The 144,179-nt window shown below is 44.3% G+C and overlaps 2 protein-coding genes across 5 annotated transcripts in view; one reads left to right on the top strand and one right to left on the bottom strand.

Annotated features, from left to right (window-relative positions):
* Positions 1–51,844: 51,844 nt before the first annotated feature.
* Positions 51,845–120,935, bottom strand: PLA2G4A (phospholipase A2 group IVA). 4 transcript variants are annotated; one of them, XM_041420778.1, is made up of 19 exons: positions 120,828–120,935; positions 103,845–103,947; positions 103,550–103,688; positions 97,225–97,306; positions 85,083–85,231; positions 82,528–82,641; positions 80,055–80,092; positions 78,209–78,347; positions 73,186–73,322; positions 69,671–69,893; positions 68,740–68,854; positions 66,243–66,380; positions 65,789–65,881; positions 64,342–64,413; positions 62,363–62,614; positions 57,405–57,589; positions 54,421–54,616; positions 54,061–54,218; positions 51,845–53,273 (listed from the first exon to the last, which is right to left on the bottom strand). In XM_041420778.1, exons 3-19 carry the CDS (start codon positions 103,580–103,582, stop codon positions 53,142–53,144), a joined length of 2,256 nt encoding a protein of 751 aa, XP_041276712.1. In that variant the 5' UTR covers positions 103,583–103,688; positions 103,845–103,947; positions 120,828–120,935; the 3' UTR covers positions 51,845–53,141. The 4 variants fall into 4 exon arrangements, with proteins under 4 accessions (XP_041276712.1, XP_041276711.1, XP_041276713.1 ...); XM_041420777.1 differs by lacking the exon at positions 120,828–120,935 and adding an exon at positions 119,678–119,738; XM_041420779.1 differs by lacking the exon at positions 120,828–120,935 and adding an exon at positions 119,464–119,497.
* Positions 120,936–142,524: 21,589 nt separating this feature from the next.
* The window catches only part of PTGS2 (prostaglandin-endoperoxide synthase 2), a 7,592-nt gene continuing 5,937 nt past the window's right edge, over positions 142,525–144,179 (top strand). The window contains exons 1-4 of the mRNA XM_041420781.1: positions 142,525–142,653; positions 142,989–143,105; positions 143,217–143,360; positions 143,787–143,930. Coding sequence (XP_041276715.1) covers positions 142,599–142,653; positions 142,989–143,105; positions 143,217–143,360; positions 143,787–143,930 — 460 coding nt within the window. The 5' untranslated portion in view covers positions 142,525–142,598. The remainder of the gene's footprint in view (positions 142,654–142,988; positions 143,106–143,216; positions 143,361–143,786; positions 143,931–144,179) is intronic.

Here is a 144,179-nt window from a genome sequence, read left to right as displayed (position 1 = left end):
TTGTCTCACTTCCTACACCAGAGTGTGGATAACTCACCTTCCCGATTACTGGTGCTCCCTATGGGTGCTGCTCAGCCTGTCACTCCCTCTGCTGCCAGGGTTTCTCCCCCTCCCTGCAGTACTGCCATTCCTCCCGGTTCCCTCTGCCTGACAAAGCCAGCAATCACTCCTGGGCATGTCTCAGTTGTGGAGCATTTGCCATGGAAATGAAATCTCTGCAGCATTTTTACTGAGGTACCAACTCTCCCTACACCAGCTGCTGGCAAAGCATCCCTGAACATCTGATTCCCTTTGAAATCCAACAGCTGCTTTTCCATTAAACCTCACACTTGGCCTTACTCAGGGAGAAAAAGCAAACTCCAAAACAGCCTGTATTTTGGGTTGTTTGTAGTGCGTTTTCTAAAGATTATTAAGGAATTCAAAAATCTATTGAACCAAGGCAAAAATAACCGAGCCTGACTGAAGGAAAAAGGCCAGCAGAAATTTCAGGGACATTTAAGAGCTTTCATACATCAAGCGCCTTTCTAAATGTTCTTAGACACCTTGTCCTTTCCATGCAGGACTGGAGAGCAGGCTCACTGCCTGCTGGAATGCTGTGAAGGCTGGGGGAAGAGTGACCTGGGCTGATGTCAGGCAGAGCAGATGGAGCTTGCTGGAGGCCCAGGGAACACGGATTTGAGCTGCCTGGGCAGGAAATGTAAAGATGAAGTGTCTTGGCTCAGAGTATCCAGGGTCTTGTGCCATGTCTGAGCTTCCCAGGAGTGCAGGGAGGCAGCTAAGGCAACATCAAATGTTCAAGGGATCCTGCCCCACACACCCAGGCAAACGTGCTGCTCATCACTGAATAAGCACCTTTACAAATAAAGGTAAAAATCCTGAGCAGAAAGCAGCACCAGCCTCCTGGACCTGGGATTTGGGACAACAGGACACAGGGAATGGCTTCCCACTGCCCAAGGGCAGCGTTAGATGGAATATTGGGCAGGAATTGTTCCCTGTGAGGGTGGGCAGGCCCTGGCACAGGGTGCCCAGAGAAGCTGTGGCTGCCCCTGGATCCCTGGAAGTGTCCAAGGCCAGGCTGGACAGGGCTTGGAGCAGCCTGGGACAGTGGAAGGTGTTGCTGGCAGGGGGTGGGATGGCATGAGTTTCAAGCTCCCTTCCACCCAAACAATTCTGTGGTTCTAGCACAGCTTAAAAACATGAGAGTTGGCCCCTGAAAAAAGTGGCAGGTTTTTTATACCAAAAAATCCTATGTTCCTTGTAACCCTCTTGTCTGCAAAAATCAGATATTTGCTATGCACTTACCAGCTCCAAAGTGCTGATGAAACTTCTATGTGATTTAAAAAAAAATAAGAATGTAATTTTGCATTCTGAATTGTGCTGCTGGTGGCAGCAGTGACATGGCAGATTTTCAAGGGCAGGAGCAGGGGTAATCATCTTGGTCAAATTACAGTTTTAATTTAAGAAAAACTTCTTTCCTTACTGAGAATATTACCATGCATATTTTCATTTTATTAGTTTATGTACACAACCACTAAGTTATTTGCATGTTATAGGATTTTATTTTGTACTTAGCAAATGAATGACATCCAAGCAATTTTAGATTTAATTTGATCAATATTTAATGAATTGTAATTATCATTACAACTCTGAATTTTGCACTGCTGTATATTGCTGCATAACGTTTAATCAAGGGGAGAGAGAGACTAAAATATGACTGGAAAACAGCTATAAAGTCTATGTTAAAGAAATGTAGTGGGATTATTAACTAAATTACAGCGGTCTAATTTAATAATTTTCCTAGTTACAGCTTTAAGATTGAATTTCAAGAGCATTTCCCTGATTTATATTTTTAGATGCTTGCAATAAATATTTTTAAAAATACATACACAAAGACCAAAATTACTCTGTGGTATAAGAAATTAAAATCTCTGCATGATTGGAAAAAATTCCCAGGTGCTGTACCTGGGAAAATGGGAATACCAGATAAAAAGGATATCAGCTTATATGAACAGAATAGTCAAAAGATTTGGTTTATACCAAAAAAAGATAAGTCTTTTTACACTGGTAAAGGCCAGGTATGTAAATATTGCAGGAATCAGCAAAACCATTTACTGTATCTGAAAATGGTGAAATAGGTCAAAAAATACACTAAAGAATATAATTAAAAAAAAAAAATTTATTCTCTTTTTTCACAAGTTAAAGATTTATTTTCCTCAGAAAAACAGGTTTAATGTTTAAATTTAGTCATTTCAACATGATCCCTCAATTTTGGTAGTTAAGTAACTCTTGTGGACTCTGAAGCACCTTCGCTGATACAGCCAGTGAGGCAGAAACACCTGTGTGGGGAAAACTCATTAGGAAAGCGGGAAAAAGTCTAAAATATTCTGGTTTCTAGAATCCCAGAGTTTGTGGTTTGGGGTGGAAAGAGCCTTACAGCCCATCCAGTGCCACCCCTGCCATGGGCAGGGACACCTTCCACTGCCCCAGGCTCCTCCAAGCCTCTTCCAACCTGGCCTTGGACACTTCCAGGGATCCAGGGACAGCCACAGCTGCTCTGGGCACCCTGTGCCAGGGCCTGCCCACCCTCACAGGGAACAATTCCTTCCCAATAGCCCAAAAAAGCACTGCTCCACTGGAATATTCACCATTATTTCCTCTTGTAATATCCTAGTTTCAACTGCAGCTACAGAACATATCAGTCATTTTGGAATTATATTCCAACAACTCATCTCTGGAGTTTTTTCCTTTGCCTCCTGAACCCTGTGAGTGCTCCTGTGGTCCACTCTGCATTATAAAGGGACAAATGAAGGCATTCTTAACTATGGTGGCAGGAAAGACTTTTTCCCAATAAGCCCACCATTTTCACGTCACAGGTCTTGATCCTAAATTCGGTGTTGCACATGCTACACGTGCAAGAGCCGCTGCATTTTTCAGTGGGCCCTCTGGCCTGATTTTAGAAGGGAATTCTTTGCTGAGTGTGCAATTATCACAGCTAATAGACACCAATCAAATTATGCCCTTGGATTTTTTTTTAATTTTCCACAATTTTAGCTTTGAAATAACTCTGGGATTTGTGGCTATAATAAAGAGTAAATACTTTCCAATTATTTTTTTTCAATTGCAGTCTAGGCAAGCCCATCTGAAGCAGTTGTGCATGGTCAAGCTGTAGGTTTTCACTTGGATCCAATTCCAAACTCCAGACCCAAGGCAGGTCCCAAACTGAGGCTGAGTTTCACCCATTACAGAGTTAAAGAGAATGTGCAAAAAACCCCACATGTCATAATGAGCCACATGAAAACCACATTATTCCATGGTCTTTGATCAAAATTTGGTGAGGCTCAGAGGTGAGATCTCTGTAGAGACAGCTGAGAGAGAGGGAGATCTATAGAGTTCTATTTAGGATTTCTCTATGAAATGAAATCAAAGGAAATAAAGAACAATAAATATGCCTGACACATCCATGTACTGTATGTGAAAATTATCCTGCTCCTGGGGTGGTTGGTTTTGGTTCAATAATTCAGGTTTATTCTTTAGCAGCACGTCCTCAGAAGAAAATCTGTAGTTTAATTTGTGTCTATGCCTCTGCAGTTTGCAGAGAAATGTTGTTGTTACACAGAGAGTTTAATTTTTAAGATTTGTTTTCCTTTATTTTCCCCTTATTATTCTCACTCTCTACTCTCAGGCCCACAAGCTAAAAAGCCACAAACAAACAACACAATTAGGGAAAGAACAGAAATACTCTTTAACATCTGTTCTTGCCCAAACAGGAGAATTTATCTAAGACAAAGGTAAAATAAATTATAATACATTTCTATTTCCACTTGAGAAAGGGTTTCTGGACTCCCAGTTTCTGCACTTATTTGGAACTCTCCATATTTGCAAAGAAATCCCTTGCTCTGCATCTCTTTGGAAGTGATTTTTCCCTTACTCTTTGAAACACCTTCCCTTACACACTCTTTTATTTATTATTAACTCTTATGTTAAAGGCTTTTGTGAAATAACGTTTTTCAACTTCATATAATTAATAATTTAATTTAAAATACTGGTTGTTACTGAGCTACAACATAACTTGTACATTGATTTTCCTTTCAAAACTACTTCAAAATTAAATCCCTGGAATTAGAGACACAAATGTTATTATCAAAGTTCTCAAGCAGAATAATAAGGAGATACCAATAACCATCTTGTCAACAAAGCGGAAAGAATATTCTTTTGTAGGAATTTCACATCTACATAAAACCACTTTGGATTAAATGTTGACTGCTTCACAAGTAAAATTTGCTCACTGGGATTGTTGAAAACAAGGCTCTTCATGGAAACTCGTAAGCATGCACACAGAGCAAAGCACACAAAAAAATCAGCTATGGCACTACTGTAGGAGTCCCCAGTTCAGTGAAAAATTGTCCAGCCCACATGGTCCAGACTGGAAAAAATATATAGGCACTTAGTCTGTTCTTTCATATCTTGAAACCCCAGAAGGATTTTGAAATTCTTCAAGATTTTTGCCCTCCCTGACTAAAACAGATTATTTTCAGCAAATGGATCATATTAGAACCAGTGCCTTAGAAATTAAAGGTTTTATTGGTGCTTTATGAGCTGGCTCCCTCGCTCCACAATTGTTCTTCATTATCCCTCAACTCCAGCTGTACTGTGCTTCCCATAAAACCAACTGCATGCTCCCACTATGAGAAATGCCCTGGAAATAGCACTTGAGGCTCTCTGCAACGTCTCCCATAAATGATCTGGAGTCACTGCAAAAGAGCTTGAGAAGGTTGTTCTGCCCTCAGCTCCTCACACGTCACCTTAATGGCAAACACAGCACAAGGATGAAGAGAGGGGAGTTTTTGCTCTCAGCCCTGCTCCAAGCACAGCAGGTTTGCCACTGCTTCTCCAGGAGGGATGTGGAACGCCGTACTGAGGAGGGAATAAACAGTGACCAGGAAAGGGCAGTGTAACAGAGGTGGGGAAATAATGCCAGGGCTAAAAATAAGTGTGAATAGGGGTTCTCTGTGATTCTGGAATTCTGAGTTAATAAACATCCTGCTTGTGCCTGGAGCAATGATATAAAAGGTGTCAAACACAACTGAGTGTTGGGGTGGGTGTGGGGCCTTGGTTGATCCTCACTCTGTGACTGTGACACACTGCTGAAATTTCTGAGGGGATCAAACTCCCTCCCCACCAAAAAAAAAACCCAAACCATAAAAATTTCTCATTCCAGCTTTCCATAGAAAACTCTTTCAAAACCCAGAACAAAATAGGTGGATGGCTGAAGATTGGAAATCATAGAACAACAGAGTGGTTTGGGCTGGGAGGGACCTCACAGCCCATCCAGTGCCACCCCTGCCATGGGCAGGGACACCTTCAACTAGCCCAGATGGCTCCAAGCCCCATCCAACCTGGCCTTGGACAATTCCAGGGGCAGCCACAGCTTCCCTGGGCATCCTGTGCCAAGGCCTGGCTCCCATCACAGGGAACAATTCCTTCCTAATCCCTGACCTAAATTACCCCTCTTTCAATTTGAACCCGTTGCTCCTTGTCCTGTCACTAGAGTTCCTGATGACATTTTGTGGTCAACTAAAAGCTCAGTTCAGATTTCCTACACCTGCAAAAAGCCTTACTGAGCTATGAGGAACACCAAGAACTATTTTATATTCTTTACCCAACTGGTGATAAAGCAGCAGGGAGTAGGTGGTTATTTGGTAGTTATTTGGGTGTTCAGTGGAATCACGGAATCACTGAGGTGGGAAAAGACCTTTAAGGTCACCAAACCCAAATCTTGATTCTAGAACCACCCCTCTTTTATTTGCAGGGTTCCCAGGTGAAGGAAGGAAATGATGAATCTGACTCCATGTTCTCAGAAGGCTAATTTATTATTTTTTGATCAATATTATATTAAAGAATACTAAACCAAGCTATACTAAAGAATACAGAAAGGACACAGACAGAAGGCTAAAAGATACTAAAGAAAAACTCGTGACTCTCTCCAGAGCCCTGACACAGCTTGGCCATAATTGGCCAATGAGTGAAAACAATTCACAGCAAAAACCAATGAAACAATCACCTGGTGGATAAACAATCTCCAACCACATTCCAAAGCAGCAAAACACAGGAGAAGCAAATGAGATGATATTGTTTTCCTTTTTCTCTGGGGCTTCTCAGCTTCCCAGGAGAGAAATCCTGGCAAAGGGATTTTTGCAGAAAATATGATGGTGACACACCCCCACATTCACCATTAAACCAATTCCCCAAGCACATCAAATCTGTCCCCATTCCCTGCAGAATGAGTTCAGTTTAATTTTGGAGGCTGTATAAGGAATCCAGTCAAGTTATGATCATCCCATGCAGGATCATCCCTTTGCCCCACCACCTTTCCACTTGGGGTATTTCCACACCTAAGGACCACAAAAGAAATTAATGTCTTGATGGCTCCACAATAATTTGACTTTGGATCATCCTTTTGTTTAAAAAGAAATCCAGCCCAGGAAGCAGTGCAGCACAAAGGACATGCTTTCTCACTTCCCCTAGAATTCACATGGAATATTAATCATTGAAGAATTTTGATAATATATGTTCTTGACAAAGGTTGTAACAAGAACAAGAAATGGGAGAAACTAATTCTTCATATGGGAAACAGTAAAATTATAATTCACTGTAATCGCTGCCTTAGATTTTAATTTTCTGGTTCCCTTGGGCTCCACAGTAGGAGAAACTGAAGGACCTCACAGAAGAATTAAAAAGGGATTTATATCAGTGAAAAAATTGACTCATAAATAGTTATAGATTATATTGCAAGTTCTCATCAGACCGGTTAAAACCAAAGCAGAGAGCCTAATTTAGCTTGTCAAGGGTTTTTAATAATGATCCTTTCAATTAAAATCCAGTAAATACATAATGGAAAACTTATATTGTTTTCACTAAACAAAACTGTGGAGAGAGCTGATGGAAAAACAACAAAACAACACGCCAGAACTTCTTCCCTCCCATCTGCTTTCTCTCCAGTTTTACTCCAATTTCAGCTAAAAAGCCCAAATAAAAAGCATCAGCACCCCAGCATTATCCCAGAGAGACAGGGAAATGTATTTCCCTGCCTGCAGACAGCAGGAACATGGGAATGTGTCCCTGTCAATATCCAGCAGCCCCAGCACACAAAGCTTTTGTTCCTAAAAGTGTGGGGCTTAGTGCTGGGAAGCTCTTGGAAGGAGACATCTCCTGTCAGGGATTTCTGTGCTCACACTGCACAGCTCTCACCTGCTCTGCAATCTACAGCTGTGCAAGAAGGGAAGGGACTGAAAAGAACTCAGTGAGACAACACCCAGAGAGAGACAACAGCTTGGAAAAAGCCTCAGCTTTGTCATTCTCTTCCCCACAGCAAAAAAAAAAAAAAAAAAAAAAAAAAAAAAAACCCCACAGCTATTACCCAAAAGATGCTAGGGTTGTTCAAACCTCTCCCAAACACAGCCTGCAGTTTCCCAGTGGAATGAAGCACCACTCCCCTCAAGGAGCATTCCTGTCACTTGTTCTCTCTTGAAGAGCATCTTGGCATCATCCCAAGGAAATTCAAAGTAGACTCATCTCACTGTGGGCCATTTTCACAAGTGCTCTGCCATGAAATGCTGCTTTTCCCACATCTTAGGGAGCTTGGTTTCATCAGAAAGCAAAAGTAAAAAATAAAAATACAATAAGGAAGTGATAACTGAGAAAGGACACATTTCTATTTTACTCTTATAGGCAACCAGATTACTTGGCATTTTTAGCAAGAAAGAACTTTATTTTAGTGGAAATTCATTCCATTTACCTGTTCTTTAGCAAAAAATGATCTGAGGGATGGAACACCTCTCCTGTGAGGAAAGGCTGAGACAACAGGAATTGTTCAGCCTGGAGAAGAGAAGGGTCTGGTAAGACCTTATGAGAACTTCCAGTGCCTGAAGAGCTGGAGAGGGGCTTGGAACAAGGGCTGGAGAGACAGGACACAGGGGAAATGGCTTCCCACTGCCAGAGGGCAGGGTTGGATGGGATATTGGGAAAGAATTCTTCCTGAGAGGGTGCTGAGACCCTGGCACAGGGTGCCCAGAGAAGCTGTGGCTGCCCCTGGATCCCTGGCAGTGTCCAAGGCCAGGCTGGACAGGGCTTGGAACAACCTAGTGCAAGGTGTCCTAGCCCATGGCAGAGGTGGAACAAGACATTTAAGGTCTCTTCCATCCCAAACCATTTTGGGATTCTGAAGATAACTTGGCTCTTTGCCTCCACTCAGTTCTGAGCAGTCATGGAAACAATAAAAACCTAACTCTTGGGAACAGCACAAACTGGACAAGACCTGGGCCATGTCAGAGCTGGGCATTCCCAATGCCATTGGGAATGGAGCAGCAGGAGAAGCTGGCATCCTTAAGGATACAGGAAGCCTTCCTCTGCTCCCTGTCCTTTTCATGACAGTCCATCTGAGTTTGTCCCTGGCTGGGGACTGACACCTCCTGCACTGCCTGGTGGAGACAAACCCAGTCAGGAGACTGGAGAAAATATAGGAAACTTATTTCTTGCAAAAAGAGAATGAGGATTTTTGGTGGGAAGGCAGATTTCTGCATAAAAATGTGGTTTTCTCTCTCATGCTTGAGCTACCTGGGAAAATAGAAAAAAAAATATAATAATTTAGTTCTATCTTTACTAAATTTTCTTTTGGTTTTGCCTGAGGTTCCTGATGGCTCGTCTGCTTTTCCTATGTCTTTCTAATAAACCAGGAGAGTTTGCAGTTTGTATTTTTTGTGTGTGGTGGATAAATCACACTTAGTGAGGTTTCACATGGACTCACACAGGCGAACCCACATTTCTGTACCTTATTACATAGCACCTTAAATGCATAAAAAGCATGTTTTTCCCAGATTTTTCCCAGGCACCCAGAGGGGATTTGGGCACAGTAGTTCCCTGCAGCTTTCTCTGTCTCTCTCCAAGAAAATACAGAGCTCATCTCCCTCTTCCTACCAAATCTGCAGCAAATCTCAATTTTCAGCCCAACAGCCCAGCTGAAAAGTGTGTTTTCTGCAACACTTAAATGATACCAAAAATCAATTGTGATTAAAATAGAAAATAAGCAAGGCACCAATAAAAAGCTAAAAAAGCAAATCTACACATTTTTCCACAATACTGAGGTGTGTTTACCTCAGTCAAAGCACGGTCCCCAGATGGTCAGTTCTCTTAAAAAGTTGTCTACCCCCAGTGCACAGTCAGTGGGTGTTACCTGAGGAGCTGCAGGCAATAATATTTAGTATTTTATTTTTTATTCCAGACAGGATGGTTTGCCTTCGGCTGTGGACTTCTACACCCTTCATCCTCAAGGCTAAATATCAACACCAAGAAAAGAATGAAACTGATACACAGGACTTTATAAGAATGAGCCTGATTAGGCCATTATTTCTACATCATCCAGATAGATTGGAATTATTTTCTGTAATACTTAAAAAAACAGATCTTTTTTCATGTTTCAATTTGCACTGATATAAAAATACTTTTTTTTTTTTTTTTTTTAAGAAAGAAAACCCACCTTGTAAGTATTTTCCTATTTCAAACAAATCCTTTTATCTAAGGGTGAGCCCAGGTTGTTACTTGAGATTGTTTGCATAAAATCTCATTAGCCTATTGATTCTCCTTCTAACACCTCAGGTAGTACTTCATTACCATGCAAATAGAGACAGGCTTTTTACATGTACCTTAATGCAGCACTGATTATTCTCCTTTCACAGCACCGACAACAAAGCCCCGTAATGAAAGTCATCAATAATTGTTCAACAGGTGAAAGAGATTGGAATCAAAGAGACACTTTCTTATCAGCAAGCGCTTCCTTTTCCCCTCCAAAACACGAATTTGGCTGATTACCGCTCTCAGGGATCTGCAAGGCTCCCAGTTTCATCTTTTCCTCCCACAGACAGGCACAGTGCACTGCAGGGTGAAATGTTTTGGAATTCAGAGGGAAATCCCGGACCCAAAGGAAGCAGTGGCGCTTCCAGTGCTGCCTTCTTCCCCAAATCCCAGCCCTGTCCTTCTAGCCAGCTCCAGTGATTGCTCTGAAGCACCACCTCAGTGTGTTTTAACTTAAACACTTCTGATGTGGAAAGTGCCTGCTTTAACGTGGCACACAGCTTGTGAGAAAGAACAGAATCAGAGAGTCGTGGAATGGTTTGGGCTGGAAAAGACCTTGAAGAACACCCAGTGCCACCCCCTACCATGGCAGGAACACTTCCACTGTCCCAGCTTGCTCCAAGCCTCACCCAACACTTGGCCTTGGACACGTGCAGGGATGGGGCAGCCACAGCTTCTCTGATCTGGATGATCTTTGAGGTCCCATTGAGCTCAAAGCATTCTGTGATTCTGGAAAGTCATTATTGGCAATACAGTGGCTACAAATCTACCTTAATTTTAACCCTAGGTGCCCTCCAGGATGTCAGCAGAGGATCTCTCTGAGCCTGCCCTTGGGACAGAGTTGTAAGTGCAAAAACTCCAGCAGGGAATGTTTGTTGGCAAACAGCCTCTGCTGGGATAGAATCAAAAAACCCCAGAACACCCTGAGTGGGAAGGGACCCACAGGATCACCCAGTCCAACCCCTGCCCTGCCCAGACACCCCAACAATCCCACCCTGTGCATCCCTGGGAGCGTTGTCCAAACTCTCCTGGAGCCCTGCAGCCTTGGGGCCGTGCCCATTCCCTGGGGAGCCTGGGTAGGTTGGGATTGTTGGGGTGTTCTGAGCCAGAAATGGGACTCAGTGGTGCTTGAGCATCCCTTCCAGGACTGGAGATCCTGTGATACCATGAGCCAGGAGCAGAGGTGTGCACAGAAGAAATATAGGGATGAAATAAAAATGTTGGAAGCAGCCTCCAGCACTTTTTCCCTTAACAAGCACAAATGCAGGCACAGAGCAGCAGCAGCACTAGAAATGTGGCTGTGAGAGGCAGTAAAAGACACAGCTGTTGGTGCAGAGTGCTAAGTGGGAAAAAGAAAAAGAAAAGTAAAATTAAAAACACCGAAGATTTTAAGTGAAGGAAACACTTCCTACTTGTTTCTCCAAAAGTGAAGGGCAATGGGCTCTCCCATGTAGGCAGACAGCACTTGGCTGTTAAATTTTCCTGCAAAAAAGAACCTGTAAGAAAGAAAACATCAAGTAACCAGCCAAATAAAGGAAAGGAAACTTGACTTTTATGTGCCTATAGTTTATAATGAATTGGGCCCAATTTCTGCAGCAATTGTGAGCTGAAAGCCAGAGCTTTGCTATAATTCAGTTTGATTACTATTGTTGACTTCCTTTTCAAGAGTTTTCTTAAGAACCAATAGAAAAAAACAAGAATCTATTATCAAAAAGTCCAGCAAGGAGGGGAGGAGGAGGAGGGAATACATGAAATAAAAAAAATTTAGATGTTTTGAGCAGAACCTCCTATTAGAATGAAAGGGTTTACTCCACAGGCAGATTTTATCCCATTGCCAAGAAATAAGCAAAGAGACAAAAAAAAATAAATGTCAGAAATTCTGTTGTCTTGTCAAAAGCAAAGCAGATTAATTGTGTAAATATAAATGTAATAGTAGTGATATTATACAGCTCAAGCAAAGCCAGCTAATGAATCCCAAAAAGCCAATGCCTAAAAGAGCCTGCTTCAGTTATCAGCATTCCAGTCACAACTGCCACAATTTCCATTTGTGTTGTCAGAACACAGAAGTGGCTTAAAAGAAAAGGCAAAAGCCCTAGAAATGCATGTATAATATTTACTAATCACTACTAATTCAGAAAGATTTAGGAATTTGTATGCCTTCAGCTGCCAAATATCATCTGAAATGTTTTAATACTCTCCAAAACCCTTATTGCCCTTTCACTTGCAAATTTTAGACAGGATTACATTTTCTTGCTTGCTTTCTTTGCACAGAAATTGTGCTCTATGCAAGGAGTCGGCATTATGTGATTAACACAGACAAGAAACAATCAATACAAACAAACAGTTTAAAATGGGCTGGAGGGACAGGACAATGGGCAATGGCTTCCCACTGCCCGAGGGCAGGGTTAGATGGGATATTGGGGAGAAATTCTTCCCTGTGAGGGTGGGCAGGCCCTGGCACAGGGTGCCCAGAGAAGCTGTGGCTGCTCCTGCATCCCTGGAAGTGCCCAAGGCCAGGCTGGATGGGGCTTGGAGCAACCTGGGCTCATGGAAGGTGTCCCTGCCCATGGCAAGGGTGGGACTGGATGGGCTGTAAGGTCCCCCCCAAACCATCCTGTGGTTCTGTGATTCAGTGGATGGCGTTGGTAGTGCCCAAAGCAATGTAGGATAGGAAAGAAATGCCATATTCCTGCCACTATTAGGGAAACAATTCCAATACAATGATACTTATCATCCAAATAATATCAGTCAGAAAATTTAATGTCTTTAATGGAAAAGATAACAATGTTTTGATCACGAACAGGTCCTGGCACAGGATCATCCAAATTGCTATGCTGCTAATTCAGACAGCTGCTGCTAATTGGTCCCAGACAACCATGTTATCTTCTTTGATGCACTTCAAAAAACAGGAAAAATTAAATAAGTTGATGAAAAACACAAACCCAGGGCTTACCCCAAAAATCTGTGGGTCTTTGGGTTTGATTTTTTTTTTATTGTTTTCAATTTTCTAAGCACTGCAACCCGTATATCAAAGCTTGTGTTTGATTAGCCAACCCCAAAGTAACATTTTGTGAATACCACTAGCAAAGAGAAGAGATGAAGAGAGAGCCCACCTGTTCTGAAAGGGTCTTTACAGGACAGGATCAGTGTGAATAAACAGAAATGCTACCTGATACACTCTGGACACCAAGAAAGTCCATGGAAACATGCAGCTGGGTCTATGGCTGAGTTGTTTCTATCAGAATTCACTTTGAAAACTATTAGATTAAATTGGACCATGGCAAATTGTGAGACAATTTGCATTCCTGCTTAAAAATCTATTGTCTGAGTAAATCACCCTCAAAGCTTCATCTCTGTTAAACTGAAATATAAGACGTGGTATTAAAGAGCAAAATTCACCAGTTGACAGCAGTGATGGACTGTCTTTGCTCAAAAGATATTGCTTAATTAAAAACAAATGGGTTAATGTGAGTTAAAGCTAGGAGCTCAAGTGCAATCAACAGTCAAGTCAATCTGAGAGCGGGGTGACCTTCAAAGGAGAATGTTTTCACTCCTTAAACACATTGCTGACTTTGGGGAAAGAAATATAGAGTTTAAAAAGAAAAAAGAGAATGGGTTGTTAATAAGCTGTGAGGAAAGGATCTAAAGAAAAACAATCTTGCATCTTGCTCTTCCGTGGCAAGTGAGACAAGGACCTATATTTTTAATGAATATTTTCTGTGCACTTTCATTTATCTCCTCCATATTGTTCTCCCTAAGTGTCTACAGTTAAATCAAAAGAGACACTCACTAGGGAAAAATAACCCAGCCGAGCCTAACAACAACAAAAGTGCTGTTATCCACAGGAATACCACAGCTTCTGAGGAAGAGAGAAAATCAGGGAGCCATTAATTAGAAAATTAGTTCCAACCAAGCTGGCAAGGTTTATTTTCATGTGGAAAATGGGAATGTTGCTGTTTACATCTCTCAGAGGCCTTTAGAGATGCCAACTGTGAAGAAAGTTAGGAATGATCAAAAATAAAGGATTTTTTTTCTACACTTCAAGGCACGATGGCAGAAGAATCAACTAATTACATTCCATCTTCTCCACCAGCACATGAACAACAGGGTGTGTTGAGGAGTGGGGTGTGAGAGAGCAGCCAGCCAGGCCACCCCAACCCACTTTTTATCCAGAGAAATCTTGGGAGAAGTTTTTTTATTAAATGTAAGAGAAATAAGAATCTTTAGAGGATGCCATTCTTCTAAGAGAGCCCCAATCCTGCCCACTGGGGTATTTCCACTGAGGGCAATTTCCACAGGCCAATGAGGAAGTTCCCAGGGAATGAATGAGATTATAATTTTATAGCACAGTTACCTGCACAAAACTTATTTCATCTTCACAACTCGCTTGATTGCCTTTCCCGTTATTATTGGGAAGTCATTCCAGAACCTCATTTCCTCTATCTGTGAGCAAACTTCTGAAGTCCAGCTGGAATTTATGAGCAGCCTATTTGAAACCACTCATTCTTATGCTAACATTTCCCTAGACCTTTCTCCATTGATTACTTTTCTCTCTGAAGTGCCTCTCCAGACAAAGGCTATCGCCTGTCAACTTTAATTTCACAACGTATCATCGTGTAAAATAGGTCTCTATTTCTTTAGTCAATCTAATCATTTTAGAAAAATATGGGACATTTTGCAAGAGAAACGTTGGAGAGCCAGGATTTATCATGAGTAATAGGAGTAGGAGTAAGGGAGTGCCTGGAGGCCGGAGGCCTTTCTGTGCTCCATCCCTCCTGCTCCCTTCTCAGAAGTGACACCTCCAAAAGGTGCTTAAATGAGCCTGAACCAGGCAATAAAACTTTACAAACACTTACCACCTACACACAAAATAAACCAGGATCTGTCCTCTGCAATAAGCAATTTCCAAGGATTGAAGCACTCACTCCTTTCCTTTCTTTCCAAAACAAGGGTATACTCACCTCTTTTTCTCACTTAAAATACAATTTAAGACTTTCTGCCAAGAAATAGAAAAGGTTACACAGACTAATTGTGTCACAATTCATTTTCTCAGGCAAGTTCCAAAAATCCCAGACCGAGGATTAAAAGATCTAGCTCAGGCTGGTCCTGCACAGTTCCCAAAGCCAGGAGGAGAGCTAGCAGAAGGAATGCTCTGTCTGCACACTGCAGGAAGCTAATAAGGAGTCCTCAATTTGCTTCAGGAAAATAATATGCAAAAAGAAGAGTCTCCCATTATACAGAGGATTCTGGGAACACCTGCAGGCTCCAGAATACCAGTTGGTTTTGGGCAAGTCACAGATTTTTTTTATGTCTTCTTTCTGTGTCTTTTTTAAGTGCGGTTTCCATGGTCCACATTTAGAAAAAAAAAAAAAAAAAAGAAACCAATTTTTCAGGTGTTTGCAAGATCCTGCCTGGATGAGTGAATGGGAATAGTAAGAAGGGCAACGCCACTCAATCTGATCTGCTCTGGAAAACCACAAACAGCTCAGTTAAAGCTGAACCAGCCAAAAACCACATTTGGTGAGTGGTCTGGGGCTGCTATAAAAGAGGGGAAGACAAAAGATGGGCTCATGTGGTGTTTCATGAAAGGTCCCATGAGAATTGTGACAAACCAGAACAAAATGCATTTCTTCCCCATCACCAACATGAGGCCATGCTCTCCTCCAGACCAAGGTTATTTCTCTATCCATGTCCTAATTTGCTGATAGGCATCACACACTTCCATTCCTTTTCACTCCAAATTAGATAAAAGTTAGGAAATGAGGCAGTACACCGTGTCCCCACAGAGAGACACTCGGATATTCAATGTCATCCAAAGTCTCCCTGATGTGAGGAGCCCAGACTAATTTACTGCCTCTCCTAGTCTCAACAAAATATAAACAACATCATTTACTGTGACCTGTGGTGTGCTGCTTTCCCTTCTATTTTTCAGATATGTTTAGTAAGTTTCAGAGAAGCAGAAATGCAGAAGTCAGAGACCAAGTGACAGGAATAATTTACTGAAACCTGGAGATCCACATCCCTCTTGATTTTAGCACAAATGGCAGCTTTCAGTGCCTTTAAAAGGGGGACCGAGGAGCTGGGCACTCTGCATCAGCCAGGTTTAAAACTCTCTCCAGGCACTTTCATCTCCTCTGAAATAGCAACATGAGAGGAAAACTTGAGTTAGGAGCTGCACAGTGAGTGCCAGGACAGGAGGATTTAACACCACCCACCAAAAAGGATGAATGAGCCCCCAAAAATCCCTGTCTGGAGCCAGGGGTGAAAGAAGGAATTTAACAGAAGCACTGTCCTGGCAGGGCAGCTGCTCTGTGCCTGGAGCTCAGGGACAATCCAGGGAGCCAAGAAAGCCCGAGCCTTTAAAGCCAAGGTGTCCATCTCCACCCCAAAGCCTTCATCCCTCAGGTGCTGGGAGAGCATCTGCTTCAAACAGCCCTTCTCATGGCTCTGGGAGGTTTGGAGAGTGTTTCTGTGCTTAGCACAAGAGCTCATTCCGTTCCCTGTTAAACTCAGGTCTGGCAAGGCTGGAGAGGATGTCCCAATGTCCCACCCTCACACAGGGAGGGTGGAGGGAGGTCAGCCCTTGAATCCTCCCAGCGATGTTGCCCAGGGCATCCGCACTTCCAGCCTCCCTGGAAAACCCCAGAGCAGAGGAGATGTTCTGTGATTTACTGCCATCAGTGCTTTTGCCCGGAGCACTGATAAAAAAGTTGGCTTGGGCAAAGTAGCAATAAATGAAACATAAAAGAAATAAAATTTTGCGGGGTTATTATCATTGCTGCTCTCATTCCAGAAGAAAGCCAGAAGGGGGATTTCCCAAGAAACTCTGGTTTTCTTAAAGACTTCCTAACAGCAGATTGAAACTACACCCAGCCATCCCCACTGTGGGACTAAAAGGAAAGCAAAGGCTACACGGGAACTGCAGCAGTTAGAGACACTTTGGGTTTATCCCGGGACAGGAGGGAAATGCCTGATTTCCTGTGGCTGCTGTCTCTGAGATCCCAGTGCAGGAGAGCCTCACCCACCCTGCTCAGCATCCCTTCTGGTTCACCCCTTCCAGCCATTAGCAGGTCCTCAGGGAGTGTCGATTTCTGGCTCATGCCAGGCTGGCTGCCACTGCCAACGCTCAGATGCAAAGAAAAATCCTGAGCACTGATGTCCAAGATATTATTGGAACAAAAAGATTCATGCCTTGCCTATCCTATGGCATTACTTTCTCCTTTAGCGACTCTAAGTCCAATAAGTTGTTCTGATCCTGAAAGAATACAAATCTGGAACCTCAAATGTGCCAATCTCTGTGTATTTTGCTGGCTGAATTTATCCATACTACCAATTAATATAATTTAATCAATAATAGCAGTGAATCGAAAAAAAACAAATGCACAAATGTTCCTTCCCTCCTGCTACTCAGTAACAGAGTGAATAAAACCCAATAAGGGGGTAAAGTGGACAACTAAACACTCAAATCTTTATCTCATGCACCAAGACATCCTGAAGCCTTGCCTAATACAAACCTCTTCCAAAACAGAGAAAAATACCATGGAATATGAAATAAGAGAGCCACACAGAGTTTAAAGCACACTCGTGTATTGGTAACAGGGTTTTGTGGGGTAGCCACAGCAAAATAATGCACTAGGGGCTATAAAAAACCATGAAATCCCACACAGGTCTGGATAAAAGTTGGCACTCTTACAAGAGTGATCTGGATTCACCCACTGAGGATTTCCCACCTAGAAAGCCCAAACACACAGATACGTGTCTGCTCAAATGCATATTTTATTTCCAACTTTAAATTCTCCTAGAATATTTTGATCTGATGGTTGCAGCCATGCAGATATTAATTTAATGCCTGTAAATTTAAATTCAACTTGGCAGCCTGTGCACAGAGCAAGCATTACCTGTCCCACATATGAAGCAAAGAGCTGACAAGCTGCTTCCTTTCTGTGAGACAAAATGATTATCAGGGTGCTCCCCAAATCTATACTGGGGAGCTGCAGCCAATTTAGAGGCCTCTGACACTTATGAATTATGAATTTACCACTCAGTATTTAACTAGAGCCCAGCTGTAATTAATATTAGCTTGCCTGGAATGCAGGGATAAGCAAACTGAACTGCCTGTGGGGTACATAATTTTTGGAGCACACCATAATGACACAGCCAGGCACTGTGGAAGTGTGGAATGAATGGGACTCCCAAAAGGGTAGAGATGGATGTGTGCAGCTGCTCATAGGAGGCACCCAGCAAAACTATTGATTAAAATGTTATACTCAGGAAACTTGAGCTCTGTTTTGAAGCTGAGCTATCCAGGGTTTTCCCTGTTTCTCCATCCAGCCCTTCCTCCTCTGCAACATGGGGAATGGTGAAGCCCCATTTTCCCCTCTTCCTCATCCATTTGATGTAAACCATTCTTTATAAGCTGCTCAGGTCACCCTTGTATCCCAAAACATGCACATGAACCAGGATACATGACATTTTTCCAAGGAGTGTGATGGAGCCACACTCTTTCTCCCATGTCCCAACACATTGCTCCTGCGCACTCACAGTGCTCCCCAAACTGGATATGGAAAGCCTCAGAGCAGAAGAGCAGCCCAGGTTAATTTTGGATAGAGTTTGATAATTAGAGTTATCAGACAGTAGGAACCTTCCCCAGGCACGTTTGAAACTCCCTCGAAGGAAAGACAATGTGTTATTGTGAATATGTTATTTCTTTGCAAAGATAAAAGTTGGAGTCATGCTGTGGTCATCATAAAACCTCTCTCTCTTCTGGTTTCTGATGTTTTTCTGCACTTTCTGTAGATCCTGCTCTTCTGTTTCTTCCAGCTGTATCTGCTTTAGACAAAATAATCTGTAAATCTGTAGTAGTGTGACACCAGATCACTACAGCAAACTAGATCTAAAAACACAGCCCACAAGTCAATCCATTAAATGGATGGCTACTAAAACAATCTATAAATTCTAAAACCTGCAGAAAATAGCTGAGATATTTGAAGGTTGTCACGTCTTGCACCAAAACTCTGAAATTTAATCAGCTTTGGGAATAAATTTGTTCTGGCTGCAATGTCCCAGTGCTCAATTCTCCCTGCATTGCCTGGTGGGAAACATCCTTCCTGTGAAAGCCAGGGAAAACTCAAATTAACTCCTGTGTAGAAAGTTGTGCTTATAATCACCTTTTTTTTAAGGAGCTGGAGGTTTGGGGAGCAGATTGTGGTCAGCAATGAACCTGCTTGACAAGGTCAGGTGGCTTGTGAAGAGAAAATTGTTGCCTGTGTAAAAGTAATTAGGTTGCACTGAAGAGAAGCTGCCAAAGTCCCGCGGCCTCCATGGGGTAAAGCAGAGTAATTAAAGCAGTTTTAATGCCTATTTACACCAGCAAAGTCTGGCTATAACACTGGCTGTCAAAAAAACCCAGGAAAGCAGAGGTGATGAAATTGCATCATTTCATAAAAACCTACTACTAAATAGTGAGGTGCTGGTGCTGAAATATCCAATTATCCACTGGAATATTAACCAGGTGTCCAAGCAGGAAGCAGGAGAGAGGAATTTGGTGCAGTCCCACATTCCCTGAGCCTTCACCAACATCTAGAGCCCTGCCAGCAGAGCAGTCCATTATTTAATCTGCTGTGCAGCTCCAGCTCATGATCTGCCTGCAAAACCCCCCAAAAGGGTAAGCCAAAGCTTTCTGCAGAAAAAAGAAAAAAAAAAAAAAAAAAAAAAAAAAAAAAAAAAAAAAAAAAAAAAAAAAAAAAGCATTGACAGAAAGCCTTTGGAGCAAGGGAAAAGCAGGAGGAGCTTTGAGAGCTTGAGCACAAGTTGGATAATCCAAAACTCCAATTTTCCCAGGCTGCTGAGGTGAGGGTGCCCGACCTCAGCTCAGCTCTCTGGTACCCAGACTATAACAGTCTTGGATTTAAGCACTATTTCTCCTCCCATATTTCCTGGGAAAGAATTTGCCACTAAGGCCAAAATTCCATCCACAGGAACCAAAGATAACCTTAACTGGTGAAGAGATAAGATTTAATCTCAGTCATTAAGGATGTTTCTACAGTTCCCATAAATTGTTGAGATTTGAGGAGTGGGTGTTGTTTTGCCTTTTTTTCTTTGTTTTATTTTTAATTAAGCAAGGCAGACAATTTGTACTAACTCTGTAATTTTCCTCTCACCCACAGAAGATCTTTGAACAACAATTTCTTCCAGTTCTTTCCATTTTACCTGCGAGCTCAAAGCCGACTTTCCTCTGCTGCTGACAAAGTGAACCTGAGCAGTGGGAAGCCAGTAAATCTCAAGCAGCAGTGATGCTTTATGTACCTTAAGTACTGCAAGATTAAAAATGTGGTTTTATCACAGTGTGATACCAACGTTAATAACTCGTCTGGAGCAGGAATTCAAAGCTTTCACTATTCTATAATTGAAAGTAGCCCAGTTGCACACGGATTCAGGTAGCAACAGAGGAGCTCAGATCATCTTAGTCAGTGTTTCACTCCAACAGGAGTCTGAGAAGGGCAGTGGAGCATCACTCAGTCAGGCATTACCAACACTGGGGTTTGCATTAGCAAATGAAGCTACATGCAAGTCACAATCCCACGCCAGCCGACTACAAAGCAGGTCAGGCATGCAGAAAAATTCATTCGTGGCACTCTGAAAGCAGAGAGAACATTTAAATTTCAGATTTTCAGCCCATCAGCAATAGCTTTACCTGCTGCTACATTTTCAGTTGTCCCAGCAACAAGCAATTCCTTTCCTTTCAGCCTTTTTATTATCGCTTCTCCTTTCAGTGGCCTTTTGTGGGGCAATTATTTCATAAATCTTAATTACTGTTTCATTTTGTTTTGACTGGGCTCCACATAACCACTGCAGGCAGTCACAGAAAGCAGCTGTCCCTCCCAGCACAACCACAGCCACTGCAGCTCTGGCTCTCACATCCCAAGGAGGCAGAGCAGCAGCAGCAGGACACTGGGGGGATTTCAGGGCAGGACAGAGGGACACAGCCTGGGAAGGGGCAGGAGGAGCTGCACCGTGCTGGCTGTGGCATCCCCGCGGTGCCAGGGACAGGGTGGGAGTGCCTGGCTGCAGGGAGGGTGGGCACAGCTCACCAGGGAAGCAGGCAGGGAGGCTGCACCCCACTGCAGGGAGTGCTTGGGGTGGCACAGCTCTGAGAAGGGTGGGGGGAGGCAAAGGCACATGAGAGGCATTCTGGTGTAGCAAGGAAAGGAAAAAAAACCTTTCTCAAATAGTTTGAAGAAGCCTTTACCCTGCCTGGGAGCTCCTGAACTTCCCTCTTTGCAGAGAGCTCTCCTCAGGGTGGGCAGGACAAGCCTCCTGGAGCTCTGGCAGCCTTGACCACTGCCCTGATCTACTTGTGTCAAATAAAAGTGTCAGAATGTCATTTTAGCAGCTTTTGGTTATAATTTCACCCCCTTCTCTCGCAGGGCACACAGTGCACCTGACTTTAAAAGATGCTAAAAATGTCAAGGATGCAGAAATGCTCTGTGTGTGTCCACAGCTTTGGGCCTGAATCAGCTCTGCAGTTACAGTCATCTCTGAAATCCAGCAAAAGTCTCTGGGCACAAACTGTCACCATTTGTATTTCCTAAATCAGCTTAAGCACAGCCTAAACCACAGGGCTCAGTTCTGCCTGTAAGCCTGTGTAAATGGCTCTCCATGCATGCACATTGTCCATTTCCCACCTGGATTTCCATCTCATTTGTGCAAAGCAGGCCCAGCTGGTGTTCCTGTTCCAGGTCAGGCTGCAGAGGAGCAGGAGCTGCAGCACACAGGGAAAGAAAAACCAATCCACTCCTCCCTCGTCAATCATAAAGAAACTATGTAGGTAGAACACAACTCGGGCAAATTCCTGCTTTTCTGATTAAAGAAATCTAAAGGTAGCAACCAGAAGCTTGCCAGACACCTACAGGAATTTAAATAATAAAAAAATCAACTTTTGCAAACATTTATACGTTTTTCAAAAGTAATAATATTCACATAAAGCGGGTGAATGTCCTAAGGTGGGATTGAAAGAGTTTTAGTCAGCCACCATTTCATTTGAAAAACCTAATAACACCCCTGGATTTAAATTCCATATATCATTCTGCTTTTGTTTTGCAGCTGTTGAAAATGCCATCACAAGAAAACAATGTACACCATTTCTAGTAGTGCATATTTATAGTTTATGGCTTCTTTATCCCAAGAAATTGCCACGTACATAAAGAAAATCAATCTTTTCAATTTCCAAACTGTTTCAGAATTTATGTTCATTTTCTATTATAAGCATTTGATCTGGTCTATGAGAAGTCAGATGGAAAAGTTTCTATCCTTTGCAATCAGGAAAAATATGTTCATGAGTATTTTTAGACTCTGCAAGCCTTAAAACCTGAGATATCCCCTCACATTTTATTTCCTGATGCTCAATATCTTTTCTGTTGCCCGTTTGTGATAACAATTCCTTTGGGGCATAATGAGGAAAAGCCAAACTTGGTTCCACACAAATTCTTCCTTCCATTCATAACACTGACAGGGGTAGAGATGCTGAGGCAGTTTCTGTGAACTCAATAAAAAAAAAATCTAATATGAAGCTGTAGAAGCAGTTTTGGTTATATTTATCAGCAGATGTTGCAATTAAAGACTGACAAGTTTGCAAAGCAAACAAAACAGAAATAACAATTGAGGCCACACCTCCAGGGGGAAAGGGAAAGTCAGGGTGTAAAATTATCACCTCCTGAACCTGGTCAGCTTGGCTTAACACAGACGTGGAGGAAAACACAAGTGTATGATGTAGATATATATGAATTTTGCTCAAATTTAGCAATTAGCCTTCTTGCTAAATATACGGAACTTCTGCTCTGAGGCCAGAAATCTCAAAAAGTTGTGAGTCACTACCACAACTCAGTCTGTGTGACCACTTTTCATCCTTAAAGGCTCAGATAATTCAAGACTGTTTGTCTTCCCTTCTTCAGAAATGCAACTATTAATGAAAACCCTCAGTGGAAGCAATAAACAAGCAAAAACAGAGTGATGGTGCCAAATTTTTGGAAAATGGCTCATCATTTTTTATTCCATGTGGCTGGTGACCAGCTCTGGGGGTTACATTCCTGCTGAGAGGGAGGCACCAGGAAATCTTGAAAGTGTTGTGTTTTCCCTCTTTTCAAATAAAAAAAAAGGTAGAGCAGCCATGTCTGAGAAGATGCTGACACTGCTTAGCAACCAAAGTGACAGGGAAAAAAAAAAAACAAGTTGGGAAGTCACCTGCTAGGGTTTAAATTACCTTAAAAATCAAAGGTGAAACCCAACAGTGCAAGGCACAACTTCTGAATGACCTGCTGGGGAATGCCCACTCAGGCAGGAAGGATTCCCCACAAAATGGCCCCAAAATGGATAAAAGGATGTGGAGGAACTGTTTTCCATAAAAGATTTCCCTGTTTTTGCTATCAGCACTGAAGCTCTGCACCAGTTCTTGGTCATCATAAATAAGAACAAGGCAGAAAAATCTGGAACCTCAGTGCAGGGTATGAGAGGGGAGGAGTTATAGGATTATATTCTGCTTATTTTACCCCAGGATTATATTTTGCTTAAATTTTAGTGTGCTCTGGTGAAATTTAAAAACCAAAAAGTGAAATGTGCACATGGAGTGGCACTGGGAGAGGCTGAAGGACCTTCTGTGTGACAGGAACCACTCTTGGAGGGGACAGGGAGAAGTGGCACAGAGAACACGTTGTGCCAGCACTTCCTCCTCTAGGATTTGACAGCAGAATTCTTGGAGGAAAAATTCAAACCCACAGTGAATTTGAGAGGCTGTAACTCTCTGCCAACAAGTGGCAGTGTTCTTCTCCGTTATTATGGTAGAATTTTAGCTTTTGGAAATGTGGAGATTAGCAGGACTTCCAAAACTCTGTTGCATCTCAAGGACACAGTGAGTCAAATCTAAACTAATATAAATCAAGGTAAAAGTGCAGATCTTGTTAGGCAGAAAGTACAGTTTGTCTCTATCCTGCTTACACATTTCTGGTACTTTCTGTGCAGTTTCAATCACTTTTGGTTTTTTAATGAGAAGAGAGGCCAGTCTCAGGAGTTGCAATATAATTGTGAAATTTAAAGGTTACCATCCAAGTATATTTTCATTTATCCCCTTTAGCTCTGAAATATCCCACCAAGCTGCTAACATCTAATAATCCATTTAGACAAGCTGAATGTTATCTGTAAAAATTAAATTGTTTACATTCACCATGGCTTACTGTAAATAAAAATGCTCATTCATTATTGAAAATGCAGCAGAGCTTGGTGAATTTTGTGTTTTCCCTGCTCAGTTTTGGCTCTAACCAGCTCCATAAATACATTAGCACCATCTTTTGGCTAAACTGGGTCCTGACCTATATTTGTAGCTTTTCCTTACAGGTGGGGTTGTTGCATTTTTCTGGAATTTCCAACCTTTTGGACAAGAGAAGGAGCCAAAGAGGGAAGTGAAGCTCAGGCTGTGGCTGACAAACCAACCAAGACAACATTTTCATATCTACTCTGAGGTGCCTTTATGTTGCTGCAGCCCTGAAACTGAATTTTTATAATTATTTTCCTTCTCCTAGAATTGTGTAAAGGTGATTTTTTTTTTGTACAAATGCAAATCACCTCCACTAATTATTAATCAGATGGTTTTGTGCATCATATCTTTTTCATAAAACATGGAATGTGGGCCTGCTTTAGGGATTTGCTGCTACTTTGACATTCACTTCTATTTTATGTCACCAGATATAAAAGGCTCTAAATTCAGACTTAAGGTGGTTTGTAAAAACCCCTCTTTATTTTACCTTACATTTTTTAATGTGTTTATTGAAATTAGTTGAAAGGTGGGATGAAAATGCAGCTTCTGTTTAGGCAAAAATCCCCCCTCCCTTGTGAATTCCCTTTATCCTGTTGACATCCCATCAGGAAAACCATCATTACTTGGTAATAATTGGCTACCTTATGACTTATGGCTAAAGCCATGCAGTTCACAAGTCTCCTGTCTACTATAATATTTGTCTGTATAATTTTTACCTGTATAACACACACACCCACACCAAAACATATTCTTTTATCCCTACTGATGTAATTTCAGGACTGAGAAATCTGGAGAGATTGCTTGGACTGGATGATCTGAGAGGTTTCTCACCTCAATGATTTCATTATTCTAAAAGAACATGTGTGGGAACAGGGATGTTTTAAGGGCATGTGGAAAAACAGCTGGAAATAGGAGGCAGATAATAATGTCTTATAAGAATATTGACATATATATGAAGAAAATGATGCCAAGATGGGGCAGAAAAGCAAGGATGTACAAGAGCTTGTCTCATTCTAGCTGGCAACAACCACATCAGCCAGGAGATTTATGGAATGAAAAAAACATGACTTGAAATTTCAGGAAGGTAGGGGAGGGATTTTCCCATTGTTTACCAAATGAGGGGGACAAGATGTTCCAGGGCTACACTGCCTATGTGATTATCCTACACATAGCTGTTCAGGCAGGGGAAATCTTCAAGGAGCTGGTGGGATTCTGTTCCCATCCTAAGAGCCAGATTATCATAATTTTGCATCAATGAATGGGAGCACAGGGTTCAGGAAACTCCCCTCCAGGGACCCAGTCTGGCTCCATCCCATTCCAGCTCCTTCCAAGCACATCCAGGGGAAAAGCTGCCCTGACAACACACAGCAGTGACCAAATCCATGCCAGCAAAATCTCATATAGGAAAAGAGAAGGGCAAAGAACCAACAGGAAAGAAAACTTTTATCATTATATTTGAAATGCAGAGGCAAAAACTGAAATCGCCTGAAGCAAGGTAAAACTGCTTGAACTGAAAAATTAGAAATAGATGTTTCTCTTTTAATTCTGAAAGGCTAAAATGTCTCACCACCTACCTATTTGCATGAGGAAGTTCAAATTCAAGGAGATGTTTTGCATAAATAAAAAAAGACTAAAACCTGGGTGTTCTTTTAAAGTTACTACCCCAACTTGTTGCCATTAGTTTAAATAAATTCAGAAAGTCTTTGAAACACACCAAAAATAGTTTTTAAGTAGAAATATACTGAATATGGGAGAGGGAGGGAAGGGTTTGAAGGATTTGCAGGAAGGATTTTTCTCCTTGTTGCACCGGATTTGCTGGTCATTTCTTAAAATAATTCTAAGGCTTCTAAATCTATAGCAGTTTATTTTTCTTTCTATAATCTGTCAATTTTTCTGTTAAGTAATCTGTTAATTAATCTTATTTCTATAATCTATTAATTTTTTTTGTGCGAAAGCTTTGAAATTTCAACCAACAAAACATACCACTGGGGTTTTTTTTCACCTTCCCAGTTACTATTTGATAATGGGCTATGAAGCCACTTATCTGAAGAGAGCCCAGCCAGTCTCAGTGGCTTTGGGCACCTGCATTAAAAGCAGATCTGTTCTGCTCTTTAAAATGGCAATTTCCTCAAGCCAACCACACATTGTTTGGAGTCCTTTGGCCCAGTGTTTGTGTGCTGTGCCATTATCATGGGAAGTGTTTTGTTTATTGAAAACCCACGCTCTGTGAGTCACTAAGCCAAGGAAAATTCTGTATTTAACAGCTCTCTGCACGCTGGGCCCTGAGAAAGAACTGATGCAGTCACATTATTGCAAACAACAGAAAATCAGCTCCTGCCAGACACTTAAATATTCTCTTTTTAAATCACCTAAGAACATCTGATGGATGTTGTTTAGAGATTGGGTGTCACTGTTAGAGTCTCTCCCACTTCTTCACAAAGATCATATCCCTGATGTGGGAGAGACTAACCAGATTTTTCTTGTGGATTGAGGATGACCTGGGAAAAACAGGATGACTGGTTTTATCTCTCTACTATATTGCCCTCCCTAAAAATAAAAAAATAATAACTAAAGAAAAAACCAAACAGGAGCCACACTGGAGTACCTTAAAAAAATCCCAAACACCAATCCACACATTGTCTTGGATGATCTCATAAAGATAAACCTGAGCACTGCTTCCCTTTTGGCAGGAAAGGATCCTTTCAAATAACCCTAACAGACACGTGTCACTGCTCAGTAGTTGGATTTTCTTACCATATAAAAGCAAATACCAAGGAGGCCAAGTTTTCCCTGGCTCTTAAAAATCAGCCTCAACATGAAAAAAGATATCAAGCTTCTCCCCAGCACTAAATCAGTACTCCCCAGGCTAAACCATAAATGTATTCAACCAAGTCAGCCTTAGAAACTTTTCATTTAGCTCTACAAAGATAACACTAGATCAGCATTTTCATTAAAAAGAAATGTCATGGCTCATTCCTTTCTGTGATTGAAGAGGAAGCAGCAACATCTTCCAAAACTCAGGAGAGAAACATATGCTGCAATAAAAAATAAATAAAACTGTGATTGTTGTTCCATTTAATATTTCAGTCTATGATTATAATTACTTCTTGACTGGGATGAATTCTCATGTTAAAAGCCTCATGCAATGGCAGCTGGAGTGAATAAAAAAAAGCAATGGCAGAACTCACAGGATGAGCCAGGTACAAGGTGCAGGGACAGAAACTTGACCGGTCTTCATTTGCTCTGGTTTTATTTTAATTGTGCAGCTGAAGAATGTTTCACCCCCACAACCTCTCTGTTACCTGTCCAACATCTGTAATTTAGCAAAGCCCTGGAACAGAACTACTGGAATACTTAAAGTTACAGCAGATTTTGGTTGTGTCAGGTCAGTAAATCCTTACCAGGTCCTTCCCTATATGCAGCAGCCAGAGTGGGATGGTCAAAGACTGGATATGAAGGAGTCCTTGGTCACAAAGAACAGGGGGCAGTGTCCCTGTACTGGGCAGGCACAGACCCCGCAGACTGTTATGGTCTGTGCTTAAAGGCTCCTAAGACTTTACTCCTCAGGAGTAAACATGGAGCAGAGCAAATGGAGAGGGGTTTGGCAAAACATCTTCCTTCCTTGCGGATCATTTGAGGTCAGAACTTTTCACTGGAGGGGGGATGAGTTTCAAGGAATGATTTGTCCAGAAGTCTTTCTTCAGGATGAAATGGCTGGCTGGAATGAAGGGCTGATGGACAAAATGAGGGAGTAGGAAGGGGAGAGCCTCAAGAAGCAGAAGCTGAGCTTCCCAACATCATAGGTGGCATATCTGGTTCAGTCATGGCCCAGAACTGTAAGAAACCTGTGATCTGAAAAAGCAGGAGGTGCAGCAAAGGTGCCTTACAGGCAGCACAAGGCATCCCCCGGGGCCCATGCAGGGGACATTGCTGGCATGGAGTCAAGCCCCAGGCATCCTCAGCCTCCCCCAGGAGTGCCACACCTCCACACCTCCATGCCATTTCCACTGCTCCCCTGCAAACTCCTCTGCTAAAGCCTGATGCTGTCCAGACAGGAGGTGTACTTGAATCCCAGAAATGTTTGGGTTGGAAGGGACCTTAAATCTCTTGTTCCATCTGTTGCCATGGGCAGGGACACCTCCTACCATCCCAGGTTGCTCTAAGCCCTGTCCAGCCTGGCCTTGGACACTGCCAGGGATCCAGGGGCAGCCACAGCTTCTCTGGGCACCCTGTGCCTGGGAGCTGCTGGGTAGCCAGGTGGAAGCAAATCCTCCAAATTCCTCTGTTCTGATAACTGGAGAGGAAGTGATGAGCAGTCTCAAGCCAACAGCAAGTTTCTAAAGTTCACACATTTTCCCTTTCACTGAAGGCTTCATGTTCAACCAGTGTGTAAACTCCACCAGAAAACAGCACTTATCTTTCTGCAAGAATCCAAGCCCAAATTTGCAAACCAAAGCGAGGACCTGAAAGAGTCTTTTTGTTGTTTACACAGCACTGTCCTCCAGCTCTTTAGTAGCACAATGTAGAGCACTAGTAATTCAACATAAATACATAACTGTACGCACGGAGCGTACACAGAGTCACTCACACACAGCATCCCCAAAACCCACAGACAAGGAGCTGGGAACCTTTGCTGTTGATCATGACTACTTTCTTTGTGTTAACTTTAAAATAGTAATGATCTTCTTTTATCTTAAATGCACGAACAATGAAGTAAAACAATGTCAAGTCAGATGAGAGAACCTGAAGTCACTTCAAACAATCGAGATGTGACGCTCACTGTTAAGTACAGTTCTGCTTTCAACAGATTAAAGTACCTTCAGATCTATTTTTTGTTCCAGTCAAAGGCAGACACGTTGCATAAAACATCAGGGGGCTTTCTTTGATCAGATGCATAACTTTACATTTTTTGTTAAACAGTTATAAAAATAAAAAGACCTTATAAGAGGTAAACTCAGAGGATATTCATACTTTCCCGATGACAGCTCAATTGGGGTCTTGAGTTTAGCACCACTTTCTAGATGTAAAAATAATTATTTGTAGAGTAAGTTTTCAAGTTGCATCTCTAGAGGAGATAAAGGAATGATCCACAGCTCTATGCAAAACAAGTCCCACTTGGAGAGGGTTGTTACCTTCATTGAAATAAACCTCTGCTTAATATCACTGGATTAGAACAGAGAGACTTTCTGAGCATTAATAGGGCCTTTTTGTGCCACTCTGCAAGTTCACAGGAATGATAAAACTGTCTTAATTAAGTCTAAAGATTTTCTCAGCATAAGAGATTATCCCTGGGAGAGGCTGCCAGAGCAGTTCTTTGTCTTTGACAGTTAGATCAGATCTGAGGCACAAATGGCAAAGCCCAGAACAGGAGCTTCTAAGAATAAAGCATGGCAAGGATAGGCTGGTGCTCAGCCTCAACCCTATCGCCTCATTTACTGAGGGTTTTAAGGGTTTTCCAAAAATATAAATGAATTTGAGCTATCAAGTTTTTATATTGATTTCCTCTATCTCATAAAAAAAAATTTAAAAAAAAAGTAAGGTTAATCAACTGCTGAGGAATTGGAAGGAAAGGAAAGAACTTGTAATACAAAGGAAAATGGGGCTGTTAAGACCCTCATACTTAGGGTGAGATAAAAACCATGCTGGACTAAAGGTTGATTTCTCCAAGTTTTTTTATCTTGCAGCTCTGCAGAGTTTAATACCCAGCAAAATAAATCCAGCCACACAGTGAATGGCTGCTTTTCCTGGGAGCACTTTTTTTGTTGGATCACCAGGTGAGCACCAGGGATGCACGGAACAGTTTTGGTTTGTGTGTTTCCCAGGCAACTTAGTTTTAGCAGTCAGAGCGAAGAGAGAAGGAATTCTTCTTAAAACATCAAAAAATCAAATAACCTGCCAGCAGATTAAAGGAGTTTTATCCTTGTTTATCTAAACTCCTCGTCAACATCCTTAAACTCAAAGGGGTGTAGGTCAGCTCTGCTGTCCTTTCTTGAGTCATATCTGAAACTGTGACAGGGTTCAACCACTTTGAACAGCATCAGCTCTGTGTGTGCTGCCAATCCCATCCCTCCCCTCAGAAATGTGAACTTTCATCCTCTGAGACACTGAGTTTTAAAAGTGCATTTTTTTATCTTGCCACAGTGATATGATAGCATTTCTAAAGTCTTGGTCTCTCCATAAAAAATGCTTGTTGGTTATGCAAATAAAGGCCAGCTCAATGCTTTGGGTTGAGTTAATTGACACAGTTAGGAATTCATACACACAACTTTTCCAGACTGGAGAAAGCAATTTCACTCTGATTTGCAAGACAGCAGCTCAGAATCATCAAAGTTGGAAAATACCTCCAAAATCACATAACTGCATTCCTTTAGTGGCCCACTCTGCACAATCCCTCAGCTGTTTCACAGGGTGTGCAGAGGTGTGCTGGAAAAACAGCACTTCAGTTCCAGCTCCACACTCATTAAAATTACATACAGGTACCTGTGTTGTGTATCTGCCAATGCATTATTTATTCTCCTTCCCAAAACTGGGATGGATTGTGCAGTTCTCCTTGAGGAGGAAGCCAGGAGCAGAGCTCAGACAGCTGACCCACAGCTGGCCACAGGGATATTCCATCCCCTGGAATGCCATGCCCAGTGCATAAACTGGGGGAGCTGACTGGGAGGGAGCAATCACTGCTGGGGGACTCAGATATTGGGCATCACTCACCTTTCCTGCTGTTTTCCTCTGTCTCTATCCCTTTCACTGCAATTATTATTTTATTTTGTTTCAATTATGAAACTGCTGCTTCTTCCCAATCCTCCTCCCCACCGTGGGAGGAGAGGTTAAACCTAAACAGACAGAAATAGATTTTTGTCTGCAGCTTTGTTATTCTCCGACAAGTCCTTTGGCCAGTCTGTGCCATCCCTGGCAGGATTTTTTTTCACGTCAATCAGGAGATGAACCAAGAAATCCACTGAGGCTTTCAATTCATCTTTCAGCTGTATATCAAGCATTTAAGGATAAGTATCCACCTGCACAAGGAGCTTTGGTGACACAGCATGGGAAAAAGAGCTCTATTCCACTTTCCAATAGCAGACAATATCTCCTGTTCACCTTTGTGCAAAATAATTTGCAAAGAGCAGATACCAGAAGATGGGGCAAGCAGTGAGGAAAACTCCTTCCTTCCTTCCTTCCTTCCTTCCTTGCTTCCTTCCTTCCAGGGTGTTCTTTTCCAGCAGTTCAGCTGGATCTGTGCTATAATCTATTTGCATAATCCCCTCTGAATAATAAATAACAAGAATAATAAAAAACGAGCAGGAATGACAGAGTGATTTCTGTGTCTATACCAACAGGAGCTGGTGTCAACCTCACACTCTCCGTTGCTGCTTTCAGGGCATTTTTGTTTCACTTTCCTGTGAGACCTAAAGCAATATTCTGCTTTTATTTCAAAGTTTACATTCCTATGGTTGATCCTTCTTTGTACTGGGCTCCCCTGTGTGTGCTGCTCCACTCAGAGCTCAGAAAAGTCTCTTCACCCCTGTGATTTGTTTTTCAGGGTGGTTTAGACAGTTCCAGGCCAGGGGGATGGGGCTTGGAGCAACGTGGGACAGTGGAAGGTTCCCTGCTGAGAGGGACCTCTCACCTGCCCACGGCAGGGGTGGAACAAGATAATCTTGAAGGTCCTTCCAGCCCAAATCAGGCAGTAATTCTGTGATATCTGCAATGAAATCCCAGTTTCCAAGTCACAGTTACTATCCAAAGAAAACATTCTGTCCACATGGCAAGTGATGACTGGAAAGCAGAGGGAAAAAATTCCTTGTGTCTCACAGGACTGCATCCATGCAGAGGTGACAAACAGGACAGGCAGTTGGGCAAGACAGAGAACAAGCAGAATTCATGAGCATGTTCCAGGTAAAGCACAGAGGATTATCCCTCAAAGAGACACAGACTGGGGTCTGGCGAGAAAGGATCTCCCAGCTGCAGCCAGGCAGCACCAGCCAGAAACAATTAAATTCAACTAATTCCAGCTAATGAAGCAGTTCAGATGGAAACCTCTCAGACAACTGTGACACACAAACAGCCTCCTCCAGTGAAGCTTTGGGGAAAGGCTGAACCCTGGCCATGAAGCCAAAGCACACACATCACACCTGAGCAGGCCAGCACCTTCTCCTGAGCCCTGGAGTTGTGCACCAAAAGCACAAATATGAGGAATGTGCCACTGGACTATTCAATTTTAGCCAATAAACCTACAGGAAGATTCCAAGATACATGAACAGTCATCAAATAAACCAAAGTAGAAGGTGAAATTCATGTCTTTTAACAGTTTTGGTGCTGGCCCTTTCAAATGATCCCAGAATGTTTTATACCTAAATAGTTTCTAAACACTCTTCCCCCCTCCCCCCCTTTTTTTTAAACAGATCTGTTCTACCCTTTTTTTTAAAGTTTTAAGTTAAACTAAATGGTAAGGATATTTCCTCATTCACTTTTTCTTTTTCAATTAAACATGTCATGTTATACATCAGGTTAGGAAGAATTGTTGGCAAGTGACTTTAAAAAAACCACAAGGTTCAGAAACTTTCCGTTATTATCCCATGATGGTCAACTTTCAGTAAATATTTTCTCCCATGTGGTGAACCTTGCTTTAAGAAGTTCTAGTCTTCCATACCAAAAATGTGGCATAGCTAAAACCTGATGTATGCAAATGTACAACCAGCACCATCTAAAATAAATTCCAGCAAGGCACCAAGATTGATGTTCCTTTGCTTTGGAAATTTTACCATGGTACAACACTAGAAAAACACAAGACTAATCATTATCCTCAAACTTCCCCTTTAATTCTCGAGGAGGAAAAACCAAGCTGGCCAAGACCATCAAAATACTCTGTGTTTCTAAATAGCAGAGCCAAGTGCTGCTGAAGTTTCCAGTCAGGGCTTTTAAATCAGGATTATCCTAGGTGGAGGCACCAGGAAAACTCAGCATGCTCATTTCAGGTGCAAATCGAGCTGTTCCCAAAGGATGGCCAAAAAAAAAAAGTGAACAAAGCCTTGGCTGGCACTCAGCTTGAACCCTGGTTGAATCACATGTACAGACATTGTGTTTCAGGGAAAATAAAAGGTATTGCTGACATCAAAACATCAGAGCCAAAGCTGCACAAGTCCCAGAACTGAAGGGATGCTTGATGTAGCCCAAATGGGGAAGCAGGAATTACAAATGGCCAACACCTGCTGCATTACTGATCTGGATTCTCTTCTTCTGAGCCTGTGGGCATAATTTGAAATTTCTGTTCCATTTGTACTAGACCAAAGATTTCTGTCAAGGCACCATCTGTAGCAATGAAATCCCCATCCAACTCCAGTTCCTGACACAAACCAAACTGAACCAAATGAAAATTAAACCGCAAAACACCTACATGAAAGCACACCCCTCCAAACTATCAAAGTCCTCACCCATCAGAGTGTATTTATACCCTGTGTAAAATCCCTTCTGGGATCATTTGGAACAGCCACAGCCAGGAAAACCTCAGTGGAAGCAAAAGCACAACAATCTGAAAAAGGCTGACAGCCTGCATCCCCAAGGCACTCTCCAGAATTGTTAATTTTATTCCTCTGGGGGCAGTTGTGCTGTCTGGGGCAGTCCAGCAGCTGCAGGTGCTGGTCCCAGGGTGTGCAGGGAGCACGTGCACGGTGCAATCAGCACTTTGGAGCAAAAAAAGGGAATTGTTTCTGATATAAAAACCACCTCTGAACTGCTCTGTTTTCTTTCTTTCATGATCTGCTGAAGGAAGTAAATGACTGCGGATGGGACGAGATCCAGCACTTTTGCATAGTTGTTTTCTTTTTTCCCCAGGAGCTTTCAGAAAAGCACTGGATTCTCAGCCAGGTAGAAAAATAGAAAGTAGTATCTTACAAGGAGAGAAAAGTGAAGGGTTTTCAACACTGCACATTTTAAGCTTGGACAGGGCACACAACCAAATGTTGTGCAAACACAAGATGTGAGAAATCTGTGCACATTCCTGTTTTGCTGAGCTGTGAGAGAGGAAGGGAAGGTCTTGGAACACACAACTACAGGGTGGGAGCAGGAGGAGTGGGGTCATGCTCAGCACCAACCTCACCCAGCAAATATTCATTCTCTGGATCTGGTGACCCACCAGAATTGTTTGGCATGAGAATTTCTCCGTGCTTTTGAACAGAATTTAAGAAATGGAATCCTTTACACTACTGGGGTGGGGATCATCATCTAATATCCATACTGAGGTTACCCCCAAGGGAAGGTGAGCTTCCAGGCAGCAAGAAAGAACCAACCTGCTGGGGAACCTCCTGTTCTTGGAGAAGTCAGTCAAAACCTTTCAGGGAGAGCTGTAACATGGCTCACCACACAGTGCCAGAGTGGTTTGGGTTGGGAGGGACCTTAAAGCCCATCCAGTTCCACAATGGGCAGGGACACTTTCCACTAGACCAGGAAGGTCCAAGCCTTGATGTCCATGGGCCCTGGATGACTTTCCTAGGAAAGATATCCCACATTTTAGCAGGAGTTCATCATGATCCTGCTGTCCCCTTCTCTGCCAGCCTCAGGCAGCTCCAGCACAGCCTGGGCTGGGGCAGGACCAGCATTCCCAGGCTGCTCCCTTTGCTTGTCCACAGCCAACCATGAATCTGCCAAATCCCACCTGCTTGGGACTCCTTACAGACATTAAATACTTTCTACAAGAGACACAGTTGACTGGGTCAAGAAAATTTATTGAGCTGTTGCCACAGACAGTTAAAATTTATGAAGGGCTTCATATTAACTAGATTGTATATAAACATTTTAAAATGCTTCATGCAGAAGGAGCTGGAATAACTCAGAGCTGAAGCCACGGGGATTTGTTTTGAAAAAGTTGCGTTTTTCCTCTGAAAACATTTACATGTGACCAGAGGTTTTATAACACACCTATGTAATTGTGGCTACTGAGGAAGAATTTTGTGGCTTTTGTCCAAAGTCACTTTGAAACACCATCCCCTCTGAGAGGATGGATGGAGTGTTTGCTGCTCATGTCTTTTCTGGTCTTTGAAAACACCCAAAACTGCACACGAGCAGCTCTTCTAGAGCACAAGTGGTCTATTATTAATTAACACTCATGGCACACTCACCTGAGCCCTTCTCTCTAGTCACTGCAGGCATGGACAAGGAAGGGAAGTTAAAATCAGACTGGGGAGGCAAGGAGAGGCTGAGTGCCCAGCAAAGCCCTGGCACAGGAATGCAGCCTGGCATTGAAGCATCCTAACCCTATGAAGGCCAGGATCTCTCTGTAAAGTCCCAGAAGCTGTTGCTGTTCCCTCATGCTTCAGTTCTAGTTTGCCATTGATTTGTGATTTATGTTTAACCCATGCAATGTCACCTTGCTGAACCTGCAGGCAACCTGAGGCAATTTTGGGGCCATTCAGCAGAATATATTTTATATATATTAAATATAGATATAGATATAGATATAGACAGATAGATAGATATAGATATATAGATGATATAGATATATATATAGATACCTATAGATATATAGATATATATGTATATAATAGGGAAGGTTTTACCTTCCCTAGACCCCTCAGTGTGATAGCAGATTGAAAACCTCCTCCTGACTGTCTGCACTGGGATGTTTTGCTGAAGGTCTCCCCATGAAGTGGAAGGAAAAAGAGTAGAAGTCAAGCCTGTGAGATAAAACTCGGTTTTACAATTAATCTGAGCATGGGAATGGCTGGAGCTGTGTCAGAGGAGGGTTAGGCTGGATATCATAAAAAGATTCTTCCCCCAAGGAGTGGTCAGGCAAGAACACAACGAGAAACACAAAGACACACCAATTCTCATTAAAAAAGACATTTTCCTAAGTGCTAATGTAACAGAACAACAACAGGTGAAAACACGAGAACCCAAAATTAAAATTAATGGCAAACTTCACAACACATTCCTTTAATCCCTGAACTAATAACAGAGAGTGCATAGCTCATCAGGAATTCCTCACAGGACAGAACTCAGGGAAGAGTTAAAATGGGCAGCCTCACTATTTGCTGGTTTGCTCTCCAAAGTGTTGCCTTGCACTGGATGCATTTAATGTGCTAAGGAAAAGGGCGACAGAGGTCCCTGCAACCAGAAGATTTGGAGGGAAATTGTCACTTTCTCCGCTTAAGTGACAATTGTGTAAATTCTCGCTGTGACAGGAACAATCGAGAAAGCGAATTAGGGGAGGGGAGGGAGGGGCTGATGCTGGGCTTGGCACAGAAGGAGCTCCGCACCTCGGCTCGGGCTTTGCGCAGGAATTGCGGCTCCTGCAGAGCACGAGTAGCATCTAGAGGATGTGGGGAGAACTTCCAGAGCAGGGAAAGCATCCTCGGGAATAGGAAAGGATTAAGAGAGAAAACAAGGACGAGCCCTTATCCCTCCCCATTGCTCTTAGAGCTGCTTAAACATCCCCAGTCAAATCCCACTTTGGCACATCTACATGGGACATTATGGCGTTTCTGCTGACAAAAGAGGTAAACTAATAACACACACACACACAAATATCCCACAAACCCCACAGCAGGTGGGGAAAGGTGACACAGACTGCAGGAAGGAAGAGAGAGTCCAGTGGAAGGTGTCCCCACAATGGCAGGGGTGGCACAAGGTGAGTTTTAAGGTCCCTGCCAACCCAAACCAGTCTGGAATTGTCATTAGAGGGTGAATGTTATTTCTCCATTCTGTTAGAGAGAATGTTATTCTCTCCATTCCAGTTCTGGAATTAACAGCCAGCCGTGGCAGAGGACTGGTCACCTGGCTCAGCCACCTGAAGCTTCATCTCTGATGAGAAGAGATGCAAAAACATCAGCCAGGAGACTAAATTAAGAGCTAGATATTAGGAAATCTTTTGGAAAAAAACTTCTTTTTTCCCCCCTTCAGAAGTAGCTTTTATAACACAGTCAGTTCTCACTAAATCTCACCAATGAGCTTGGCTGTACAGTCTAACCCGTGCTTTTCTGAGCAGGAAGGACAATTTCCTACTGCTTCAAAGCAAAGCCTTGGCTGGGTTTGCATGTCTGAATGTCCCTGTGCTAGAAGACATCCAGCACAAGCTTTGGAAGGGCACCTTCTCCTCCTTTCCTATTTCATTACACATTTACTAAAATCAGAGCTCATTTTTTTCCCCTCCCACAGCTGCAAAAAAAGCAGCAGCAAAATTCCAGGCAGATTTCAACCAATCTTTCTCTCTTCCTTTAGTGGAAGCCCACCTAAAGCTGCAGCTGTTACCACAACTTCTGCCCAAGGCACCACTTCTGTTTGCTCTGGAAGGGCACAAAGAGCCCTTTAACATCCCACATCATTGCTGCACCCAGCTTTTAGAGGGCAGGTGACCTCACCAGCTCCCTCTCAACCCACCTGAGCCAAAGGAGCACAATTTACATGCAGGGCCAACAATTTATTGACAGGTTAATTAAAGCCTTGAGAGCCCAATCCAGGAATTATTATTGGTCCAGCTGCAAGGATACAAGCATTTGGGGTGCAAAGCACCCAATTTTCTCAGCCCTTTTGCAGTGATGGGGTGGTTACAACCTGCACATGCAGAACTTTCTCACATCTCCCCCTTTTTGTGGGAGCTCCCCCTTTTCTACTTCTTGACCCACCCATCCCTGAATGTCCCTTCATTGTCCTCAACATCCCACCTTCCTCACAGGGAGGATTCTGTTAATGGAATTTCTTCTCCACTCTATGGCTTTCTGAATGGTTTGCTTACTTGCTTTTTCCTCATTAGTGCATAAATCACATGCTGTATCCCGTCTTCCTTTTTTATGGACAGTCACTGTATGCTGGATTCTTCTTCTCTGCTGCCTTTGTTATTCCCCAAATCAGCTTTATCAGTGTCCTTGTGAATCCCTGAAGGACCCTGAGTGCCCACTCCCTGTAGGTGTTTACAAGCCCCATGCCTCCTGTAGCTTCCCGTGGCAGCATTTTGGGGGCTCTCTGCTACATTCTCCTATTTCTGAGCACTAATAAGTCATTTCCACAAAGATCCCCTCTCCAAGGTGCTGCTGAATGATCCACTCCAGCAGAGCAGGCTTCAGGAGGCAGAATAATTCACATGGATTCATGTGCAAATAAGACAAAAGTACCAGAAGCTCTTGACTTTCCTTCAGTTTGGTTTTTCTTAAGAAATTCTTTCTCCTCACTCCCAATCACCCTCTGAAACTCCCAACCAACTGGAATTAATGGTTATTTGAAATATTGTTTAAAAAGCCAAAGAACTAAACCTAAATGACTCAGCTTAAACTCTCTGGGGCACATTCTACAGGGCTGTCAGATTTGGGCTCATTTATTCTTCTTCCCAAATGTTTCTTATTGCCCACTTCAGGGCTTGCTCCAGCTCCTGCTGGAAGTTTCCAGCTGTGACAAAGGAATATCAAGCCCAGGAGGGCTGGTATCTCCTCCACGAGTGTTTTTGTAAGATTAACAGCTTCCAGCAGCTTCTCCTGAAAACTGGATCCCACCTATGGTGTCTTAGCCTAACTCTTAAACAGATCAGGAACCGGGAGCCGATTTTACCAGGGGTCAAATTGATGGTGGGATTTGCTGCTTCTTGATAGTTTCTCATTTTTGGAGAGGTCAAACCACTGTGGTTTGGTTTTCCCACCAGCTCACAACACATTGGGTGCCTTTCCTTTGCCTCTACTCTGCTCCTGCCATCCCTGAAAATACACTGAAGTCACTGTGAATGATTGCTTTAAAAAAAAAATTTAAAAAATCACAGGATACAAAAAATAATAATAAAAAAAACCTCATTAAATTTCCCACTAAAATTTTCCTGCAGAGAATGAGCTTCAAGTGGCACTCAGAAAGAGCAACCAGCGATGCCAGGGACACTGTGGGACAGAGAGCTGTCACCTGGGTGTGATGTACCGACGTGGTGGGCCTGGGGAACTCCTGAGCAGCCCCAAAAGAGGGGAAAATAACAGCACAGAGATTAAAGGCTACCTGGAGAGAAAGAGGCCTCCTGGTACCCATGGAAAAATAGAAATTGTGTGCTATAGTGTGCTAAGCAAGCAAATCACAAGTGAATCTATTCCTGCAGAGCTCCTGCAGCAGCCCATCCCCTGGGAAAGCAGGAAAGCTTTCCATCATCTCCTCGGGTAGCTCATGCAGTGGGGATAATGCAGCTCGAAAGCCAAAGTCCTCAGCACTTCATTTCAGGGCCCTCTGACTTCATTTCCTGGGCTCTCCACTGAAATGCTTGCCGCCCTGGGGGACAGCAGTGCCACATTTCACTTCTCTACCTTTAGAGACAGATATGAACTCGAGAAGAGGCTGAATTCTCTTCAGCTGTAAGACCAATTTAGCACCATAAATGTGCAGTGAGAATTTATCCTGCAGCCTCTCTGTCCTGGCATTCAGGGAAGGCTTGCTGGATCCCAAGTGACACATCAGCATCATTTCCACCTCCATCTCCCTGACTCCCTCTCCTCAAAGAAACAAAAATGTGAACAAGGTGTTACGAGCCAGCACTACCCACAAAAGACAGATTTATTCCGTTTGCTCCTTACTGCTCTCGGGGGCTATTTAGTCTCTTTCAATGCTAATCCATCTTCTCCCATTTACTGTTTGCATTAAACAATTACCCGGGGTCAAAGCTGAGGGTGAGATTACAAAGATTCATTGCATTTTCAGAGCTTTTTGGATGTACAAACACATATTGACCTTTTGGGGTACTCCCTTCAAAATCCAGCTCGGATCAAAGCACCCATCACTCCAATAGTGCTTTGAGTCATTTGCAGATTTCCTGACCCCTCATAGGAATAAAAGAGTAGAAGATTTCAGTTCCTTTTCAGCCCTGAACATGCACCCACACTTCCCAAAATCCCACATTACCAAAATTATTTCCTCAATCTGTGCCTTGACTCCCATTTGCTGGACAGACATCACACAGAATCCCAGAATGGTTTGGGTTGGAAGGGACCTCAGAGCCCATCCCGTGCCACCCCTGCCATGGGCAGGGACACCTTCCACTAGCCCAGGTGGCTCCTACACCTGTCCAACCCAGCCTCAGACACTTCCATATCCCACAGCTGTCAAATTGACCTGAAATTTCTATTTCAAATGAAATATTTTTCATCCATTCGTTTATCTCCCAATAAAACTGTTATAATTCAAGATTTCACTCCAGCTTGTTCCCAGGCTCCTACCAAACAGGAGAGAAAATAGGGGCCACTTCTTTTATTTTTAGCAAACTCATTTTCTACCTGTTTTCCTTTTCTTTCCCTTGTATTTTGCTCCAGACACAGGAAAGCCTGGCCATATTCTAGGCAAAGAAAAAAACAAGGAGATTTGATGGAATAATTCCAGTTTTACTGCTTGGCACACAGGAGCTGGAGGAGATATAAACTGAAATACTCAGAAATATAGTGCAGTGTTAGAAGCCTTACGAGTATCTGGGTGGCCTGATTGATGTCCCTGAGCCTCCCAGCTTAGCCTGGACCAGCCAGCCAAGGAGAACACCAGTCCCTGAGATGCCATATGGAAAATGGGCAATGAGACATATCCTAAGGGTGGCCTGTAGGGTAAACAAGGTGAGTAACGATCCCTGTGAGCTCCTTTCTGGTGCTGGAAATGAGTCTGCAATTCCCATCTCGGTATTCAACTCCAAACATAACACATTCACAACAATTTCAGATTCATGGAACAAAGCTGGGCCCTTGAATTATGGCTGGGACAGCAGGAAGTAATAAAAGAAAATTTTATAGAGCTGGTAGCTGTCATTATGCACTTGTAATCATACAATCATTAAGGTTGGAAAGGACCTGTAAGAGCATTGAGTCAAAATCCTGTGTTTGGCTGGGGAGGAGATAGAGGGGACACAGATCACCACATATTCATTAAAGAAAAAAAAAATTTTTTTGATTAAAAAAATTAAAATAAATCCTGGAACTTTGATCTCCAGTGTTTTGCTCCTGTCCCACTGGGATTTCTGTCCTAGTTAATCCAATAATGAGAGAAAACAAGTGATCACTCAGAGCTGTACCCATTCCCAGTTCCTTTCCTTCCTAATGATCCCTTTGACTCCAGGTGCAAAACTGTCTTCTAAAAGGGGAGGGGAAACAAAGCTACAAAAAGCAAGCATCTTTGAGCAACCTGTGCCAGGGCCACACCACCCTCACAGTAAAAAACTTCTTCCTTGTGTTGGAGGGGGGGAATTTATACCAGATTTTCCCTGGTGCAGCTTGATCTTGTTACTTTCTGCTTTGCCTTTACCACCTGCACTTTCCAGCCTGCTCTTAAGTACTCATGGACACCCCTCCATTCCTTTAAAACTTTTTATTGCTTCTTGTTAACAATTCCTTGATACCTAAGATGGGCTATAATGAAGGAATATCCTTGTGCTTTTGCAAGCCATCTCACACACCCAAGTCGTAGCACTGTTCTCTCTCCACTTCCTGGCAATTAATGTTGGCTCCCCCAGGTAGAGCCAAACTGCAAATAAAGAGGAACATAAAAATGTCCAGACCCCATCTATTGCAAAAGGCAGAGGTTGGCACCCCTTGTTGCTGGAATTTACAGACTGCCTTTTGGTTTTATCATTTTATCCCCCTTGAACGCTAAAATCAGTTAATCCTGGGTAGCAGCACAAAACTTGTGACCAGAGACAGACCATAAATCATCCAAGGGTATTGTGGCACAAATCCCCGCTGGAAAAAAAAAGCAGCAGCACTTAACTCCTTCCCTTCCCTTCCCTTCCCTTCCCTTCCCTTCCCTTCTCTCTTCAGGGCTCCAGGCAGGCTGCAAGGTGGGTATTTATCCATTAGCACCTCTCAGGGTGCTGCAGTGCATTGCCTTAATCAGTTAGTGAAGCTTTAATTAGTTGTGCAAGAGCCTGGATGGATGGAGGATGGATGGATGGATGGATGGATGGATGGATGGATGGATGGATGGATGGATGGATGGAAAGGCAGTGGAGAAATACACCTGTGAGTTAATGAACAGGATGCTGAACCTCATCCTGTGATGTTTCCACTTCACACCACTGTGTCCCTATGAATACAGTGGGTTTCTCTGGAAGATCTGGCATGGGGTTACTCATGGGGACTAAAACCCCCACAAAAATAATAATAAGGAGTAAAACAGTAACAAAACCCAACTGGACAAACCTGAACTGACCCAAAACATTAAAATCCATTTCAGCTCACAACTGTATTGCTCACAAGGGCAGGTATGCAATGGCTTTCAGAGATGCAGGTATTTTCATTTCCTCGGGTGGTGGTACTAAACCTCCAGCTGCTGCTGCTCCAGATGAGCTGCTGCCCTTCACATCCGTGGCTTTCCCCGCTGAAGAACAGGAATCCGGGCACAGAGTCCCTCAGTCCCCTGTCCAGCACCAAAGGGAGGAGCTGTCCCAGCACCAAGAGGTGGCGCCCAGAAACCAGGAGATGCTGCCCCTGGGACTGGTTTGTGCTGGGGCAGAGCCCAGCACGGCGAGGAGGGTGAGGAGGACGGGGGAAAACACACATCAGGACAGAGTTAGAAACCGTGCAAAATGAGGATCAGCCCTTTCCAGCCCCCATTCCCAGCTGCCAGGGCTCCTCATGCTCCAAGAACCAAGCTCAGATTGCTGTGCACACACCAAAACAGCAAATTGTTCTTTCTCCACATGTCTGCTATCCATCTATTCCAGAGAGACCCTTGACTCCTTCTCCTGGCCTCAGCTTCAGTTTTATATACCCTTACAGGAACGCTGTAACAGAGTAAATAGCAAAATTCCATAGTAAAAATCCCTGTTGTGTTTTCCAGTTTCCTTAAGCTACAATTCCTTGGGTTTGAAGTTAGAAGTGAATATTCAATATCCACGTTTTGAGCACAAACTACTGAATGAAGAAAAACAAACCTTTTACTGTAGAAATTAATGGAATTGGGAAAAAAACCTCAAAGTACAAGGCTGTAATTTCTTTCATGTTACAAACACAAGTTGATAATCAGCAACACATTGAAAGAGAAAAAAAAAGAGAAGGGGGGAAATCTGGTTAAAGTTTGTCACTTAAATTCACTGCAAAGAGATTTCATTGAAGTAAGACATTTTAAGCTTTTAAAAAATAGATTTTTTTTTTTTTTTTACCGAAAAAAAGAAGGAAAATATTTACACTTTGAGAAATTGATAAGCCAGTACTTCAGAGTACCCAATCACTGACTGAGTGCTGTACTCATGGGCTGAGTTTTTTATGGCTGATGTATTCAAGCCTTTCTGAACACTGATGAAGGACATAACAATCAGCAGCAAGGAAGACATCCTCTAAACCCAAGGAAAAGAAGACAAAGTTAAGCAGCTTTCTAACCACTTTAGTAAAATAGTCTGGATTTGTACCCTGAGCCACCTGCTCTAGTGGAAGGTGTCCCTGCCCATGGCAGAGGGATGGAATGGGGGGAGCTTTGAGGTCCCTTCCCATCCAAAGCAGTCTGGGATTCCATAATTCCTCACAGCTCTCTCCTCAAAAATAAATTAAAAAAAAAAAGTTTTAAAATTGTGGCACTACAATATTTTAAGGTACTTTTGAGAAAACTCTGAGGTTCTGTTCTGCACTGAACCCAGTGGAGCCTCTTCTGCCTCTTGCATACTCTGTATTTGTTTTTACCATTTCTTGTCAGTGCCAAGCAGAGCAACATTGAATTTCTTCGAAGTACTCCCTGAAAAATGACACTTGAATTTAAACACTTCACCTGCTACAACTAAAAGTCTCTGTACAGTGCCTGGAATTACATAATTCCCCCCTGTGCTTCTGCATCTGCCTAATAATTATTGTTATTCTGATTTAGAGACAACATACAGGGGACAGCTGAACACTTTTGAGAGGGTAACCTGGACAGAGATTCAAGTAAACCTTTTTTTTAGGACACAAAGAACAAAACAGGATCTTTGCTGCAAACACAAGATCTAACTGAACTTACAAGGGGAAAAAACACAGAAAAAATGTTGGACTTCTGTGCCACTCCATTGATTTTTTTGCCCACTGAAACCACCCCATTTTTACAGTGCCACTTACCAGGGTTGGCTTAGTGCTGGAAGAAACTGTTATTGAAAATTTACATTCATGTCCATTTCAGAGTAGCAACAAAACGCTCCCCAGGACCTTTTTTTTGCTTCTCACATCAAAGAAACATATCCTGTATTAATTCTAAACCAAGGAAGTGTTAAATCAATTTTTAACATTTCTCACTGTTACAAATTCATTACTTTTGGGAATATTTCTTGTGGTTTTTACACAATTCTGGAAGTTTCTTTGATTTGCAAAGACATACTTCTTGCAGTTTTTACAGAATTCTGAAAAGTTCCTTCAGTTCCTAAAACAAATTCTCATTGTAGAGTTATTTGCTGAATTCCAAAACAAATTTAGCCACAAATTGGAGACAGGTTACTCTGGATAAAAATACAGATCCTGCTCAACTGTCCTTAATCAGAATCCTGATGGATCTGAGCCACAGTTTGATACAGTATTTGAGTGTCTTCCAGCCTCAGGATTCTGTGATTCGTTGTCAGGAAGACAAAATAAAGCAGGTAACGATTACAAAGTAACCTGTGAAATAATCCAGCCTCATTTGTGCAGGTAAATATTAACTGAGGAGGAATGAGGGGTTTGTTTAGTTCAGGGCTGGAGACTCAAAACAATGCTGTGCACGCCTGGGAAAAACCTGATGGCTCATTAGTGCTCCTGTTTGGCTGAAGGGTCAGGGAGCTCGGGAGTGCTGCCAGCCAGAGAAAGCTGCAGAAAAAGGCTGGATGGCTTCCAGTGGTGTTTTGATGGAAGTCAGGCTGTTGGGGATGTCCATGGCTATGTGGGGAAGAGATACTGAAATTTCTTCTCTTTTCTTGGTGCCTACACTCCTCCTGTTCTTCATGGAATTCCAGACAGGTTTGGGTTGGAAGGGATCCTAGAACTCACCCCATTCCAGCCCTGCCATGGGCAGGGACACCTTCCTTTAGCCCAGGACTTGTTCCAAGTCCTGTCCCAGCCTGGCCTTGGACACTTCCAGGGGCAGCCACAGCTTCTTGGGCACCCTGTGGCAGGGATCTTCCCCCAGCCCTGCCTCTGTGTGAGGCCCCCTCACTATGGAATTGTGACACAGAAAATGTTTAACCTGAGATTTCCCCTTGCTGCTTACAAAATGCAAAAAGTGCCAGAGGCAGCTCTGTGGTAGGATGGGTGACCCTCAGGACCTTCAAATCCACAAAGATGGGAGAGAAGAGTAAACAAGTTTAGGAAATAGTGGCAGGAATTTTTGGTAAAAAAAAAAAAAAAAAAAATGGGCTGAGATCAAACCTCCCATCACACTATCAGCACAGGTAAATGCTCTACACTGCATCTGATTCTTCCTCCAAAAACAGTGAACCAACAGATCTTAGCCACTGGAAGGAGTCCCTGCCCAGGGCAGAGGGTTGGAACAAGATGAGCCTAAATGTCCCTCCCACCCAAATCATTTTGGGATTTTTATGGGTGAATGTATGGAATGTCAACCACAGCAGTTAAAATACTGCACTAGAGCACAACTAGAACCATTACCCAAGACACAACCCAAAGCTCACAAAAAGCCAGGGATTCTTCAAAAATTTACTGTTAAATCTGACATATCTTGAATCTTATGTTGGCTGTGTAGTTTCTAAAGAACAACTGCTATAAATAATTGTATGTGTTTATCTGCATCTAAAAGTCTTACAGTTTAAAATTAAGCCCAAGTAAAGAGTCTCATTTTCTTTCTTGCCTTCTCAGAGTAATAATTTATGAACTACTTATCTGTTAGGTCTTTACAGCTGAAAATACCTAGAGGCAAGAAAACCAACAAGGCACAGAGCAAAATATGAGAGACACGTGAGGATCCCACACTGCCATTCCCAGCCACAGTGCCAAGGTCTCTCCTGGGCACTCACCGACTCCTGCAGTTCCTGCTGGATAGGTGAAAGAGCCAGCAGCTCTCCTTTGGTTTGTCAGCACCCCAAAATCATCAGAAATCTGCATTTTCCTACTTTTAGATCAGAAGTTTATTTTCCTTTCATTTTTACACACAGTTGTCCTTGTTCATAAAGTGAGCTCTGGGCTGGCAAAGGTTTTAACAGCCACAGCCCCTACAAAGTGGATGGATCAATGTGTAAATCACTTGGCAATTAACTGTGCATTAACTAACTAACCTTAAAGCCTTGAACAGCACTCACAGGTGGAGGGGGCTGGGTCAAACTCGGAGGCTCAGTGCACAGAGGCACTGAGAGTGCCTTCTCCACTGTTTTCCTTACACTTACGTAGAGAATCCCAAAAATATAACGCTGCTCAACTATTCAATCATGAATGTCTTGTATCCTTGTGCAGAATTCTGGGGCAAAAAGAAAAGAGAATTTTTTTTTTCTGCATTACCACTGAGAAGTAGAGAAAGAGAAAAGCAAGTTTTGGGGTAAGACTGCTGAGGAAAATCTGATGACAAATGGGCAGCTAAGCTTTCCCTGTAAGGGACGAATGAAACCTGTCTAGTTTTCCACTGAAACGATTTCTGTTCCAAGGTTAATCACCTTTTTTTGCAGCTTGAAGAACTGACTGTGATGTCCCTGAGCCACTCATTCGATTGCAGAGGTTGCCTGAGGGACAGCCAGGTTGCTCAGAAGCACCTGGTGTTAATGTCCTGCAAAAAGCTGTTTGTGCATCCAGGAGGAATGTCAAGAATCATTAAATCCCCATTTACTGGCCTTGTACCTCACAGCATTTATCACTTGGTGCTGGCCTGGCAAAGGGCTTTCTCACCTCTGCGGGCTGAGGGAAGCTGGAACTGCCCAGGTTTTTCAGGGAGCAGCCCCTGGCTGCCAGGACTGCCCTTTCCTCTCCCTGTAACCCTGGCGGGGTTACACCACTCTGCCAAGACCTTCAGCCCCCAGTGAGAGGGGCTGGGGACATGGGGACACCAAGGAAACCATCTGGGAGCCACTCGAGCTCTGTGTCCTCCTGCTGCTGGGAAGCAAAGGCTGGATCTTCACATTATTTCTATTTTTCCTAAACACGCTGTGTTTATTTAGATGGTGACATACTGTTGCTTGGTTATTACCTGTGGATTCATAACACCAAGTTCTCTGTTTTGTAAGAGCTTTCCTCGGTGTCCCACCACACAGGGAACTGGGAAAATATGAACAATGGCTGTTTTCCACTGCAAGGATTTGCCATCAGAGAGCAGTGATTCAGGATTGGCATCCTTTAAGCCAACAAATATTTGTAAAGTGCATCTTACAACACCACGGGCAATTACAAAAAACTGTTTCAATGAAGTTGAATTTGTCAACCTGACATTTATTACATTACACAACAGAGCAGGAGACTTGGCTTTGGTCACACAGCAGAACACAAATGCTGGAATTTTACATTGGAGTGAAACGTTCAAACTTCACCAGACTGAGCTCCACAGGAGGAGCTCTGGCCTCACCCTTCCAGCCACACGCACAGAAGGGGCTGCTGGGTTTGGACCTTGCCCTTTTGGGCATCCCCTCCTTCCTGTTAACGTCTGTTTAGGGAATCAAACAGGGTCTGGTGGGTTTATTTCATTTCAATCAGCTCCACCAACACTGGATTAGGTATTGGGAAGGAATTGTTCCCTGTGAGGGTGGGCAGGCCCTGGCACAGGGTGCCCAGAGAAGCTGTGGCTGCCCCTGGATTCCTGGCAGTGTCCAAGGCCAGGTTGGATGGGGCTTGGAGCAACATAGGATAGTGGAAGGTGTCCCTGCCTGTGGAACTGGATGAAATTTAAGGTCCCTTCCAACCCAAACCCATCTGTGATTCTATAACATTTGCTGACCTGTTTTCTACTCTGTGTATTGGCTATGCCATTGGCCCAGTCCAGATCTCTCCTGCTAAATCCTTTTAAATCAGTGCACCAAAACTAAGTTCTAAAACAAATCATGAAATAAAAGGGAAAGCAATAAGGCACTGATTAAAGGCCACTCATGTCCCAGGTTACAAGAGGTCAGAACTGCCTTGGTTGGGCAGAGGGAAGAGCTCCCAGCAGAAGGATTGCCTAAAACTCAGTGTTAGACTAAACTCTGTGCCTTCAAATTTTCTCTCAGATTGATAGGAATTTGGCTGATATTGTGGGCAGTTATCACTGCCTGGAAGAAAAACATCTACATTAAAGTGTGTGCTGTATAAAACACCTGAGGCTGCCACCTTCAGGACAGAGAGGCTTTCTGACTCTGGGAATGGGCAAAGCCCACAGCAGGCAACTCAGTGTCCCTCAGTGTTCACCTGCTTTTCACATCTCACCATTTTTAGCCATTTTATTCGATTTGGTCATCACATTTTGCTGCATGTACAACTCACCCTCCTTGCCACTGGTACTAAATCATTTACAAACACAAAGACCAACCCCAACTCCAACCCTGCTGCCCTTTCCTCACACAGGGACCAAACAGCAGGACAATGATCCTTTAGGACTTTAAATACTTCCTTTAGCTGGAAATGTGCACTGGCCCTCAGGGGTGAAAGGAAAAGTGGGGTCGGTTTTGTCTTGAGCAATAAGAGTTTGTAAGTTGACATAAATTTTAAATACATGTATTTAACTGTATAAATACCTGTGCTCTTCATCTAGAAGACTGAGTTTCCTGTATTTCAAATAATCTACACTGAAACAGTGCTCCCTCACACCACCCCACACCTGCTGCTGGATCTTCCAGCTGTCCCAGCTCACAGCCGTGTCATGGAGTGTGGCAGAGTCCCCATCCCTGGAGGTGTTCAAAAACCACGTGGATGTGGCACTTGGGGACCAGGTTTAGTGCTGAACCTGGTGGTGGTGCTGGACTGATGGTTGGACTTGGTGATCTGTGAGGTATTTCCCGACCTTAATGGTTCCATGATCCCAAGATTCCAAAATAAAAGGAAGTGAGCAATAAAGACACAGTGGATTTCAGATGTCAAATTATTCTCTAATTTGTTTTCTGGCAGCTCTTGAAAAAAGAGACAGAAAAGAGGCGACACCAGCAAAAGGCTTGTGGTCTGGTGGGGTATTGAAACCTGCTCTGTATGACCTTGGAATAATTTCTTTACCTAAAAATGCGTTTAAAACGTGGTTTTAAACAAGGTATTAAAAGAGGCTTGAAGCTGAGGGAGGAATAGCAAATGTGAGTTAAAGAGCATTACTAACTTCTGGGCTTCTGCAAGGTCAAAAAAGCATCACTTCAAAACAGCTTCCTCCCAGGGTTACAAAGGGACAGCGCAGTTACAAAGGAGGAGCAGAGGGACCTTCCCGACCCCAGCCCTCCAGGCTGTCTCCCTCTGTGCTGGCAGCATCCTGGGATTAATCAGTGCCAGAAGCAGGGGCTGACCCGTCACACAAAAATGCCCTCAGGCAAATCCCTGGGGTTTGGTGAAACCGGACCAGAAGGATTTGCTGTGAATCCACAGCTGGAATGCATCAGTGTCTCTGCTTCCCAAACACTCTGGCGAAACATTTCCCTCAATCTCTTTTAAAGCCATGGCGTTAATTCCGGTTTGTGTTTTCCAGCACACGCCCTAAACGAGCTGTGAGAAAACGTCTGGAAGGTGTTAAGCTCCGCGGGGATGTGGAGGGTGTCTCCTACTTCTCCTCCCCATCCCAGAATTTACACACTGCCTGGCACAAGTCCGGTGTCCCCTTGCTGTCAGTGCTGGCCCAGCATCCATCCCCCCCAACCCATCCAAAGAGTTGGGTGAGGAGCAGAAATGCAGCTGAATTACAAAACGGTACCAAACAAATAATACAACTTTATAATCACAAAATCATGGAATGGTTTGGGTTGGGAGAAACCTTACAGCCCATCCAGTCCCACCACTGCCATGGGCAGGGACACCTTCCACTAGCCCAGGGTGCTCCAAGCCCTGTCCAGCCTGGCCTGGGACACTGCCAGGGATGGGAGGTGTAGCTTTGCCAATCTAGTTTATTCTTCAATGGCAGAAGTTACAGTTTCACACCCAAATAAGCCCAGAGCTGTCTATTTTCCCCTGCTCAGTTAAGACTTTCCTAAAACAATATGCCTGGGTGAGAATTTGAGAGAGACACAAAGGCCAAATCTACCTCAAGGTTCCCAGATTTATGTGGCCAGTTTGGCCACAGCCTTTGAGGAGGACACGTCGGAAGAGCATTGTACTGATTAAAGACAAAATATTTAAGTATAAAGGTGGTTTGATGTTAAATTCCCCCAGGTTTTTCTGACAGGTCTCAGGATGGCCTCACGAATGGCCTGCTGGCTCCAGGTGAAGATGGAGTGGCAGGGAAGCCCCAGGTGGAGAACAGTTCCCTCTGCAGACATCAGACCCAGCCCAGCACCAGTGACCCCATCACAGCTGGAGTTCCCCTTTCAGTGTCCCGTTTGTCCCCATGTCTTTCTCAGGCCTGGCACCCCTGAGATCCAAGTCCATCCTACCACATGGGTCTCTCCAAGCTCATGGCTGCCTGCTCAGGGAGCTCTGTTCCCAAATATCTCCTGACAAAACCAGGAATCTTTTGGCTTGGCCTTTGTTCTCTGATTTCAGGTTTGTGGGGCTCGGCCCTCACGGGTTACACAGCCACAGAAGAATTCCTGTTCCTGTGGGGTTTGGTTTGTCTAAAGGTTAAGGAGTTGCCGTGTCCTGCCGTGCCCCAGAGCCTGCTCCTCGCGTGCTCAGCAGTGCTGTGTTTGTGTTGCCATGGGAAATTCCTGGGAGCCCTCCTGCCCCTGCCTCCCACCCTGCGTGAGAAGGGCCCTGTGTAACCTCCTGGGTGAGTCACATCCCCACACGAACCTGTCCATCCCAGGTGCCAGCAGCCAGTGAGGAGTGAATTTACAGCTCCAGGAAACGTCTGCTCAGCTGTACTTCCAGCGAGCACCAGAGCAAAACCTGTTATGTCAACACAAGCGGTTGCACAATCCGGTGTTTGATCCCACATCCACTCCCGAGCACAAGCAGATCTCCTGGAAAACCAGCTCTGTGTGCTCTGCAGGAACAGCTCTGCAGGTGATCACTCAGTGCTCAGGTGTCATCCCACAGACAAAACATGCCCAGGGGAACAGGAAGGGCATTGGCCGCAGCCCCATTCCCTGCCAAAATGGGTTTTCTTCTCACCAACACAAACAAGCCAAGGCCAAGCTCCAGTGCTCCCCAGGTCAGTGGGATTTATTCTGAACATTCCCTTCTGCTGGTAAAGGCAGAGAGATTTCCAGTGCCCAGCCTGGCACTGCAGCCTGCCCCAGGTGCCAAGGAAGAGACACTCAAGGCCACCCTCAGTGCTGGGTGTCCCAGAGCCCACCAGAGCTGCTCTCCAGGGCCCACCAGAGATGTTTTCCAGAGGTGTTTTCCGGAGCCCACAACAGCCGTTTTCCAGAGCCCACCAGAGCTGGTTTCCAGACCATACCAGAGCTGGTTTCCAGGAACTGAGCTCACCCCCCAAGGCTTCACCCCCTTCACCAGTGCAGGGTGGCACTTCTATGTCCTTCAGGCATAAAGGATCTTCCATGTGCTGCCCCTACAGAAATGTTTGAAGCCTGAAATAATTCATTCCCTAAATCCATCTTTTCGTGCCTCCTAGGGATCACACACTGGGTTCGGAAAAAATACTGTACACACAAAGCAGAACTTGGATTAAAGGGAGGGAAAATGGAAACAAAGGATTACATTTCTAGGTATAGGGAAACCGTGTGGTTGGTGTCACATTGTGTGTTAGAAGAGGGGTTTTCCTGCATTATTATTCTCCTACCAAATTATTTTTAATAATGTCTAATAACTTCCCTGCTTTATAAGGAATCCAAGATTAAAGGCAGCAAAAACTCATCCCGTGCACTGTCTTGTGAGCTGCCTCATACCATCGAGCTGCTCCACATATCTTCACAAAAAAAACTGAAAATAGCCCACAAATTATCAAAATAAAACTGTCTGAAAACAGCAGGTGACAAATATAGTTTTATTTTTTATCATCTGGTAACACTGTGATAATATAAACTGTATAAAGCATGATAAAACTCTTCCATGAAACAGAGTAGGTACATATTATAAAATAAAAAATACAAATGTTACATTACCAAAAGGAAAGGCAACATTTAAAAGAAAATATTACAATAATATAATGGTACCAGTTCCTTTCCATATTCCAGAATTTATGGAAAATGTTTAAATTATGCAGCACTAAGATAAGTTACTTTTATTTTCTCTCTTGATTTTAAACATGCACTAACTCAAACAGAAATAAAACCTATTGATCAATACAGGAAATGTTATTTAACCACAGCACTTTGCATGTAGACTTGGACCAACCCAGTCTAATGGAAGGTGTCCCTGCCCATGGCAGGGGGCGGAATGAGATCTACTTTAAGGTCCCTTCCACCCCCAACCATTCCACAATTCTTTGGTACAGTGGCTGTTAAAAGAAATGCATTGTAATTCTTTCCCTTCCCAGGGATTTACTGACTTTAGCAATTAAAGTTTTCAGAGGTGCAGCTGCATTCTCTGTGCATTTGCAGAGTTACAGCAATACTGGTTGAGATGGTACTAAAATAATCTCTATCTATGCACAGTCTTTCATTAATCAAAGTACTAAGAATATATTTTTAATATAGCCCTTAAAGCTTCACATTCTTACCTGGGCATGTTCTACCAATCCCCAGTAAACATTGCCACTGTCCCTTTGCAGAAATGTGTTGTTTTACTCATGCTCAAATGCAAAATCACTGTCAACTTATAAAGAAACATCCAGGTCAGAAATACACAAACTGACAATAATTTAACACAGGGTTGCCAGTAGCTCAAGAGTTCAAGCAATGTAATTTTGAGGGCTAAATACGAAAAAGAAAGTATCAGAGGTTTAGGTTTTTGCTGAGTGGTACAGACATTCTCATATAGCAGTAGAGTGGATTTACATTTTTTTTTTTATTATTCCATCTTATCCTTCAAGCTATGCCCAGTTTACATCAATTAAAAATCAATTACCCCCCCAAAAGAAACTAGTTTACAATTTTATAAGAAAACACAAAGACACTGAACCCAATGATCTCCAACTAATTCCACAGTTTTAAAAACGAGGATCTCAGCCTACTGAAATGTTTTTAGCTCTCAAAAAAGCAGTACAAAATGCTATTGGAACATGAGCATCCACAAGAAGACGTGCTTAGGAGTGTCACACAGCCCTGTGAGGAGCAGGGATGCTCCACTCAAGTCCTTTTGCCTGCAGTTCCAAAGGCAGGAGCAGTTTCTGGGCAGGGCGGGGCTGGGCACAGCCTCTACGTGTGGTTGTTGTTGAGGTTGCTCTTGTTGAAGAACCTCCTGGCCTCCACACTGCTGAGGGACACGGAGCAGCGCGAGGGGTTCTGCTTCCTGTACTCGATGCTCTCCATCATCGCCTCCTTGATCACCTGCAGCCAGCAGCACAACTCGATTTGAACGCTTTGAAAAGCACAGAAACAGCCCCTTCTCCCATCAACAGCTGCTGCTCCCACTTTTAGATCCCCTCCATCACTGAGCAGAGGGATCGATGAGTTTTAGCACAAATAGTATTTCTTGAGTGTATAAAATACTGATTTTAATGTGGTTAGTAAAAATATGAGACAGGCCACTAACACCAAAGAAATCACACAAAAACACACAGTATTTAAAAAAGTCCCAGTGGAACTCAGAAAGGTAAATCCAAACACTGAGAAAATCCTTATTTCAAGGATGTAGAAAGTAGTTATTATGTTGAGAAAGATTTAGTCTTCACTTTTAAATCCTTTGTGCTGATGTAACAAGTTTTCTTCACTATATTGATTAAAACCCCCATATCTATCTGGGATGTTCATTACACTTGTCACTCCATAGATATTGGGATCATGATGTCATGTTTCACCAACTATCAATTACAAATAATTATTACTGAGTTAGCTGATAAAGAAATTTCCTTCAGAGAAAACTTCCAGTGTCTTTTTTGTCCAATTAGACAAAAAAAACCCTGAGTATAAAATCCTGCACATCTTTAACAGTGCCCTTTGCTCAGCTATCCTGAATGGCTTGGGATGGTAAAATGGCAAAACAAAGGCAAGAACTGAATGAGAAAATCAGGCAAACACTGAGGCACTGTACCTTCTGTAGGGCAGATTCAGGGCTTTCCTCACATCACCCACTTCCCCCTGTAACAATCCAGCCCCTTTAACCCCCCATACTCACATCCATGTTATTGAGGGTGTTGAACTCCATGAGGTCATGGAGCCTCTTGAAAGCCTCGTTGGGATACTGGAAGTTGAAGGTAGAGAAAGGTGTATCTGGATCATCAAAAATATCAAAGTCTGCAAAATCCTTCTCTTCTTGTGTTTCTCTGGGAACGCCTGCACAGGACAAATACGAAAATTCCATCCAAATGTTACAGCTGAGGATTTATTACCTTATTTTTAACAGCTCCTTTGAATTAATTCCCTAAGGACAGCAGACAAAGCTGGAGCTGTTTCAGAGGCTAAAGATTCCTAGTACATAACCACCAAGTGATTCCAGAGGAACAGATGGATTCAGCATCAGGAATTGTGAGCTCACCTGGAGCTTTGTACTTCCTGAAGTCGATGTTGGCCAGCACGAAGTGGATGATGGTTGGACAGTCCTTCTCCGAGGAGGTGTCCTTTGGTTTGAAAACATAGCACTCCTTCATGCCCTCTCTGTCAAACACGTTGGGGTCTATCTTGGGGAATGGAAGCTTGTTCATTTTGGCCCATTTTTCAGCCAGCAGGATTTCCTGGAAAGAGGAAAAAGACTCAGGTGCACAAAGCTTCCACTGCAATGTCAGGAGGTTTGCAGAGACAGGGATCATGTGGGGTGGTTAATGTAATCCATAAATCATTAAATCTCCAACACAGGAAGGACATGGAGGGGGTCCAGGGGCACCAGGATGGTCAGAGGAGGGAAGGCTGGGAGAGCTGGGATTGTTCAGCCTGGAGAGGAGAAGATTTGGGGAGACCTCACTGTGGCCTTGCAGTGCCTGAAGGAGCCGACAGGAAAATGGAGAGAGACAATTTCCAAGGGATGGAGTGATAGGACACAGGGAATGGCTTCCCACTAGCAGAGAGTAGGTTTAGATGGGATATTGGGAAGGAATCCTTCCCTGTGAGGCTGGGGAGACCCTGGCACAAGGTGCCCAGAGATGCTGTGGCTGCACCTGGATCTGTGCAAGGCCAGGCTGGACAGGGATTGGAGCAACCTGGGCTAGTGGAAGGTGTCCCTGCCATGGCAGTGGGGGGATGAGGTTGATGTCCCTTCCAGCCCAAACCACCCTGTGGTTCTCAGGACTAATCAAGTCCATCTCAGCACAGATGACCCAGCAGGACCAACTGAGCACCTCACTCACCCTGCCCAGGCTCTGCCACATGAGTCACAGGAAGGAACATGGTCTGCCCCAGAAACCTGGGGGTGAATTTACAGAGCTGACACTGAGGGAGAAGCCATCCATAATTTACTTTGCAAAGCTGTACCAGTGCTGTGGCAACCACTGAGAGCTTCTAAACACTGGGCCACGCATTGTTGTACTCAGAATTAATCCCCACACTCAGGGGCCTCTCAAAGCACACCGTGTGAAGAGCTCTGGAAAACAGGCTTCTTTTTCCTCATGACAACACAGTAAACAAGATAATTTGTAAATAATGACTCAAAAGCATGTAATGAGGGTGTGTGAGAGGGAGGAGAGGGAAGGTCAAACATCTTTAATCTTGGTTTTCAGTGAAATAGGACCCTTCTTTGGACGGCTGTTTTGGATACGCAAGAGATTAAGAGATAGTGGGTGTAAAATGGTAAACCAAGGCTCGAGTCATTGAGTAAAATATTAGAGTGCTACCATAGATACAGACCCACTTCTGAAGTGGCATTTTCTCTTTGCAATGCACCAATGGGACAGAACTGGTTCCTGTGTCTGTCCTCTGCCTCAGGAATACACCTGTGTCTGCCTCTGCAAACAGCCACTCGTGCTCCAGAAACAATTCCCTTCAACAGAGGCTTCTGGAAAACCTGAGGCACCATCGAATTTTCCCACCATTTTTTATCGTGTTAAAGAATTTTTTGCATTGAAAATGACATTTTGGAGAAAAACCTTCAGGATACCACTTGAGTGCTCACTGATCTCCCCATGCTCCCCAAAACAACCCAGAAAATTGCAGCTGACAAAGACAGAATGCTAAGGGTAGCAGGGGTGACCATATACAGCCTTTTGCAACGACTCCACCTGTGGAATGTTAAGAAAGGGAGGCAAAAGATGTTTCAGAGGCAATGGCAGTGCTGTGTCAGCAAAATTTAGCTGCTGGGGTAAGCACTCTTGACGAAAAAAGGAGATACATTCTTATACAAATAGAATATTGAAGGAAAAAACAGACTCTGGGATTCAGTCATTTAAGGAAAAACAGAGGATCTCAAGCACTAGGAAGTCTTCTCAGTGCTCTATTCTCCCCAGTAGCCCCAAGAGACCTAGAGATCACAGGAATTTCTCCTTTTATTCTCCTGTAATTTGGCTTTGCAGTTGGCAGCACTGATCTCAAACTCATTTTGCTACTGCTGTTGCTTTCTAATGTTGTTTTGGGGGTTTTGTCACTCCACAGCAGCTGAAGGAAAAGAATTCTCCGTTTGTTGTAACTAAAATTTGCCTGTAAAGCAACAAGGAATGCCATCTGTTTCTCAAACAGGAATGTTAGTTCTGAGTTCCCTTAAAAATTATTTTAAAAATCCATTTGGGTTTGAAATAAATAATCCCCTTTTTTGAGGATGATAGAATCATTACTGTTGGAAAAGACCTCCAAGATCACACAGATCAACAAAATCCCACCTCCCACTAAACCACAGCACAAAGTGAGAAGCTCACAGCAGTCTCTGAAGTGCTGGTTTTTCTGTAGCAGTTACCAAAAATGATCCATGTAAAGGCTTTGGGATCAGCTGGAGCTGTGTGGATGTGCAGGTGGTATAGACTGACAGCTGTGCTTCCCACACCTGCTGCACAAAACAGCCATGGCACTTAGTCCCTGTGCTCCTGTGCTGTTTTGCTCTGGTCTGGATAGATTTAAGATGGATTTTAAACCAGGATTACCCTGGTGAGATGTAAATTAACAGTTAACCCTGATCCCAAAAGGTCATTTGTTTAGCAATCTTGAGATGATGCATTTCTGCAAGATGACACGAAACCATCCATTCACATCACAGCACACAGAGGAGAGCAGCTGGGTGGAGGGAGAGGACGGCAGGGAAAATGACTTAATTGTTTAATTCTGACAGAAAATAAAACTCTGCAATCAGTGCCAAAGCAAAACTTCCATAAAAACAACCGAACTCCTGCTTCAAAGCAAGTTCATTATCCCTCCTTGTGCCAGTTGCCTCATGGAAGGCATGTAAACAGGAACTGAGGCACAGGGCAATATTCTGCCTTGACGTGGAAAGAAATATTCCAAAGCTGCAGATACAACAGCACAGAGGCCTTTCTGGGACCATGCGGATAGAACTGAGTCACCTTGAACCCCAGAATGCAGGAAAGAAGTGCCTGTATCACTTACTTTGAAAGGAGGACTGGAATCACTTGGTCTGGCTGAGAAATCAAAGGAGATGATGAGATCCACACCTCTCTGGGGCCTTAGGATGAGCGGGTAGGGCAGGTTAAAGGTCAGCCCACTGTCCACGATGTGGATCTTCTTGCTCTTCACATCCAGGGGCTCATAGATCCTCTCAAACTCATCGGGATCTGCGTGGAACACGGGAAAACCAAACAAGCAGGGACACCTGAGTTAAGAACTGAGGCTCTGATGAGCTTTCCAGTGTCTCCCTAAGTGCAAGGGAGAGCATGGAATTTGAACTGCACAGCGTATCCCAGTGACAGGATGAGGAGCAATGGCCATAAACTGAAACACAACAAGCTCCACCTCAACACAAGGAAGAACTTCTTTCCTTGGAAGGTGCAGAGCCCTGGAACAGCTGCCCAGGGAGTGAAGTCTCCCTCTCTGGAGACATCCCAAAGCCCTCTGGATGTGCCCCTGTGTCACCTGCTCTGGGTGACCCTGCCTGGGCAGGGGGTTGGGCTGGGTGACCTCCAGAGGTCTTCCACCCCTAACATTCTGTGAACCCCTCAGTGTTCTACAACCCCTGCCCAAACCTATTCACCCAGGTTCCCTCCCAACCCCACATCCTTCCCAGCGGTCCCAAATTTACCCAAAAATCCACAGTGTGGCTCTGCCCTCCTGTGACACTTGTCTGTGCCTGCTTCTGCTCATTAAATTGGGACTATCAGGTCTTGCTTTCCAACCTGCACCAGACCTGATGACCTCACTCTCACCACTCCAGCAGGAACAAAGAGAAATAGTGCCCCATATCCATAATTCAGGCACTGGACAGAATTCCCTGACAGCCACTTGCTGCTGGTGCTGTCCCAGTGTGGTATCCACCACTGTCTTCTCTAACCCCAACATTCCTTCAGGTACAGCTCAGGGAAAACAAATCCATTTTCCCTGGGTGTCTTTACACTTGTCCATGTCTCTGGACACTAGGAAATGAAAGTCTCTGGACACTACTAAACTATCCCTGCTGTACTTAAAAACTTTTCCCCTGACAGTCTTTTCTTGTTCCAGACCTTACACATATTTCCAGTGCATGGTTTTGCTTTTTAACAAAAATCTAATGCTCATATCTGTAGAGGGCAGTGTAATGTAAGGAATGTTGGATAGAAAAATATAATTATTTCTCTATAATTGAATTTCCTGGTATCTACTTAGTGACAGTGATAGTAATCTGGAAAAAAAAAAAAAAAGGTATTTTTGAAGCAAAGAAAATCCATCAAAAATAATTCTAACTCTTGTCCCTGTCATTTCAGGAGCAGCATGTTGTGAAGACCAAACAAAACGTTAAAACAAATTATTTCATTTTATTTCTGTTGTTGTTTATAAGATGATCCTGTTCTAAATAATAAGGCACCATTTTCCCACTATTTGCCTTGATTTCTAAAGGAGAGAATGCTTTGAAATCATTGCCTATTGCTAAAGGGCTAAGTGTGTTTATAAAACCTTTTTTAGAACCAGATATATTTCATAATCATGAGTTAGCATAAATGAATGAAAATATATCAGTATTTATCAAATTCATCACAATTTTTAAAAAAACAGTAAAAACCCACCCTGACTACAGTTCCCTTTAGCACACGTAGACCAATTTGGTTTTCCTCTTCTTGTTTAAAGACAACAGGTCAAACATAATTAACCCTTGTTCTCACTAGAACTTCTAAGGAATTGCAAAAATATTTTTGTTCATGTTTCATCTTTTCTTATGTTACAAAAACTGACTTTGAAAGATCCTTTAATCAAGAATAGCATCAGTTATGTTTGTGATGGGAGTGTTATTACTGCCACACAAACTTCCTCCCAACACTGACGAGTGAGATGGATCCTCTGGCTTACAGCCCTCATGATCCTAAAATCAAATTTATCAAAATAATCTTACTATATTTTAAAGGAGAAAATGTCTTCATGCCGACAATAAATTTATAACAGCCATATAAATGGGTTTTAGTAATGATAGTCCTCATAGAATCCTAGAACCCCAGAGCCTGGGACATGAATTTTTAGCCTTTAAGAAAAGATGCACTCCTATTACCAGCACCTTCCAGTCCATCAAACAGCAAACTGGGAGAAAATGGGAGGATGTGGCACTTGGGGACAGGGTTTAGTGGCAGTGCTGGGTTGATGGCTGGACTTGATGATCTTAAAGGCTTTTTCCAGCCTTAACAACTCTGTGGGCCTGTGTTTACCAGCCCAGCTCCATGTTTAGCCAGCTCAGTCCTGTCAGCTTCCCAGCAATGGGATACACAGACAGATATTTGTTAGGAAATCATAAAGAGGGCACGTCCCACGGACCAAGTCTGCCACAGATGGCAGCTCCAGTGGGAGGAGGGCAGATCAGAAGGGCATTTTCTACTGACGTCCATCTACTCCAACTGTTTCCATAAATACTGAAATAAGGAAGCAGGGATTAGGGGTTATTTTTCCCCATTGTTATGCACTTGGCATTTTCTCAAATTGTTCTGGTGTGTTGTAACATCAAGAAAAGAAACAGAACAACTCTTGACTCCACAATGAAATCATTCCTGATGAAATAAGAAAATGTTTAGGATTATCTCCACAAATAGAATCTGTGGAAAAGCAAACCAAGAGTTTAACTTCCAGACCAAGCAGCTGGGATCTCTGCTGCAGGCACTGCAGATCGTAAATTCAATCCTCAGTAATGACTGTAAGATTGCCCTAGGTCAGCCACAGTTCATCCACTGCAGAGGGTTTGGGACAGCTGGAGATGGAATATTGTTGATATCCTTTTTGATTCACTTATTTCTCCTTTGGAGTGTAAGGCAATAAAGGAGAGTAAGTCTTAAAGCAATACAGACTTCCCTCTGCACTCAAGCTGACAGGTAAACTGCCAGTGCTAGGAATAAATATGCACAGTTTAAATGCATCCAGTGCCACAGTAATCTAAGGATTTAAATTTTACACCACAGTCTCCTTTCTATCTGCGCCTCTGGGCTCCTCAGCTCTTCCATATATTAGGAAAATTCACAGCACTAAAATGTGGATACACTCATCACACTACTGAATGATTACATTTTATATTAACTACTGACATTTCATGGGGTTTTTAACTATTCTTGACGATAATATTGCAACCACTCACAGCTGTCAGATCTGAGTTGTAACTGCAGGTTTATGAATGTGGGCTTTGGCTAACAGCAAAAACCTGCAGTCATGTCAAACTTTTCCCATTTTAACCCACAGAAGTTTCAGGCACTCCAAAGTAATTGTGTCAGAGGTGCAGAGTTCTGTCAAACTAGCATTTTATTGCCATCTAAATCAAATCCCAGGAAGTTGACAGTTGATTCTGAAGACTATCCACGTGTCTTAATTATGCAAAATTCTCATCAACTGTCATTTTTTCCAACCATAAATTTCCTACCCACTTTCCTGCCTCTTTTCCAAGTACTATAAATATTAAGACTACCCAGTTGTAAACACCTCTGAGATGACAGAAATATTTAGAAAGTGGAGTCCAGATGGAAATTACTCTTCAAGCCCTGCAAGGGATTTGTTACATTAACAAATACACATTAGAGCACGGCTGCTACTTAAGCTTTTAAATGACATCAGGTATTTACTGTTGCTTAATGAGCACCTGGGACAATCTCCTTCCTCTGCATAGGAAATGAGGGCTGAGGAGAATGGTGCTGTCACCAGGGATAGTTCGTAGGGCTGTGCTAGGAGGAACAGCCTGGAGGGAACACACCCTTCAGAGAGGTGTAGTTGTTCTTTGCTTGATGGATCACAGAATCATGGGATGGATTGGGATGGAAGGGACCTTGAAGATCACTCAAGGCCACCCCTGCCATGGGCAGTGACACTTTCCACTAGCCCAGGTTGCTCCAAGCCCGGTCCAGCCTGGCCTTGGACACTGCCAGTGCCAGAACAACACAGAGAAATTAACTGCTTTCACTGAGCAGACTGCAGGGACCACTAAGGCAATGGCTCCAAAATCCTAACCAAACACAATTATTCTCACAGCTACTGTTCCACACACCACATCCCTCATGGAGTGAGGGAAGACTTTGAACCTCTTTCGCAAATTCATATTTTTCTGAAATTCTTATCCTCTATCAGCATTCTTGTTTAAGCCAACATGAAATATGGATCCACATGCACATCAGGGATCCTGGAATGGGATCATTTTAGATGGATTCATACTGGGAAAAACATGGTGTCAGCAAAGTAAGAATCTATCAGCTGTGTCAGGGCAGGGTCAGTCTGGAGCTCAGGGGAAAAGTTCTTCCCCAGAGGTTGCTGGGCACTGCCCAGGCTCCCCAGGGAATGGGCACAGCCCCAAGGCTGCCAGAGCTCCAGGAGAGTTTGGGCAATGCTCCCAGGGATGCACAGGCTGGGATTGTTGGGGTGTCTGGGCAGGGCCAGGGGTCAGACTCCATGATCCTAATGGGTCCCTTCCAAAATTCACTGATTCTGTGATCCTACAAGTGAAGAAGTGTGCTGCTTCCAGGCTTTTTTCAAAAGACAAAGACAGCAGATGAGCTACAAAGGTTTTGCAACCGGGAAGCCCTACAGGAGAGCAAGGAAAGGTTTCATTTCCACCAGCAGGCTTAGCATCAATAAGAGCCAAGGAACAACCTGGAAACCCTTTGGAGAAGGCCAAGACAGTGAGAAAGCAGATGTAACAAATGGCACCGCATACAAAAGCAGTTTGGTCCCCTTCTACCAAACCAAGAGCCACTGTCCCTCCAGTGGCTGCTCCACACGCTGTGCCAAGGGACAGGGCAGGGAGCAGACAGAAGTCACTGTGTGGTGCCCTTTGAGCCTCACAGTCCCCTCACAAGCTCCACTGCTGGACAATGCCCACGGCGCTGTTGTGGCCCTCCTGGTGTGATGTTACTCTGCATTCATTAATAACCACACACAGCACCAGTGTTCTGGGAACTGACCTGCCACTGCTGCCGGCTCCTCCTCCTCCAGGGACTCCTGGGTGAGCAGCTCTGCCAGAGGGGACAGGGGGTAGCAGCTGTTGAGGTTCAGCCCCAGCATGAAGTTGTGCACCTTGCCAGCGCGGCCCTCGCGCGTGTTGAACAGGGCGCTGTCCCCCACCAGGGCCATCAGCATGCGCTGCACCCAGCTCTCCTGGCTGCTCTCCTGCAGCCTCTCCTGGCACTCCCGCTTCGCCTCAGCGCCCTCGGTGCCTGCACGCAGAAATGGAAACACCCAGTAGTGGTATTTAAACACAGCAAGTGTAACCCCACCACTGCAGGAGTTATAAAATAAAGGACCTGCAAAAATACAAAAGTTCTTTCAACGAGCCGGGGGCCGGATGATGGAGCTTTGAAATTGATTTCAGAGATTTCAGAGAAGTGCAGAGAATTCATCCTTTCAGCTTCACAGCCCAGTGAAATCTTTCATCTACACCACAATAGTGTGGATGTGTCCATCAGGAAAATAGACTGGGAACATCAGATGACCTGAGCAGGCCTTTCTCTGTAAGCTCTGCTGGGCTCAGGGACAGACCTGAGCTGGTAAGATCCATACTTGATGTAGACATAAATTCATCTGGATGTGCATTGACAGCCTTCTCCATCTTTTCTGCCTGTTAGAAACCCAGCTTTGCTCAGGAAAGCAGAGTTAGTCTGCATAAAGGATAATGCTATAGCATGAGAATTCTAAAATACCTGAAATTGTCATTTGAGTAAACTGTAAATTACAATTAATATCTGTTTTTAATTAACTAAAGAATACAATGAAAGATCCAGACTTAGATGTCTGCAGTTGGAGCCCACAGTAAAAATGACTGGCCTTAATGACCCTTGCGTTCATTCACCTGTCAAAACTTGACTTTTTGGGGAGTTTTGGTTAAGAAAATAATTCAGGCTCAAGCTTGATATGTTAAATCCAGCTTTTAAACTTGCCTCTTTAAGCCAGGCTTTAAAGGAGCTGAGTTTTACATAAGTATAGAGAAAACAAGCATCAGAGAAGTCCAGCATCTGTCCAATAACATTCTATGGAAGTGAGAAGGATTTCCAAGTGTTTACAATCCCAGATTTGTTGGTTGTTCACTATGGCTACAAAGTAGGAGAGAAATGTGTTTGGTGCTGGCTGTAGTGTTTAAACAGGAAATCCACAAATAAACACAAAACCTGGTACCACCTACGGTTTTACACATAAGGGGAGCTGAAGAAGCAATCACTGAGCTGAGCTAATGACATAATTCCCTGTCTCACCATACAGAATTTTCTTTTCTTCTGTAGATCCTGAAATCACAAACAGCTGCATGCTCATCTTTGCTCTACTTGCTAAAAATAAAACTCTATTTTTTGCAGGTGAAAATCATCCCAAAAATATAATCAAATACAGAAAGCTGACTAAGAGAGCAGAAATCTCCAGGTGCTTTAGGTTCTTAGAGGTAATTGTCAATAGAATCTTTTCTTCCCACTGCCCAACATTCCCTTTGTGGCTGTGCCCTTCTGAGCACCTGGATTTGGGCACTGTTACAAACACTGTGCCATGCATGAGGAATTTCCTGTATCAGATGTCATTTGTAAAGGTGCTAGAAGACACTTGTGAATGCTGGAAACACATATTAAATCATTCCCAGGTATATATTTCATCACTAAACCCTTGAAAACAATGGATAGTGTTGGTTTAGGGAGCTGGCAGCAATTCCAAAGTGCCTCTGAGCTCAGCAGCTTGCTGGAAACAGACTTCTAGAGAGCTCTGGCTCAGCAAACCACTTTTTCTTGGGACATATGTGGAATTCCAGATGTGTGTGAGAGAAAATAACCTGATGATCAGCTTGAGCAGGAGACATGAAGTGAAGCCCAGAACCTCTTGGGGTCTCTTGTTCTCTATTTTGCTGAGCCACACAAAAGCTGATGGAAAAAGGAAACAATGAAATGAAAACTGAGCATTTCCTTACCTTTTGGATGCTGTGACTCATCTTCACTGTCTGAGCTGTCATTGCTCACAAGGTGCTTTAGCCTAATATTTTCTGTTGAAAGAGATATAAATTCCTTTAAACTGCTGGGGTTTAACTGGCAGAACAGTTAAGAATTTCAAAACAATTTGAGTCATAAAATTCTCATAGTTTTTGTAATAGGAAATACAGCTGAAGAGACTGGGTCTGCTGTGGACATTAGAATGTGAGCAGCAGGTATTGGATTTAGCCTGCAATTTTTGGGCTGGAAAAGAAAATGCAACCCTAAAGCAGTACCTCCCAGTCCCGTCTGCACCACATACCTGACACACTTTATTCACCTTCACGAAAATGTAGATGTCTAGCTTCTGTCCTCTCAGTAGCTCCTACTGAGCTAGGAAAATGTTACTGTGGTGCCAGGGTGGCACTGGGCACCTCCAGCTCTGGTCCAGGCTGTGGTTCAAGTCACATCAGTATTTTCACATCTGATCCCACCTCAAGAGTATTTTTTAAATGATAGGTGAAATGAGTCACAGATGACAGATAACATTCTGTGTCTCACTATCTTTCAAAAGCAAACTTTTCCATGATCACATTTATCGACAGGGATCCTCCATGAGGAGGTGTTAACACTCAGGAGCTGTATCAGAAATGGGAACCTGGAGGTCTCATTCTCATCCATAAAGAAGAGATTAGCAAACAGCTAAATTCCATCCATTAGGAGGCAGAGAGAGGTTATTATTTAAAAACTATCTCTATCTACATTTGCTCTTCTTGCTCTTCAGAAACATCTGGTTCTCTAGGATAATTTATTTATTGGTCAGATCTTCCCCGTAATGCTGTTTTCTCAACAGGAAACAGAAGTGTAAAAAGCCTTTTATCGTTAACTACATTCTCAGATAAAACTCGATACAAGTCCATCCAAACCAAGCCACAACTCTTTCTTTACAGTCATCTTGTCATTTCTGTGCCAGGAGTGAAACCAAAACCACTCAATTTGCAAGCAAAGGACCAGATAACCAACAGGCTGTGGTTAGAATGGAGCAATTTAACAACCCAGAGGTAAGAAAATTCAGGTGCACTTTGCTAAACCCTTTATTAACACAGCCCAGTGTCAAGAGACTACACAAGTAATATTAAATATTTGTCACCTTCTGCTCTCCAAAAATCACACAACTAACAACATAAAGAGAAGAGTCTATTAACTATCAGAAAAGAGGTGGATAGATGCATGTGACTTTCAGCAGCTCTGAGTGACCAGAAGCAAAAATGAAAGAAAGGAAAGAACATTCCCAACGCTCTTTCCCCACCTCAGCAGCAACCAGCAGTTCCAGCAACTAAAGGTAATTAATTCCACATTCTTAAATGACTGCAAGTAGTGCCATCCTTCCACAGAGGGAGAATCTTGCTAGTAATTGCTCTGCATAGTGCAATTATTTACTAATAGTACCTAATTCTTCTTCCATGGTGGGCCCTTTATTCTGAGAATTGGAGACACCAAGGACTCTGTTAAATAATATTGAAAATGCACTGCCCCAGACACCTGAAAGAGAAAAAATAAGCAACGAATGGTGCTTGGCAGAAGGAAAATAAACTCCACATATCTTAATAAGCAGTATTTAAGCAGTTGGTTGCTCTCTGAACACACCTCTGAGTTTGGAGCAGGCCAAGTCATAAGCTCAGATGTCCAAATCAGAACAAAAACCCATGGACATTAGAAACAAATCAACAATGCCAATCCATATCTGTGAAATCTTTCAAATGAATGTCTTCCAACAAACTGAGAGCTCCACTTACTGTCTCACACTTTGAGTGACTGCATTTAAAAGTCCATTAATTACTTTTTTATAATTTTTTTTTATTTATTGCTTTTATTTTTAAGCCTCTTTCTGTCACATACTCACCCATTAGGAAATGCAAGGGATTTTCAGTATATTTCTTCACCACTGTCCCCATAAAAAACTTGCTTCCAAACAGATCAGGAGACATGAAAGTGCCATACTTGGCCATTCCAATTTCGTATGGACTGAATTCCACCCAGTCTGCAAAGTCAGGAACAAGACTGCTCAGTCAGAAATCTCAGGAGAGATGGAGAGAAACACAAAAATGAACCAAGCAAAGAAATTTTAGTGACATGGGAAGCCAAATAACCATTAGGAATATCAAATCAAGGTCAGTGACGTCTCAGCAGGGAAAGAACCCTCATTCCCTCTTATCACAATAAACTTTGGTGAAAAGAACGAGGCTGGAAAACCAGAGGTATAAAAGGAGAGATCACAAATGAGGAACACACTGTGACATCTGGTTCTCATCCCCTGCTTCAGCATGGTTCCCTGCCACATGTGAGTGAGTCTCAGCTCCAAGCTGCTTTTCCTTCACTGCAATTCCACCAAAAACATGGAGAGCGGTGACAGAGGTGGCACAAAACCAATTACTGAATAGCCCAAGGGTTGTGAAATATTCTAGCAGAGGCATTTGGATTCTATCCAAAACAAAAGTTTTGTGGGAAAGCCAATATCAAAAGGCAAAGCTGAGAGGCAGCTGATAAACTTATCAATTCAAACATTGCCAAAGATCTCCTTAGAAGTCAATTTTATTGAGCAGAGAGCTGAAGAAAAATATGGAATAAAATGTTCAAATGATTTTCTGATCTTAGAAGAAAATATCAGAAGTGATGTGGATTCTGTTGATGTAGGCCTTTGAAAATGGATCTTAGCTGACTTGGAAACAGGTTTTTTTGATACCAGTGGAGTTGTTCCCAGAGAATTCAGTTCAAAAAGGGAGCAAATAACAAACAAAATATATCTTCTCTTTTTAGCATTTCACCCATTCAACTATTTCACCTTCCCTATTTTTAGCAGGGATTGATTTGACTGGAAATAAAAGAAACAGCTTTGAGATATCCCCACATGTCATCCACCCTCAGGATATCCCTGCTGACGTGTGGAGCAGAAGGTGAACACTTGTCCTGAAAAGGAAAAATTTAATCATGACTGCTGGGAGTTTAATTTCAGGTAAGGGTAATGCTTATCTGAGCTAAGTCAAATACAACATCCTATTTTCCAAATAAGTCACCCACAAATCTTCACCTTCACTGGAACAGAAGGTAATTCCATTGAGGCCCCAGCCCAGGAATTTCATATTCCTTTTAGCTGTATGAACATGAATTGGCAGATATGTATGCAGAACCAGGGTGACAGCAAAGCTGAACTGAGAATTAGAATTAACTTGTGTTAAGTCCACCTCCAGCTTGCATTTGCACTGAAGGAGATTTCTCAAATCACAAAGCCTGCTCAGAGAAATAAAATTTCTGCCTTAAAATTAATGTCAATTAAGAAGTGTAAATATTTCAAAATTTACTATAGCTCTCACATCAGGAACAGCTAAATGGAAGAAACGAGCTTAAAATAAGATGCAATCAAGATCTAGCACCCTGTGTAATGACAGAGATGTCAGCCTCAAAAGGCAAACCCAAGTTCCACTGGCACAGGGAATATCTTTTTATACAGCAAAGTAAAGCCTCCAGGTGCTTCTGATCTTGCTTAGAGAAAGACATTATTAACAAAAGACCATTTTGGTCTTAAAACAGTAATCCAGTTAAAATATACTGAAAAACAGAAGTTCATCTAAACCCCAAAATATTCCTATTTTCAAACAAAAAGTATCAGTTTCCTAAGAAGCAAAGTTAAAGACACATTTTCCCATGAAATATTTAGCCTAATTTACAATTCCTCATTTTCATTTCCAACCAAAGTTTTGACAGCCACTTCTCCAAATAAAATAATATTTTAGGAAACACAATGAATATAAGCCTGAGGCAAACCACCTGGCACCTCCCTTTCCAGTCTTGTACGTAACTATATAGGGATGCACACATCCTTGTCTTAGTGTAGCATCTTCCACAACTGGACTCACTCTCAGCTGAAGTTACCAGAGGGGATTAAAACCTATGGAATAAATACAAATAAAAGGGGTTTTTTTTTGTGTTACTAAAGCACTTCACACTGGGCAAGAAGTGAAAAAGAGGCATTATATCTCATTTGTTTGTCCAATTTTAATCATGGAATCATTAGAGTTGGTAAAGACCTCTAAGATCATCGAGTCTAACTGTTGATGTCACCCTTCTCTGAAAGAGAAGGTGACTGAGGACATTTTCATTTTCCTGTTTGATACACTAATTTAAACATCTTTTCCCTGTTGAAGTCACCAGGTTTCTCTTTGGCTTGGCACTCCTACCTGATTATGTCATCACCTATCCCTGAGTAACTTCTTATCACTCTGTAAGATTCCCAGAAATCAGATGCAATTAGTCTCAGATGCATTAAAAAGAAAAAGGGTTTTTTAACCAGCCACACACCTCCCTCCTTGCCACAAGTGACTCAACACAGATTGGGAACACACCTGCAAACATCAGCTCTGAGACATCTGGTTTGACATGCAGACAGGTGAAGAGTGGCAGAGCACACTGGGCATTATTGACCTTCTCTTTCATATGGCTCAGAGTGGTGTCCATCCTCTGCAAGGAAAGAAAGACATTGGTCCCAAACACATCCTGGAAAGGCCTGCTTATATATACACATATATATACATAACTATCACATTTTTATTTTATATAAAGGTCTGGGAGACTCCTCCTGTCAATGACATTTGATAAGAAAAGTTTTTCACTGATGTGTCAGCTTCTGATTTAAATTAAACACTGTGCATTTTTTCATCCCTTGGTACACAGGGACTTACCAGCCTCACAACAATTAACAGCCCTTCAGCATCAGAATTCTGTACATCTGCAACTAAATGCTCTGTTGCCTCTTTTTCAGTGTTTTAAATTGTTTAAGACCCATTATTAGTGTAGGGACAGAAGTGTATAAAACACATCTGCAAATCTATTGACAAATTTCAATCTTGCCACAAGACCAAATCCAGCTGCTGCCCACCTGACTCATTTGAACTGAAAGTCTTTGTGCCTGATTCAGCCAATTAGGAATTTTCAATTATAAAATACAACAGTATGAAGCTCTCCTGTTGTCTTATTTTCACAAAGACCAAGAGGATCTTTCATGTTGAAATTAGTACTTTTTTAAGCAAATTCTGTTTCTTACAGCAAAATGTGCACCCTTTATTATATGTCACTAAGGTCATTTCAAAGAAATAGTAACAATGGGAACTATATAAGAGTTTGACAGCTTTAACAGCATCAAACAGTACTTTTTAAAGCAAATGCTGTTTCTTATAGCGAAATGTGCACCCTTTATTGAATAACACTAAGGTAATTTCAAAACAGTAGTTACAGTGGGGATTATATAAGAGTTTGACAGCTTAAATGAGCACTCACATCATGGATCAGTGTTTCCCCTATGAGCATGCCAAAGATGTCTGTGAAGGTGACAGGCTGCCCTGAGCTCTTCTTGTTCCACAGAGCCTCGATGTAGCGCTTGACCTTCTGCGGGGTGAGCAGCAGCAGGGGGTTGTGGCTCACCGAGTTCATCAGCTCCTCATTGATCTCCTTTGGGCCCTTGGCTGGGAACTCAGGGTGGGAATACAGAGTTGACATATACCTGCAAAGGCAAACAGGCTCTGTGAGCATCAAACCTGCTGCAGTGTCAGCTGCCTGGAAGCTACACAAAGCTCATACGTGAGCTGATACAGTTGCTGATTAAATCAGGTTAATTGACTCTCCATTTATACAGGAAATTATAATTTCCTTTTTCTCAAAGCACAGAAAGCTGAGCAATTTCTTCTAAATATAAGCATAGGATCAAACACTCAACATGCATTTTTCATAATGTGTATGAAGCAAATGATTAAAGAGTCCTCATTTTTCTGTTTAAGGGATAACAAACAGAACATTCTAAGCTGAAAGGAACTCCTCCAGTCAGCACAGCTATGTGGCAGACTGGAGGTCCTGGAAGGACACATGCAGCTCTCTTCCTGTAAGAGTTACCTCTCTGCCCTCCAGTTCATTATCACTACTGAAAAAGTTCTGAAATATCTCAGTGTATCATCTATACCAGAAGGATTTGGGTTGGAAGGACCTTAAAGCTCATTCAGTCCCACCCCCTGCCATGGGCAGGGACACCTTCCACTAGCCCAGGTTCTTCCAAGCCCCATCCAGCCTGGCCTTGGACACCTCCAGGGATCCAGGGGCAGCCACAGCTTCTCTGGACACCCTGTGCCAGGGCCTCACCACCCTCCCATGGAACAATTCCTTCCCAACAGCCCATCCAACCCTGCCCTCTGGCAGTGAGAAGCCATTCCCTGTGTCCTGTCACTCCACCCCTTGGAAATTGTCTCTCTCCATGCTTCCGGTCAGCTTCTTCAGGCACTGCAAGGCCATAGTGAGGTCACCCCAAAGCTTCTCCAGGCTGAACAATCCCAGCTCTCCCATCCTTTCCTCCCAGCAGAGCTGCTCCATCCCTCTGACCATCCTGGTGCCTCCCCTGGGCTCTCTCCAGCGGCTCCAGCTCCTTCCTGTGCTGGGCAGCTCTGCAGGTGGGGTCTCAGCTGAGCTCAGGGGCAAAATCCCCCTCCCCTTCCTGCTGCCCAGGCTGGGGGCTCAGCCCAGGGCAAGGGTGGTTCTGGCCTGGATATGGTCCCATTTTCCAGGATATGATGCTTCCATAATAAACTGAAGCACAGTAACTACAGCCTGCACAGAGAGCTAGCTGACTGTGAGGATGAGGTAAATCTTGAGTTTGTCACTAAGAAACAAGCTTAGTTTTACTGCAAACAAAGCTCAGACACGTGCAGGCAGCCCTGGCTTCCACTTGGTTGGGTTAGGTAATACCAAGACAGGCCCTTCTAATCTGTGAGAGGCTCATTTACTATTATTTACCCAGTGACCTGGCCCAGGCACACATGCCTTACTCCAGGCACAGCTCTGAGACACACATGGGGTCAGCCTGGCCCTGTGGTCATGCCCAGCCATTTCTGTGACAGCACAGCCAGCCCTGTCCCACGTGGGCTGCCAGGACTCCATCCATCCACAGGCTTCACGTGAGCTCCTGGGCGCAGGGAAAGGGGAATGAAGCTGGAGGAGTCAGCACAAGGTTGAAGCAAGATGGCAGAAAAGCACTGCTCCAAGGTTAGGCATGCAGCTGAGGGGACAAGCAAAAACCTGCCTCTCCCATCAGGAAAGGAATTCTCCACCCTTCAGGAAAAAAAGAAAAGAGAATTATTCCCAAAAGACAGACTGCATGGAAAAGAAAAAGAAGGGAGTGTCAAAGTGTCAATTTATTTATTCATCAAGCAAGGAAAGACTGAAGGATGACATCAGAGAGCAAAGGCAAATTTGTTCAAACACAACTGTCTCCAATCTATTTCTGACTGGAGGAGTTCAGATAATCTAGTATAAATAATAATCTTGCTATTTTAACTCAGATTTTATAGGTTTACATTAGATCAACTACGTATTCACCCCTGGGTTTTCCCCAAAACGACCTCATAGCCAGCAAAGTGACGTCTGCCCTGAGCAGGGATTACAAACCCTTCCCTAGAAACACAGGTAATGTTTTAACAGCAGGTTGCACTATTCCACCGCTCTTCATCCACCTTCTGCTGTTCCCAGCTGTGACAGAAATCCATCTATCTCTCTCAATGGACAGTGATAAATCTGCCCCCACCAGTGAGAGAAAACAGAGGCTCCCACCTTTTATAGTGCAATATAAAGGAGAAATTTACTCTAGTTCATAGACACTTCTGGCATTTCAAAACCTCCTGGCATTCTGAAAACTTCCATCTAGTCTGGGAGAGGGGGAAGCAAGCTTCACACAATGAAAAATAATTGACAAAAAACCCCATACAAGGAATAGAACTGATCGTTATCTCCTTCAAGAGTCAAGTCTGGGGTTAGAGTGTGGAATTAAAATTCATGTGCTTCCTTGGAGCTAAACCAGGTGATAAAGCTCATCCCAGGCAGATTTCCTGCTTGCTTATACTACAAGAAGTCTTTTTCTCTCAAAGAATTGAGACATTTGTATAATCTCATCCCTGAGTCTGAAAGGACCCTCGAGGTCTCTGCCCCAGCCTCCTGGTGGCTCAGTCAAGTCCAGCTTCCACATGAGCACTGAGTCAGACTGAGGATGACACTGTGCCCAGCCCCAGGGAGGATGGCTCAACACATTCCAGTGCTTGGCCACTCTCACTGCAACAATTCCCCTAAGAGTTAATCCAATTACTCCTTGTCCTTTCCCTGGGCATCTCCAAAATAATTTGTGTTCTTCACAATTACTCATCAGGAACTGAAGATAACAGTAAGATCTCCCCATCAATGCCTGTGCCTGCTCCTCAAGGCTAAATGAACTATTTTAAAACCTGATTTATTGTCTAAATTAAACAGTGCCAGTGGGACTGAGACAGGGGTTATCCACAGAGGGATGCCCTGCAGGGTGGCAGCCAGGCCCCAGAAATTCCCAGTCAATCCACCAGGATTTTATACTGGGTGTAAAATGGAGCAGAAGATCTTTCAGTGATTTTGAGGCACTCTAAAAGCCCTCCCAAAGCACACAACACATTTTGGGTTGATTGAGTCAGCAGCTTCAAATCACAATGGATTTTTCTGGCTTTTCACTTTTCATCAGAAAAATAAAACACACATTAGGTGTTGATATAGAAATATGGGTGCATATGTGTGGCACCTCTTTCCATCCATTCCTGCTCTCAAAGCTCCTGGAAGAACACCTGGAGCCTGAGCTCTCCTTGCCCTTTGGGGCATCCAAAACATCTCCCCCAGCAGACTAGGATGTGTAAAATGTGCTGTGAATGATAACCACAGAAATAAGCCAGCTCTGGTGACAATTCCTTCAGAACCCGCTGCAGGGAAGCAGAGGACAAGCAAGAGGAAGGCCTTACCAGGTGGATCCGGAGAGCCCAGCAATGTAGGTGGCACAGTCCAGGACTCCTGACTCATAAAGTGCTTTCATGACTCCAGCAAAGCCCACCATGGCCCGGAACCCTCCTCCCGAGCCCAGCACGGCGATCACCGGCACCTGCAGGGATGAGACAACACCAGCACCACGTCAGGGACAAGGGACACGCCCGTGGAGCACCCAGTCCAGCCCCTGGACACCCCAAGAAGAATTAGAATTTATTTATTTTATGCTACAAGTCACCGCTTGTCGCAAGATTTCTAAACAAAAATATACTCGGAATTTCTTTAGAATGTCTGTCCTTCTTATCCATGATCCGAAATAGAGGAGATATTAAATTCGGTTATTAAATGAACTATTCAGTTACAAGACCACAGGGGTTTCTAAAGCAACCTAAACACCAGCTTTAATCCAATTCGTATCATTGTGACAGAGCCAAAGGCAGTAATATTTACTAATGAGAAACAGAACAGAGACAAATAATATTTTGACTGGGAGTTTAAAAACAAGTTTTATAACAAAAACATCCACTATTACTACATAGCATGAAGACAATCTCAATTTTACCATCACTTTGCAAAAACTACCAGAGAGTTAATGGGAATTCATAGGGATCTGGACAACTACTCAACCACCAAGAGAGGAGTGAGCAGAACCATGTTTACTATGGCACCAGGTTAAAATTGTGTCCACAGGGGTTCATTTTACACTTTTTTCCTTTTTATTGGCCAGCCCTGACATCAAGGTTGTTCCCCTCAACTGCACAGCTTCCCCAGATATCAAAAAAGAAGACAAAATAAAATAAAAATTTACAACCACCATATGTTTTGGCATAAGTAACAGGCTCATCTGGCTCCCAGTTTCCAAAATCCAGGAGAATTTTCCACTGTTCAGGGGTGACAAAGGAACCACCTCTCGGCTGTTACTGAGCATAAAACGAATTGCACAGCTGTGCAGAAAGCCCCTATCTGATCAAATTGCTAATCTGTCAAAAATCTCCCTGAAAGGCAATTCCAGGTGCCAATAGGCAGGATTAGTGACAGGAAAAGGATCCATGTGATGACAGAGTCCTGTTCTTTCTGCAGACTCCATGCTCCAAGCCATGAAACTCCCCTGGGGACTGACTGTCCCAAGGAAATGCCCGTGAACAATGACCAAGGCACTCAAGATGTTTCTCAAGGCTTCCACTCCCCAAAACTGCTTATTCTTGATGCAGTGAGATTATTCTGCTACCTCCTTCATAAGTGTTCAGCTTTAGTAATAGAAACCACAGGTATTCATCGTGCAGCTCCAGAGATAGGGATCTATCCCAAAAATGACACAGCCCAGGGAAGGATTTGGGATATGTTTTGTTAAGCCAACACCCCAATAACGGAGCAGCTGCTTTGAAGGAAGAGCCATGTCAGTAATCACTCCTTTAATAACCTGGGGAGGCTTTGAAAGCTCCTCAGGAGCACTGCCCACTCAGCCTGAGCAGACACATCCCAACAGGATGGAGATGTCACCTGCAGGTGCAAGCCTGGAGAAGGCATGTGAGAACACTCCCAGAGCACCACTGCTCCACCCATCAGGGCAATGGCACTGGGAAAATGGGAGAGTCCCTCAGGAGGCACAGGAATCCACTATGGAGATGGGCTGGGAATGCCCAGGGCAGTCACCAACATCCTGACTGCAAATGCTTCCTGATCCACAGGCACTCTGGGCAGCCCAGGTTCCTGCACTGGCAAGGGTGGGTGCAGCAAGGGGAAGGTGGATTATGGAATCACAAAATCCTTCAGGTTGCAAAAGACCTCCAAGATCATCAAGTCCAACCATCAGCCCAACACCACCACCGTGTTCACCACTAAACCTTGTCCCCAAGTGCCACATCCACACAGTTTTTTAACCCTTCCAGGGATGATGATTCCACTGCTGCCCTGGGCAGCCCCTGACAATGCTTTACAGCTCTTTCCATGAAGAATTTTTCCCTAATATCCAACTTGATCCTTTCCTGGCACAGCTTGAGGCCATTCCCTCTCCTCCTGTCCCTGTTCCTTGGGAGCAGAGCCTGACCCCAACCCTGGTTGCCCCCTCCTGTGCGGTTTGTTAAACCAGCTTTTTAACTCCAATTCAGTTTCTGATGTGTTTAAGGGCACAAACAAAACAGTAAAAACTGAAATGAAATACACTCATCCTGCAAGCTGCTCTATGGGATAAATAGGGCAGAGGCAGGGAGGGGGGGAATGAGCTGCAGGCAGAGCACCCAAAGCCGAGAATCAATAAACTATGTCCTGATGAAGAACAGAGAAAAGAGGATACCAAGGGCTGCACACTCCTCTACTGAGTCACAAATCCTTTGTACAGAACCACCAGCACAGGAGCTCACTCAAACCAAAAGGTTATTAATCCTATCTTCCAGTAATCAGGCAAGAAAAAGCTAAACCATACTAAATCTTGTTTTGGGAATGAGTAGTGCAGATGTCTTTACCAAATGCCCTGGAAACACAGTGTGTAAAATCTGAATACCTGTGGTAAAAAAGAATGCCATAGGGCACACAAATGATTATTAAAAAATTGTTCTGCAAATCCAGTCATAGAGAACTATATGCTTTCTTTGGAAGATTATGGTATTTTTAGAAAATTGCTTGAAGCGGCAAAAATTAAAAAAAATAAACTGAGCAATAACAGAAGTAGGAGAAATCTCTACCTCTGTGTTTCCAGAATGTGCCTCAGGATTAAGTTAGAGAATTTGGAACTACTCACTTCCTCATCCAGACATGTATAATGAATTCAGAGGTATTAAAGTTTCTCAGCATCCCTGCAAAGCACAAGCTACTCACAGATGAAGCAGCTTGGGTGAATTTTGAGTATGTGACTTGTCCAAGATAAAACAAGGCCCACAGACAGCTAAGACTACTCAGTGTCTCCCAGCTTCATGTTAAGACTTCAAACATCCCATAATTCATCCTGCTATCTTCCATCTGTAGCAATAAAAGTAAAACTACAGTTTAATTTGAACAAAAAGCATTTTTCCATTGCTAGAAGCAGATAAAAATTCTATAAGCTTAGAAATACACATTTGGCATATGAAAAATGGGAGGATATCTACAGTTACTGTCTGGGAAGATGCAGTTTAACTGATAAAATTTCAGTATTGGAGTTAGTGAGGGATAGCAAGGGAAGACGATGACAGAAAGAATAAGAGATCTTAGCTATCCTTTGTAATAATTCAGCACAGATACCACCTGCATGGAACTGAGACCTGAGGCACTGAGTATCACTCCAGTTCCAACTGGAGCTTGGCAGAATATCCACATCCTTTCTGAGGAAGACCCTATTCTGCTCTAGGTCATACCAATGTCACACTTACAGATTCCTACTCTGAGAAGATCTACATGTGTTAAGATTAAAATAACTGAACTGAAAATTAAGAAACTTTGAAAGTGTTCCTTCTCAATACACACATTTTTTTCCCAGTCCAATTAAAATATGTACAGTACTTGTTAAATTGTTTCATGTTCCTCAGAAAGCTCACAGAAGAGCATTCACAAAGCAAGACAGAGTTCAAAAGTCCATGACAATAAAACATTTACCACCTGCTCAAAGCTTTAGGGAAAAGTAAAAGATATTCTTCAGTGCTGGTTACAAAAGACTGTCACATTCTTACATTAAAAATGCACAAAAGGAATCAATGGCAATGAAGGGATCAACCCAGATTAATTCATGGACTCCACTCATTGCTTGACACCCCCAGAGGCACAAAGTGTTCCTGTCACAATTCTGGAAGCAGCACAGGAGAGGGAATGGGCAAGGAAGGAAGAGGATGGGAAAGCTCCAACAAAGTAAGTAGATCTGTACCAAGTGGATTCCTAATTAACGCTAAATAATTAAGTGTTTTATGAAACTACTGAAGAGCTCAGTAGGATCTGGGCCCTTCCTCACTGTTGTGTGAGACCCTGGCACAGAGTGCCCAGAGAAGCTGTGGCTGCCCCTGCATCACTGGAAGTGTCCAAGGCTGGATAGGGCTTGGAGCAACCTGGGGCAGTGGAAGGTGTCCCTGCCCATGGCAGGGGGTGCCACTGGGTGATCCTTACAGTGTCTTCCCACCCAAACCATTCCCTGATCCTGTGGGATGCCCCAAACCACCACCAGCCCACTGAGATCTACTGACTTCCCTTCCTCTTGGCTTGGTCCAAAGCACCTGCAAGTCAAGGAAAGCTGCAGTTCCTCATGTTTCAAAGAAATAAAACTTCATGACCCTAATCCAGTAAAACTGGCTCAAGGAAAAGAAGGAAGGGAAGAAATAAACTAATTTCCAAGCTGACTCTAAATTTAAACCAGCTCATTTCCTGTCTAGTCTTTCAGAGATGAAGGTCACAGAGCATGGGATGGGTACTGGGCATGCAGGGGCATATTCTGTGCTGGGTGCGTGCCCAGAGCCACTGCAGGATTCAGCAGGTATTTCACACACCCTGAGGCCCTTTTCAGATGGCAATCTCCCCTCACAGCCAACACCTTAACAAAGCCTGGGATTCAAACAGGGAAAAATTGGAGCAGTTTGTTTAAGGGGCCAGTGAATCACAGAACCCCAGAATGATTTTTTTGGAAGGGACCTTACAGCTCATCCACTGTCACCACAGAGACACCTTCCACTGGCCCAGGCTCCTCCAAGCCCCATCCAACCTGGCCTGGGACATTTCCAGGGATCCAGGGGCAGCCACAGCTTCTCTGGGCACCCTATGCCAGGGCCTGCCCACCCTCACAGGGAAGGATTTCTTCCTAATATCTAATCTAAATCTCTCCTTTTATAGTTTCCCCCAGTCATAAACTTTAATTTACAAATTTAGAGCCAAGAAAAATTACTCTCCAGGCTAAATATTTTATGTTCATAGAGGAAAAGAATTTTTATAACCTATAATCTTCCTACATCAAACCCTTCCACCTCACATGCCTCATTCTTTCCTCTGACAGGCAAATGAAGGATCCCAAAGGGGATGCTAACCCTGGTGGGAACTCTCCACACTTACATCACGGGAAGAGGTCAGGTTGTGGCTGTTCTCCCCCAGGAATGATTTGATGCTGTGCATGATGTTGTCTCTGCGCTGCTGCCGGAACCTCTTCTCCTCATCGCACAGGGCCATGCTGAACCGCAGGTCCGTGGAGGAGCTGTTTGGGAAAGGGACAGGCTGTCACAAGGGGCCCAATTCCAAACAGCATCACGAACACCTCCCCAGGAAACCAGCAGAAAATCCGCCCCCACTTACAGAAGATGAAATGAAATGGTATTTTTCATGTGACGCCATCCATCGGCTCTAGAGTGATGGAGGCAAAGTGCAATGTGTCATTAAGACATGCATTTTATATAGAACTCATTAAAAGCAAATAATTAAATACAGCAAGCAAGTTCTGCGCTCACAGCAATAAACCTACAGCACAGATCATGCTGGCACACCACAGGAAAAACTCAGCCCTTTTCTCTGATGACAAAAGGGCTGATGGACAGCAAAGAGGAGAAATGGACAAATCCACCCTGGTACCCACTGAAAAGCATACAGGGGTGAAATGGATCCATCCTCAGACAATAATTCCCCTAGATTGGTGGGATGGATCCATTTAGGGTCAGATAACAATTCCCCAGATTGGTGGAATGGATCCATTTAGGCTCAGATAATAATTCTCATATTTTTAAAACAACCTATTATGCAATAAAATAATAGGATTAAGAAAAGAGAAAAAACGAGTCCCTAGAAGCAATGTTCCAGGAAGATATTCACAATCCGCATGGCTATCAGGGAACAGCAGCAGAACTTGATAAGATCCTTTACATTTCAAAGCCTAAGAAGACACAGCCAAGCATCTTGTGCTTATTTAATGTCAGAGATATTAAATGCTTGTAATGTACAAAGCCTGGTTGGTTCAGGGTGGGCTCAAGGACCACCCACAAATGCATTTTCCCTAGTACAACATGATGAGCAGAAATTATCCCTGGGGGATGTTTGTCATCCGGAGTAATCAGGAAATAACTTGACTATTACAGTGCTCAGTGCTCCTATTTATAGCTGCAGACAAAAGAATGACTCCTTGAATTCCTTGCTCCCAGAAAATAATTTTTAGACTTGAAATGTATTGTTCTGCTTATACCTCAATATGATTTATGGTCTTTTGCCAAGATAGATGAAGAATGAGGGAGAAAGACAGCTAGAGAGGGGGAAAAAAGGGACAAAGAAAGGTAGGCATCTGCTTGGCTTTTACATGGAGAACTCCGGGCCCTAAATCTTCACTCAAACCTTCACTGTGTAGTATTTACATTTAAATACATTTTAGGAGCAGCTCTGTAACAGCAGCAGAAAGTTCATGTGAGGGGCCAAGTTGCTGGAGAAGGTAAAACAGTGAGGATGAAGCTGCACCTGAGTGAGGTCAGTGGGTTTTTTAGAAACAAAGCCCTTGAGAAGGAAAGGACTTCTCATAAACCAGGCTGGGAGACCTACGTGGGATGGCCTCGTTCCTGCAAATGTTTGGAAGGGTCACACCTCTTAGTCCCAGTAAGGGTGTTTAGTCAATAACACAATTACTACATGAATATAATCCACAGCTGTAAAATCTCCTCACTTTTACAGTACCTGGTATTTCTATGCTACAACAAGGAATTTTTGCACTCTACCTCACATGTTTTTTAAGAAAATCCCACCACATGGGACTCTTGGGGTGTCCTGTGCAGGGCCAGGAGTTGGACTTTGATGATCCTTATGGGTTCCTTCCAATTCAGGATATTCTGTGACTCCATGAAAATTTTAATGAACAATTTAGAATAAAATTCCTTTGCTGCTGGTATATTTTCACCCTTTTAAAAAAATAAATATATGAGATACTCACCATACTTCCAGAGACAATTCCAAAGTCATTTCTGTGACCTAAACAAGAAATATTTAAATATTGTTACAGCACTTAGAGAGGGAAAACCCACAAATACATTTGTAACATCAACTACTACTGTAAGAACTTTTCTTTCTTTCTTTCTTTCCTCTTAACTTTATTTTTGAAAAGGAGGGTATTTTTGGCACCTATGAATGAGATTCTTTTCTACAGATTTTTTTTTAAAGCATACAGTATGATTCCAAAATACACCACTAGAATTGAATACAGTGGAAAATGTTGCTAAGGGCTGGCTTTCATTCCTCAGATCCCACTGCCTTGCCTTTCTTACACTGCTAATCCCTTCCTGACATGCAACTCATCTCTGTCCTGAGGGGATCTGATGCTCTTCACCCACTCATGGCTGGCAGGAGAACCAGGAGATCACATCTGAGTGCCACCTGTGTGAGGGAATCACTGCTCTGTGCTCCACAGGAGCCACCAAGTGTCTCTCCACAGCTGAACACGACTTAATTAGCAGTCAGGAAGGGTGAGTGCTTACAGCTTTCTGGAAAATGCAATAAATGTCACTGCACAATGAACTGCCTGGCCACGAGCTATGGGTTGGCCTCCTCTGCCTTTCACAGAGCACTGAAAGAGCTGCCTGCAGACAAGAAGTTAAAAAAATTATTATTAAAGCACCAATTCCCCGTCAGGCACAATCCAGGAGTACTGGCTGTGGAACTCAGACAGAATGGAGAGGTATTTTCACCCTCTCTCTGTGCAATGGCCTTGCTGGTGCAGCCCTGGAGGAGAGACAGAGTCAGACTGTCCTCTGTGTAAAACCAGATTCTCCTACTCACTTGGGGCATGTGAGCACCAGGGATGGAGCCACAACACCCCAGACTGAAGGTCTGCCTGACCCTCAGACAGCTGAGAAGGATCTGGGATGCACAGATGCCTCCGACTCCCACATGCAGACCCAATTCCTGAAATGGGAATTGCAAATGAGGCAGGGTATGAGCAAGGTGGGGGAAAAAGAAAGAACAGGCAGAGAAACAACAAAGGGAGGACATGAACAAACAAAGTGAAGAGTCACTGAGGAAGCACTTCAAAGGCAGCGAAGCAATTACATTATTCTCCACCTGGCATTACTAATTTAGAAAGCACTCCTGAAACCATGCAGTGATCCAATGCTTACAAAAATGTATGCACATGAAAGAAACCCCTGGAGAGAAGCATTCCAACAGAGAGATATCATGGCATTTTCTATACCTTACACAGACTGCCACAGACATTTCAGGAATATTACTTCATTTTCAGTTTCAGGAATTCTAGGTATACATTGTCTACATCAGGCTCAACCTGACTTCATCTCCCCTTAACTATTTGCTTATAAATTTCAGAATGTGTTGGCCTTTTTTTGCACTGTTTTTCCCCCTATGACTCCCTACCAAGCTTTGCTGAACACTGATGAGAAGTTCAAGCAAGGCAAGGCCTTGTATTAATGGAATGAGCTCTGTGAACTGTGTTTGCAAAATGCATTCACAAGTTCTTCTTCACTGCCCCACTTCATGCCTGGCAGAACCAGGACTTGCTCTCAGCCCATGCTCTGGAAGCCCAAGAGTTACTGAAATGTAGTGAAATAAATATGCAGGTACTTCAAAAAATGCTATTATTTTAAAAAGGAAAAATAATGGAATGTATCAAGATTCCAACTGCCCTAAGGCTATGCCAAATGAAATGCTAAACTTTACACATGAAGCTTTCTGGTTTCCAGTACGTATATAGGCTTTTAACCAGTTATTTGCTATAACTACACTTCTGAACTTTTATCAGATGGAAAACAGCAGAACAAATCAAGATCTCTGATCATACAATCAACCATAGCCCAAACCAGAAATGCAGATGGTATTTATAGATTTCAATATGTGCAGAACAAGCTCAATTCCACCCAGATTTAACAACAGTTTCCAGGAGTTACAGTGCAGGCAGACAAGCCCTGTTCAAGGGACTCCATCTGATCTGCAGACATGTTTAAAGGGAATAATCCAATTACTGCATCACCTGCATCACTGCATGTTAACCAGGTCTGTGTTGAAACAAGCCACTTCCAGAAAGTGAAACATGTAACGATAAAAGAATTCCGGCAGCTTTCTGGAAGCCACAGGCAGCAGCAGGAGGGGCAATGCACTGACCAGCAAACTCTGAGTAACCTCACACTAACTGAGGCCATGAAACTAAACTGCACTGAGTGTGCAAGGAACTGCTTTAGGCAGAGAAAGTCCCAGACTAGACTTTTAAAGAGGGGTCTTCCAGCAGGGACACCAAGGCATTCAGTGGCACTGTTTTGTTTAATTCTCCTCTCAGCAGGGTGGTAAGAAAATAAATAATTAAGGCTTAAAAGTGTCTTTAGGCTCTGTGTTTATCCATGGGCAAGAGTGAATACACAGAAAACTTCTGACCAAGGCAAAGTCATGAATGTCCAACTTACATCATTGAAAGTTAGCTGGACCTCCTTCTTCTCTCCCAGTTTCAGAGAAGAGATGGGAAATGTGGATGTGCCAAGAGTCTCATCCATAACATAGTTGGCATCCATGAGAGTAACCTGGAAGAGATATTTGGATGTTCAATTCCACTGCAAGAAATCCCTTTTTAATTCCATCAAGCCTATGCCTGAAGAAAAAAAAAAATATATACATGTAGAAGAAGAATGGGCCTGACCCCACCCAGTCAATGCCCAATGCCAAGTGACATTTCTTTTAAACCAGGATAAGCACATGGACAGTGGAGATGGCACTTCAAGGAACTGTACACCACTGCCTTTCTGGCCACAAATCTCACCATCTTTCTAATACCTTCAAATTCCACATATAGTAGAAGCAAAGCACAGTACCTTCAAATTTCCAGTCAGTAAAATTTCCCTATGGAGAAACTTGTATAGTTCTAACTGTGATAGGCCAAAAAAATATCCAGCAACTTTTCAGAGAAGATGGAATCCACATACCCCAGCCTTGACTCTGCAGACCAAGATTGTTACAGCAGTGATTTGGCAAAGTGTGCAGCATTCCAATTTACACAACGCTGCTCTCTGTATCCAGCCAGACCTTCAAGTCTCTTCTCATACCCTCCATGTTGGAGCAGAGACCTTTCCAAAATGTGATAATATCCAAAGAAGGATGTGGATATGGCAGAACACCTTTCCATGCTTTTGCTCTAATCCATCTGGATCTATGTTTAGCAGACTTTTTTCCCCAGTGGCTCCTTTCCAAGTCCTCAAGATATATAGAAAGAATTTCAAATTCTCACTTGGATGGTTTTTATTAAATGAGATCTCCAGACCCATTTGATTTATGAGTTATTTTTCCACTTTGTGGCATTATATCTTCTAAAATATCACATGTTCATGGCTTGGACTGTATCTTTTGTAAAAAACAAAAGGAATCAAGATACAATCACTTGAATAATTAGCTGCTACATCTGGGATCAGCCTCTTCTCAGCTATAAAGAATCTTCTTCATCCTGTGCCACAAGCAACCCTTTGAAATTATGAATTCTCTTTATTTTAGGACAGAGCTCATTATTTTAATGGTATTTACATTGTTCTGTTTCCTTGCAGAACTTTATGCCCATTCCTGCAATCTCTGAGTGCTGTCTCTTTAAAACCAAAAGCAAAAACTTCTCAGTGGGATTTTGAAGAGCTGCTTACCCTTCAGGGAGCAAACTGCACTTGGGATAGAGTTAAAGATGTAGATTGAAACAATCCAAGGAATCACAAGGATTGTGGAGTCTGACCTTCAGAATTCACAGAGGATTTGGGTGGGGAGGTGACTTTACATATTTGTGACACTGCACTCCATTCCAGAATCCAATGGTGCTTCCCTACACTACCAGGTCCACTATTAACCATTATTAAATGTTATCTTCTACTCTTTGCAGGCAATCATCAGGGAATTTTATTGCACTGTCTCAGACCCAGCTACAGCCCTTAGTTATTGTAAAGACACATTTCTACCTAAAATCCATCTTGCTGTGTTTGTGATTGTAGTAATTTTATCCTTTTCAAAACCCTTGAACCAAATTTTGTCTTCAACAAATTCAAACATTCCTAGAGAACCTGCCTAAGTGAAAGGGAGCTCAGAGCAGGGGCCAGGCTCTGCTCCTTGAGGCTCAGCAATGGCACCAGAGGAACAGGCAGGAACTGATGCCCAGGAAATCACTGTGAATTCCCTAATATCTTTTGTCTCTAGTGCAGGATGCACTTCATGACCCAGCAAGCAGACTATGGGTGTAATGCTCAAACTGTGGAGCCTTCCTCAGGAACACAGGGAACTTGCAGGAAGCACAATTCCCTTTCAGACCCAAGGTCTGATGGTCACAAGCTCAAGGAATACCTTCCCAGGCTGCAGCCTCTGAAAGTTTGGCAAATTTAGACTGAACTCTGTAAGCTTGGGTCAGAAGAGAGCAGGTGGCAGGGCCATCCTCTATGAAGAACAGAGCTCACAAAGGACCAGAGCTAACCTTAAATCCTTGCCATGCCCATTCAGAAAACACTCACACCTAACACTCAGCTCTGGTGTGCAGCCTGCATAGTTTAACACATGAGACTGAACAGTGGCTTGGCCAACAAGGCTGCACATGGAGTGTGCAGAAGAGCCCTGGGTGGGCTCCAGGCAAGGAGGACACAGCAGAACCAGCCTTTTGCTTTGTCTCCATGGGCAGACACTTGACTTAAGCCCCACCTATTCCCTATCTGTAAGAGCTGGATCAGGGCAGGAAGCAGGGAGTACTCTGCAGCTGATATGAGGGAACAAGAAGTTACTATCCCTCAGAAGCTGTCCAAAGGATTATTCACAGGCATATCTTCTAATGACTCTTCAGGCTACTCCTTGAATAACTCAATTTATCCAACACTGCTTGCTTAGCATCACAGCTAAACCCAGATTTAACATTTTAATCAAAGGGGTGATCTTGAGGCGCCAGATGCCACACATGTGTGAGCCACAGTTGTTTTACCCTTCATCTGCCCAGCCCAGCCATGGGATTTACCTCCAGAACATTCTCCAGATTGGGGTCCAGAATGAACTCGAAGGTCTCGTTCCACACGGGGTTGATGTCATTGTTGAAGTGCTTGGTTCTCTTCCTGCAGTCGGGGGCAGTGGGGATGAACAGCTCCACGTAGGGATCTGGAGTGTCAACTGTGGGGCAGAACACAGGTCAGGCAAGGGAAAACTCCAGCTTGGGCTGGAAAAATTGATACAATTCTATGAAATCACAGATCTCCTCATGGTAAAGGACAGAAAGATATGCAACTCTTTAAGTTACATAAATGTATGACAAAAATGATACAATGATATCAACACAGGATATCAACAATCTCCCCAAAAGAAACATTTAGGGTTTTAGGAGAGGGGCAAAGCCTTGAGCAAACAGAAGGGCACAGGGGCTGAGTCAAGTTTATGGGGAATATGCAAGCATCTGCCAGAGAGTAGTGTTTTTAAAAGCTTTTACTTCTTCCTCTCTTTCTAGCCTTTAATGACTTTGGCTCGTGTCACAGCAGCAAGTATCCCATAAAACAATGAAAACAAGCAGTTTGCTGTGGGTTTTGGATCCTCTTTCACCTTTGCTGGTTTGGGAGTGATGGAGGAAATCTGTCACAGCACTGCAGTGCTGCACACAGCGTAAGGAGCACTCAGTTCTGAAACACTGCCACCACCACAGGTGGTGCCACCCCCACAGCTCTGGGGAGTCACCACAGGATGAGGACATTTACACAGCAGAGCCCTGACTGGAAACAGAGATATGGGAACTGCAGCTGGCAGGAATTACCAGGGGGAGAAAAGAAAACATTGGCAAATCTCATGATGTGTCTAAAAATAGCCATTCCTGAGAGCACAGAATGCAGCCCTAAAAATGCACTTTCTAACAAGTTAAAGCATGCAGGGGTTTTCTGTACAATGAGGGGTTTCTTTTGTGTCAAATGGAGCCAGGGCTCAGATGCCTCCCAGGACAGCAGGGGAAGTTATTTCTGTGGTTGTGGGTCACAAAAAGCCTCCTGCTCTGCTCTGGTGAAACACCCATGTCTTTCCAACACTGAAACATGGAATCACAGAATATCCTGTGCTGGAAGGGACCCACAAGGATCATCAGTGCAACTCCAGGCCCTGCCCAGACACCCCAACAATCCCACCCTGTGCATCCCTGGAAGCGTTGTCCAAACTCTCCTGGAGCTCTGGCAGCTCTGGGGCTGTGCCCATTCCCTAGGAAGCCTGGGCAGTACCCAGATTAAATCCTATCACAAGGAAAAGCAAGTCCAAACATTACTCCTTGTACACATTTTCAGTCTAAAGATACTTTTTTTCAATAAAGGCAAATTTTAGAAACTCTGGAAGTTCAGTAAGACCTTACCCATGAGATTCCTGAGGCCCAGAATCCCTCCTCCCGCCCTGCTGGGAGAAGAAGGAAAAGAGGAAAACAAAGAGGTTGGGTAATTTCAAATCAAATCAAATGTCTTTTGGGGAAAAAACCCTGACCAAACAACCAAAAAAAAAGGCTTTTGGAAACCACTCAGGAGGTTCTGAATGTGTCCCCAGGCAAATCCTATTCAGTGTTATCCTAATCCAACTTGTCAAGGAGATTTCCCCTGTGCTCCATACCTGTGGGGCTCAGCTAATTGCTACATTGAGGTGGTCTCAGCGCTCCCTGAGTAATGAACAAGCAGCTATTTAAAGCTGGGGATCAGTGTGGAAAGGCTTTAAATAGCAACCTTTATTAGCTCCTGAGGAATTATGCCTGATCTTGTCCCTTCATCACGGGCAGGAGAACTGGGGGATCAAGCCCCAAGTCTTTCCTCACAGGCAGATGTTCCAACTTGCCAACTTTTCCATTCCTTTCAACTACTACACAAAGCTCTGCCACAAAGAAAAGAATCAAGAGAAACAAGGCTCTTTGAAACGAAAAATCCATGAAGTGACAAGGTCTTGCTAAGTCTTGATATCCAGCGTGACTTTGGCAATAAACACCCAGGGTTACCCTGCCAAGAGACTGAAGTTACCGACAAAAAACTGGATTTCAGACAAAATCCTGATGACTGAGCAGAGCTCTGGGCAAAAGATCAGTGCCTCCCTCTCCATTCAGATCATGCTGTGATCAGTCCCAATGCTAACAAAAATCCAATTTTTCTTATCAACACAAACAGCAAATGGTTTCCTATCCATATTCAAAATCCCAAAGCATGTAGAAACCCCAGACCTCTGACATGCAGATCCATCACTACCTTTCTATCAGGCAAATCCCAGTAAGTGTTGAAACAGAAACTAAACCAAAGGCATGGATCAACTAACTTGGAAAAATTAGTCTTGGTATTTCAGTATTGCCAAGTCACCTCACTCCATGTCTTTATTAGCTTCTTAACCCAAGGCAAAGATTTAATCACCTGCCCTTTCATGTTTGAAAGTTTATTTGGAGCTTTCTCAGTTAAGAAAATGAAATCTGTTATTTTTTAACTTCCTTCTTTAGATGAAGAGAAAATTTATAGGAAGACTGCTTGCTCTGATTAAGATATTGCTATAAGCAATACTAAATACTTCTTTAAGATATATTATATTAATCAAAATCTCATTCCTCGGACAGGGACCAAAACCTACCAGCAACCTGGCAAATAACACAGAAGTATTCACTTAATGTATTTCAAAACACTGAAGTTATCAAATGTACATTAAACAGCCAACAGCCAGTGTGCACTCACTTATTCCTGCCTGGGCTTCTGCTAATTGATTTGCCAGGTAATGTTAAAAAAACTAAGCTGAAAATGTAACTAAAAATAGCTTGATCACCACTGTTATCACAGAACCCTTGAATGGTTTGAATTAGGAGGGACCTTACAGCCCATCCAGTGCCACCCCCTGCCATGGCCAGGGACACCTTCCACTTCCCCAGGTTGCTCCAAGCCCCATCCAGCCTGGCCTTGGACACTTCCAGGGATCCAGGGGCAGCCACAGCTTCTCTGGGCACCCTGTGCCAAGCCCTGCCACCCTCACAGGGAAGGATTTCTCCCCAATATCCCATCTGTCCCTGCCCTCTAGCAATGGGAAGCCCTTCCCTGTGTCCTGTCCCTCCATCCCTTGTCCCAAGTCCTTCTCCAGCTCTCCTGGAGCCTCTTTAGGCACTGGAAGGCTGCCACCTATATTTTGTATTTAAAAGGAAGAATTGTTATGTTGTATGGGTCAAAAGCTGATGTTCAACCATGACAATGATTGAATTATCTATGAATCGTCTGAGAATCATCTCTGCGTGGACCTGATGACCCTAAAGGTCTTTTCCAGCCTTAAGGATTTTGTGTAGGAGCAGCACTGTTGGGGAACTGGTCTTTTGTTGCAGCCTCCTCAGCCTGGGGGAATTGCACTTGTTCCCAGGACATTTCTGAGGAAAGCAGAGCTTCTGTGCACCTCAGCCCTAAGGCAGTTCCTTATGCAAGCGCTGCTGCTCCATCACCATTTCTCAGAAACAAGGCAGGCTGAACCAACAATTAAGCACAAGTATCTCAAACCCCCACCTGCACTCTAAAAAACCCAATTAAGGCTTTCGGCACTGATGCCAATGAGGGTCCTACAATTAGCAGCTTGGAAGCAGATGAAGTCTTGGGTAATTAACAAATGTTGGTGATAATTCAGGTTTACAGTCCCCCCTCCCCCAAAGCTCCAGGGGCTGAAGACAAATATCCAAAAACAAGAGCAGAGTCAGCATCCCCTCTGCTGGTTTTAAACTGCTGCCTTGGGAATGGCTGAGGTAGAAAGTAAGGATTCACTGACTTTTCCTCAACTGATTTATCTCCCGGTTAAGTCATGGCTATAGGATTCTCCCTTTGAATTGCATTATGAATCACCAAGTGAAACACACAGTGGACAATAATTAGGGTCAAACATTTTCACAGTGAAAAATGAGTAATACTTTAAGCAATCTGGCTATTAGAAAAACCTGTAAAGTTTTCTGCAATGACTGGAAACCATTTGATCTTATGCTATTAAGATTGGTGAGATGGCTGTCATCAGGCCTCTATATTAATATGATTAATATTTCAGATATATGATTTATATTCCAGTCATTCCAATTTCAATAACTTCAACAGCATAATTACCATCAAGAAACTATAGAAAGCCTGTTCAACTATAATACTGAGATAGACACATATCTATCTCAAAATAAAAAGTGGTAATAACCCTGAATTTATCCACCATTAAGTGCAATCCCATTGATAAAAACTTACTAGGTCCCAAATGACCATCTTTGTGTATTTCCCACCACTTTTTTGGCTTGCTGCACCACAGTACAATTTGTTTAGCACATGCAGCTGAGCAGCCTGGCTAAGGTCAAGCCAATAACGGGAATTGCTGGATGACCTCTCTCTCCTCAAAGGGGAAGGAAGCTAAATAACAACTAAATAACAGCTAAATAACAGAATTTCTATTCAAATTTTGAATTTTATGGGGCCTCACAGTGCCATGGAAATATGAGTTGGTGTCTCTGCCACAGTCAGGAGAAAAAGCAATGAAATTTAAAATAACGGGTTTTCCCATTTTCATGTGATTTTTCAGTTTTTAAAAAGGGAATTCTTAAAAACTGTACTAATCAAAAACTGTCCCTCCAACCATGGAACAGGTACTTGAAATGCTATAGAAAAATCCACAGTCTAGCAATAATACAGATGACAGGAGACCTGCCAGAAGGCCACAGCAACCTAAAAACCCCAGTAACTCCCTGCTGCTTGTGTTTAAAGCACCACAGGGAATGCCAGGGCTGGTGGCTTTGGGGATTTTGCAAAGGGGTGATGCAGTGCCAGATTTCGTGAGCGGAAGGTGACTCCAAGGGAAGTAAGGCAGCTCTGAAGCAGCAGCTATGCTATGAGAAATCCTGGGATTAGGTAACACCTTCATTAAAAATTATTTGTGCTTTTTATGACAGTGCTTTTCATCTCTGGCGTTACTTCAGTGGACGGAAGAACCAGCTCCCAGCACAGGCGCTGCACTATCACCCAGTTCACTGCTGCAGAACACCATTGCTCCCACTGATCCAGCCTTGAAAGGGCAAAAAAAACCCCAAACAAATCAGCTTTTGGTCAAAACACATTTGTACAAGTGTCAAGAGGAAAAGAGGCACTGCCTTCTCTATTATCTGCACAGGCTCCTTTGCAAACACACACTGAAAAGTGACTGAAGCATTAAGCAAAACAACATTTCTCTAGTAGTGTGCCAAAGTCTAAGGGGTTTAGGGTTTTTTCATGAATTTCAGGGCCTAGTTCTCACTGCCAAACCAGTGAAATACCTCACTCCACATGGGGATCCCTGGGGGATGCAGAGATCCACCCCCAGCCCAGGGGGTCCCTGGGGGATGCAGAGATCCACCCACAGCCCATGGGGATCCCTGGGGGATGCAGAGATCCACCACAGCCCGTGCTGGAGCAGCCTGTCCTTGGAGGCCTGCACCCCATGGAAAGAGAGCCCCACGCCGCAGCAGTTCTGGGAGCGCTGTGTGCCCGTGGGAGGGACTCACCTTGTGGCAGGTGTGGTTTGGCTGCTGCTCTTGAGCAGCTGGAGAAGTTCACAGGGAACTGTCTCCTGTGGGAGGGACCCCACGGCCTCACAGGGAAAGGACTCCTCTCCTGAGCAGCAGAAGAAAATCTCGGTGATGAACTGACCAAAACCCCCCTGCCCCGTCTCCCTGCGCTGTCGGTGGGAAGGAGGGAGGGGCTGGGGAGAAAAGGTGTTTTAAGGGCTTATTTTACTTCTCATTATCCTCCTCTGATTCTGTTAGTAATAAATTCACTTTGTACTTCTAAGCGGTGTCTGTGAAATGCATAAATCAACATCCTTGAGTTGTAAGAGCTTTTCTTTAGTACAGATGGGTCTGTGGGACAGCTGGAATCCTACAAAATACAAGGCAGTACCCAGATGATGAACCACAGAATGAGTGAGGTTGGAAAAGATCTCCCAAGACCACTGAGCTCAACCACCTGCCCAGCATCATCACTGTGTTCACCACTAAACCTTGTCCCCAGCTGACACATCACCTGGTTTTTGAACACCTGCAGCGATGGGGACTCCAGCACTGCCCGGGGCAGTCCCTGCCAAGGTCTGACCACCCTTTCCATGAAGAAATTCCTCCTGGTATCCAAGCTGAGCCTCCCCTGGCCCAGCCTGAGGCCGTTCCCTCTCCTCCTGTCCCTGTTCCTGGGAGCACAGCCCGACCCCCCGGCTGTCCCCTCCTGTCAGGGAGTTGTGCAGAGCCACAAGGTCCCCCCTGAGCCTCCTTTTCTCCAGGCTGAGCCCCTTTCCCAGCTCCCTCAGCCCCTCCTGCTGCTCCAGCCCCTTCCCCAGCTCTCTTCCCTTCCTTGACTCCAGCCTCTCAGTATCTTTCTTGTCATGAAGGTCCCCAAACTGATCCCAGTTCAGATTCTTCAGCTCATACTTTTAAAATAACATTTTCAAAACTAATTAAAAGTCTCCTTCAGGCAGCAACCTGCAGAACTCCTTACCCAAAGAGCTGTGGATGAAAGACCTATGTGGCTTGAAGGAAAACCAGTAAATTTTCTGCAAGAGAAACTCAGTGACAGCTGATGACCCCAAAGGCACATCCAGCTCAGGGAGTCTCACTGAAGGCAGCCAAGGAGAGGTTCAGTGGGAAGTGTCACATTCTACCCTGTTTGTATTTTTCCTTTACTTCTCACTATGACTGATGTTGCTCCCAATTCTCCCTTGTATAAGGCATTAGCCCAACCCTAACACAACTCCAAAGCACTCCTGGGACAGGGGATGAGAGGGAAAAGAATCAAAAGCAAGAAGTCATCAAATTATCAAAGGGGACAAATGGGAGCTTCCTCCTAAATGGAGGAAGTGAAAGGCCCAAACTGGAGGAACAGTGATGTCCACAGGTCCTGGAGGGGAGCCCCACCAGGAAGCTTTGCCTGGAGAGAGGACAGCGTCACAACTGAGCCAGCCATAATGAACACAGTAACGCCACCTCAGAAAGCTTCAAGCATCCACCCTTCTTGTCCTTTAGCCCAGCCTTTTATCCCCTCATGCTGATGCAGTGCCCCTGTGTGCCTCTGCTCCCTTTGGTGGTTGCTCAGTGCCCCTGGGCACTCCATGGCTCATTGCTGTCAGTGCTGCTCACCTGCTGCTCACAGCTGTGCCACTGGGGATGAGGCTGGGCCAGCCCCACTCACAATCACCACACACTGTGTGCCTACAGGACAGGAGCAGCTCCCAGCCAACCTCTGGGGTTGGTCACAGCCTGGCAGGGCCTGGGGATTCTCCAGCCACACAAGATGGATCCCAGGCCTGAGACAGTACTGCTCCATGTCACCATCACAGCATAACGGAGTCATGGGAGAGCTTCCTAAGGATGGCAACGAGTTTTCACCAATCTCTCGCAGAAACAGGTCTCCTCAGTGATTCCATGGCAAGCACTCACAGACAGAATTTCTCATCAAAATTACATTTTCGCAGCTGGGAAGAGCAACACTGGATTGGTTTCACAGTGGAACACAAGAGTCTGTTTGCAGCATAACTTCTACATCCCAGCACAAGACAGTCCCACAAAAGGGAAAGGATACTGGGTGTGCCAAGGAAACTGAAATCTAGCATTTGGTTGCCTCAGTGTTAGACTGAGATCTGCAGTAGGCATCTTGAGCAGTTGTTAGCAGCACCATTCATTTAAGATTTTTTTCTTTAATCCATCTTTTATGGATCCATATTTCATCCACATGAAGACTTGTACATGCAGCTTGTAGGATGTGGAGGATTGGCCAACTCTGACCTACTTTTCCCAGGCTGTCAGGCTAGAAAAGGGGAGCAGTTTAGCTTGTTTTCCCCTTGCAAAAATCAGGAGCTGCTCCAGGAAGAGTCTTACCTGATGGCACTGCACCAGGTAAGTGCACTGTAACTAATTCAGAGTGCAGGACTGGCCAGCTGAAGTCCAGAGAACAACTGGATGAGTCCTGAATGAGCTGCTGTAACACAAACCATAATACAAGCAGGCAAATCTCCTGTTCCTTCCTTTCAGCTAGGCCACGTTTCAAATCCTGCTCACACCTGCCTGGGCTGCCATGACTTGGGGTTTAACCAAGCCAGCTTCAACCCCAGGAGCTCTGGCTCACAGGGAACAGCCCCAGTGGACAGGGGTGTGAGGGACAAACAGTGCATGCTGGACATCCCTTCCTCATTCCCAGCTGCCAGGGCCAGACAGGTAAAGGTGTGCTCCCATCCCAGTTTCCTTTGGAGATGCAGAAGCCATGAGGAAGGGCCTCTCCTGAACTTGGGGGGTGTCCACAGCTGGCTGAGGTGCCATGGGCTGACCATGCCAAAAGCCACCCAGGAGCTGCTTCCCAGCTCTATTTGGGTAAGTTCTGCAACCAGAGCTGAGCTCTGGTAACTGCACTGCTCCCAGCACTTGTTTATCTGAGCAGCTAAACTGCAGGGGAAAGGCATCCTTGATTCCAACAGGGTGAGCAGCAACTGGGAGAGAAGCTGAGTGCCAGTGCTGCAAGCTAGCAAACTTTAAACATTTTTAGGAAGGGAATTTTTTCCTAAAAATACCCAGAATGACACTGTTTATTACCACGGCATCAAAAGAAGATGAAGCAAGGAAAAGCTGCAAATCCCAAACAGGATTAAGCAAGATGAGTGATTGTTAAGAGCAAAGCCACACAACTGGTTTCCTCTGTAGATACCACTGTTTGTTGTGAAAGCCAGCACACTTAAATACACCTTTAAAGAAAGAAGACAAATTTTACAAGGCTTCCTCTGACCCAGTTTTCCACCAAGATCCTTGAAAGTCCAGAAGGGGAGAGATGCTATGGAAAGGAGACCCAGTTTGCAAGCATTTCTCTTCCACAATGCTGCAGTTTTGGACTCTGGGGTTTTTTCCTACGAGTTCTTGTACTGTCATGGAAGAAAAGAAAGGTTCTACAGTTTGGGTGGCGTTTGAGTAGACTCAAAACTACACATCTACTATATAAAAACTCACTGGACCAGAGGCAAGGTCTTTTTCAAGAGGTCCAGTCAGATAAGTGATTTTACAAGGTGTGCAATCAGCAGCAAGCTAAGAAACTAAGACAATGAAATGCTCACCAAAGCCATGCAGATGTTCTGATTTTTCACCTTGCAATAGCTTTATGTAGCAGGTTTCAGGCAGCAGTGGCACAGAATCCTAGAATGGTTTGGGTTGAAAGGGGCTGTAAAGCTCCCCCTGCCATGGGCAGGGACACCTTCCCCTGGCCCAGGTTGCTCCAAGCCCCATCCAACCGTGACACTTCCAGGGATCCAGGGGCAGCCACAGCTTCCCTGGGCACCCTGTGCCAGGACCTCCCCATCCTCACAGGGAGCAGTTTCTTCCTAATATATTTTTTTATCTTCTTTTTCATTGAACTGTGTTTCTGCCAGTTCAGCAGGATGCATTGGCTGACCCCAATCCCAATGACAGCTGGTAGAGGGATGCAGCAGGAAAGAAGGCAAGGTGTACAGGAGGTGGGTTTTCCTTTATCCCTGACTGTCCTAGGCTGCTACCATTAACTGGCAACAAATTACTGTCATTTTCTCCAAGTGAGCCCTTTCACCTGCGTGGTGAGAGGTGAGAGCTGTCCCTGTCCTCATGTTCCCTCACGACCCTTTTGTCATGTTCTCTCCCTGTCCTGTTGACAGAGGGAGTGACAGCAGCCAGCCAAGGTCACCCAGCACCCACCTGCTGCACTTACTCAGCTCATAAACCTCCCAGCCTGGACAGGAGCTGAGCACACCTACCAGAGCAGCACCCTCCAAACCAGGATTTAAACCTTTGTACAGCTACAGCTGCATCACCTGGATGTTGGCAGGAGGTATCCAGGACGTGGGAGTCCCCAGGGGACACTAAAACTGAAAAAAGTGACACCAAAATTCCCTGTGCACAGGTAGAGTTCAGGGCCCCCAGATGAAAAACATCACACAAAGCACTTCAGCATATCTCATAAACTTAAATTTGCTTATATCTCTCAGAGCTGTTCCAGAAAGTCTTAGAAATGCTGATATTGAAAAAGAACAGCAAAACTGACAAAACCCCGCATGTTGCCCCAGGCCTCCATCACCCTACAATGTAAAATTAACTCTCTTGTTCCCAGAGCACCTCTGGTTCATAATCTGAAGCAAAAACAATAGAAAAAAATTAAGGGGAACTCCTCAGAAGGGTCAACAGCTTGGGAGTGTCCATGAGGGAAGTGAAATTCAGGTACCCACCCCAAACAGGGCTCACACATGGTCTGCCACAGCCATCTTCCTGTCCTTGAGACAAAAACCCTGATGGAAAAGCTCAGCACTTCCCTCAACAAGTTTAATATTTGGCAAATAAATCAAATGAAACAAATATATACATACATATATATATATACATATAGGTTGGCACAATCAACTGTAAAGGCTTTTCCCCACTCACAGCTTCAAGCACCTCCCCACAGTAATTAACACAATCATTCATTTCATCAAGTAGCTGCCAGGCTCCCATGACAGGGAAAAAAAACACTCTTAATTTTCCCAAAAATAATAAAAAAAAGCAACGATCTGTTTTTTCTCACTTTGGGGCATGTGCCAGGACCCCAAGGACCAGCCCTGGGTCCTTGGAAGCTCACACAGAGATGCTCCAGACTGGGGGTGCCTCAGGCTACTGAGCTCTGGCAGTTGTCTCAGACAAGAAGCCAAGCAGGTTTCAGTGGCCCTACAGCATCACTTTGGCAGGTTTTATCAAAATAAAATGTTCTTCTTGAGCAGTTTCTTGATTTTGATGGCTTGCTAAGATAAGAGGATTTTTTTTTTTTCTAGAAAAAAAATACAATTATATTGATGGATAATATTTGAAGTTTATACTATAGGGCCATATTTGCTCTGGTGCACAAAGTTGCCATGATCTTCTAGCTTTGTCACCCTTTCCATACTCCATTTAATACCATATCATGGAGTCCCCACTTCAACCTCCCTTTTTTTCCCTGCCCATGTTGCCCACACTGCCTCATGACAGACACCTGTATCCAAGAACCTGTATAGAACCTGTGTCTTTCCATTAACTCATCCTCTTACACACACAAACTCGTGGGCTCCTTGTTCCACTCTTCAGCTCCTTTCCTGAGGTCTTCTCATCTAAAGAGCACCATATGTATGAAATTATATACATCTGTATCCACACACCACTGCATCTTCCCTGTGTGCTCCTTCCCCTCACCCCACAGGGGATGACAGACTCCCAACTCCTCTTTTCCCCTTTGCCAGAGCTCCCCTCTCTTCCCTTGTGGCTGTTGAACATCCCCCTCTCAAGCAACCCTCCTGCAATTTTAGCATCAATAGCAGACTTCAATCATGAAAACCCCCTGAAGCAAAGAGCAGGATGGGTGGGTCGGAGCAGCTGCTGTACTTTGACCCAAAAGAAGTTTCCAGGAGTTGGGAAACACTTGTATGTCCAATCAGCTTGATGGGAGAGCAGGAGACAAAGGTGACACTCATCCTCCCTGCCCCAGACTGCAAGCACTGGGAAAAGGGAGAGATGGCCCGGCAGCAAAGCACAGAGACCTAAGGAAGAAGGAATATTCTTTTTGCAGATTCAGCCAATATTCTCTCCACTTCCCTCCTTAAGAGCAGAGCAGAGTTGCTCTTCCTAGTGGTTTCCTGTTCCTGTGAAGTCCAGAGGCTCAGCAGCCTCCCAGAAGGAGGAAGAAGTGCTGGTGTCATCCATCTCCCCACTACAAGATCTGCTGGCCCACTTGGGTGGGTTTTTTTTAATGGACTTACATTTTTTCCTGCTCTCTGCACTGACTCAGCAGAGCTCTGGGCTCTTTCTTGCCCCCCACAAACCACAGCTGTGAGATGGCAGCAATTTCCAGTTTCACTGCACTCACACAGCACTTCTGACTGAGCCAAAAAGCTAATTGTAGGTGTTGCTGGCTTGTAGGCAAATCCTTTACAACTCACCCAGCCCTTCTGGATCAATGGAAAGAAGGGCAGATCTGCCCTCTGAGTGAGAGTGAGCAGTGACACGGGGACACTGCCCTGGCTTTAACAAGACAGACAGACATCCACCACCAGCCCACTGACAACCATTTAATGCACAATGAGTCACCATCTCCCCCTGCCTGCCCAGGCTCATAGAGAAAAAGCAAAATAGAAAGAGAGATACTCACGCATGTCACCAATGGCTCCTTTGGTGACATTTGTGGCTTTCCTTACTGTCACAGTGAATATGTGTGAGTACTGGTGTTCCACCTGAAAGTCAGAGAGTGAGAGGTGATTAAGCTCCAGAACCAAAAAACACCCCATCTATCAAAATAAGGTTTCATTTTGTCCAAAAACAGAGAGAGAGAAATCACCCAGTCAAAACGTAAGGGAAACTCATACTGGATAGAGCATCCTAGAGCTGAACTGCAGCCTGGAGCTTTACCAAGAGGTACCTGCACTGGGGCTGCTGGATTTTCCTGCAGCCACACCTACTAATCTCAACCAACAACACTCCCTCTCACCACAGAACCTGCTCCAAGGCATTTAGTCAGGCAGGAACCACTGAATACGGCAAGGGAAAAATAAAAATGGGCTATTTTACAGCTTGTCTTTGTAATTGCCTACCCCTGCTAAAAAGAATGACAGGAATTACTTCAAAGTCTGTGTTCTGGAGCAGATAAATATACAGTGCACACACAAGGGGTAAGAGTTAGTGCTGTACCTTCTAGTACACATCAATATTCAGTGTGAAAGCAGCCTCAAGACAATGTAAGGAAGGTACAAAGCAAGCTGTTAAAACAGCCACCAGCACCTTTCCTGCACTTTCTGGAGGTTCCCATTTCCTACAAAGCCCAAACACACAGCAGGAGCTGCCTGCCTAGGAGCAGGCGTGTCCTCAACAAACCAGGGAAGTAGGAAAAGATGTGAAAATAAGAAACAAAAAGCAAAACCCTTAATAAAAGAGGTCACCAACTCAGCTGTACTGTTGCTTTATCTACATAGCCCTGAGTTTGACCAACCTGCTGGGTACCACTGAGAATCACCAGTGCACACTGCAGGGCAGCCAATACTGCTTTTACAGGGACACAGAGATTGGAAGGAAATGTGAGGTATTAAAGCCAGGATCAGGTCTCACACAATTGTGCATTTTCTATCTTTTCCTAACCACACACCGACCTTGTGAAGTACATTAAAATAAACTCACTCACTGGGGCCAAAACAACCTGGGAGAAGGCCACCATCAGGAAATTCACTGAAATTAATTTAAAAACATAGACAGTACCCTTGCTATGAGACATGCTTGTTCAGGCTCTGCCTGGTGCTTTCCTGATATGCCTTCATCTGGATACTTCCCTTTTTTTTTTTCCAGAACTGGTTATAAGCCTCCTTATTTTGCGTCTACAGCTCACACCCAGAGACCTGAGCCAATCTGGATCCCTCTCATATGAATAAAGTTAATATCTTAAAGGCTACATATCATTTTCTCAAAAATAAATGGAAAGCCAAAACTAATCTTCTAAAGACAGCAAAGTGACTTGTGAGTGCTTAAGTGGTATTTGAGTCAGGAGTCATTAAAAAGCACCTCCAGTGACAGCAACACAACTCCTGCAGCAGCCTGAGGTGTGCCAAGGAACAGCCACATCCCTGTGGCAAAGGCTCCAGGAGAAAACACCCACAGCCATACAGGGTGACTCCACTGCAGCCATGCCTGACCCAGACACTGAGTTTATCAGCTTTATCTGGCTGGAATCACCCCCACGCGGTGCCAGCTGCTGCAGGATCCGGCCAGGACTGTCTGCCTGGCTCTGGAATTTTCCCCTGGCAGCCACAGGAGTTATCTGGATCCAAGACCAAACGAGCAGGCAGGGAGAAACTGTGGCAATGCAAGTGGCACAGCATGTGGTTCAGCATCCACAGGAAAAGGGGAATTCACGCCCTTGCCAACACTCCCAGTGGGATGCTGCTCACCTCGAAAGCATCAGACCCAGCAGAGAGGAACCCAGAGTTCCTAAGGAGCAACACCTATTTCACAGCCTTCCATGGGCTGACATGGAGACATCCCAATGACTGAGTGACATCCACCACCTTCTGCACTGCAGCTTCCAAGATGGATCAACGGGAAGGAGGATGAGACTTCTCCCTGAACAAATTTCTGCCTCTGCCACAGGCCAAAAAGAAGTCCAGAGTTTTCTTCCACAGAGGGGTAAATGGAGATATTCGAGGGTATCTGGGAAGGGCTGGGAACACAACTGTGTGAAGTCACCGCAGCTCTGTTATTTACCCTGCCCAAGAACTTTTACAAGCTGTGACTCTCCAGAAACCACGGGCTCTTGCTGCCCCCTATTTCCAGTTTGCTCTCTGAAAACGTCCAAAGCTGCTTTATTATCTCCCATTATATTATCTCCCAAGTATGTCAGATTGATGAAGTTGGTTTCACAACTGGCCTCAGTTTCTTCATACAGACTGAAGCATTTCCTTTGTCATATCCAACCTTGTAATTAAAAGAAACAGCCCAAAGTACAAACACACCACCCTCCTCCTTTTTTTTCAGCTGTCAAGAAAGAGCTTGTCCTCACTGGAGACCACAAATCAGAGATCACTGAGCATTTAACAGTGAAGAGGAATTATAATTAAGTGACAAGGATGGGACATGGGCGTGCTGGGTTTAGTTCTCAGCTGATGGGTGAAGTTCATGTGCAATTCTGATGTCCCACAGCTCTGGCTGGAAAAGGGGGACACTACACGATACTCCCTGACAGCAAGCACTCTGTAATTTGCTTGCATCTCTTCTCCCATATGCCTGAACTCATATGCCTAAATTCTTATGCCTACCATCAAAGCAAAGCCAAGCCACCACTTCCCAGTTTGCTCTCTTCACAGCAGCACAGATATCACCACTGTTTCTATTACAAGTTCATAACTGTTTTACTAATGCCTTCGCAAAAATTGCTTTTTATAGACTTAAGCAGCAACCTCCATCATTCCAGCTGTTGTACTGCCAGGAAAATTAAGTCTGGTTTAAGACTGGGATCCTCTGAAAGGCATGTGAAAACACAGAGGCCTAGCAAAACAGAAAAGCAGTATCTTCTTTCCCTGTGCCTCACCCAAGACAACACACTGAGGATTACAATTACACACATTTATTCATATTTGGCCATAGTCATACACTTGGAAGAAATTCACCACTACTGAAATAAACAATCTCCCTCTTAGTAAAAAATAAAATAAATACACAGATACACACAGGAAGCTCAAAAGTCTAGATCTCTTCTTACACCAAAAAAAAAAAAAAAAAGGTTTTCATGCAAATTAAATGCAAGCAGAAATTAGGGCAATTTTCCACTGAGAGTCCAGTTTCTAAGGAGATCAAAAGGCCTAAATGTCCATCTTTCAGGAGCATTTTTAAAATTAGTTTTTTAGAAGGAGTTCTGATGAAGGCCCCTGAAAACACAATGAGAAATGCATTGACTCTGAATGCCTTCACAAATCCAGCCCTTGCTAGTTTAGATGACTAAGCTGCATTTTCTCAAGTGACTTATGTTCACCTTAAGTCTTGATAAAAATCTGTACAAATACCTCAAGTACTTCTGAAAAACAGATGATGGTAAATAAATCACTGAAACATTGCAACACTGAGAGGAGCAACATCTACATTCCTTTAAAAATCTAGGACAGGTTACAAATTTCAAAAGCTCACAATTAACTCCACTGCAAGGTGTCCCTGCCCATGACAGTGAGGTGGGATGGGCTTCAAGGTCCCATCCAACTCAACCCATTCTGGGATTCTGTGGATTTAAAAAACTAAAATACACCGTCCAAAGTGACCCACTTTACACATGTGTTTCATTTCACTTCCTCTTTCTCCATAAATTTAGAGAGGAAAAACCAAAAAGTTTTCACCATGCCCTGTCTGAATATGGGTTTTCTGAGTTATGGAAACTCGGGTGGACAGTGTTCATTGTTCAAGCCACAGCATTTTCCATGACTGCACAGCCATGGTTCAGCATCTCCTGTTTTCACACCTCAGCTCTTCCCGTCTCCTTTCTTCCTCTCTCACCTTTGAGTTCTTTCCTTGCCCTCAGTAAAATTTCCCTAATTATCTGCTCTGCTCTCATTTAGATGTCCCTGCACACCAACACCACCCCCTTCCCACCAGGGGCTGGGACACAGCCCCAGGATCTCCCGGAACACGGGCGGGATTTGCCTGCCACCCTTCCGGCTGTGCCCGGCCAGGCAGGGATTTGCATGTGCTCAAAATCACATTTGTCATATTCCAGAATGCTGAGTCACAGAGCAGAGCTCCACCAGAACACGGGCATTCTGTGTGCCAGGCAATGGAGCAGACTGCACAGGTATTAAATGGGTTTACTTCCTTCATGTTAAGGACACTTGAGCTAACAGTGGAGCTGGACAAATGAAAATATTTGCTTGTTTACTTAAGTAATTGATTTTCATGAAGTCCATGTTCTTCTTTCACAGGGTATTACAGTTAAGACAAACTTTTGTGCCCACACACAAATTTTATTTTGAAGTGCTTCATTCCATTGTTATAATATTTATCCCCCGTATCAAAGTAAATGAAGAGGTATTACACAATTTAATTCTTTGCAATTTTGGAATAGTCAGTTCTGTCTGCATCTGCAGCTGCCTTCTGAATATCTTAATTTACACCTCAGAGTCTTTCTGAGGTATAAAAGAAAAAAGCTCAGAAAACACACAACAGTCAGCACAAGGACTTCTGGAAAATGCAGAATCCTTTTGAGTAATTTAATGCCAAATATCATTTAAATCCAAGATTTTTGCATTGATGTGAGCCTGCTGCCCATGACTGCTCAAAATTTCACTAAAACTTTCCATGGGATTTCAGTTTTCAAATTAAAAAACGTCAAAGATTTCCATTCATTTTTCAAGCAATTAAAGGATCAGCTCTTGCACAAAGAGTGTTGATTCTGGAATTAGCAACATTCCCACAGCAACAGTTCAGCACTCCCAGAGAGCTGTAACAACATTTACTATACACACTTTTTATTGTTTTATATATGTAGAACAGCTCCATATTGTTGATTATTGGTATCAAAAAGTCCTTTTATAAGTGATTTAATAAAATACATAACCAAGTGCCTCAGAGACCTCTCCCATAAAGGTACAGATCATTCCAAGCAATCCATCCAGGAGAGGGCACTGATGTTGAAAGGAATTAAGCCAGTATTGTTGTAACACAGACATCACCCTGAGGTTTGTCCTCCCTCCCAGCAGTTCACAGGGCTGGGCAGGGAGTAAAAGCCAGTTTGACATCTGCTGGCTGCACACTGGCGTGGAGGATGTGAGTGCATGGGGCACAAACCACAGGCTTGATAAGAGATCACTTGTAGGAAGCACAGGGAGTATTTTTAGCCATGTAAAAGTAAAACACTGTGACAAGTGTGTGGCAGCTATCTCTGGGGACACCTCACTGCTGCTGTCAGCCCGGTGCTGTTACAAGAAGCCCCTGATAGGAACACACCCAGTGTGGCTCTCGATTTTGGCTTGGGCAGGAATTGCCATCCCAGTGTTTGCTTTGGAAACTCACTTCCAGCACAGTTGTGTTCAGAGGCTGCTGAGCCACTGAGGGCAGTTCTGCTCCCATTTCCTCCTCCTTCCCTTGCTCCTACTTCTACACATCCATGGGCTGAGCTCACACTCCCCTTGGGCCAACAGCACAGAACGGAATTTCTAACCCTTCCATGGAATCCAAGAGTGATTTGGGTTGGGAGGGACCCTAAAGCCTATCCAGTGACACAGGCAGGGACACCTTCCTCTATCCCAGGTTGCTCCAAGCCCTGTCCAGCCTGCCCTTGGACACTTCCAGGGATCCAGGGGCAGCCACAGCTTCTCTGGGCACCCTGTGCGAGGGCCTGCCCACCCTCACAAGGAAGGATTTCTCCCTAAGAAATTTTTGTCTATTTTTGTATTGAACAGGTTTTTGCTCATTCAGCAGGATCCACTGGCTCACTGCCATCCCAAGGACGTGACAGCTGGGACAAGGATTCAGCAGGAACACTAGAATAAAGCAGGAGGAAGGGAGCAGGGGGCACAGTGTGCTGCTGCGTGGCACAGATCATCTCACTCAGAGTTTGCACGATGTATTGTGAGGATTCTCTTTGAACCAACGTTAGTGACACACATCAGTTTAAGATCTAAACATCCCAAATTGTCAATTTATCTCCCCATTCATACTAATGAAAAGGAAAAGAGTACAACCTCGCCCCCCAAAACTGCACTGTAAAGAAGAAAGCTAAACACACCTACCATTTCTTCAAGGAAATAGTAACAACTCCAATTATATGTGCTTATTTAGTGTAACTTCCAGCAGGGAAGGCATTATACAAGACAGTGTACATATATCAGAGAAGATAGTGTATATATATATATAAGAGAGTGTATATATATAAGAGAAGAGAGTGTATATATATATATATATATATATATATATATATATAAAATATATATAAAAGATTCAGTGCTACTTACCACAATGTGTTGATAAGGATCTATGATAGACATTTTTGCCTCCGTTTATTCAAAGCAACTGCCAAGGATCTACTTCAATCCCACACAGGAGAGGCTTCCCCTTTTTTCAGAGCTGAGTTCAGTATGAAAGGTCCTTTAACTAATAAATAAAGAAGATATAATTAAAATTAATCTGTTCCTTTTAAACTACATTTTACAGAGCAAATCACTTCCTACTCTTTAGGAAGGTTTCCACAATTAATTTGTTTGCCAAGAACTTAATTTCACTATAAGCTATATAGATATAGGTATTTACCTGCCTGAGCTGGAGAAATTTCTCGTGCTTATTTCCTCTGCCTCAGGGTAAGAGCAGGAATCAAGTATCTTAAATTCCAGTCATGCCAGTGTTTCTAGCAGCTCTACAGATAAACAAAAGGAGAGGAATTATATTTATTCTGCAAATATATTGTAATATTTATGCTTCCACACATTACAATCCTAGTTATGACTGTGAGCTCTGCAGGAGCAGCAATACTGCCCTCTGTAAATCCAGGAAGGGAACTCCAGCTGGAGCTGTATGTAACCTCCTGGCCAGCCCCGGCTGACTGGAGATGTTCCAGAGGCTTGGAGGGGCAAACTGCAAATCAGGACTTCATGACTCTTCCACAGGTTCTCCATAGGCCACTGCTTTCTGAACACTCACTGAAGGTCAGGGGCCACCAGAGGCCTTCAAAGTCAGAACTGATTTTTACCATCAAAGTACCAGAGGTTATTCCTTTCTGCATCTTAAAAAACCCTGGGAACTGCTGGGCAGGATCAGTTCTCAGATCCAGCTGGACCATATGTCAGACCTGAGCCATCAGCAGATATTTCAAAGTGAAAAGAAGTGAAGCACCATTTCAAGGCCATGATTCCTAATGCTCAATTCTGAAACAGCAGGATAAGCCCTAAACAATTGTATATATCACTCCCAAACCTTTGCTCTTGAGCAACTACATGAAGGCATGACAATGAAAATTTAGTTTCATTATGATCACTAGAACATTACAATGTCCTTTCTTTAATCACTGAATCATTAAGGTTGGATAACCCTCCAAGATCATCAAGTCCAACCATTAATCCAGCACTGGCAGGTCCATCACTAAACCACATCCCAAAGCACCACTTCCCACACGTTTTCTGAACGCTTCCAGAGACAGCGATTCCATCACTTCCCTGGTCATGCCTGACCACCCTTTCCTGTCAGCCCTAACAATAGTTTGATGCTAGGAATCACCCTGGGTTTATTTATTCATTTTTATCTGAGGAAGTGTGAATAAGAAAGACTTCAGCATTGGAGAATCAATGTGCCAAGCTATATAATTTCTGGAGGAACTGTTGACATCTTGGATGGCAATCCAGGAAAGGGAACAGCAGGAGCTATCCCATCACCATAACGGAGAGGAAATTTGTAAAACCAGAAAATACTCATTTCCCCTAAGTGCACAGCCAACTACCACACTCGCTTTGAGAGGATACACAAAACCACGCCAAAGATACTGCTCTGTCTGGGGAAATAAGAGAACAGGTTAGACCCACGACGAAAAGCCTGGTTCGAGTTAATGTCCTGCATCCTAAAGGCAGAGTTCCAGTTCCCCAGATGATCCCTCAAACTGGTTCAGACATGAGATCATGCTCTCTCTCCCTACAACCCCCCGCCTCATTTGTTTCAACATCTGCAGGAAGCGCGTTGGTGATGCTGCAGACAACAAACAGCCTCTTTGGCTACGGGGCCAGGATGAGTCCCCAAGCGCCATCTGGATGAGGCAAGGATCGTGCAGAAGGACAAAAATGCAAGCACATCATCAACAACTGCATCCCAACGCCCGCGCAGAGCGCAGGCCATGGGCAGGGCTCTCAGTGGGACAGCAGGGCCAGGGAGCAAGGAGACAAAGCCTGGCATCCTGGGGTCCCACACGGCTCCCACCACCAGCACTGCACATCCCAGCCCTGCCCATGCCACGGTACTCCAAATGGCAGCTCCTGGCTGGCTGTGTTTATCAGAGTCTCTCAGGATGTGACAAACACAGGCAGCTACCCCAGCACAGGCCCCAGTGCCATTTCAGGTGCCCAAGGCTGGCAGAGGGACAGCTATCCATGCTCTTCCCAGAGCCAGCAGGACATCTCAAGAGAAAGCAGACATTTAAGTGACTTGAATACTTAATCCCTTACAGTGGATTTAATTCAAATCAGTTATTTACACCACACCCTCTGGAAGCACGCACTGCATTACCCACAGAGTTTGGGTAAAGCACACAAAGAGATTTCTAGATCTAAAAATTGTAGTGTGGCAGAGGAGCCAAATACAACACAACCAGGAAATCCTGATTACGCTCATCAGGAGCCATGAAGAAAGTCCTGAAGAATGTTTACTGCAAACATCTGCAGCAAACAGAGCTGTAATCCCAAAATATCTTGCTTAACACTTTCCCCTACATGCTGTCCATCCCACACAGCCTAATGGGAAAGTCTTCATCGAATCACAGAATATCCTGAGTGGGAAGGAACCCCCAAGGAGCATACAGTCTGACTCCTGGCCCTGCACACCCCAGCAATCCCTGGGAGCGTTGTCCAAACACTCCTGGAGCTCTGGCAGCCTTGGGGTTGTGCGCATTCCCTGGGGAGCCTGGGCAGTGCCCAGCATCCTCTGGGGGAAGAACCTTTCCTGGTATCCAGAAAAACCTTTCTCTGTCCCAGCTCCAGCCCTTCCCTGGGCCCTGTCCCTGATCACAGGGAGCAGAGATTGGAGGAGCTGCAGGCCCTGGTGAGCTCTGCCCTCAGCCTCCTCTTCCCCTGACCATAACCAATTCAGGGCTGTATCACAAGGACACACAAAGTCCTGCACTTGAGCTGGAGCTGGTGAGCCCCACCCTTGGCAGATGCAGGGGAAGCAGTCCTCTAAACACATCTTCAAGGACACTCTGACATTACCAACACAGATTGTTTTGTTTCCCTGACACCTGGTGGTGTTACACCATCTGTGACTGTGTTGTTCCTGGGGCTGACAGGAAAGGAAGAGCATCTCAAGAAAGCACCACCAACATTAACGGTTTAACTGTATATTATAGGTAATCAAAGAAGAGATGAAGTTAACTGGAGAACAGAGGGTTGTGTGGAGACCTTCCAGCAGCCTTTCAGGATGTGAAGGGGCCTACAAGGAAGCCAGAGAGGAACTCTGCATCAGGAATTGTGACATGACAAGGGGGAATGGCTTCAAACCGACTGAGGGGAAATTTAGGTTCAACATACAGAAGATATTCTTCCCTCTAAGGGTGGTGGGGCCCTGGCACAGGGTGCCCAGGGAAGCTGTGGCTGCCCCTGGATCCCTGGAAGTGTCCAAGGCTAGGCTGGACAGGACTTGGAGCACCCTGGGAAAGTATCCCTGCCCATGCCAGAGGGTGGCACTGGATGGGCATTAAGGTCTCTTCTAAACAAAATCATTCCATGTCCCTATGATTCTCACTGTTTTATTGGTCAATGTCCAAGTTTGGAAATTACACAGCAAACAGGCCACAGTTTTAGCTTGGCCCTGTCATGGAGAGCCAGGCTTTCCCTCTCTCCCAGTGCCATAAATCCCTACCTTATCATGGAGAGCCAGCCCTTCCCTAAGTGCCTAAATCTCACTTTCGTCCAAAAGTGAACTCTACCTCTGCCAAGACAAGGGTGTCTCATTGCTAGGCATGGTTTCAGACACCATCCCAACCTATCAGTGGATAGCTGGATCATTCCTTGAGTCAATAGTCTTCTGTGATCTCAGCTCATACTCACTTGAGGTGACAGACTGAAGCAGAGAAGGAATTATTGTCTTGCAAGACCAACTATAATACAATAACTCACAAAAAGAAGCACACACACACGCATACATGGATAGAGATTATTACTGGAACATTTTAATTCTCAGTACATTCCTACAGATAATTCATTTGTACAGGATATGTCAAAAGATAAGAAGAATAATGAGATTTTTCCTATGCTGAGCACAAGCTTACTCTGGACTTAGTCTCACCAAGTGGAAAAGCCCCGAAAATGAGTAAACACAGCATAATATAAATATCATTGCCAGAATACATCCTCACAAGTGTAAGAAAAATCATTAGAGGGAGGTTGTTTATATCAAGCTGTCCAATTCTTCTTAAAAAACCAAAGACATGAACAACTTAAAATATAGTAAGTGTGACTCACCAGCACAGTCATTAACTTTCAATCTATTAGGAGAGGAGTAAGGGGTAGAGAATAACCTAAGTAATGACTCAGACTTTTTGTATGAATGTCACCCTCCATTTCTATCAAATCAGATTACAGCATTTTATTTGGTTAGATTGATCCTGTGATTGTATAACAGAAATAACAAATACTCTGTTTCTACATGACTTTGTCTGGCATCCTGGAAAATCACTGTAATGTTATTTCTTAATTTAGGGCTTCCCACACAAGGAGGAAGGATTACCTCTGACTCCACGTAGAGTTCCCATCACTCCACTTCCACCACAACTGGAAAAGTAGATGTTCTGCTGACATGCCAAGTAGACCAATGGGCCAAGGCCAAAGGGATGAGGTCAACAAGGACAAGCGCTGGGTGCTGGCCTGGGGTCACCCCAACCTCCTGCAGCAGCTCCAGGCTGAGGGGAACAGTGCCTGGAAAGCTGGAACAGGCCCTGGGCGTGTTGGGGACAGAACTTAAAAATGAGCCCAGGTGTGCCCAGGTGGGCAGGAGGCCAGTGGCCCCTGGGCTGTGCCAGCCCTGGTGTGGGCACAGGCCCGGGGCAGTGGCTGTGCCCTGTACTGAACCTGCTCAGGGACCTCGAGTGCTGTGCCCAGTGCTGGGCTCTCATGGCCAGAGAGACCTTGAGGGGCTGGAGCGTGTCCAGGGAAGGGAACGGAGCTGGGGAAGGGGCTGGAGCCCCAGGAGGGGCTGAGGGAGCTGGGAAAGGGGCTCAGCCTGGAGAAAAGGAGGCTCAGGGGGGAAATTCTGGCTCTGCACAACTCCCTGACAGGAGGGGACAGCCGGGGGGGAGGGGCTGTGCTCCCAGGAACAGGGACAGGATGAGCGAATGGCCTCAAACTGTGAGGTTGGACATCAGGAGGAATTTCTTCATGGAAAAGGTTGTGAGACATTGGAATGGACTGCCCATAGTGGAAGCCCCATCCCTGGAGGTGTCCAAGGAAGTGCTCTGGGCTGGTGACAAGGTGGGGATCAGTCACAGGCCTTTTCCAATCCCAATGATTCTGTAGTTCTATGACTGCTCTCCCCACGCCTTGCCAAGGAGGTATGGGTGGGAGGAAGGATTCTGAGCAGAAGGGCAAAACGCTCAACCTTTGTGCCACATTTTTGGAGGACACTGTGAGGTGAAGCTTGTCAAGGAAGTTGACACAGCATAGCTAGACAGGAGATTTTAAGATCTGACTTCCTGCTATAGGGGAGGTAATAGATTAAAAGATAGTGAATCTTTTTTTAAAGATGACTTGTCGGCCTGTAAGCAATTACTGAAAGTATAGGTGACACAGCAACAGTGGAGGGAGGGCTGTAAACACTCTAGCAGGGCCGAAACTCTGTAAAAGTCCCACAATCACCGCCAGTGTAACGTTACTGCTTTTCTAGCGCTGAAGGCTACTTTAGAGGCCATAAGTGAGGAAGACCGAAGTTGCAAAATTATCAGGCCACGGATACACTCCATGATACAGGAGGCAAGGCTTGGTGAGTCAAGGGCATCAGGACCATGTCTGTTTAATAAACTTAAATTAGGCTGGATTCAAAACATCCTCCTTATCTTATATTCTGCAAGGAATGGCGGCCCCAACAGGAATATTCAAGAGGCTGGAAGCATCTCTGCCTAATACCCACACCTGTGTCACACTGGCCATGGAAGTTCCCTGGACTGAAAACAAAGCCAAGTGCTGTAGTTTCCCCACAGACAGCATCTGCAAGTCTGAGGAAGAGGCAACTGATTCAGGGCACAATGGTTTATGTTACAATTATCCTGCTTACGCAAAGGGGACTTAACAAGAACCACTCGCCGCGACAGCCTGTGAGGTTATGAGAAAAACCCGTGTCCCCATATGTGAACTCGCTATATGGCGAACTCACAGAAGGATTTCCAAGCGGAACTGAGTAAATTCAAAGTAAGGAGTTCATTTATTCAAGGAATGAGAGAGATCCTTTAGTTAATACCTTTAAATAACTGTTCTTCAACATCATATTTTACTTCAACTGAAATTGCACCGGAAATAAAAAAACAGCCTTGAGAAAGAACAACAAACTCAGCTGAGAGATGCCAAGAATACTCTTTAAAAATGGCAACAATCACTATCCTTTGCTACACAAATCAAAGCCACAAGACAGAGAGTTTAGATGGCAGAGTCTCAAAATTGGTCAAAAAACCTCAGGCAGCTGACCAGTAATCCCCACTGCGTGTGTCAGGCTTATGTGGGAAGCAGCTCACTTGTTTTCCAGCAATAAAGCCAAGAAACAAAGAGGAACGTGAAAAATCTGATGGAAGTTCCATGACAAACAGTTATGAGGATGTAGACCTAAACCAGTCAGAATGCACTACTCAAGCCCACCTCTGCAGGTAATTTACTACAAGCACAGTGCAATTAGGAAAAGCAGATGGGAAAATGCACAACATTTCTATACAGTAGGAATTTGGGACATTATTCCACAAATAGACTTTCCATCATATAATCCTGGAATGATGTGGGTTGGAAGGGACCCTAAAGCCCATCCAGTGCCACCCCTTGCCACAGGCAAGGACACCTCCCACTAGCCCAGGGTTGCTCCAAGCCCTGTCCAACCTGGCCTTGGACACTTCCAGGGATGTTTGACAGTTATTTTTAAAGAGTATTTTCATTTTTGGAAGCTCAGCTTAAGGCTCACTTTTGAATTTCAGGATATCGGGCGCCCCAAGCATGCAGAGCCAGGCTCTCTGAAATGGAAAAACTCACTGCCAGTGGCAGCTTCCAAAGTCTTGCCAGGAATGCAAACACTTATGCAAGAACTCCTAAAATTAAAGATAGACATCTCAACTGCAACACCTGACTGGGCAGATCTTTTTGTTGACTATATTCCTGTAATGCACATGTGAAGGGGGGAAAGGAAGGGAAAAAACCTCCCTATCTTTCTTTCTTACCTGAGCACTGGCAAAACTTTCCACTTGCTCTGCTGCACTGTGGTCAAGAGCTGCTGCCTGCCAAAACCTCAGGATCCCCCTTCCAGAAGCCTCACTGGCACCGTGGCAAGAACTGTTGCTGCATGATTTAGAGCTCTAGAATCAGCCTCCAAAAATCTCATTCCAAACCCATCCCTGTTCCTTGGGGACAGCACCGAGCTCAGCCAACTTCTAAGTATTTCTGAGCCAATGCCTTTTAAAGATTATATTAAAATCATGAGGGTTTGGTTCTTGCGTATCTTTAACTTATCTATGCCTTCATTCCCCTTCTTTTGCTTCCCTGCTGTAAAGCAGGAATGGCTTAAAAACAGAAACTCTAGGGAAAACATTGGAATAAGCTTTCATTTAAGTGTTTATGGGGTTTTGGGGGGAGAATCCAACATGCCAAGGTGCCTGATGCACTGAGGCTTCAACTGAGGCAGCTGACAGTCCTTCTGCACTACAGTTATGCAGCCGTTTCACACAAAACCCCCAAAAAACAGCTAAAAATGGAACGAGCTGGTAAAATTTAACAGCTAGCTTCTGGTCAGTAATGCATGTAAAACAAATTTAGCTGACCATAAGGTCAGTACTTCCTTTCAATATCTTTTTCGTTCTTTTTCAGTTCAGTTGGTATCAATTTTGGGGATTTCCTGGCGTTTTGCCACAGGTCGTAGCCCCAGCCAGGCTGCTGGCACTGCCAGGCTGGAGGAAGGGCTGCACTCACAAGGTGTGTTTTGTCATCTCCCACTCGTCATGTCTGCACAACATGACTCAACTTTCTGGTTTTGGGCTCCTCACTCCAAACACGAGCTCTGGCCACCGTCTGCAGCCAAGGGGACAATTGTGCAGCACTTCCTTTGGTCTCTATGGTCATAGCACTTAAAGCATGACAAAATTGGAGTGACTCAAGGAAATCTGTCTGGACTTTCTAGTAAAAGTAGTGATGAACAAACTTCTGACGCTGACATTTTTCAACCTCTTTAAATGCTGAGAGTAAAATTTATATGGAAATATTTCATGGCTATTGACAAGCTGGAGTCTGAGTAAGTAACATAAATATATGTTTTACACACAGACACAAAGACAAACATAGACATGCCCAACACATATATTACATTTTTGAGAAGAGAAATTAAGTACTTCCATAACAGTGATCTTTCTCTTGTATCCAACCCTTGGCTGCTGAGCAAAGCCAGACCTGGAGCACACTCCACCTGGCTCCAACAGCCAAGCCTCTGGCCAAGCAGACCTTTAGCCCTGGATCTGAGCTGTTAGCCAGAATCCCAGACTGGTCTGGGTTGGAATGAACCTTAAAGACCACCTCGTTCCACCCACAGGGATGCCACTCACTATCCCTGGTTGCTCCAAGCCCTGTCCACGCTGGTCTTGGATATCTCCAGGGATGGGGCAGCCCCAGCCTCTCAGGATTAAGCAGCTCCTGAGCTGCCAGCTTGTGTTTGAAGGCAACCTCATCCTGGCAAAGCATTTGCACAGGGCTTTGATTTTCTCCATCAGACTTGGCAGGGCTCTCCTCCATCCTCCTGTCCTGTTGGAGAGGGCAAGCAGTGGCACCTTCCTGCTGGGAGACCACACTGGGAGTGGCGCCTCACTGCCCCTGCCCGAGCTCCTTCCCCTTCCTGTGCCGTGGTCTCACAACTTCCCCAAGATCTCTGCTCCCTGGGCAGCTCTGCCAGCCCTGCCCTGCCAACCAGGGCAAAAAAATGCTTTTTTCCAAGGGCTTCTGTTTCCTGCCACACCATTCCAGATGGATTCAGAGTGCCAGCAGGGAAAACACCGAGCTGTGGCACGAGCTACAGTGCCAGTGCTGCTGATTTAGGAGGAAAGCTTTGAATCAGGTGCCACTTCATTTTTAGATAACTGTTACCCACACAGACACACAGTCAGCCTCTGAGAGGATGAAGGGAAGAACTGAAGCCACTACAAACAAATGCCTGACATTCCCAACTAAGGCTTTGGAGATGGATTAAGACTGAAAAGAACATCTTCACACGATTCTTGGAAAATTTTCTCTATCATAAGCAAAAAAAAGAAAAAAAGTAAATTTCTCTTTACTGAATTTGATTACACCAGTACCAGTACCAGAAGGTTCATTCCATCAGTGGTTACACAAAGCAGAAAAACCCCACAGAAGTAACAAAACCCATAAAAACACAACAACTTAAACATGGATTTCAGGAGTGTGATACAATAACTCTCAGTCACTAAGGAGCCACAAACAATGACTTCAAAAGTAAAAGGACAGCAATCAAAGGGAGGAAGAAACCCCAAATTTACATATCCCTTTGTTAAAAGAGCTTTGCAAAATCTGGGACACAAGGGGGACTTTCATGCTCCTCTCTGAGGCACAAGGGATTGGTTCAGGAAACTTAAATGAACTATGACTACTCTCTTACCAAACTACCTAAGCTTCTAATTTAACTATTTCTTAAGACACCGAGAGCTTACTCCCTCCCTTGCCAACTCAAACTCTCTCTCAGCATATGAAACACCCATGGATGTGTTGGCTCTGTGGTGAAAGGGAAATGACTGACACGTTACAGGGCAGAGAGTACAGAGTGCAGGTGCTTGACCACTTTTCAAGAATTTCTATAAAGAAAATGTCCATTTGTCAAAGCACAAAGTTGTCAGAAAAGAGCTACATCAATTTAAATAAAACTCTCTGGGGGAGAGTTTAACCCCAAAAACAGCATTAAATGAGAACAGCCACTAAGTGGCCAGGAAAGGTCACTCAGCTGGGGGAGAAAGACCTTGCCCTGCCCACACCATTCCTTTCAGATGGTGATTTTGATTCAGATTTGACTTAATGCCTTGGGAGAAACTATTTAATTTCACAGAATCATAGAAGGTTTGAAGTGACCTTAAAGCCCATCCAGTGCCACCCCTGCCATGGGCAGGAACACCAATATCATTTTCTCTCTATCAAAAACACCCTTATAAAAATTGAACCTGAGCTCGCCAGGCCACAGAGGAATTATAGCACACTGAGTTAATGAATTTGGGATTCTTGGAAAAAGGAATTTAAGTATAAATAGCAAAATAACACTTGGAAGCATGTCCCAGCTGAATGCAATCACCCACCAAAAAAACCTGTGTGGACATGTGCTACTCCCAAGTGGAAAATGCCAGAGAAATGCAAGATGTTGGCAGGCTTTGCCATTAGCAAAGAGCTGGTTCTCATTACCATCAGCACAGGCTTCACAGCAGCTCCCTAAGGGAACCTTACAGTGCCTGGGAAAAGCAGGGAGTCCGAGAGTATCATCACTGAAATAAACACACACCCATATAAACACTCTGGATGTAGGGAAAGCCAGGACCTGCTTCCCAGTACCCTCCTCTCAGATGCTGTACAAGCTCTGTTCCCATTTTTGTTAAGTTTTCCACCAGCACTGTCCTTAAGTCACAGCTGTGGGGCTTTGGTTACAAAGGGAAAACGACTTTTTCTTCACAATACAACATCAGGTCCAAAAACATCAGGTTTCTGAAAATTAGTCCTGCCTTTATCAGGACATAAAGGGGTGTTACACTCAGTGCTATGGTTAGAAGCTCATTAACCATTCTGCTTGGATTAAGGAGGAAAAGGATTCAAACAGAACAGCAGCACGTGAATAGTTAGTTCTGTATTTTATAGAAATTGTCTAGGAGAAGAGATGGCCACTATTGCAATATTCACTCCAACACACACCCATATTGATTAAATGAAAGAACAGATGTGCCTTAAAAGTCTTTCAAAATTCTCAATTATAGGCTAGTTTTGAAAAACAGAACACAAGAGGATCAACCAGAAAATTTTCATTTACTCACATTCCACAACCACCTTCTCCCCAAAATGTAGTTTTATGTTGTTCCTTCCAGTACTGCCAGATCAGGTAGCAGCTGCTGGCTTTGCATAGAGCTCCAGTTTTGCATGTGAGGTCCAAAGGTGCAATTTTTGGGATGGAGCATGCAAAGTGCTGGTGCATGCTACAGCCAGAGCTGCTCCCTGTTCAGTGCAATCATCCACCGGTGCTGTTTGCTTTCCCCTGAGCTGGGATAGAATGAAACCTCTGCTTGGGGGAATTTGTTTTTAGCATCCACTTGACAGTGCAGTAAGTTAAATGCATGAGAAACACAGTTTTAGTAATTAAATCCTATTTATAATCTCTACCCTTGAGAAAGAGACATGTGGGAGGGGTGGGAAAGCACCACCAAATCAAAAGTAACTTCACACTGAACCTGTAAGGCTAAATCTTTCTATTTCATGGTCTGGCCAAGGCCATGGAGCAGATGGGATGAGACAGCCTGGACATGTGCATCCAATTCTTACTCCATCACCTCCAGCTATCCCAATATTCCACTTATCAGTCCTGTCCTTCATGCATGTTTAATAAAATGCAATCCCTTGTGGGCTGGGACAGCATGCTGCAAGAAATACACATTTGTACAGATCTTATTATAAGATCTCTGAGTGTGCATAAATAAGGACCTTTAGAACCCCAGTAAATAAAAAAGGATAAATTATTATAAAAGTACACATTCCTACCCATCTTGGCAAAGGATATGAGCACTGCTAATACTAGTAGGAAAAGAAATTAGAGTCTTAGTGATTTATGCTGAAATCATTCTAAGGAAAATACCAGATGAATATCAAAAATGAGTCAGATCAACAGCTTTACTATCAGGTAACCACAAAAAAACACAGATGTGCCTGATACATCTCAAATACTTCAGAACTTGTGTATGTGGAAGCTTTTGACCCTGTATTCTGTGTCTCCTTCCTAAAGTTGTATATTTAGGGAAGGTGGAAAGATGGAAAGAAAAAGATTTTTGCTTGCAGGCTTAGCTGTATTTTTAAAAGTAGACCTTCAGCATCCTAAGCTGAAGTAATGCTGTTATCAGGAGAAAAAGCAGCTCTGAATCTTTCTCTCCAAGTCACCAGTGCTACCACTCATCGGGAAGGAGATTAAATATCCCAATTAAAGAGGGCTTGCCAGCAGAGCTGTGCAGCCTGGACAGCAGCCCAGTGCTCAGAGACACCACAGGCACCTCTCACCCAGCTCCAACACCAACCCCAGAGACTGTGCCCTTGCACAGAGCAAAGAGCACTCCCAGAGCATCATCTCTGTGCTCTGAGGGATATCTGTTTGGAATCACATGGACTTTATCATGGAAGCACTTGCTTTTCCTCCAGGGATCGCTTAAAGAGTCTGGGACACTCCTACTCCAGCTGTTTGTCAGTCCAGATCCCAAAAACATCCTTCCTTACATGTGCTGAGGGTCTTGGAATTACCAGCACGCAGCAAAAGCGTAGGCTGAGAGAGAAGTGTCGTCCCACTCTCACAGCCCACTCTCTGGGAAAGGAAAACACCTGGGAGAAAAGCTGCAGTGTCTGTCCCCTGGCACTGCTGCCAGCTGAGACAGGACCAGCACAGGCTGAGGAAGCACTGCTGCTGACAGCCCAAAATGAGCCCATGACAAAATGAGTCAAACCTGTACATCTATCAATATATGGATGACATGTTCCCCTCACCACTGATAGCTTATTTTTTACAGAAACTGTGTCGTTCTATATAACACCACAGAATCCCAGAGCAATTTGGGTTGGAAGGGACCTCAAAGCCCATCCAGTTCTACCCCTGACATGGGCAGGGACACCTTCCCCCAGCCCAGGCTGCTCCAAGCCCCATCCAGCCTGGCCCTGGACATTTTCACAAATGTTCAAATGGGAGAACTAATAGATATTTCTAAAAAAAGTCCATGAATTCTCACTTGCAATATCACCACAATATTTTTCATTTTAAAAAATCAGAGTAAAGTTGAAATGTTCACTAGGTCCTTTTGTTTTCCCCATAATCTATTTAAAAAAAAAATACTGGAAGCTTTTGGTTCTTAGTTTGGTCACGCTTTGGGGACCACTTTCCCCTGTCCTAAAGCCCACCTCCCATCCCTGCCTCATGGGCTGAGTAACTCTGCTCCAGACGTTGACACACAGGCTACTGGAAAGTGGTACAGTCAGGAAATTTGGGTCATCTCTCTGAGGTAAACAGTAAATTAAAATCCTCAGGAAAGTCTGAATACCAAGGTGATGAGGGGCTGCTTTTTTCTTCTTTTTAAAAAAGGAAGAATTATTTTGAAATTATTCTGTTACAATATCACATTATTATAACCTAGGGCAGTGATGAGGTCATTTCCTTTACCAGGGCAGGTTCTGGGATTTGTTTTTCAGACTACTGAGAAAGACACAGTTATATCAGTGCCCCAGCAAACCCAGACAAGAGTTCATCACCTCACAGCAAGATCCTGCTGCCCCTGCCCACCATATTAAAGACAAATTCTTCCACAAATTATTTGGAGCTTCTGTTTGGAAAGAGACAAATTAAATAAAACCAGACCAGTGGCAAACTCAGTTTAAAAGTGTGCTCCATGAGTGGCCCCAGGCTTTAACTGGAAGCTGAATCCCTAGCTGAACCAGAGCTGTAGGGAAGGACCTGCTTTTATAGTTTAAATCATGTCCAGACTGTAAGGCACCAATATTTTTGATGCATACTGGCCCATCAGTGTCAACTAAACCATTAGTGAAGAATTCAGTTTTCCTCCCTCAAGGCCACTGCCCTTCCTCAGATATGGAGGATACATGCCCTGAAGGATAGGGAGACTCTTCTCCACAGCAGTGTTATGTGTCAGGTAAAAAGTCAACTGGAATTTAATCTCTCAGCTCCATATCCACCACAGGCTGTACCATACTCTGAGCTTTCACCTCTTGAGCTAGAAATTTTCCATGGAAAACTAAGTATTTTCTCGTATTTTGTAGTCAGTTTTCATATACTTGAACTTCTGGGAACAAGGGGGAGACACCTTCTCTGGATGCTATTTGTTGCTCTCCCTGGTATTTTCCATCCCAAGCCATTCAATTAACTTCATGTGCTTTGAATTCACAGTTCCCAAGTCTCCAGTTCCACTGGCAACGCTGTCCTGTTCCAACTACATGGAAGTCACCGAGGTTGTCACATCCCTGGATATTGCACATCAATTCAAACGCACCAACAGAGCCATTCCCATTATTCCTGCAGCACTGTGCACCCAAAGGTCATTTCTGCATCGCACTGGGTGCAGCCCTTGGCATTGTCAGAAGAACTGAGGTTATCCAAAGTGTCAGTGAAGTTTGCTCAATGGCTTTGCAGGAATATCTCTGAGGGAAATACTCCATGCTCACCCCATGCTCGTGATTTTTCCCCTTTGCAGGATGAAAATTCACGAAGTGAAGGGAAAAACTATGGTGAAACCTGAAATATTTCCCATTCTATCTGGTTTAGCCCAACTGACAGAAGCAACCTATTCAAAGTGTCGTGAAAATTATAATCATGAAAACAATGTTCAATGGAACATATTCAAGTTAAGATGAAATCAAATATGCAACCCTAGTGATGCAGCAGCATTGGATAACTTTTCTTTTTTCTTTTGTGGGTTTTTTTTATTTTTGGCTTTTTTTCTTATTTTTTTAAGAAGAACAAGTCATAAACAGTGCTTGGTGTCAAGAGTCAAACTGTGTTTTTCTAGTGCAGACTGACTGGCCATGCACGAAGAGATTAATTTATGTGATTCAAGCATAAATCAATATTTGCGTTTCTTTTTTTTTTTTTTTTTTTTTTTTTTTTTTAAGGATCCTTGCCATAAGGGAACGAGAGAGTGCAGAAAGGTGGACAGGGCCAACATGAAGATTTGGAGAGACAACAGTGCTAGACGAGCATTTATCTCTACACCATATATTGAAAACCTCTCCACTAACAAGACAAATAAAATAAGCACATCAGTTTCAGATTCATGCTATCTGTCTGGAATCCTCAGCAGGCTGAACAACTCTCGGTAACCACAAAGCAGCTGATCCCATGCATCAACAGCTTCACGTGCATCTCGCCCTACTGAGGCGCAGAACAGCATCTTCTGCCAGGAACATCCACTGCAGTTACAGGTCCTACCCACACCACTGCTCCTCCCTTGGGGCTGGAGCTGTAACCTGGAATCTGCATCCCGTCATCCACATGGGAAATTCCACACTCAGCAGTTCAGGCGGCAGAAGGGATTTTCTCCAAAGTGAACACACGAGGTCAAGCTCTGGGCAGGGGTGACCCAGCCCCAGCACCTGCAGCTCCCTAGGGAAGGGGACAAACCCCAGTGCAAAGCCCTGAGCTGCTGGGGGAGCACAGGAACTGGTCCCACCGCTGGGGCAGCAGCTGGTCAGAAGCCGGGCAGAGCAAATCGCCCTGCACCTGTTGAGTGTGGGAGTCCCAAAACGGCACAGGGAACCCCATGAGAACCAGGCTGGACTGGCTTGGAGCAGCCCGGGCTGGTGCAACGTGTCTCTGCCCATGGCTGTGGGTGGGACTGGATGGGCTTCAGGGTTCTTTCCAACCCAGACCATTCCGTGATTTTGGTCCGTGCTCACACCGATGTAAGAGAACAGAAACCTGCTCGAGGCCGTGACCAGGAACTCTTACAGGCATTTCTCTCACATCAGACCCGAGAGAAAAGCTGCTCACGCAGGCACTTTGCGAAATGTTCCCTCTGCAGCCGCCCTGCCGCACTTCCCCACTGCTCGCACGGCCGCCTGCTGCACCGCCTGCCCGAGCCCGTGCCAGCCGAGGGCCGGGGGCCGGGCACGCACCCCGCCCGGCCGGGGATGGAGCTGCGGACCTGTGCAGGGACCCCGCGGTGCCGCTCCCACCCCGCTCCCCCGCGCTGCCTCCCCCGTACCTCTCGGAGCCCCCGCCGCGGAGCAGAGCGGAGCGGGCCAGGCGCGGCCGGGGCTGTCCGCGCAGGGACCGCTCCCCGCGGGGGCTCCGCCGGCCCCGGGCTGGACCGTCCTGTCCCGCCGCGGGGGCGGCTCCGCTCCGGCCCCGTTCCCGGCGCCACTCCTCGCCCGCCCTGCGTGCGGCCCCGGTGACCCCCGCTCCCACCCCGCGCTTACGGCTGGGCTGCCGGGCTCCGCCGGGCGCGTCCCGCTCCGCTGCCGCTCCCGCCGCGGCCACTCCGCGCTCCGGGCGGGGAGGGGCCCGCGCCGCCACCGCCTCTTAAGGAGGATCCAGGCGCCGGCCGGGGCCGTGGGGGACAGTAGCTGACAGGGGGGACAGGGGGTGTGCGGGGACAAGGGGTGAGAGGGGACAGCGGCTGCGAGAGGGGACAGCGGCGGGGCTGCGGCGGCTCCCTCACCCCGGGCGCTGCGGTGACCGGGCCGAGGGGACGGAGGAGCCCCGGGCGCTGCCGTGGGGAGCGCTTGGCCGGAGCTGGAGAGAGTGACTGATGTGGCAGAAAATAGTAATCAAATAAATGGAGTCTGCATTAAAATATCTGTTGCGTTAAAAAGCCCTCGCTGTCGCAGCGGCCGTGGATGTTACTGTGGGAATATGCCTCTCTCAAGGTGTTTGGTTCAGCAGGCGAGACCACAAAACACTTTCATGCTCTTCAAGTACTTCGTGAACATTTGCACGTGTAACACTTTCACTTACAGACTCTTGGTTTTGAAAGGATGGGTGTTGAAACAGCGGTGACTGTGCCCTGTGAACCGCGGCCAGGTCCACCAAGGGGACTCAGTCCCCTCTGGTCCACTTTACACTTCCTTCCAAAAAGTAGAATTTTAAGTCATTATTAATTCTGTCACTTTTGTCCTTTGCGATGATTAAAGAAGACCTTAGAATTCCCTTCCATTCATATTTTTTTCTGTTTTGCTTTAATAGATTTGAAATTGAAGTGTTTTGAAATATACCGAAATTGGAAAATTTCTTTCTAAATTGTATTGCATTATTTGCTGCATTGTTTCCTGCTAAATAGGGAGTGGCCGTAAGCTGAAGGAGGACAGGTCAGGTCTAGATTAAGAAAGAATTGTTCCCTGTGAGGGTGGGCAGGCCCTGGCTCAGGGTGCCAGAGAAGCTGTGGCTGCCCCTGGATCCTTGGAAATGTCCAAGGCCAGGCTGGACACGGCTTGGAGCATCCTGGGATGGTGGGAGGTGTCCCTGCCCATGGCAGTCCATGGAACTAGATGGGCTTTTGGGTCCTTTCCAACCCAAACTATTCCATGCGTCTATGATCCTTGGATTAACACCCAAAAAAGTGTTTCCTACCTGGGCTTTTGGAGCTCACAGTGAGTCAGTGGGAGAGTCTGACAGGCTCAAACCTCAGCTGCTGCTCACAACATAACTGGCACTCTTAATGTGACACCTCTCAAAGATGCCAGTTCTTCTCCAGACACACCAAAAGACAAGACTGAGTTTCACTTCAATGTTGACGTCAAGCTCTTTCCAAAGATCCATTTTTACGCTGGGGCTTTGCACAAACTCAGTTCCTAAATTGGAACTTACTTCTTTCAAAAATGTGGTCTTAAAAAAGCAAAGATAAAGGGGAGAAGAAAAGGCTTAAATGACTCAGCCGAGACCTCCTCAAAGTGCAGCAAACTGAAGGATACCAGCGAGGGGCACGTAGGTGGCATTCCCATTGTATTAACAAAGTGAAGTGTCTGGCAAAGCAGTAGCCACAATTAGAGGGCAGCAAGCCACTCCTCGGCACAAAGCAAGCCAGAAGCCTCATTTTCTCCATTATCTTACTGGTCCCCTGCTGTGATGCACTGAGGGGCTGAGCTGCCCTGGCCACCACTGATGATCTAGTGGTCTGTCTCATTTGTGAGGGTAGGGAAGCAGGGTAGGGAAGAGCTGCCCTGTAAGTGCTGTCACAAAGAAGTGCAAGTGTATGTTTAGAAAGCCAGCCTAGGACTGCCAGCTCAGAAAGCGCCTGTTTGATGTGGCAGCCTCCTCCTCCACATCCTCAATGTGCCATTTGAGGGAACATTGACCAGAAAAATGCAGCGAATCCACAACAGTGCCATTATTTGGGTCCTTTTGTCTTCCATGACAACCACAGTCTGCAGACCACCTCACCTCATCTCTTGGTAGGAAAGGACTCTGAAATGTGTCAGACAAGCTCAGTGTTGGTCTGGAGACATGTAGAGATGACAAAAACATGAATAAAATTGTTCTTATCAAGTTAGTTACCCTTTTCCCTTTGACAGGGAAGGCTGAGGGTCTGATCCCCTCAACTGTGCTCTAAATCCTCCAAATGCACTTTGAAGTGCCCAAGAGATGCCCTGCCGAGCACAAGAGCAGCAGAGTTCCCAGTGCTCAGAGGTGACTGTGCGTGCCCAGGACAGGTGTGAGCCACATTCCTGGGGGTCCTCCTGCTCCCCTTCTCCCTGGCACAGCCCTGCTCCAGCCACAAACTTGTGTGGAGCCACGTGCTGCTCGCAGGCCTGATCGGCTGTCCCTGAACTCTGCCAAGGAGGGGACATCTGCAAACCCAGGGTTTATCTCTGACTCTCCTTCTCGGCATTTTAAATCTCTCCAAAGCGCGATTCCCAGGGAACGGTTATAGTTTTTGTGGTTTTACAGATAGCAAATGCTGGAATAAACACCACCCCCAGCAAACAGGGGAAGTCCAGTATTTCCATCAGAACTCTCAGAGTCAGTTCTGATTATCAAAACTCCGATTTCTCCCTGGTCAAGGAAACAGCTCAGACTCCTGATAAGGAGCTGAGTAACTAAAAGTCAAAAATTCCTTTTCCCTTCTTGTTGACGCAAGGAGAAATAAAAAGCTTTTTTTATACATTGTGACTGTTCTTTTTACTTCATATAATTATTTTTTATCTTAATCCTGTTTCTCCAAGAAAATTATGGGTAGGATTTCATGATTTATTTTTTTCCCCTGTGACAAAGGATGTTTAGCATCTGCCTTCCCCCATCCCTCATTCTCCCTCACACACTGTGCTGTGAGGTGCCTCACCAAGTAACCTTGGAACGGGTTAAGAAACCTCTTTGCCTTGTCTTTTACGTGAAGTTTGTTGTTCTAATTTCAGGCTGTTTCAGCCCACTGCCTGCTGCAGTGTCCCTGACCCCCGCTGCTCCCCTGTGTGTGTCCAGAGCTGCCAGAGCCCCAGACCCTGCGCTGCCTCCCCGGCTTCCCTCCCTTCCTGCGGCTGCTCCGCAGTGGGAACGAGCCCCGGACAATGACAGGGTGTGGAAAAGGGCCCTGAGAGGCACCAAAGAGATCTGCCCAGAAGCAGAACTTTAAGGGAAGCCATGCCAAATTACAGGGGCCCTCTTAGTGTGTCCTCAAGGGCATAGCTTCAGGCAGACCATGGAAAAGGGAGAGTGGGAATAGCAGGACAAACACGCAATTAAGTAAACAAAAGGGGGTATTTTGTCAGATGCTTCACACAAACCCACTACTTTCTTCCAGACATTTCACCATGTATCAGAGAAAAATCACTCTTTGATCAGGCTCACAGACATGAGGTGTTCATGGAAGGCTGACATTTGCTCCTGTCAAGATAAAATATTTCTCCTCCTGTGCTGAAAATCATTATCTATAGCACCGTGAGGTGGCCGGGGGACTGTAAATTTGCTATTACGATTTCTCCAAGTGAAAACTAGCCATTTGCTTATCCATTGCACATCCTGACGTGGTTTAGCTGGGGTTCTGCCTAAAGCAGGATTTTCAAGCTGGTGTCTCCTATCATTGACATCTGGCAGAGTAAATGCATTCCTTTTTACCACTTTACCCCTTAAGACCATTTATCAGATATAAAAGGACTGCAGAAAAATGGCTTTTCCTCAAGCCAATTTGCCTTTGCCTTACTTCCTCACTCCCACATGGAAATATTTCCCCTATGACATAAAAAAAGAAGTATTAATTCTGGAGGACTTTCCACTGTGAATGAGAAAACTTTGCACCAGAAGGAACTTCTGGAGGGAGCTCTCAGTCAGGTGTCTGATTCCTTGACATTCCTCTCCTTCTTTCTCTCCCTGCTTCCACCTACAAGGTGGTTTTCTGAGGCTGTGGCCGAGCCACCCATGGCACTTATGGAAACAAACATAAAGGGCTAAAATAACAGCAGGTTTCAGTCACAATCCTGTGATCCTGAAATATCCCCTGAGTGCTTGAAGTGCAGCATGTGGGGGAAAACCTTCATATTAAGGGAGAAGTCAGTCCCTGTAATTGCCTGCTATTGGATCTATGGTGTCTGCCCTCATAAAATGATGGGATCACAGGACAAGTGGCTGGAAGGGACCTCAGGAGGCTCCTATCCAACCTCCAGCTCAAAAGCAGAGGCAGCTTTGGGGGTCAGATCAGGTTGCCTAGGGCTTGATATTCCCAGCTTTTCCTTGACGGGAAACTGGCTTTTCATGAGACTTTGACTTGTGGCTTTTCGACAAATTAGAATAATTTTATACTGAGACTGATCCTATTTATACTAGGACATTTTAAATGAGATGAAAACAGGACCAAATATTTTATTATTTTATATCCAGGAGTACCACTTACATTATGGATGTAAATAAAGTTGCCTCAGTCCAACAAAAATCAGTCACTAAAAGAGGCAATAGACAATAAACCCCAAACATTTTAAGAACACAAATGCCAAGAAGCTCATTATTCTGAAGATCTGTTGTCCTCACTGTCATTTCCCACCTGCCTTCTTGCCCAGTGCCTTGTTGACAACTGTGCCCAGCAGTTTCCCCTTGATTTCTCCTTGAAAAAAAGCATGTGGTTATCACATATTTATAGATGTAATTTACTGTTCCCTGGGAAGGAGCGAGGACTCACAGGTCCAGAAGTCTCAACTCTGTCCTATAACCAATATTAGAGAAAAAGACAGTGCAAACTAAAAGCTACAAGAAATAGAATTCAGTTTGAAATTCAAACTAAAAATCAGTAACTACTGAAGTCCTTGTGGTCAATACATAAATCAAAAGAAATTAAGTCAACCCCACTCCTAAGAAAAGCAAAGAACTCCCCCAAGTATCACAAGAAAACTGAGAGGAACCCAGAGACTATATGGGAGATATACTTTTGAAGAGATATATTTTCATTAAATAGCTGAAGGTGTTTGAACAACCTTGTTTGCCCTTTTGAGAGTAATGGCACCATCAACATTCACTTCACACTCTGTTATTAACATCATGGGTCGCTGGTTTTATGGTTCATTCAGGCTCTTCAAAGACAACAGTCCATTTAAAGGGTAACTTGAACATTTCCTCTCTCAAATGAGGCCATTTCTGTTCTAATGCCTTCCTTTTCTTTCCATGCAGCCATTACTCTTCGGCTTCTCTGTTGACTAAAATCAGTCTGAGCTCTGCTGTGACCACAAGAGACCTGGTTCCACATCAGAAATCATCATGGAAATCCAGGAGCAGTGCAAAACTCCAGGTGTGACAGACCAACGAGAAGCTCTGCAGAAATGTGTTTGCTGATTTTGCATCTTCTGAAACGCTGCCTTCATCTCTTTGGGTTATTTTGTCCTCATTCTTCCGACTGTTACTCTGTTTGTCTCACACCCATAAAGTAAGTTAGACATGAAAACCCCACATCAAAGACTGATATGAGACACTACACCAGGCAGAGGGCTGGGTTTATTTTAAATATGTCCTAACATTCAGCAAAGTTCCTAGATACCATCAAAGTTTTTGACTATCAGGAAATTTTATCCCCTAATACCCTAAATCTATTATATTGTTATGACAAAGGCAAAGCACATAAAAACATTTCCTAACCACAAAGAAAAACTCTGTAAAACAAGTTAAACTCAAATAGGAGTTATGGACCCTCAGTCCTTTTCTATCACAGGAAAAAAAAAAAAATATATTTTTGTGTGCTGAGGCTGAATTTGAATTTTCAAAATACTTCTGGAGCAGCAGAACATCAATGTACTGATTCAGTCTGGAATAATCAAAAATAATCAAAAATAAGCCTTATATGGAACAACCTCCCAACCTGCTGTTGCAGGAAGAATTGAGTCCAAAGTTTCAAAATTCACAGAAAAGTGAACAATTTTTGACATCTGCTGAATGAGGAAATTGTAATTTTTTTCTAGCTTGGTTTTTTGTTTGATGCTGGGGAATAGATCAGCTGGAAGTTAAATATGTCTGCCTTAATATACAAATAGAAAAACAAGAAAATCGGGAGCCGGCTGTTTCTCAGGTACTGTGCAGACTTGCACATCTCTCCCTGAGAAACTGTGAACTCTTTTCTCTATCTTATAAATGGTCAAAGGCACTCTGGAATAAGAGCAAACTTAAAGATTTCTCACTGACAGCTGAATTTGTGAGTTTCAGTTCCTTATCAAATTGATCCTTGGCAGTCACTTTACACAGTGATTAATATTTCCATTATTTATTTCTGAAGTGGAGGATCCTTGTGATTAAAGACATCGGCTCCCAGAAATAGCTGGAAAGCATCAGGATGAGGCAAACATCACCCACACCACCCTGCCCGGCAGCAAGCCATCACTCTCCCCACAATAACAAACTGACAGATCATTTTGCAAGGAGAAGTTTAAAAACAGAAGTAAAACCTGGAAATATTCAAAGTCACCGTCACACAGAGATCAGCACAGAACAGTGGATAAATACACGGTGCATGCAGAAGGATTTTTTACAACTCTACAAACACACCTGGGCATTCCAATACAGCAAGAAAAAAAGTGCATTTCGTGTCTCAGGACCTGACTATCCCAATATAGACTTTTTGCACAGTGTTGAGTTACAGAAATACTCTGGGTAATTTTCCTATATCTTACCTCATTCTCTTATACTTCAGGGTCTGCTGGCCCCAGCCTGGCATCCCTGGTGTTGCTGCTCAAGGCAGTATGAGGCAAGGAAAGGCTTCCAGCCCTGTGATCCCTGTTCTGTAGCATGGACTCATGCTCTGCACTGGGACAGAGGGGTCTGGGGGGTGGGGGGGCGTCTAAAGCAGCTAAATTCTTAAGGAATTAAAATCTCTCTGGTGGACACATGAGCTGTGCCTTGAGATTTTTACTTGTTCTCACAGTAATGAACTGAATCCTCCCAGGATAAGGTATTTTTTTGTTATGTAAGAAAATTGAGGAGGTGCCTATGATTCTGTGAAAAAGAGGCACCTTCCCCACAAGAAAGGGCTCTTCTGGGAGGGCCTCTCTCCACGATCCTGCATTTCAACTCCATCTCTGTCTCCCTTATCCACTGCCTTGGGGGAGAACCAAAGATCAGAGTGCAGAACACCACAACAGGAGGGTCAGGCTGGAGCTCAGGGAAAGGTTCTTCCCCAGAGGGTGCTGGGTACTGCCCAGGCTCCCCAGGGAATGGGCACAGCCCCAAGGCTGCCAGAGCTCCAGGAGTGTTTGGACAACGCTCCCAGGAATGCACAGGTTGGGTTTGTTGGGGTGTCTGGGCAGGGCAGGGGTTGGACTCCATGATCCCTGTGGGCCCACTCAGGATATTTTCTGACCCAATGATTCATGCCTTATCTACTCACCCCTTACAAGTATCACTATCTGCTGGAAAAGAATATTATCAATTTGCCAAAGAAAGCAAACTTTATACAGGAATTAGTAGAGGATGTTATTATTTGATACAGCATAATCCTTTTTATTAATGACTAAATGGGTGCATTGAGCTTAGTCCTCAGTGATTATGCTTCTTTAAATTCCTGGATATTCCCAAAATAAATTATGTGAAGGGACAAAACTCTGTACTTACAGTGAGTCCAACAGGGCTTACGCCTGTTGAGGTGCCAAGTAAAACATCTGAAGAAAAAATACCCACAGATTGAAGCATAAACTATATTTTTGTCAATATGTGACATGGGAATGTTTCAGTATGACAAACCAGCCTGCTAGTGGTAGAAGGACACAGTCCTGTGCCACTTGAAGGAGCAGGCAAGTGAATGAAACACATGAGAAAAACAGCTCACAGATAGTATTGATAATTTCATAAAGACCCTGGTGAAGAATCATAAAGACAACAAGGTACTCAGCTATGCAAATTGTTAGAAATAGTCAGGATGCAGAAAATAAGGAGAACAAAGCAGTTCTTGTGCTTGAGACATTTGCAGAATTTCTCCTTTCTCTTTTCCACCTTTTGTTTGGGGGAATTCAGCCCAGCTGCCCTGGTGAAACAGTGCTGACTGCAGAGCAGGGCCCTCACCTGCAGCTGCACCCTCCACTCCTGGGCCTGCAGACCCCAGCCTTTCTCCTTTTGCTCTGCTTGCTTTTTTTTTTTTTTTTGAAATACAGAAGTAGCATAAACCATGACCAGCCTTCACCAATCGGTGTCAATACCCAGAGCTCAGCAAAGCAGGCACACCAGCCCTGACATCAGCATCCCCTCTCACTTGATGCCAAGCACACAGAGCTTATTCCAGCTCTTTGCTTATCAGAACAAACCCTTGTTTCCTTGCTGGCTACCTCTTCCCTTTCCACGTGGGAAAATGGCATCTTATTTGAGGAATGTAAAAATATTCCCTGCTGCCTTTTGCCTAATGAGACCTTTCCTTGTACACCCCCAAACAAAGCTTCCTGTGGAGACAAATTGTGACAAAGCTGTATAAAATACTGCCATCAATCCTGCACCCAGCTCTGGTTCTGAATACAATCTGGCACTATGTTTTTATTCTATTGTGAACACATTTGCCAGTGGAACTGAACATCACATAAAAATACTTTAAGGACATCTGTTTCAATCCAAGTTTAAATCAGCAGAACTATAAGATGATGGAAGCTTCTCTAGTCAGGACATCACTTAAGCCCTGTTGAAGTCCCACTGACGTCAAAGAAATATAAACATGTGCTTAATTTTAATTGTATGCTTAAAGGCTGGTCTGAAATGGGTCACAAATGGCCACCTTCTCTATTTGTTCTGAATTCTATGGGATCATTTCCATCAGGGGAATTAATTTTCCTTAACACATTCATTTTTCCAAAACCAAATCCTTTCTGCATTCTCTGTGTATAAACCATCCTAAGCCTAACCAGGTGAAAATCCTAAAGCATGAGTACCTGACAATAAAAAAACTACATTTCTTACAATAAAGTGTTGAAAACAAACCATTACTGTGCTTAATGATTAATTTGCTACGTCTTTGGTTTTCAGCTTTGCCTAAGGCTGTTCTTCCAGGCCATTACTTGATAAAAACATCCAATTTCCTATGTGTTTTCTTAGAATTTATTACAACACTACTGGGGGGTAAAGGTCACCAAAAAAATCCTTCTGCCAGAAGCCTTTTCCACCCATATTCCACCTCTCCAGTGTGGTTCTCAAGGCCTCTGATTTCTGATGTCCCTTTGGGATTATCACCCATTGTCTTGGTTTGAAAGACAGGTGTCTGCTAAGGAAGGCAAGAGCCTCCCTTGGAATGGAAAACGTCAGACCCTTCCCTCCGAATTGTTACATCTTGAAATTACGGGGTGTTCAGGCGAAGGCATGAGGACAGGCACAGCAGTTCTTTACCAGAGTGCCTAACCAGGCAAACAAACAAGAGCGGCGGTGCGCCGGCAGCAGCCAGAGCCAGGAGCGCGGGCCCCCGGTGCTTTCCAAACGCTGCAGCTCCGGGCACGGCCAGAGGGGGCTGCTGATGGCGGCTGGGCCCAGAGGGAAGGGATGGAGGAGAGGCCTTGCTCCAGAAACCCTGGGGCAGCCGATCCCGGAGCAGATGGGGACAGGTCCCTTGTTTTAGTGAGGAGGGTGTTCATGAGGTCCCACTTCAGTGGCTGCTCTCACGAGTAGAGGCTCACCCCACAGCGGAAGAAGCAGCTCTGGGCTGGACCTTGGCGGCAGCAGGGAATTCCCTTCCCCGAGCAGCGGCTCCGACCATGCTCCTCCGAAACAGAGAGAGAGAGCCAGCAGCTGGCCCAGCCCCATCTTTTACCTGCCCACTTCTCGAGGTGTCTCTGCCCCTCAGACAGAAACTCCCAGATAAGAGAAGCGCAACCAGATGCCCTCCTCCCCTGAGCTGGGCCGCCACTTTTGATTTTATTAAGCACCCAGTTGTTAGTGTTTCCTAGCAACTTACAGCAAAAAATTCCCTAGGTAAAAAGAAATAAAACCCCCAACACCCATCAGGAAAGATAGTTACGGAATCTTATCAGTTATGGAATATACAGAATCAGGGAATGGTTTGGGTTGGAGGAATCTAAAAGTTCATCCTGTTCCACCCCCTGCTATGGGCACAGACACCTTCCACTAGCCCAGGTTGCTCCAAGCCCTGTCCAGCCTGGCCTTGGACACTTCCAGGGATCCAGGGGCAGCCACGGCTTCTCTGGGCCAGGGCCTGCCCACCCTCACAGGGAAGGATTTCTCCCCAGTATCCCATCTAACCCCACCCCCTGGCAGTGGGAAGCCTTTTGTCCTGTCCCTCCATCCCTTGTCCCAAGCCCCTCTCCAGCTCTCCTGCAGCCCCTTTTGGGGCTGGAAGGGGCTCTAAGGTTTCCCCAGAGCCTTCTCCAGGGGAGCACCCCCAGCTCTCCCAGGCTGGCTCCTGTCAGGGCATGACTCCCCAGTTAGTGGGAGTGGGAATTCCTTGCTCACGTCCCACTCTGCTCACAGGCCAGCCCTGAACTCAAGCTCTCATATCACAGCTCTCTGCTACCAACCACATGAGAAAAGGCAATTAAAGTGTGTCCTGCTACCTAAAATCCCACTGTCATTGGGATGGAATGCGTGTTCCAGGCAGGGCTGGAGGGATTCTCAGGCGCTGAGATAAAACCCTCAGAGCAGCTGTGCTCGGAGAAGCTCTGGCACACGGAACAGCCCCAGCTCCTCAGTGGGATGCTGTCCTCCAGAAGCCACTCCCAGCACAGCATTGGGGGGACTGGCCCAGCATGCCTGGGAGAGGGAAAGTACAGGACAGGGTTTTTTGCCATCTCTCCTGCCTCTCACAAAGCACTTTGTGCCTGCTTTGCTTCTTACTACCCCCTCCCCATTCCTCATGTGCTGCTCAGCGCCCTCCAATGTTTCCATCACTTCTCAGAGAGAGAATGGTATGATCTACAAGACATTATTTTCTAAGGATTCCCTCCCCTGTATCCAGATGAATATTTCCTCCATTACTTCATCTGCTATTTTTAAAGACACCTGAAACTCTTCTGTTCCCGTCCAGTGTGTGTCCATAGAAGGTGAACTGTCATGGAGCCAAGTTGTGATGTATATTTACCTACTTTATTGCCCTCTCAGAACTCCAGCCTTCCAGGCACTTACCTGGTTTATTTCTGGGTCTGAACTTCTTCCAGCTCTTCTATACTCAGAAGGGAATGACAGGATCTAGGTGGAATTGCACTAAAAACCATTACATCCCACTCTGGTACGGGATGGGACCAGCCTCAATATCATAACTGGGTTAACTTCCTAATAACTGGGAAGTTACTTCTGTAAGGAAACCATAATTATTGAGCATCTTTGATTTCCTGCTATTCAACCCATTCCAGCCTGCTGAAATTTCAAGGAGTTTTGCACTTGAGATGGCAGAATTTCATTTTTCTCCCTTTTGACAATGCTTCACTCAAAGTCTAAGTCACTAAGCCGTCATCCCTTCAGCCATTAGTTTGGTAAAACTCTCCTAGGAACAGATGCTGGAGGGGCACATTGCTATCCCTGGGTGTAAAGAGTCATTTTTAGCCCAAGCTCGAACAAAACACCTGAAGTTTTGAAAGTTTGATTCACTTTGGAAGTCCTAAAAACGTATCTTGGACCCAGATCTTTTCTTTTTGAAATTTGTATCCTTCATTGTAAAATATCCAGATGCTTTATTGTTTCTAAGAACTGAGCAGTAATTCTAACACTCTTGAAGGTCCCAGTGCTTGCAGTTCTAACTGAGCTCAGGTCATAAATCCAGGCTAATAGTGCTCAGAAAATCCCCAGTAGTCCAGCAGACACAGAGGGCCATTAGCAAGGAAGGATTAGGTAGGAAAAATAACTGTCCCTTCCCTAATGGAAATTATTTCCATTTTCAACTCAGCACAGTTAAAAAAAAAATCTCCACAAAACGGAAAGGATCCCAAGGAGGAGATCCCTGCACTGAGGCTGACTTGGGAACTGTTTGTTCTAGCAAAGGACTCTGCTCCTCCTCCATGCCAGCTCTGACAGTGCCAGAACAGCTCAGTGTTTTTACTGCAGTTATGCAATCCCTAGGATTGTGCCTGGCACATAAATAGTCTTCACCTCCCTTCCCATATTAGAGAAATATCCCTTTCTTTTTCCCATCCACAGCCTCAAGAGATTGGATGGGAATGCAGGAGCAAAGGGTGAGAAGGAAGACCAGGAATTCCATCTGCCATTGTCAATTTCACCTCCTTTGAGTGCAACAGGGCCCTGGTGCAAACAAGGTGCACAGAGCATGGTGAAATTCTGAACCCATCAGCACCACACAAAGCCTCTGCATCCATGCCATCCACTTGGGTTACGGGCTTGAAATAATCTACATCTAAATCAAGCTGACTGCAAGTTCCTATAGTGGTTAAGATTTTGTCTACATTTTATTTAAAATTTTATCTACATTTTATCTCTAAATGCACATGTTATAGATTTCCTAGCCCAATTGGAATTAAGTCTAGAGCTTCAAACACACCAAATACATATTCTAAAAATGAACTGAATCATAGGAGCGTCCATGCCCAGCTGAGAGCAACTTGCTGGGCATTTTCAGTTGACAAATATTTTGAAAACCAACATTTTTCCTTTTTGATAACAAAGTGGGAAGACAACTGGAGTGAGAAACTAAAGACAGATGATTATTTTTGGTCTTGCTACATTTTCACCTTTATTCTCTGGTCAAACAAAAGAACAACATGAAGCCAAAAACAATCACCTAGCCATACCCATTATTCATTAAATCCACAGTCCCAGTGACACAGGGATAGCCTGGTGCTCCACAGCTTGCAGCTCCTCATAATCCCCCATAAACTTTTCAGGAGGTTTCAGGGGCTTATGACAAACTCAGGGAGCAGAACAGCTCCTGTAACAGGAAGGCAAACAGGGCTCACACAGCTCCCAGCCCACGTTACGTCATGTGGATAAAAGGAGGAGGTGTGACCTCAAAGAACGACAGCAGTGGCTATCGCTCCTGCAAAATTTGTATGGATTATTTTAGGATGGACGTCAATTCAAATTTGTCATCTCATTTGCCTAATGGCACTTTATTCAGTAACTAAACAAACTATTTATTTCTGTTAGCATTGGTTACCTTCATGTTAATTATTACCTTTCAGTTTTGAGGGTAGCAAAATAAAGGTTTTTTCCTTGGTTTGTTTTTGGTTTTTTTTTTCCCCCCAGAGGTTTTTATATGCATCTCTCCCTAGCCACAGTATCCAGCATGTTTACAAACTCAGAATTGTGGGTGGGCAGGCACTGGAAGGGGCTGCCCAGTCCCCATCTCTGGAGGTGCTCAAGGAATGACTGGATGTGGCACTCAGGGCTCTGGGTTGGCTGACAAAGACTCATTGGGCTGAGTGCTCTGGTGATCAGTCACAGGTTGGACTGGATGATCCTGGCAGTCTTTTCCAACCTGAATGATTCTGTGATTCTAAAATCTCTCTAGGAAGCCACACTTCTAACCCACCCCAGGTGCATGGAAAGGGCAGAGGGGTGAGTCCCTTTACCAGGCTGGACTAAAATAATTTCAGCTCTTGTCAAAACAAATCACTTTGATTATTCTCAGGAAAAAACATTGTATTTTAAACAAAAGTTCTGCAAAAGTGGAATACATTGTTTGCCACAAGTTTTAAATATACTATTCCACACCTGGAAATGGATATGGGTATGCCTGAGGTGACTCTATTTGAAGACATGTTCTCTAGCAGTGCTCCTGTTCATGAATGCCTGATCCCAGGCAGAACAGGCACCAGAGCTTAGGGATGAGCACTCCATCCCAAAATCAGGACTGATTCCACATATTGGTAATTTAAAAAGAAGGTTAGAAATAGCTATATCAAATGTGAAATTCAAAGTGAGAGAAAAAGATTCATGTCAAGATAAGGACAGAGCTATATCAGGTGGAAAAGCCAATTTTTAATGTACAGGAGGTGAAGATTTTATTAATATTTTGGTTAAGCATCAGAGCAAAATGGAACAGCCAAGAAAGAGTAAAATTAAAATCACACTCCTAATTAAGTTGGAATCAGAACACCTGGGAAGGGGATGTTTTGAAATGCTCACCTGGATGAAATCCAAACAGCCTTAGGGTATGGAATGAAACACATTATCTCAATCAAAACAATTTTTGATGACTGCAAGCCTGAAGTCATATACAGTTTTTTGCATAGGAAGTAGTTCCAAGTCAGTTAGGTAAGAGTTATCCAGCAGTGTATGAAACCATTGGATCCGAGGAGTTGTGCAGACAGCCTTGTCTCACTCCTGCTCGCCACGGACATTTTAACTGTACAGATTCTGATGCTGTGCATAAGTTCTTTTTTTCACACTGATTTTGCACTGCCTTGTGCTGAGGAAGACTTCTAGGTAATTGGCAATCACTAAAATATTCCAGCCCAAGGATAAGTAGAGCATCCAAATCATTGCAATGTAAATCTCCACGGGGCTGCAGAGACTTGTTTTGGAGCAGCTAACAAATCACCTGATATGAAAATATTGCACACCCAGTGGGTGCAGCACACAGAAAAGGATGTAAGGTGGTTATCTGGTGATTCCTGCTGTGCTTTGCATTTGTTGGGGGCTTTTTCTCCACTCAGCATTGCTCACAGGCCTGCCTTTACTCATTTACATTCATTAGTGCTGCAGAGCAGGGAGCAAGGAGCCTTGGGCAAGGGGCCCAGCATTCCTCTTGCTCAAATATAACAGAAATTATCTACACGTAAATATTTCCCCTCTTTCCTACCCTCTGGAAAGTCTATAAACATTTAAAATCCCCAGGAGCTAAGTTGCAACACTTCAGAATTATTCTGAAGTGTGTGGAACAATCCATATTTGATTGATCTGGGCAGGAACTCCAGCCTTTCACAGGAGCTCAGCCAGTGGAAGTTCACAAGGTCTCTCTTGCCACATCCACACTTCTATTCCCAGCCACCCCACATGGGCCCGACCGCGGATGATCCCAGTTCATGGAGTCCAGGAGAGAGGGTGGAGGAGTGTGTTTGTGGTGAGAGGAGCCACGGGGAGTGGTTTGCATGGCAGCTCAAGCCTTTTCCACAGAAATCGAATCAAGAGGAAACACAGGCGTTGCACAGAGTCAGGTGTTCTTTCCCCAGGAAGAGCTGGACCCCTTACGGAGCCGCAGGCACAGGAGAGCTCCCTGGAACAGCAGGGAATTGTGATTCTCACCAGCGCTGCCACTGGCTGCTGGCCTGGGCACCACTGACGGCCTGCCCAAGGCTGTGACAGCCTTTGTGATGCTGGAACCAGTCACACGCAGGAACTGCCGATGCCTCAAAGAAGTACCAGCCCAAAATTAGCTGTCCAGACAGAGCTCTGTGCTAGTGATATAAACCCTGCTATTTCCACCTAAATCTGGCCTCCAGCCCACTGGCCCTAGGTTGCTGGCAACTCTCTCCAAAACAATCCACGGAAGAATGCCATCTGAAACGAAACCCCAAAATAACACACACGGCCAGAACGCTGCAAAGCCCTCATTTACTTAATGAACAGAGAGGCAACCAGCACAGAGTTTCCACAGCTTCTGGAAACCACGGAACCAGACAAGCTGATTGTTTTCTGTTGGGCTTGTATGATTTATCTCTTCTACACCGGAGGTCAGGATGAGAAATAAATCCCAAAGTATAGTCAGGACTGCCTCTGGATAAACAGAAAAATAGTGGAAGAGAGACAGGTCAATATTAAACCAAATTTACAACTGCTCCACAAAGAAACACCATCAAAATTCATTATATAGGATGAGTTGTGTGAAGGACAATAATAAGAACCTTAAATTCACACACTTTACTTGTAAAAACAGTAATTCATCTAGCCATGAGTTAGTCCCTAACCCAGACACTTCAGTTCCTGGAACAAACACTCTTGTGTGACAGCACATCCCCTTGCGAATCGTTGTTGGAGTTGATGGTCTCCAAAGTCTTTCCCAGCCTTAAGGATCCTGTGGTCGCCAGTCCTGCTCTTTGCAAAGGGCTGTTTCTGCAGGCACACGGTGCACCTGGCTGGCTTCAGCTTCCCCAAGACATCCAAATGGCAATGATAAATGGATGACGTTCCTGAAGAGGGATGACTAACACAGCTCCAGCACTGAAAAGAGACATGGGATGTTTTTCCTTGCAGATATAAATTCTCTGGGCTGTGGCTCTGAGCTCTTAAAACCACTGCAGGGCTTGTAGATCCCTAATTATTTTCTATTTCTGTAATTTTGATCATTATACGTTTTCCCTAACTGCATATTCTAGAGAGAGGAGTCAAAGCCAGCGAGGCTTTATCTCCTGATGAGCATCTCCAGGGCACAGTTTCCCTTGGAGGCTGGATTTTAAGCCCAGTGAGCTGGCCAGGTTTTTATGCCATTGCATAATTGGCTGTCTCAAAAAGTAGAAAAGTATTTGAAGAATTTCCAGATGATTTGCTTTTGCTTAGAGTCATATGTCTTGGCAAGACAAAATATGATGTGATGTCTCCTTCCCAATAATCTAATTTCATTTTGAATAAAGCAGGAATTTCTCCAGTTTGTATCTCCTCGGATGTACATTGTCCTGATCTTGTTCTGACCTGAGTAGTTTAACTCATAGTATTTCTTCAGATGCTTCCAATTCTCACTGGTAAGTACAAACAATTTGAGTTTCTGGAGGCCTGTTATGGAAAAGGATCTCGGGGCACAGTTTTAATCTGGTCACTGAGTCCTTTTCCCTCACCAGTAACCAGCTTACTCAAAATAGTTTCATCCGTTTTACTTCTTAATTTCTTCCTAGTATGTTTTTTTTTATTTGTTAAGTTTGTTTGTTTGTTTAATTGTAAGGGTATGTTGGAAGTGTGGCAAAGGGTCAAGCCATTGGAAAACAGTCCTGATTCAGTTCTGGAAGTGAAGATGAGTGGAGAGGAGCTTTGGGAGTTTGGATATGGTGCAGTGGGCAGAACCTGCTCCAGGAGCCTCCCCACCCTGGCTCAAGCCGAAGCCGTAATTTGTGCGGGCACTGTCCATCCCAAGGGCTGCCACGGGAGCTGTGTCATGGAACATTCTTCTCTGGCTGACACCAGATGACTCCTCCAGCCTCCAGCTGGGAAGAGCTAGAGTCAGTTTTAAGGAACTCAGTGTCTCAGTATCAATATCTGAATCCCTTTTGGGACTCAAGGAAGAGCCATGGGGTGCCTTGGCGGCACTTTCCCTGTGGGCACCGAGGGAAGGGTCACAACAAGGAGCTGCAGAGTGGAGCCTCTCCCTTCTCAAAGCACTGGATGTCATTGCTGTGGGGAGACCTTGAAGCCCCTTCCAGTGCCTAAAGGGGCTCCAGGAGAGCTGGACAAGAACTTGGCACAAGGGATGGAGGGACAGGGAATGGCTTCCCACTGCCAGAGGGCAGGGTCAGATGGGATATAGGGAAGGAATTGTTCCCTGGGAGGGTGGGCAGGCCCTGGCACAGGGTGCCCAGAGAAGCTGTGGCTGCCCCTGGATCCCTGACAGTGTCCAAGGCCAGGCTGGACAGGGCTTGGAGCAGCCTGGGCTAGTGGAAGGTGTCCCATGGCAGGGGGTGGAATTGGATGGGCTTTAATGTCCCTTTCAACCCAAATCATTCTGCGATTTTGTGATTCCATGAAACCATGAATTCACAGACAACTCTACAAAAGCCTGCAGAGCAGAGCTTACTGGGTGGAACAGCAGGTTTTGCACTGTTGTAAACTGATCTGGTAAATGCTCTTGTAGAAAAAAAATTCTTATTTGCAGAAGTAATGTTTCCTTTCTTTAAACTGAATGAAAAATGGGGTTAATGAATAAAGCTAAATAAACTTCAATACCCAAAGGCATGTTTTATGTAAGAAAGACATGTTATCTTTCTTTATGTAAGAAAGACATGTTATCTTTCTTTATGCAAGAAAGACATGTTTTATGTTTTATTACACTGAAATAATTTTACACTCAGCAAAACCTACCTCAGTTTCCCTTATCCAATTTAATGTCCATGTGCTTGAAGCAAAGGAAAATTCCACATGATTGTATTTGCACAACAAAAGAGCATGAGGCTGGATGACAGATTTCACTAAAATTAAGCAGGAAGTTGCTAAAACAAAATTCTGCACTGAGCATCTGCACTGAAGAGGGAAGTATTTGGAAACCTCTCGAAGGAGGGTTTTCTGTGCAGGTTTCCCACAGAAAGATAGCCTTTCAATATACAATGCTTACTAAAAATGGCACAGCAGAAGCAATTACCTTAATGTGAATTGCAGCTGGTGACCAAAAGCAGATAAAATGTCAGCTGACGTTTCTTTATGTAAGGCAGTTACAAAATCTCATGACGTATTTCGGATCTGCCTGTGATCAAATGTCCACAACAGAAACACACGGAGGCTGCGTGGGGAAAAATGGGCTCTGCAAAAAAAAAACAGGATCATGGGAGCAGGGAGGTTCACGGCTTAACTTTGGTAACAATTGCCAATAACAATTGCCAATAAAGAAAACATCCGTTTCTTCAGTCAAGAAGTGACGAAAAATAATTTCCATTTTATTAGGTACATCTTATATAGGAAAAAAAAATCCCATAGATGAGTGTATCCAAACAAATTTTTAAACTTTTTAAAAAAGTTTAAAAAAATATACAAGTCTAATCCAGAGTGTGGCTGCCAAAAATCTTATGTTTATCCAATAGTTCAAGTTTATGGCCTTCCCCTTTAAATTCACCACAAAAAGGAATTTAAAGTCTTGTGACCTAAAAAAAATAATTTAAAAATGGGACAGATCGTAGCTAGGATGAAATTTTCAGCCTCTACCTCAAACTACCATATAGGATAAAAATGTTGTGCTTCATCCTCCATTCATCTACACTCCATGGAAAAAGGTTGTCCTAGAGAGCTTCAAGCTGAGTTTAAGTCATTTAGGGCTTGTTTGTCAGGAACTAGTCAGGCAGGACTGAAGTTGTGACTACCAAGAGTGCCAATGAGGAAAGGAATCATCTAATACACTTCTGAACAAACAAAACACAGTTCTGAAAGCCATTTCTGCAGGGGTTTCATTCATTCCCTTTCATTTAAAATCATGGGGATTCAGTGTCTGGGCACCTCCCCAGGAAAGAGCTCAGCTTTGCTTTGTATCAGGTGGAGATCTGCATTTAAGCTGAGCAAAAGGGAGCAATTCTTGTGTTCCTTTCCACTCAAACTGATGTGTATCATGTCCCAGGCAGTGTGCAGATGCCCTGTAGTCATGATATCATACAGGTACCTGGCAAAGAATTTGCAAAGCAAACAGGCCTGGGAGAAACATGGGCACCACACAGCACTGCACAGGTATCTCATTTCATACTTCATCTCTGCAGATAAATCTGATGTAAAGTCACTCTTCTCACCTGTTTCAGTACAGCCTTTGACTCGTAGCTGAGTCTGTCAAGAATGCCAGTGAAATAAAGTAAGAACTCAGAAATATTATTAAAAACAGAGGCTTGGAAAGGGTTTGTTGAGCAGGGTTTACTCTATACAGATGTTAATGATAAAATAAAATCTATCATATTGGAAAGTATTCCTCAAAACTCTTACTGGCTTGCAAATAAAACACAAGCTGTGGATTTATGTTGTTTTCCAGCAGCTGAAGTCCAAAGGGAAGCTGCTCTTAAAAAGTAAAAAAAAAAAAAGGGGGGGGGGGACTCAAACTTGCTCAGGTCTTGCCTAAGTCAGATGTAGATTTTTGTGCCACCCACCTTTTTTTTTTTTTTTTTTTTTTTTTTTTTTTTTTTTTTTGGGGGGCACATTTTAAAAAATATTATTCCAGGAATAAAAGCAACTCCAACTGGAGCTGATTTGGATAACAAGGTATGCTCCATTTCCCTACACAATGACTGATGTCCACAGGTACCCCCTGAGGTGAGCTCCCAGCTGACCCTGCTGGTCCCCCTGCAACAGGTATGTGCCAGCAGCCCCAGCCCATGCACAAACATTCCTTGCCAATCACTGTCCATGGCATTTCTCCTGAGGGCAAGGCAGTCCAGCTCCCAGCTCTCACACCCTCTATTTTCATACGTAGTTTTGCTTGAATTGTGTTCTGAACAATTCCAAAATTGCAGTAGCTTGGAAACCCCATAAACAAGGCACCTTTTTACTGCAATTTTCATGCGGAAAATAAGCAAACCTCCCTTGTTTCCAAAGCAGGTAATGAGTACTTTTTTTTGTTTTTCCAGCACAACCCTGGGTGCCAATGAAACTGGGACCCAAGTGATCAGAGTGCTCCATGAGGACACAGCAGGAAGACACAGGAAAGTACAGCCTAGCTGTCTAGCCAGGGTGATCCCATGAAAGCATAAAGCAATTTCATAATTAAACCCTTCTGTTAAGAGAGTCCTAATACTGCAGAAGGCACAAAACAGGAGCTTAAAGACACAAACTTCCCCCAGAGGGAAGGTGGTCCTTCAGTTCTCAAGAACATTGCTGGAACATTCAGGATTGTTACTGTATCCATGTCTGATCAGCCTTGGCTTCTGCCATAAAAGAGCAGGAAAACGGCACTGAAAAAAGCAAATTAAACTGATTCACATCCCAGGAAACTACTGTGCTATAAAACACAAGATTGCCACAGTCACAAAGGGAGGGAAAATATTTCAAACATTAAAAAGGCTCAAGGATGAATTCAACACTAATTCAGCTGGGTTCAGCTGAGCCATTCCAAAATGGAGCAGCACCAGCGCCGAGAGACAATGAAAATTTTCCCTGTTGCCACTCCATCTCCCTTTCTTTTGGTGGCATTACTGAAGCATGTCAGTCCTCACAGGTCACTGCATCCTCTGTCCTGAACCCTTGCCTTGGAAAGGTGTGAATTTGTGCAGTTAAACCTAAAATAGAAACAGGAATAGCTTCAGGGAATTGCCTCCTGCAGAAATGTCAGCAAATGCAAAAAGGCTGAGGTTGACGAAGGTTCTCTGTTCCACAGGCTGCTCTGACCTGGACCAAAAGGTACTTCAAGTAACAGAAAGAAAAATAACATTAATTCTTAGCAAAGAAGGTTTATGTGCTAAAAACGAAAAAAGCGCTTTGTTGATGCATAAAATCTCCACCTGGTGGTGAATCCTGCCACAGCAAACTTCCATTTCTGAGAAAAATTCACTTTCCAACATATAACCAGTTCTTTACCCGAGATAATCCCAAAGCAACAAGCAGGAAAGGGCAGCCTTCTGAAAAGCAGCACTATTGTATCTCCCTGATTTTTCATTATTTTGGAAAGCTGAAGAATCCCTTCAATTCTACTGCAGCTGTCAGTGACACAAGTGACCATCCCCAGCCAAAATGAGACTCAGCAGAGCTCACATCACACTCATTGCAGCATTGAGTGGAAGGTGGGGGGTGCTGCCTGGTTTTCCAGCTGCAAAAGTACTGCTTGTCAAGGGGAAACATCCTCTCCAAAGCCTAGAGTTCTGCCCTGTTTCTTGGTTTACATATTGATTAATTATAATAATTGAAAACTTTAAGCATCATCAGTTATCTATATCTCCAGTGTCCTCTAAATCATAGCACAGTTACCTTTGTATTATCATTTTAGGGGCGATTGGCTGCACACAATTGCTTCAGTTTTCCTCTTAATGTTGCTGGTTCTACACTCTGGAAACATTTTCCTATGCATGTTATTTAAACACAATGTCTTACTTGCCTGCTGTTTGCAGTAAAGTCTTATTGTGTGATAGCATCCACAAAAGCTTTGTGAGATGGAACAAAATCAGTGTGAGATGGACATATGAAATGTATGAAAATTTGTGTAGACCTTTGACCTGTGGTGCTATGCATGCCATAGCCTGATCCACTGGATAACCAACATTCTATATTTAAATGTTTTGGCTTATGCAAGAAAAAATATCACCTTTTGTACACTTGATAAGACTGAGCAATACGTGGCTGTGGCCACAGGTCCCCGATTCAGCCGGGCTGACAGACATCCTCTGCTTAAGTGTATGACACAGCCTGTGGTTTCTGCATGCAAATGTATAAAGAAATATTATCTGCCTTCTCTTGATTATGTATCTTTTTGTGTACTAGTCTTAAAACATCCAGAAATACCCACTACTGATGTACTGATGTACAGCGTACTGATGTACACTGACCACAATACTTTTGGCTTTGGGGCCAAATATAAGATTATGTTTAAATCGGCCTGAATCCACTTTCTGTCAAGTCATAGATTTGCAGTTCAAACATCATTTGCAGTTCAATCATCAGTGTCACAATGCCACTATCGGTTTTTGGTGTTTAATGCTGACCTCGAGGGCGAAAGCGCAGCTCCACACTGCATGGTTGCACAACCGCATGACATCCTCTAGGCACTAAAAATAGTAGCAAAGCGTAAATAATCTATGACCAAAAGATAAAGTATTCTCAAAGAAATGAGGGAAAATTTATTTACAGTGCAACTATGGGGGGTGGGGGGTGGGTGGCGGTGGGGAATTTAACGGAAAAGTTCTGGGGAAAAGCCACTATTTGTTTCAAAAATGCCAAATAACATGATTTGGTCTTGTCAGACACACTAAATTACGTAAGACTAAACTAAAACCAAACTCCCTCCAGCCTTCCTTCCTTCCCTCCCGCAGTGCGGGGCGCTCCGCAGCGCGGCTGCCCTGCAGCCGGTGTGCGCCGCAGCCCTCGGAGCGCTGCCGAACGAATCGAATCGATGGCAAGCCGTCAGTCAGCGGAACGCGGCTGCCAGCAGCGCGGCGTGGCGCCGGGCCAGCCCCGTGCCGTCCCCTCAGCCGGTGACAGGCCGTGCCTCACACCTGCCTCCAGCGGGGCCAGGCGGGGCGGGCCGGGCCGGGGCGGGCCGGGGCGGGCAGTGAAATTCCCCCATGCTTCCGGCTAGTGACTCAGCCCGGCTCCGCTCGGCGCTGCCATAAATACGGGATGTGCGGCAGGGGCCGGCACTTCGAGCTGCCGAGCCAGCACCGCCAGCCCAGCCCAGCCCAGCCCAGCCCAGCCATGCCGCTGCTGCCCCTGGCCCTGCTGGCCGCGCTCCTGGCCGCCGGCCGCGCCGGTGAGTCCGCGCCGCGCTCCGGATTAACGCACGCTTTGCCTTTCTGCTTCTCCTGCTCCTCACTCTCTTGCCACTTCTCTGCTGTGTATGGGTGCCAGGTCCCCGCTGGCCTGTGAGGGATGATCTCCCCTTCTGGGAGGTTCGCAGACAAGAGGCGAATTCCGGCGCTTTTAAAGCTGCTCCCTGGTAACCCAGAGGTTACCGTGGATGGATGGTCGCTGTGATGCCTTCGCGATCAGCGTTAAGCTCCACGGCGTTCTCCTTCGTTGTCTGAAGTCCTGGGAAGGTGGGAGTGTATTGCAGAGATGCTAACCGGAGCTCTGGTTCTCCCACAGCCAACCCCTGCTGCTCGAACCCCTGCCAGAACAGAGGCGTCTGCATGACCACTGGGCCGGATCGCTACGAGTGCGACTGCACCAGGACAGGCTTCTACGGGCAGAACTGCAGCACACGTGAGTATCCCCCACCTCTCTCCTTGGAAATGAAACGCATGGCCCAATTCCAGCTTTGAAGGTTATCTTCCATAAGCTAATTAATAATAACCTTCCTATTGTCTTTTGCAGCGGAATTCTTCACGTGGCTGAAGCTAGCACTGAAACCATCACCAAACACTGTCCACTACATCCTCACCCACTTCCAAGGAGTCTGGAATATCATCAACAACATTCCCTTCCTAAGGGACACTATTATGAGATATGTACTAACATGTAAGTGTGAATTGTCTCTTCCAGTCCTCTTAAAGCTTACTCCAGAATATTGCACTGAATTATCTGTTTACAAACCAGGCAGCCTAAATTGCACTGAAGTTAAAACACCAAAATTTAAGACTTCTGCATGATGCAGACTTGTATGAAACATGCTGAAGTGCAGCTTGATTCTGCTTTCTGCAAGAGTCCAGGATTTTGCTGACATGAACTTGGCACCCTATTGCTTTTGTTAATAGTGAGATCCAGCTGATCAGCCAGGATCTCTAGTCCTGTTATTCAGTAACTGTAATCATACTTAACATCAGTAACTGATATGTGTGGAATTTACAACTGCTGCCAAATATATGCAAAAGATCTGGCCCGTGATTTACTTTTTGAGACTAAAATGTACAGTTAAAAATAACCAAATATTTATTTGCCTTTCAGCAAGGTCACACTTGATTGACAGCCCACCAACTTACAATAGTGACTACAATTACAAAAGCTGGGAAGCTTATTCCAATCTTTCCTACTACACAAGAAGCCTTCCACCAGTAGGACTTGACTGCCCAACACCAATGGGTGTTAAAGGTGAGGAGTAAACCAGACACGTAATGATTGCTTGGTCCTTTCTAAGAGGAAAAAATAAGTAGTAGTTCCTATGAGACCTGCTTGTCTGTAGCCATTTTTCAGTGTAGTTGACTTTAGAAATAACCATGTTTTCAACATATTGTTTAAAGATCTAAAAGATATTATTCTGGTTCTTGCTATTGAGTTATATGGTAAAAACAGGGAATTTAGAAATTTCTAATAGAAGCAAGAAAGTGAGCATAGAGGAGT

The sequence above is a fragment of the Onychostruthus taczanowskii genome, unplaced genomic scaffold (genome assembly GCF_017590055.1).
Source record: "Onychostruthus taczanowskii isolate IOZ18803 unplaced genomic scaffold, ASM1759005v1 scaffold65, whole genome shotgun sequence".
In the NCBI taxonomy this organism is placed as follows: domain Eukaryota; kingdom Metazoa; phylum Chordata; class Aves; order Passeriformes; family Passeridae; genus Onychostruthus; species Onychostruthus taczanowskii.
This window is presented reverse-complemented; position numbering and strand designations above follow the sequence as displayed.

What these genes read in the sequence shown, in the direction of transcription:
- PLA2G4A (XM_041420778.1), bottom strand. Translation starts at nt 103,582, where the DNA reads ATGTCTATCATAGATCCTTATCAACACATTGTG. An exon ending in ATCTGGAGAATGTTCTGGAG is followed by an intron (nt 82,642 to 85,082) that starts GTAAATCCCATG and finishes TATCTCTTCCAG; the next exon opens with GTTACTCTCATGGATGCCAA. An exon ending in GAATTGTCTCTGGAAGTATG is followed by an intron (nt 78,348 to 80,054) that starts GTGAGTATCTCA and finishes TTTCCCAAACAG; the next exon opens with CTCCTCCACGGACCTGCGGT.